The sequence below is a fragment of the Phoenix dactylifera genome, chromosome 5 (assembly GCF_009389715.1).
Source record: "Phoenix dactylifera cultivar Barhee BC4 chromosome 5, palm_55x_up_171113_PBpolish2nd_filt_p, whole genome shotgun sequence".
NCBI classification, from domain to species: Eukaryota; Viridiplantae; Streptophyta; class Magnoliopsida; order Arecales; family Arecaceae; genus Phoenix; species Phoenix dactylifera.
Window position 1 is genome coordinate 13,287,679 of NC_052396.1, and position 144,179 is coordinate 13,431,857.

At 38.1% G+C, this 144,179-nt stretch overlaps 5 protein-coding genes and 1 pseudogene across 16 annotated transcripts in view; 2 read left to right on the plus strand and 4 right to left on the minus strand.

The window, feature by feature from the left end:
- Positions 1 to 7,340: 7,340 nt before the first annotated feature.
- On the minus strand, positions 7,341 to 31,429 carry LOC120110891 (ankyrin repeat domain-containing protein, chloroplastic-like). 3 transcript variants are annotated; one of them, XM_039126828.1, is made up of 6 exons: positions 30,592 to 31,427; positions 22,972 to 23,048; positions 11,437 to 11,535; positions 11,173 to 11,271; positions 8,404 to 8,502; positions 7,341 to 8,318 (listed from the first exon to the last, which is right to left on the minus strand). In XM_039126828.1, the coding sequence occupies exons 1-6, from the start codon at positions 31,379 to 31,381 to the stop codon at positions 8,178 to 8,180; spliced, it is 1,305 nt and encodes a 434-aa protein (XP_038982756.1). In that variant the 5' UTR covers positions 31,382 to 31,427; the 3' UTR covers positions 7,341 to 8,177. The 3 variants fall into 3 exon arrangements, with proteins under 3 accessions (XP_038982756.1, XP_038982757.1, XP_038982755.1); XM_039126829.1 differs by lacking the exon at positions 11,173 to 11,271 and having other exon boundaries at positions 30,592 to 31,428; XM_039126827.1 differs by lacking the exons at positions 7,341 to 8,318; positions 8,404 to 8,502; positions 11,173 to 11,271; positions 11,437 to 11,535 and adding an exon at positions 17,564 to 18,425 and having other exon boundaries at positions 30,592 to 31,429.
- A 3,037-nt stretch (positions 31,430 to 34,466) lies between these two features.
- LOC103703855 lies at positions 34,467 to 36,434 on the minus strand (annotated as a pseudogene).
- A 4,584-nt stretch (positions 36,435 to 41,018) lies between these two features.
- On the plus strand, positions 41,019 to 54,669 carry LOC103699821 (exosome complex component RRP4 homolog). Of its 2 annotated transcripts, XM_039126830.1 has the most exons (8): positions 41,019 to 41,147; positions 45,844 to 46,031; positions 46,653 to 46,754; positions 47,281 to 47,326; positions 47,500 to 47,589; positions 49,096 to 49,161; positions 50,226 to 50,294; positions 54,113 to 54,669. In XM_039126830.1, the coding sequence occupies exons 2-8, from the start codon at positions 45,877 to 45,879 to the stop codon at positions 54,563 to 54,565; spliced, it is 981 nt and encodes a 326-aa protein (XP_038982758.1). In that variant the 5' UTR covers positions 41,019 to 41,147; positions 45,844 to 45,876; the 3' UTR covers positions 54,566 to 54,669. The 2 variants fall into 2 exon arrangements, with proteins under 2 accessions (XP_038982758.1, XP_038982759.1); XM_039126831.1 differs by lacking the exon at positions 50,226 to 50,294.
- Positions 54,670 to 59,797: 5,128 nt separating this feature from the next.
- Positions 59,798 to 81,179, plus strand: LOC120110892 (endoplasmic reticulum metallopeptidase 1-like). Of its 4 annotated transcripts, XM_039126832.1 has the most exons (14): positions 59,798 to 59,939; positions 61,496 to 61,808; positions 66,527 to 66,765; positions 68,959 to 69,115; positions 70,010 to 70,087; positions 70,298 to 70,372; positions 71,174 to 71,293; positions 75,110 to 75,274; positions 76,047 to 76,572; positions 76,655 to 76,811; positions 77,026 to 77,135; positions 77,831 to 77,943; positions 79,508 to 79,865; positions 80,586 to 81,179. In XM_039126832.1, exons 2-14 carry the CDS (start codon positions 61,497 to 61,499, stop codon positions 80,909 to 80,911), a joined length of 2,736 nt encoding a protein of 911 aa, XP_038982760.1. In that variant the 5' UTR covers positions 59,798 to 59,939; position 61,496; the 3' UTR covers positions 80,912 to 81,179. The 4 variants fall into 4 exon arrangements, with proteins under 4 accessions (XP_038982760.1, XP_038982763.1, XP_038982762.1 ...); XM_039126835.1 differs by lacking the exon at positions 59,798 to 59,939 and having other exon boundaries at positions 66,540 to 66,765; XM_039126834.1 differs by lacking the exon at positions 59,798 to 59,939 and having other exon boundaries at positions 66,540 to 66,724.
- A 737-nt stretch (positions 81,180 to 81,916) lies between these two features.
- Positions 81,917 to 104,433, minus strand: LOC120110893 (phosphomannomutase/phosphoglucomutase-like). 2 transcript variants are annotated; one of them, XM_039126836.1, is made up of 18 exons: positions 104,305 to 104,403; positions 102,513 to 102,737; positions 102,166 to 102,232; positions 100,314 to 100,497; positions 99,606 to 99,658; positions 99,216 to 99,304; positions 96,403 to 96,639; positions 95,976 to 96,040; positions 92,685 to 92,745; positions 92,472 to 92,589; positions 92,314 to 92,395; positions 92,152 to 92,224; positions 92,016 to 92,077; positions 84,880 to 84,975; positions 84,182 to 84,336; positions 83,603 to 83,699; positions 82,502 to 82,579; positions 81,917 to 82,421 (listed from the first exon to the last, which is right to left on the minus strand). In XM_039126836.1, exons 1-18 carry the CDS (start codon positions 104,312 to 104,314, stop codon positions 82,314 to 82,316), a joined length of 1,860 nt encoding a protein of 619 aa, XP_038982764.1. In that variant the 5' UTR covers positions 104,315 to 104,403; the 3' UTR covers positions 81,917 to 82,313. The 2 variants fall into 2 exon arrangements, with proteins under 2 accessions (XP_038982764.1, XP_038982765.1); XM_039126837.1 differs by lacking the exon at positions 102,513 to 102,737 and having other exon boundaries at positions 81,921 to 82,421; positions 104,305 to 104,433.
- A 24,246-nt stretch (positions 104,434 to 128,679) lies between these two features.
- LOC103703829 (phospholipase D delta-like) overlaps positions 128,680 to 144,179 on the minus strand; it is a 73,525-nt gene continuing 58,025 nt past the window's right edge. Inside the window, exons 9-11 of one of the 5 annotated variants that reach the window (XM_039126838.1) lie at positions 135,535 to 135,732; positions 129,424 to 129,449; positions 128,680 to 129,340 (exon numbers count right to left, since the gene is read on the minus strand). In XM_039126838.1, the coding sequence (XP_038982766.1) occupies positions 129,160 to 129,340; positions 129,424 to 129,449; positions 135,535 to 135,732 (405 nt within the window). In that variant the 3' untranslated portion in view covers positions 128,680 to 129,159. Of the gene's footprint in view, positions 129,450 to 131,203; positions 131,922 to 135,534; positions 135,733 to 144,179 lie in introns of those variants that run through there. The other 4 variants (XM_026803314.2, XM_008786839.4, XR_005512012.1 and 1 more) reach the window with 4 other exon arrangements.

Consider the following 144,179-nt stretch of genomic DNA (forward strand, 5'->3'; position numbering starts at 1 on the left):
CACTTAATGAAGAAAAATTGATGACTACTAAAAGACTAAATCAAGAAAAGATGAAATAGATCTTGATGAGATTCTTGTATGATTAGAAGTAAAGATCACCATTATCATTTGCTTGCTTTATGAGCTTTATATTCTATCAAATGAGTGTGTAGAATGGACTCCTATGTGCTTACTTTATTAAAGAAGATATATGTTAAATAACCACCATATTTGAAAACACTCATTACAAATATGATAAAGCAATATATGATTTGAAACAAGCATCAAAAGCATGATATAAAAGCTTAAGCAACCTTTTTGATAGAAAGTAATAGTGATAAATCTTTGCATCAAAAAGAAGAATTTGTGATATCTTACTTGCTCAAAGTATACATTGATGACATCATTCTTGGTTCTACTAATGGAGATTTATATGAAGATTTTACTAAGCTCATGCAAGGTGAGTTTGAAATATGTATGATGAATGAATTAACATTCTCTCGAACTCTAAATTAAGCCAAACAAGAAAGGGGATCTTCATTGACCAAAGTTAGTCCACAAGAAAACTCTTAATAGAAGATTGGCATGAAGAAGGTATGTCTGTGACCCCATCTTGTAGAATTTGAAAAGGATGAGCAAAGTAGATCTATTGTTTTAAAATTGTATTGAAGCATGATAGAATAACTATTTTATCATACAGCTAGTAGACCAGATTGTATGCTCATTATGTGCCCTTGTGCAAGACTTCAATCTAACTTTAATGAATCATATTTTATTGATAACAAATAATTCATAATCTGAATTTTGATAGAAACAACCGTTTAAGATAAGTTGATTAAAACTTAGCTAACATGTCTTATTGATAATTATCTTAAGCAAATAGAATCTAAGCTAAATTGATTCTGAAAATAAAAAATTGATTTGACCTTGATAAATCTTTCTATTGCCTCACATGCTTGTCCTTGAACCATCTTGATTAATGAAACTATCTCTTTAGTTCAAGTGATATGTGCTTGCTTATATTTAGGCAATCTCTTGAGTAAAGTGACTCAACATGCAACTATTGTCATATCTTATATTGAGTCATCTAGTTAAAAAATATGTTGAATGAATGTTGTGTATCTTGAAGAAACTAATGACTTTCTTTCAAGAAAGAAAAGGAGTTTGTTAATAATGCAGGATCCTTGAGCAAGAAAATGAGATATCTCAACTTGAAGGATATCTCCATGTAAGATACAATAAACATTCACATGCAAACAAGAGAGAGGACCTTCTTCAGCCAAAAGTTCATACATAAGAAATCTAGTAGGTATTTGACTGAAGAATGCAGAATGAATTGGTAATTCTAGATACTTCTCTCATAAATTAATTGAGCAAAGTCAATAACTTAAATCTTATTATGGCATGATTAAGGTCTTTAATTATAAATTTTTGATATCATGTCTATATATATATATATATTGATTGACTTATACTTTTAGAAATTGTTTCATGGTTTGCCCAAACTAAAATATATCTTTGCCTATGTCATAACCATGAAATACACAAGTTTATGCTTAAAATTTTGATTTAAAATAACTTGTGAGAAATTATAAATCCTTGAGCACAATGAAAATGTTGTTTGCATGATATACATCTATATGATACATAAGATTATTTCTTTATTCTACTCTTTCATGTAAATTACTTGAGAATAACAAAAAGAGAGAGATAAAGAAAAGAAAATGGATATTATTCAAGAGATGTAAAATCTAAGCAAAGGCAAATACTCCAATCTTAAGGAAAAGCAAAACAAGCATAATATATTCGGCACATTTGGAAGGGATAAAATTCGTAATTAATTACACTTAAACAGGGAGAGTTTGAAGTGAACTTTATAAATTTTCTATATTGCTCATCATAGGGATGGTGCCAATGGGGAGGCTAGTGGTAGTACCCGGCACTATTTGACCCAACTATTCGGTGTAGGGTATATTAGGGACGGCACAAGAGGGAGGCTAGTGGTAGTACCTCGTGCCCCTTCCAACTCCACCGGATAGGGAGCAAATAGAGTATAGAGCATAAGAAAGTAAAAAAAAAATGAAAGACAAAATAAATGAAAGTATATAAGAAGAATCAAGTCATTTTTTTTTATCACTTGAAAACACACTTTAAGGATGAAATCAATGCAAGATTATATTTAAATAGGGGGAGTTTATTTAAAAAGAATTGATTTTGATCCTTAACATGCTTGTTCTTAGTATTTTTATGCATGACTTAACACATAATATATTTTGCATGTGGCATGATGTTTTGAATTATGAATTCTCAATATTTTGTAATGCCCCATGCTTGGATAAGTTGATTGAAATAGGTCTTAACTTGGAATATGTCTTAACTTTGCTCACAAGTCTTTGCTTCACCCTTGGCTCAAACTAACTTATGTTCCAATGCTTGAATATTTAAAATACTACATAAAGTTTTTTTTTAAGTAATATTAAAAAGAAATTTCAGTTTTATCATTCACGATTAACTTTGAAAGTTAAATAGATTTACAAAAAGAAGAAGAGAAGGATATTTCTATTTAGGCAAAATGAATTGATCTTGATCTATCTTTCTACTTGCCTAACTTTGATACATAATGCCCTAATACTTGTTAAAATATCCTTTATTTTGTATCGAAACTCAATATTAAATACAAAGATTCTGAAAGTGCTCGAATGTTATTGAAATATGTGTTTTCAATCTTAGTGATTTAAGATGAGCTACAATGTAGAAGATACATATCTAAAATTATAATTTTGAAAGCTCTCTTGAAAATTCTTATGAAAATTCAGAATCTGATTTTGTATAAAAGCTTAAACTTAACTTAAAAATGCTTATATCGTTACATCTTTGTAACCTTAGTTATATGCTTCAATGATCACGTCATTCAGGAGAATAACTCAATATGATTTCTAAATGAAAATTTTAATATAAGAAAAACAGAATTAATTTTGACGCCTTGGTTGATTGTCTCGATACGCATCCGAAACATATCTTTTCTTATCCTTAAAGTGTACTAATATTGGTCTAAATAATGTGTCTTTCAATGATCTTAATTGCAAACAAATATTTTTAAATATATGATTTTATTTTGATATTAAAAAGATTTATTGTGCTTCATGTATACATTGCTGAAAAACTATGATTAAGAAATTGAGTTCTATAAATATATATACTTCAATGATCATCTATATGTTTTTCTCTCCTACATTATTAAAGACTTCCATCAATATATATATATATATATATATATTATTAAGAGAGTGAATGATCTTAAGTCTAGAAACATTTCAGCTCACTCAAATGATTCTTAAAAGAAAGAAAATGTAAATGCTTTTGAAAGAATTTGAGCTTCAAATGAATCATTTTCTGATTAATATTTCAGTACATTTTCTCAAAGATTAAGAGGAAGCATAACTTGTTCTTGAAAGATTAAAAGGAGTGATTGCTATAAATTTTGAATAATTCTAGATCACTCTACATTCTTGATATCATAAAGTTTCAGTTTTATTCACGTTTATCATTAAAATCTGAAATTCAACAAAAGAAAAGAATGATTAAAGAAGAATGCATCTTTTGAGGGGGAGCTTTAGATATTCAGTATCTTATCCTAAAGTTACTTTAATTTGATGCATACCTTGAATTTTATAGATTGATTTTGATGAACCTCATTGTGTTGCATGACTTCATGAATACATAATAAGCTTGTACCTTGAGATGAGTTGTATAGAGGTTGTTTTATCTCAAAATTTGAGCTTTATGGAAATAGAATATATTGAACATATATTTTCGAGTTTGACAATTTTATTGGACACTATCTTCAAATTTTAAACTCTTAAATGGAATGAATAATTAAGGGGGAGAAAGAAAATTTTAGAGGGAGAGATCATATGGAACTTAATCGCATAAATCCATAACTAAAGGAATAAAAGAACTTTGAAATCATACTTAATATATTGCTATTATACTCCAAAAAGAAAATTAGTTCAATTGCTCTCATGCTGCTAAAATACTTAATATATTGGGCAAAAGATCTTAAATGAACAAGCTTTCATACTTATTATTAAAGAATGATTAGATTTTCATTCGTGCTTTCTTTGAATATCATTCTTGGTACTTCTTGAATTAACTTGAGAAAGTTTCCACCTACACTTGATTTGAAAACTATCTTTGGAACCACATTCGATGTGTTCTCATTATAATTGGCTCTGATCTATGCTCATTAATCTTTTTCTAACATTATTGCCTTGAGTTATATGATTCATATTCTTGCAATAATTTGACATACAAATCAGAGTACAAAAAGAAAAAGAAATATTTGAGTATTCTTATCTTTGTGCTTAATGTTTCATTATCTTGCAACCTTTTTGATGTTGTCAAAAAGGGGGAGAAATATCTGATTATATGCTCATAATGCTTTTTGTTTTGAATTGAATACAAATCAGCTTAAATTGAAATATGTTGATTGTGTTAAGCTGATTAAATCTAAAGCATTATCATGAAGTATGTTTTAAATATATATGTTTTCTACTTCATGCAACTTAGCTATGCATTAGTTCTAGAACACAATATATTTTATATTGCACATACTCCAAGTTTTGTCATCATCAAAAAGGGGGAGACTGATGACCCAAAGATTGATTTAAAGATTGATTTTGATGATCACAAAACCTTGAAGTATAAATACTAATGTTTGTGTTGCAAGGAGAAAGAATTTATTTTGCAAGGAACATAGCAAGATTGGAAGAATACAAGAAGGCCTCCAAAGCTCTCAAGAAAAGTTGGAAGAAAGCTACAATTTATTGGCCCAAGTTTCAAGTTTAAAGAATTCAAGTTGGAGGAGCAAATGTAAAGAAAAATTCAAAAGAATAGTCCTCGAGTCGACTCCGGGAAGTTTAGAGTCGACTCTGGCACTCTAGAGTTTCAAGAAACAGTGCTCGAGTCGACTCCGATACTCTACGAGTCGACTCCGATGAGAACAAACAAAAAGACAGAAAGTTGATTTTCAGCGCTACAGTGATCTCGAGTCGACTCCAACTTCAGTGCTACAATGCGGAGTCGACTCCCAGCTACAGTGCCGGCAGACTACTATTCACGAGTCGACTCCTATTTCAGCCGAGTCGACTCCTGCTTCAGCCGAGTCGACTCCTGCTTCAGCCGAGTCGACTCTAGCACGCTGGGAGGCATAACGGCTAGTTTTTTCTTGATTCCAACGGCTCTATTTTTGTCTCTAACGGCTAGATTTTTGTTTCCACTCCCTCTAAAGCTATAAAATCAAGAGGAGAGCTAGGGAAGAGGGTATGGAAGTGGGAGAAAACATTTAGGGAAGAGATTTCAAAGAGATTACAAGGAAAATCTCCCATAAGCACAAAAGGGCCATCCAAAGCGAAATAGAGAGAAGAAGAGCATCCTAGTGAATCCCAAAGCTTCCTCTCCATCCGTGTGCTGCCTCAATCATCCTCTACCTCGTGCCAAATCAGAAGAGGGTCAAGTAAAGAAGAAGCCGAGTTCCTTCATCTTCAAAATTCGTTTGAGAGCTTCTCTTTACTCCATTTGTTTATATTTGATATATTTGCTTAGTTAAGAAGCTTGTACTTGCTTTAAATTCTTAGTCTAATATCTTGTAACTTGATTCAATCAAGGGATTGAATCAAGAGGTTAAGGTTTGTTGGTGAGCCAAAGGAAAACCAACGGTGTTAAGGTTTGTTGGTGAGCCAAAGAGAAAACCAACGTTGTAAGGTTGTGGTTGGTGAGCCTTTGGGGAAAACCAACTGGGTTGATTGTGAACCCGAAAAACAATCGTTGTAAGGTTGTGGTTGGTGAGCCTTTGGGAAAACCAACTGGGTTGGATTGTGAGCCCGTGAAAACAATCGGTAGGTTCTAGTCGGTGAGCCTGTGAAAACCGACCGAGTTCGTTGTGATCTCGCAAAACAACAAGTTGGGTTGTGAGCTTGCAAAACAACCAACTGTAATCTGAGGGATTATAGTGAAATTCCCAAGAGGTCTTGGGGAGTGGATGTAGGTGTTGGGATGCACCGAACCACTATACTTTTGTTGGGTTTGTGATGCTCTTTGTTGTCTGACTTTCTCACTCACTTACTTACTTAGATACTATGCTTCCTTAACTCTTCTCCGTGCATCCTTTAGTTGCAAGCATATTCAATTTACTTAATCAAGTCTCATTCAATTGAATTGCATACTTGGGCAAACTTAGACTAATCTTTTATTGAGTCCGCTGCTTAATAGTTGATTAGATTAGAATCATACTCTTGCTAAGTTTAAATTCCACTAAGCATCCATACAACTTAGCTTAATTAACTCTAAAAGATTAGAAGTAGTTGAAAAGTTTTTAAAAGACCCAATTCACCCCCCCTCTTGGGTTGTCACCTTGGGCAACAACAAGTGTCCAGGTTCTAGAAGTATACAAATATTATGAGAATACAATCTCATATAAATCACAACAGGAAACAAGATTAAAGCATTTAATTTATGAAGAATCTCATGTCCTTTGATTTGTTTCTTATCAAAGAACTTAAATTTAAGGAAAAAATTATCAATAAGAATAATTCAAGTTACAATATCCTCTCAAAAATAATGATCCAAGGACCTCACTTGCAAGTGGGTCTTCTCCACTTTCTCCTCAAATCTTCTTTAGATAAGGCTTGGTGAGGTATTTAAAATCAAGGAAAATGTCATTAAGTCATTTTCTTACAACATACACTAGCCAATGTTTTGCAGGCTGTACTTGAAGAAACTATTGATTCTTCTTTCAAAACCAATTGAACAAAAAATTGTGAAGAGTGAATCCAGATACCAAAAGAAGAGGGAGAGCCAAACCCAGTTCTTAATCAAACATACGGGACTAAACAAAAAATCACAAGAAACCATGGCAATGGGCTTAATGGAACATATGTATAAGTCTATATTAAATAAAAAGTGAAGCAAAAGAACTAAGCTTGATTTATGCCCCTTGGATTAAGGGACATAAAACAGAGAAATTACTAATGATCCCTGGAGAAAGTTGATTGCACTCATGATTCATTAAAAATAACAATACAGCCACTAGGGTAATCCAGGAGGGTAAAACCAAGCTGAACAGCCTCTAAGGAAGGTATGGTGATCAAAATCATGTCTTTGTTTTCTGATAGTGAAGGAGAACAAGAAGAACAGGTTCAATTCTTAATTTATGAGGCAAACACATCACCTCAACCTCACAAATGAAAGCCCGGAAACTCCAAAGCAGTTCCCAATGCTTCATATGTTATGGCAATTATCTAAGAACTATCTCCAGTAGTAGCAATGTAGCACAAAGAATAATCAGACCTTCACTCTGATAATGGAGATACATCAATTTGCTCTCAAAATTTTTATTGAAGGCTCAGAAGGATTTTTGAAGCCATTTTACTTGAATAAGATCTGAAAAGAAAAGCGACAGGCATATCATCTACTATTGAGCCATGTAGGTCTGTCAGAAACGGGAATCAAGAATACTTCTCCAATTCCCAAGACATCCATTCTTGTGAATCATTAGGATTGACCACTTCCCCTTCCCATTCCTATCCCAAGTGGGGTAAAGAGATCTAAATGCGAGGGCTCATAATAGACGGGGCTTTTTCTTCTTTCCCACAGATGAGATACTTTAGGAAAATGATTCACAAATACCCAACCCCCCCGCGGGTATCATTCTCTACCCTTTTTTATGGGAATTTGATACCCACTGAAATCAGGATTACATTAACTATAATAGTCACCAAACTTTGGAATGGGCTGTAATGGATATCTGATTCCCATTTTCTACTCCCATTCTAGCAAACCAAACATGGCTTTGGGGTAATGCAGCATTTTGAGCATATGATACAATAATTGTGTGCTCAAGAATGTTTTTGTGATGTAACACCAATTACTTTTTACAATTCATGACTTGTAATAGTCACTCCATTTATCCATATAGCAAAGTATTTCCCTTCCTTCATAGATTTGATTTCATGCTAAGCAACATTCATTAGTTGGAAGCTAAGAGTTCATCATCTAAATATAAATAAGTAAATTTAAACTACACTAATATATGTCACATATTTAATAAAAAAACTCATTCTACATCCACAAGAAGGTAAATTGCATTGCAGAAAGGTAATATCACAGGTAAAACTCAAAAAATGCACTATATGCATCCTTTAGAGGAAATATAACAAAAAAGTCATTAGTTGATGGATTACTCGATTTTTTAGAGTCTTGTCAGCTCCTTTTATTAACAAAAGCCTTACGATATCTGTTCTGCGTGTTTGGACAGCAAGATGCAATGGAGTCCATCCATCCTGCATAGGAAATTCAATGTATTCCATTAGAAAGTGGAGAGCAGAGAGAAAGAATACAACTCAATTATGAAATTTACACGCATACATTATCAGAAAAGTTTATGTCAACATTGTACAACAAAAGAATCTTTATAGTCTGACTTGCTGCGGTTTGGACTGCGTAATGGATCAAGGTAGCTCCATCCTGTTGAAAGCAAGACATAAAAATAATTCAATTCAACATGAGATATGATTTACAAAAAATCAACATATACGCAAACATTGGTAGGGCCACAAGTGGATTGGATTTATCCACTTCCAATCTGAAGCCAATACAAAAGCAACCCGGCCCAATCTGAATTAAAGTTATTTGGATCAGGCTTGGAATGAAAAATATGACCAGTTTGTAATATGGACTGGATCTGGATAAGCATGTACACCGATCTGAACATGAACTGACCCAAGTTTAGTGCACTATATATTTACATGTTGTTATCGATCAGATCTTATGTGGAATAGGATTTTGACAGCACTTACATGTTGCTTATTTCATAATGGACTTATGATATAATTAAATAATCAAATTATACATGTGTTATGGTTTGTGTTTGGGTTATTTTTGACCAGATTTGACCAAAAAAAAAACCAATGAATTCAATAAATCATAAACCTGATCCAGTCCAACCAAAATGGAAATGAATTGGTCTTGGGTTAATATTTTGGCTCTATTCAAATATGGACCCGATTTGGCTTGTTCCCATCCGGATCCATCCCGACCCACAAGCATCCTAATCATGGGTAATTTAGAACTGAAATAAACAATTTAACATCAAGGTAGAATATACCTTATATAAAGAATTTTCTTACAAATAAGAATCCTTCTTAAGTTTATCACAAGAAGATAGTGATATTCATAATATAGTTAAATATGAAGTATTGCAATTGGGAATGGCTTACCCCGCCACTAGTGGCAAGTACAATATGCACATAATTGGTGATCCTGGGGCCTGTGGGTGTGATTCATGTCCGTCATGTATTGCATAAATGACAGCAATACACAGGACTGCTTGCATCATGCACACGTGCCCTGCTATCACCATCCATGCGCTGTTGCACATGCCACCGATGTTGAGGCAAACCACTTCTTTGTAGCTGGGTCCTGGAATGCCACTTTTTTTCTTTTTGTTTTATGCTTAGCTTAATTGCACTCATAAGATTTGGACGTACTTGTCAAAAATTGACCCTAAAGTTGAAAGTTGTAACAGTCAATAGGTTGCAAGGTTTGAAATAAATTAGTGATTAGCCTCAAGCTTATCACAGGGACAAGTAGTCTATTCCTGTTACAAAGTTAATGGGGCTATAGTTGAATTGTGCATCATACGTGTATGACAGCCATAGTAGACTACAGGCATATTAAACAAGCTCCCCAAGCTGCTAGGCAAGGCAACCGCCCAGAGGCCTAGGTTGGCACTTGGCCTCCTATCGATAACTTTGCTTCTACTATATATAATTTTATTGAACACTTTAACTTTCAGCCATCTTTCTATATAAATTTTATGTCTTGTATATGCCATCCTTCTACATAAATCACTCTAAAACTACTTTAAGATAACAGCCATCCATCTTGAGTCTTCCCTTATCTAGGGACATTACCCATCAAACGACCTTCTCTTAATTCTAGACCTTTTGCTCCAAAAGTGGCAAGAGGATTTAGGGCAGCGAACAAGAGAAAGTGAAAAATCCAGATTAGGATTATTATATTTGTGATATTTTGATTATACAAGGCTTTGATATTAAAACTTCAAAAATTTTGGGGATTTTTAACTCCAGGCGCTCACCTGGCTGCCTAGGCATTATACCTAGGCAATTAAGAGAGCCACAGCCTAGGAACACCTAGACATTTTGACAACCTTGGTATTGAATCAGCTATTCCTCAAATCATTTGGTAGTTAATGCTCACGCTCATATATATGCCTCTCATTGAGTGGTCAACAACTGTGTCTACAACCCATGAACTATATTCTTAGCATGATACATCAAAATTCAATATACACATTCCACAAATAGTCCTTAAATTTAGGGGCGTGATTTGTTTGAGAAGTACGTGCAGTTTACCATAAGAACTTATTAGGTAACTGATTTAGAGTATGATCTGGAGTGCATCATCCACCATGCGATCCATCAATATATGTGAGTGTTCCATGAGATAGAATTGATCACATAAAAAAGTTGAAATGAGGTGCGCTTTGTAGCATTTTAACATGGTTTCCACGAAATACATTGTGTTAATCATTTTGGAAATTTGTCATAACATGGACTAATCAAAAGGGGTGTAAACATTTTGGGGCATACCGGCATAAGCATTTTGGGGGGCGGGTCTAGGTCTGGCATGATCCATGCCCTAACCTATCCAAATTTCAGGTCAAAACTTCTGATCAGAAATGACCCAATCTTTTTTAGGATTAAGCTGGGTCCAGTATAATTTAATTGTTCATGACCCAATCAGCTCTCTCAGGATAGGTCTTTCCCTTGACAATCGGTACCACAAAACTCAGGGTTGGATCATGTCAAGCTAGTTTCTGGTCCTGAATTATGGTTATGGTTATGAAATTTACAATAAAGAAAGATGTAACTTGTACAATATCTTTGAGATTCTCAGACAAATTTAATCCCATGATATTGATGAAATTCAAACATTGAAGAATGGTTCGACTAATGCATCATTCATGAGGATAAATACCTTTGACGTAGAATCCAGAAGGTAAATGCAGCTAATCAGCACAAGATGATATCTGATAACCATTGCTTATGCAGAAAAAAGACTCATAAACTGTTATGATAATGAGTGGTATCATAAATTTATAATTTCACTTACTCTATCGCGGACAAAAGGATTTGCTGAATTTCTAAGGAGGTAGTCAAAAATTGCTTGCTTCTTACAAAGAATTGCTCTATGAATTGCTGATAAACCATCCTGGACAACACTAATAATATTGATAAAAAATTTCCCAAATACATATAAGCAAATAAATACTGGTATTTAAAAGCTATTTCTCCTAAAAAAAAATTTAACAGATTGGCAGGTCAAACAAACAATGCAATAGAGGAAAATGTTTTAGTGAGTACAACTACAACATACCTTATCGATGGCATTAATATCAACATTTTGTTTTAGTAATGCATCCAAAAGATAAAACTCTCCTGATGCAGCAAGAGTATGTATTGGTAGCCACTTGCTCTGAAACAAAAAGTAGGTAGTTTTCAATAATATTTCCCAAAAAAATGCTAGAAAACTGAGAAAACATTTGTCCAAACATAAAACAAAGTGCAGGCTAACACCTCAGCATCAAGGTAAGAGAAGTGGCAAGGAAACAAACTATAATCAAAATGCAACTAGCACTTCGCACATGCAATACACATGGCCGACTTAAAAGCAAGATATAAAAAAGGTGTCCCAGCACATAAGGCTCCCACCATTGCAAGGCTAAGGAGAGTCGGCTAGATGCAACCGTACCCCCACATGTGGAAAGGCTGGAAATATCTTGACCAAGTCACAACAGAGCAGCCTTACGTATCAGGTTCTGAGTCATATACTGGATTCTATTACCCATAACCACAGGCAGCCTATTACCTATACGGATATGGATATGATGCGTCAGAGGCATCTTCCGATAGCTACTACCCTATGCATCCCGAAGCATCTCACAGATTGAATTTTGTTGCTGGCTTATTCGGATGGACTCCTTCACAGTCGTTTTATCAACCAATTTATCAGCTAGAGAACACCTCTCAGAGCCAGAGCTTCAGCAAGAGATCCGAGAGTGCTTAAAATCTGGAGTGTGTTCTTTATGGGATGAACATACAAGACTACAACGCCACTTAGTTAAAAGGATGGGTTGATGTGCCTCCTGACTATACTAATAATCCGAATATCAACGAGAGGCATCGCCACTCGACGAGATTTTAGATATCGGTATGTATATTGTACTTTCATATATAATTAATTATATTATTTAGTATTTTTGCCTCACTACTTGATTTGAGGATATTTCATGTTACTTCTTGTAGCATGCAACATCCCACTAATTATTTATATTTTGTATCATTTTAAAACAACAAGATGCATCATTTAGGTTAAACCGAAATCATAGAAACATTAAAAAACATCAAATTAGACTTAAAATCATTAAAAAAGTTAAAAAAAATTGATTATCAATTAATTGAACTTGAAAAACTTTAAAAAAAATGGTAGCATACTGTGTGTCGGTACGATACCGGTTTGGTACCATATTGACTTGTTCGTCGACCAGTACGGATCCCGGTACCAGTTCGGTGGACCTTGCCTACAACAAAATAACATGACCAACTTCATATCATTTTTTGCCTTCACATATATGGCTTAATAGAATGAGATATTTATTGAGATGCATCAATTTGCTTAAGATGGTATCATCATTGGTGATGAAACACTCCAAGCATCAATTAGTTAGTCCAACTACTCCAAGTCTCAATACTTGTCAATCTGTACTGCTAGGAGTACAACTTCTTTTCATTTTTATCTTTGTATGATGATGGGTTAATGAAATGCAATTTAAGACAGTACCCAACCCCTGTGAAATATTAGTCCAGACATGATTTAACCTCTAGATTGTCACTAGCTTGTTCTTTGGCTGCATACACCAAGGACACCAAGCAGCAATTGTCAATCAGTCAATTGACAACTGCTTATGGTTAAGATCCAAAAAAAACAAAAAACACTAAGCAATTTTGATTAACTCACCAGCAAATCGAGAATAAGATGTAGCTTCTTTCTTTTTGTCAAGAGATGCCACCACATAGCCCTGAGTACACCCAACTAGTCCAAGCGGAAGAGAGTATAACAACCTAATATGAAATCAGGTTTCAAATCTATGGCTCAAGTCTAAACAAAGATCCAAGGATAAACCTATGGTGTGTGGGCCTAACCCGAGGATTCGATGAGCATCATAATTCCAGCAACATTTTGGGGCAAACTGTCTATTGCAGAACTCAAGATTCCAAGAGAATAAAATGTCTATATGAAGACATTGAGCATGACTCCAAAGCTCTAACAAAATTTGTCCATAAGCAACAACTTTAACAAGAATACATAGACCCTGATAACAGAAAAGGGAAATCTGAGACTGTGACAACCAGACTTGCCCAAACCGGATCAACCTGTGCAAGGCAAACAGGGGGAGGGGGAGGGCTCCGACCCCAAGTCGGACTCCTCCTCCCTGTTCTCTTATTAAGAAAGAGCAAGGGGGAGGGAGGACTCCGACCGCACGTCGGACTCCCTGCCTCCTAATCATTTTTAACCCCTATGCAGGAGCACCCCACTACTCCATGCTCTCTCTCTTTCTCTAGCTTTCTTTCTTTCCTTCCTTCCCTCCTTCAAACTCTAAGATGCCAAGACCATCTCTATTCTCTTCTTTCTCTCTCAATAGAATCCCCATATCAATGCCAACTTCTTGTAAGCTTCTACAACAAATTTCCACCTTTCTTTTCTCTCCATATTATTTTAATGTTTGAATAATTCTCTATATACATGAGTTATCTTGTTTTGGGAAGAAGCAACCTCTATAAAATAATTTCTGCAATAATAAATTCAACACAAAAAAAATATTTAATTTCTGTAAATTAATTTTCTCAAAATTATTTTCTAGTTTTAAAACTTCTGAATGTTAAATAGTTTGAAAACTAAACATCTGCATATTCTATTTCAATAACTTAATTTCTATGAAATGAATTCACCAATATCTATTTCTAGCAAAGCAAAATCTGTTTTGAATTTTTGCAATTAAATTTTCTGAAGATCATATTCTACATTCTCTGTTTTGAATATTAGCTTTATGTATATTACAAATTTCGCAATTTAACTGTTATGATATTAATTATACTTTAAATTAATTTCTCGGTGGTAAATAACAGCAATCTAAATTGATGGTAATTAAATTTCCATATTTTATATTTTAGAAACTTAATTTATGGAAAATAAAAATTCTGTGTTAAATTTGTGTAAAATAATTTTCGGCATATCTTAGCACTAATTTCAGATTTCTTATTATTAAATTTGTATATTTTAATATATGATTAATTTCTGCAAACTAGAAGCGGGGTAATTTAAGATGTACAACAAAATACAATTAAAATTTTAGATTGCTAAATGTCCTGTAAAAATATTATATTCAGTATTTAAACTGCATAATATGTTTCAGGGACTTATTTCTTTAAAATATAAATCTGAAAATTTTGAACATAATAAAGTAATTAAAATTTATATGCCTTATGATATACTCTTTTGAATAACTATAACACCGAGTTGATTTTAGGTTGGTCAATTCCAATGCAGGATTAGGATCATGTTGATGTCGGGTAGTTATTAGGTTTTGTTTAGAGCCTAGGGTATTGAAGACTTAGAATTTTAATTTAAAATTTATCATGACCATATTTTGATAAAATTATATTTCTGAGAATACTAGGTTCTGAAGATATTTTTCAATATTAGTTGAAATTATTAACATAGTGTGCTCGCAAGGTAAGTAATGATTCACCTTTCCTGGATTTCCCTTTATTTGCCTCTAAATAAATATTTGATATCAAATAAATTATAAATTGATTAACATGCAAGTCATGAATTCCATGGAATTGTATTTTAAATGGAAAACAAATTTGTAAATTTAAAGTATTACTTTTGTTACCAAATATTGTGCATACATTTAGAAATCTTTTATTGAACATGCATACTTGTTCGGAATTTGACAAATATATGATTTATGAATAGCTTGGATATGTTTTGAATTTTTTGACTCAGCCTAATTATGTTTTGGATCCGACAAATGGAGGTTATAAATTGGTATTTTGACTATTCTGAAACTCATTATTCAGGCCCTATCACATGATATAAATAAGGTATTCTGGCCCACTTTATAATGCACAAGTGAGGTATTCTTATCCACTCCACAAGGTATAAGTTCAGTATTCTAGCCCACTCTCCAAGATATAAATATGATATTTTGGCCCACTTTATGGGATATAAGTGTGGTATTCTACTCTACTTCATAGAGTATAAGTGCAGTATTCTAGCCTACTCCATAAGATATAGGTATAGTTCTCTAACCCAACCACAATGTATAAATATAGTTATAGTCACATAGGTTGTTGAATTGAATTAAAGTATTTTAAATTATTCTTATGAATATGAATATGAATAGTTGAGCAAGCATGAATATTATTAATTATAAAAATTATTTTATTAAAATAAAATAATTTTTCTTATATACTTAGTATTAACAAAAAAATTTATTTAATTTGTTACTTGAGCTATCTAGCTACGGTATTCATTACTTACTAAGCTATAGAGCAAGGTCTGTCGTACCGGGTACCGGTCGGCGTACCGGTGGCCGGCCGGACCGGTCCGGTTCGGTACGTACCGGCCGGTACCGCGAGCCATAAATTTGATGTTTTTTTTAAATGTTCTCTCTGTTGGATCTTAAATTAAGTGAAGATTGATATTTTTTTATTGCTTTTTTCATGATTTTTGATGTTTTTATGTTTAAATTTAGGGTTGAAATTTGAAACATAGATGATGCATGTTATGTTTTCCTCCCGTTCCAAATGATAAAATGATACACATAGAATATCTTCAAATTAAGATACAATCATTTACATATATGTAAAGCACTCTTGGATATCTAAAATTGAGACGAGTGCCGATGGCTCTCGTAGATATCCGAATCATAAGTATAATCAGGAGGAGGCAAATCAACCCAATCAGAAGAAACGTGCGCCAGATTATAAGAACTGTCGGATCTCTCGCTCACGCTCTGGCTCTGAGAGGTGTCCTCTGATTGTGTAAGGGCCCATCCAAATATGGCGGAAGCAAAATCCGATGCACCATATCCATATTCGTCAGACTGAGGCTGTGGATAATAGAATCCGTATCCGTATGCTATCGGATCTGCAGTCGTATCCTGTCTTTCTGAACGACCTCGAGGAGCCCGTCTTCTATATCCAATGATATCCTCACAAAATCTATCAGGTGGTCGACCGTGGTCCGTATCCTGTGTAGCACCCGTAAATTGGGACTCACCGGTGAAATAAAGACTACCCTCCGGCTGTGTCTCATGAGTACCATACTATCCTCCGCTCCCTCCATGGCTAGAAGATCCATCACCACCAGAACCTTCATCGCTGCTAGTCCAAATCTCCTCCTCGACACTCTCCATTGGGATCCTTTGTTTTCCTTTCTTGGCCCTCCCTGTCTGGCTATGTCGCCCTTGTCTGGCTGTCTGCTGAGCATCTCTCGATCAGCTCTCTCGGAGGGTGTCTCGTACCAATCATGTGGTGACTAGCTCCCCTGTGCCTGCGGCTGATCAGCTCTGGAAGTGCGTGGAATATTACGCTCAGCCCATTGCTCTGGATCGACCCTCGCTTCGGTGGCTATGAAGCTAGCTGGTCGTGGAGGCGATCCTGGCTCGTCAAGCTCGGGCTCCTCCTGCTGGCCTACAAGCCAGCCGAGTAGTGAATCATCGTCATCATCGGTGAAGGTCTCGTAAATCGGATCTGTATACTTGAGCTCCGCTTCCTCCTGAATGCACTTTAGCCTCAACCGCAAATTGTAATACACATAAACAAGGTCGTTGAGGCGTTTTTGCGTCAAACGGTTTCTTTGTTTGCTGTGGATAAGGGCGAAGGTGGACCAATTGCGCTCACAACCACTAGAGGAGACTGTTTGGGAGAGGATCCGGATAGCTATCCGCTTTAGATTTCTCGCAGACCCGCCAAAATGCACCCACCATTCAGCTGCAAAAATATTTATGAAAATTACATATATGATAGTTCCATAATAGTAACTAAGTAACACCAGATGAATGTTTTCCTGATGTGTCACGTACCTGGATTCATATTGTGTTTGCTGACGACAGACGCTCGTTGGCCAAAACTATAGCTGACCTCTCTAAATAATTTGCTCTATGAAAAATAAGCATGTTCTACCATGTTAATAATTGAAGATGCCAATATACTTACACATGCTGGTAATTACTAAATCATAATTACCTCTTCAAGACATAGGGCCGCTTTTTCTGGATCATGCTCCATCTTGTAAATCACATTACGCAAAGCATCCAGAAGTGTTTCATCCATACCAAATCCATCTATGCTATACTGAAACCGGGGGTTTGGGTAGTATGCTGCACATATACGAGACTATCTTAGCATAATTATATAATTACATCCGTCACTACAATTGTCACTATACTTATATCTTAGCTTACCTGCTAGATGCAATTCCTTACCCATTTGCGCTCCCCACCGTTGCTCAATGATGTTGATGTACGACCGGCCATGTGCTGGATCTGCCTCCATAATCTGATCCTTTGCCTTGACCATCATGTGATACAAAAACCCCATCTGGGGGGTAGATCTCGCTATCTACGGCCCGCAGCACTTCATATAATGGTTTGATAGCCTTGACTATTGTAGTAGCCCGCTGCCAGAATGGCTGTCTCGTCACCAAGTCTTCTATCTTCCTTCAGTGCCGTCATAAGAATATCTACTATCATACCACTCGGGACTGGCAAATATTTGACATAGGGCTCCTCTCTTCTCGGGTATGCTATCAAGTGCGATGAAGTTGGTAGCAAACCGTATGACTCCTGGTCTCAAAATCTCTCCCCCTGCAGACTTTCTCATCAGTGAAAGGACCCAGTTATGGTTATAAATATACCTGGTAATGTATTGGGCTGTCTCCACCGTTTGTTGCACCCTACGGATCTTTCCGATGTCCATCAACATGAGATCGATACAATGTGCAGCACATGGGGTCCGGAAAATATGGGGTCGCCGCTCCATCAAGACCTGCCCAGCAGCCTTATATTGCGGCCCATCATCAGTGACGACCTGCACGACATTCTCCTCTCCTACCAGATCAATCACATCCTCCATAAGTTTCAGCATGTACGCGATGTTGTGCACATAAGCCGAAGCATCAACCGACTTGTGAAAGAAGGTCTTAGCATCACAGTATGTCAGGAAGTTGATGCTCCGCCTGGTCGGACCGGTCCAACCATCGCACATGATGGTTAGTCCATATATGGGCCACTTGCTCTTGTAGGAGTCAATCCAATTCTCCAGCTCCTTCTTATTGTTGTCAAGAAGCTCACCGTATATGTCCTTCGGGCCTGGAGGAACTACACCGGGACCGGCAGCTTGTATGGCGGCAATGGCAGACCTGTAGTATGTATTGTCTGCCACATTCGCTGGGATGTGGCTGAAGTGAAACCAGGATCCAATAGCTCACCACATAGTTTTCTTCTTATCCTTCATCCACATTGTGTCTACCCTCTGCTGCCTTGAATCTCTGTTGGAAAAAGCATGCAGATCTACATCATGAATTGTCGCTCCTTGTGGAATTTCTCTAGATGACTTCTTTCGGCTACCAAAACTACCCAGCATAGATGCAATCCGGCCACGTTCTTTACCGACGCCCTCCCTAACTGAAGTTGTCCTCAAGAACTCTGGATCTTGTCTAGTGCTCCCAGAACCGTCGTCCGACTCGTATGCAGAGGACCTAAATCGAGCCCTATGCCTGGCCACCTCCTCCTGCTGCCACTGATCATTCAGGCTTGCATGCATGGCCGCCTGAATATCTGCCTCCTCCTCATCTAGACCTCAACCTCCTCTGGCTCCCTAAAGTGATAGGAAGGTGGCTCTGCCGCTCGGCGATCGACCTACGCCTTCTTCTTGAAAGCCATCTCCTTCGCTTCTTTGACCTCAGCGAGATTCTGCCTCATCAACACACAAATCTCGCTAGGACAATTCGGGCATGTAGCAACCTCACCGAAATTTTCGGCTAAGTGTTGCTTCAACCTGGTTACCCCTCCTTCCTTAAAAACCTTGTCGCAAAAGTTGCATTGAAACTGGTGTCGTTGCCCCTCTCTTCCAAGTCTTCGCCCATAAGACCAGCCAGTATCACGCTTTGTAGGGTTCGTTTTTCTTGATGGCTCCATTTCTATCATAAATGTACAACTTATCAAAAAATTAAGCTAATAAAGTAAATTTTCACATTATCTTATTTTTTAAGTAATTTATAAACTATTTTTTTAAGTTACTTATTAACAAAATTAATGAAATAACATAGGACAAAAAAACCGCACCTTAAATAGTCTCCGCTGGATTTTTTGGACAGGACCTCCTCCTCAATTTGTGGGCTATCTCTCAAATCTTCCCGTCTCTGATTACTCTTCAGAGGCTCACTGAATTTGAGTTAGTCTGGACAAGCCAATCTCTCTGAAACACTTCTGGATTTGAGTTACTCTGGACAGAGCCTCTCGTTCGGTTTTTATAACCGAACGAGTGAGGAGGAAGGCGAGATGCAGACAGGGCGACAGGCCTCTCGGCCGAGAGGCCACTTCGGTTTTTGTGTTGTGAAAAGAAAGATCTTGGCCACTTCTTTTTTTGATTTGACCACAGCTTTTTTTTTTTTTGAAAGAAGTGGCCCGTGGCCACTTCTTTGGGAAACCACGCGCCACGCGGTGGTTTCAAAAACCACAGCGCCTCGCGCTGTGGTTCATAAAAAAAAAATCGTACCGATGCGAACCGGCCGGTTCGCACCGGTACGAGGTCGGTACCAAGCACCGGCCGGTACCGACCAGTACAGGCTCCGTACCGGCCAGTTCGGCTAAAAGAACTGGGAGATACCGGATTTCTTGTGGTTCCAGTACCGGTACGGCATTCCATGCTATAGAGCTTATTATTAATCTCTTCCTTCTTTATAGATCCATAAAACTAGTTGCTGACAGTGTTGTTTTAGAAGCTCTAGATACAGGAGCAAAATTCTTAGCATAGTTTAGAACTAGTATCTATTTTTTTAGTATAATTGCTAAAAGCATTTTATAGGTTTTCTTTCTTTGATTTAACATTTGGTGAACACTTGAAGTTAAATTCTTATGAATAAAATTCTTGAATTTCTTGTTAGTTTTTGGACTTGTTAATTATTAAATTTGGACATTTGCTTTAATTTTATTCCACTGCCTTATTTATTCTATTATGCTAGCATGTTGGATGCTTTGCATGCTTGTAGGATAATGCCCTGTGAGTATGCAGTCTCTAACTCCTAATTTCGGGTTGAAGGCATGATAGAGACCTCAAACAAAAGTGGCCTACAAGGACCAGCTTTGACAAGAGTACATATTATAAATGAAAGAGAAATATGGAGTTTAGAGGATCATTATCTAATACATCTGAGCAAAAAGCATGGCAAGAAGAGGTCTCTCTACTTTAGGCTTCAAATAGGCAGCCTTGCAGAAAAGTCATAACTTTGAGACTAGCCAAGTTATTGTTCCCGATGATATAAATCTACTTTATATCAGCCAATTTAGTTCAAGCACCAGATATATAGGGTTGGATCAAAATTTTCAACTTTGAAATACTGAGGTATTTCTCAAATATTGAAGGCTCATAAATTCTTTTATATCCAGAAATTGCCAAAACCCAAAAGTTTGGTAAGCAAAATCATATATTGCAGTCTCCAAAGCATCTCACCTATAATGATACTAAACAATACTTGACGGTTCAATAAAAATATTCATATTCAAGATGGTGGGTTATTCAAAAAGCCAAATGTGACTCGTGCAAAATGTACCAACAAAGAACCAAATGCACAATCAAAGAACTCATTGTGCCCTTAGGCCCATGTCTTGCACATGCTTGGGAAAGCTATGTAGAGTGAACTAAACTCACCTTAACTCAACTAAGCCTCAATCCCAACCTAGTTAGGGAGCTACATAAATCCTTTCCCTCCATTCCACTCAGTTTAGGACCATACTTTCTAAAAGATTTTGACATATCAAGTCCTTCCTTACTGCTTCACCCCATGTAATTTTTGATCTATCTCTACCCCTCTTCGTTCCTTCTACATGTATCAACTCGCACATTCATACTGGTGCATCCTGTAGCCTACATTGTATATGTTCAAACCATCTAAGTCATCCTTCTTTTATTTTTTCTTTAATTGATGCCACATCCACCTTTGTACAAATAACTTCGTTTCTTATTCTATTTTTTCTTGTATTACCACAATCCATCTTGACATGCTCATTTTGCCATACTCATCTTATGCACATGTTGTTTTCTACCTACCCAACATTTTATACCATAAAGCATAGCTGATTGTATGCCTCTCCTATAAATTTTTCCTTCAACTTTAACAAATATCCTATGATCACATGTTATCTCAGTTGCACTTCTCCACTTCATCCAACCCACTTTAATCCTATGAATAACATCCTCTTCAATCTCTCCTTATAAATAATCGATCCTAAATATCGAAAATTATGTGGAGCAAATGTTCCTTACGTTATAAACCAATAAAATTATACTTCATTATAGCAAATTACTGTTGTATAGCATGCACTTTTTGAGAAAAAACATGCAAATAAGTAAATTAAAAGTTTTATTTTGAAAACAACAAAATTGACTCAAATGTCCTCAAAAAAACAATATTATGCAAATCATCAAAGATTGAACAAGACAAATAATATTACATTGGTTAAAATTTCACTAAACTAAATCTTCAACCTTCTTACAAGGTGAGAATTGCGTCAATAATGTGAATTATCAAGATGCACACATCCTTTATAACAACTGCATATGATTTACATCTATAAGCTTTTGTGTGAATTTCACACATGGCTGGTTCTTAAAACTTAGACATATCAAAGACCAAAGCTTAGTAATTAAGTTTGAAACCATGACTAATCTGGGAGGAAAATATTCAGTCTACAAAAAAAAAAAGAAACTTTCAGAAATAATATCTCGAATGTTTAAAAGAATTCAAAAAATACAACAAAATAAAATGGGATAATATGTAAAATATCACATAAAATGAGTATGAAGAAAAAAGAGCAAATTCGTAGTAGAGAATTCATATTCTGTTGGAAATATTATGGGTTCTCTTCTTTGAGGCAAAAAGAAATCAACAAAAGAATTCTAGGTAAAGATAGTATGAACACAAGCTTCATTCAGTAAATCAAAAAATTTCTGACTATTAGATCTGATTACACAAACCATAACATCTTGTAATTGCCACCAAGAAAAGTCTCGATCTTACAATAACTGACTGTTACATTCAGTAACACCAGATATCATGAAACAAAATAGCAAAATAATTTGACATTAAAGTGATATCTGTTGGAGCATTTAATAAATATTCAACCTTGCAAAGTTTAAAACCCTTAATCCCATATTAAATTCTGAATGATGCAAAAGCTCAGACAAACCAATGAAAAAAGGTGGATTATGTTAGGAAGACAATAATGTTCTATGACACATAGACCATCGGTCTCAAGTTAACGAATATCAACAGAGATAATTCCACAACTAGCATAATGGAAGGAACAGCAACCCTTAGCTATTTCAATAATATAAAATCTCTATAAAGGCATACATGTAACCAACCGACCAATAACCAACAAAATGAATTTCACTCTGATGGTAAGTAAAGCAATGAAGATAAAAAGGCCTATATGTGCTTCTATCTTGCCCAATACAAATGACTGTACTATGTTCAAATCAGTAAGATCAGAGAAAGAATGAAAAAAGATGCTCAATTTTTAGTAAAATTCACAACAGTCAGCACAGTCAGAGTACTTACTGAAGTAGCTTCTGCCAAATTAGGTATGCGTTTGTTCAAGAGAACTTTTTCATCCTTTGTGAACAGCTTACGACGACCTATCCATATTCAAGGGGAAAAATCAGTTTGTCAATGCTACTTTTCTCCAAGAAAAAAATAATGGAAACAAGATGTACTAAGACCTGCTATATAGCATTTTTAAACCAAAACCCCTTTAAGAGGATAGTAAATTGCTCGTGAAACCAATCCCTTTAAGAGCAAGGTAAATTACTCATGAAACCAATACTAAACTCTGCTGAGAAAAAGTTAGCTACATGGAATTTGAAATATAGCTACAATTAAGAACAAATCTTAAATAAATTCAGAGTATAATGTCATGAAATTAAAGAAGTGGCTGATGCAGTCATCTAAGTTCAAATATGTAAAACACTTTAATTATTTTGTTGATTGCCCCAGAGGAACTAATAAAAAAGTAGGGATCTCATAAATTTTAAGCTGGGTTAGAGAAAACAATTCTTTGTCCAATACTGCAATTTAACATTACAAAATCATATTCCCAGGTTAATACATTGGATTATTTCCTACCGGCACGCATAAGCCTACATACAGAACTTTGCTTTGCAGGCTTTGCAACATCAGGAAGCCATAAAGATGGCTCTTTCTCTTTAATGCGAAAAAGATCATAGGCGCAAACCACTTTATGATTTTGATATTCGGAGTACCTCTCTGATCTTCTAATCACTAAAGAAATACTTATTTTAGGTTCTTGAAGCAGGAAATTGAAATTGTAAGATTGATTATCTAATGTTGATTCATACTCATTTCTCTTCACTCAAAGTCTCAAACAGTGGTAATGTGATAAGGAAAAGGGAGCTTTTTTTCCATCACCAAGAATCAGTCATCTTTCTCATCATTGCGTGTAGAAGATTTAAACATGAATATATTAACTACAAGAAAATTTTCCATGAGCTCAGATCTCCCCCATTAATTTACAATAAAGGAAAATAAAAATTGTTTTTACTAAAAATGAACCCAAAATAAAAATTACTTTTTCCCACACCATATTATTTATCACAACATGTAGTTAAGATAACTCCAGATTTGTCCTTTACAAGATATATCCTAGCCTCTCTCCCTGTTTGGTTCCACATCCTAAGATCTACCAGCTTCAGTTCCTTTAAACAATCATATTCAGTTTATTTATGTACATCGATCCTTAAATTTAAACATCACTATTCCAAGAAATGACTTTCATAGTTGCTCTTTGGCCTTCCTCATATCTCATGATTGTCAATTGAATTTCTCAGACTGTTGAAATCTAAATTCTTAAGTTTCTTGGTTAAATTTCAGGGAATGCCTAAGTGCATGCGATTTATATATATTTTATAGTTCCTTGCATCCTAATTTCTGAAGAAATTCTCAAACCTACCGAAAAAGCCCTTAACTTAAAAAAAAGGGTCATTTTTTTAGATATCCATAAATTCTTATTGGAAAATATACAAGACTTGATCCTCCATCACAATCTACGAGACTACTACTTGAAAATTTCTTGTTATATAACTTATCTATTGCCAAATATATAAAAACAAATCAAACCACCTCCATTTCAATATTCACTTATGCAATAAGTCAAAGCTTTTTTTCTTCTGCAAATACCCCCTTTGCTCCCATCATCATGACATTATGCAACAACAAATGACTCCCCCACTGGCCCCAACCGAGAAAGCGATATTAGTTTTTATTATGAATATAGCCCTAGCACCATCATTGCTTGCCACCACTTCCTAAGACAACCTTCCCCACCATCACCCCAGACCTCCACATTATAATATGATCTCCAATCCCAAAATGAAAGACCATCTCGAACAACAGCATGCAAGGGGAGTAGATCAAGAAAAGAACAAGGAAAAATTCAGGTCAGGAAAAAGAAAGTAGAAAAGGGAAAAGAAAATTTTGAGTGATCTTTAACTTAGAAAGCTTTAATATTAATAAAAGCACCCCATCAAAGTCCACAATCCCAGATTTACTTGGCATCTTCCTCTTGTATCAAATTGTAGACAACTACTAACAGTTGCTCAGTTAAATTCTCTTTATCTTGCAAGATCAATGATATGGATTAATGGCTAAAGTTGTGGGCGAATATTATATGAAGAAATAAATTAAATACCATATAAAGATAGTTAGAGAAACCATAATATTATAGACAAAAAGACTGATATGATGAATTACCTCAAACCATCATCTTAACTAGTTAATGAGCTCTTGCATATTTATGGGAGAACTCCCATTCGCATAATATCTCAGAAGGAGAGTGAGAAGATCTATTACAAAATATAAAGTAAGGGTTCATACAGCAAATTGCCATGAAATTTGGCAACTGGCTAAAGCTGGTGCTATTAGATTTGTGAATCAAAAAGCAGGAAAATTGGATGTGAAACTATATATGCTTTCTGAGATGGTAAAACTTCTAACATAACTATAGAAACTAGAGATGAAACTTTCTTTAAAAGCAAACTTCCTTCATAAATAAAATTTATAATTAGGTAGCAGAAAACCATCTCTACTTCTCTGGTATACACTTCCAATGAAATCAGGATTGAAAAAAACATGGTGAAAACTTTGATATTCCAAGCAAAGTTGTGAAAAGTTGCAAAATAAACCATGTCAAGGAGTGCTCAAGGCTGGCCAAATTTGACTAGTGAAAACTTTGGTTCAACCAAAGCTTCACCTAATCAAACGAAGACCTGAACCCAATATTATTCTACATCTAAGTCCAAAAAACACTAGGACACTTCAACCTCCAAGAATGACAGTGAGAGAAAACACTCACCTAATGTTATTGTTACAATCTTCCACTATACAATGCTCTTACATCCTTCATTGCAGTATATACAGTGTTTCCATGGCCAGGTAAAATGACTACCTCCTAGTGTTCACATTGTCACTTCCAGCCACCTCCAACTGCCACAACTAACTCCGCCATTGCCACACAGCCCACTCCTCTCACTATCCAATGCTGTCAATTTTCAACCATCCTCAATTGCCTCAAATGATTCTTATTGTTAAAGTACCCTTGTCTATCATACCGTCCTAAACCGCTCGATTCAAGATGTATCGAACTATTTTGGTGCAACACCGAGACAATACAGCCATACAGGTCAGAACAGGCTCCGAACTGGCCTAAATCGAACCGAACCAAGCAGAAGCACCCAAGTATACTCGATTCAAGACGATTCGGGTGGTTTGCTATCTGTCTTGACCATGGTCTGCTGAACCAACCTGTACCGGTCGGTTCAGCCCGTACCGGACCAGTACTGACAAGCACCGGTCCGATACAGGGGTATAAAACGATTCCGACCCAATTTGGGTCGGAACCGTTCGGTATGAGCTTCGTACCAGTGCGAACCGGCTCAGTTCGAACCGGTGCAAACCGAGCGGTTCCCACCGGTATGAGCTCGGTTCGCACCGGTTCGATGTTTAAAATTAGTGCCAGCACTGTGGCACTTTGAAAGTGCCACAGTGCGGCACTTTGTGCGGCACGTCGAAAGTGCCGCGCTGTGGCAAAATGTGGCACTTTTCAAAATGCCACAGTGCCTCAAAGGTTGGCTATAAAAGCCGACCAAATGTTAAAGCCAAATCCGTCAGCTTAGGTGAAGGAAAGGCAGAGAGAAAGAAAGAGAAAAAGAAGAGAAAGGCAAAAACAAAGGTGTGAAAAAAATTTAGAAGGGTCGGAGAGCGTCGTTTTTCTTGAAGAAAAATCCAGCAAAAACTAAATAAGGTAAAATTTCTTTCCCCTACATTGTTTTTTTAATATTTCATTTAAATTGCTTAAAAAAATTAAGTCAAAAATTGCTAAAAAATAGGAAATGATTCAATGATTCCACAGCAAACAGGGGAACCGTTTGACACAAAAGCGCCTCAACGACCTAGTTTATGTGCACTACAATCTGCGGTTGAGGCTAAAATGCATTCAGGAGGAAGTGTAGCTCAAGTATGCAGATCCCATCTATAGGACTTTTACAGATGATGATGATAATCCTATGCTCGACTGGCTTGCGGCCCAGCAGCAGGAACCCGAGCTTGATGAGCCAGGATCGCCTCAACGACCAGCCAGCATCATAGCCACCAAGGCTATGGTCGATCCACAGCAATGGGCTGAGCGCAACATTTCACGCACTCCTACAGCTGATAGGACGTGGCTAGAGGGGAGCCAGTCACCGCATGACTGGTACGACGTTCCCGTTCATGCGAGGACGAGGACGCTCTAGTACCCAGTCGACTCGATCAGGAGGGCATCAATCCCAGCAAACGAGAAAAGAAAAGAAAGGAAAGGCCCCAATACAGAGTGTCGAGGAGGAGACTTGGACCAGCAGCGATGAAGGTTCTGGTGGTGATGGATCTACTAGCCATGGAGGGAGTGGAGGACAGTATGATACTGCTTATGAGACACAGCCGGAGGGAGGTTTTCGATACACCGGTGAGTCTCAGTTTACGCATGCTACACAAGATACGGACCACGGTAGGCCGTATGATATAGGCCGGTCGGATACCATTGCATATCGAAGAAGAGCTCCTCGAGGTCGTTCAGGAGGCCAGGATGCAGCTGCAGATGACCTCCCATGTAGAGTCGGATCCATTGATGTATCAAGTTTCGAGTCTTCCTATTATCCGCAACCTCAGCCAGCCTATGGATATAGTGCATCGGAGTCATCTTCCGGTGGCTACTACCCTGCGCAGCCCGGAGGGTCTTACGGGTCGAATTTTGGTGCCAGCATATTCGGATGGGCCCCTTATCAAGACACCTCTCAGAGTCAGAGCTTCAGCGAGAGATCCGAGAGTTCTTATGACCCGACACACATTCCTCGAGGATTGAGCATAAAAGACTACAATGCCGCTTGGTTAGAGGGATGGATTGATCTGCCTCCATATTATGCTGATGATCCAGATATTGACGAGAAGCATCGTCACTCGATCCGATTTTAGATATCCGAGAGTGTTTTAAATGTATATAATTGATTGTATCTTAATTTGAAAATATTTTATGTTTTTCATCTCATTATTTGAATCATTTGGAAGTAATAAGTTGCATCATCTAGTTTTAACCTTAAATCTAAACATAAAAACATCAAAAAAAATCCAAAAGTGAAAGAACTCCACAAAAAAAAACAACGATGGGGTCGAAACCATGCCGAATATGCCCTATCAGTACGGTATCGGTTCGGCACCGGTACCGTACCGTTACCGGAGCCAACCGGTACGTCGGTACGCTCGGTACCGCGAACCTTGGTCTTGACCCAATAATAAGGGAGGAGGTGCAAAGAAGGCCTCCTGTGCCTTCTCAACCCTCTCAACTTACCTTTTTTCTATTTTCATCAAAAAATGCTCAGAGAAGGGGAGCCAATCATCATCACAGGGCTCCATGTCCGTGACATTTTCCCAAAAATTTGACAAAGAGATGCTAAAAAAAGATCATCATGGTATCCAGTCTAATCAGGCAGGATGGGGGCAGTCAGAGTGGTAAGCCCAATCGAGCCACCCAGTAGATCCAAGCAAGCAAGAGTACCCAAGGAAAGAAAGGATTTCCTCGAATCAAAAAAAAAAGAAAGAAACAAGAATTGAGTTACGTCGTAGAGAGTGAATGAGGAGCCTATTCACTTTGATTCCTAGATTAGTGAGCCCTCGAATGACTCATAACCTAGATCATTTCGCGAAACCAACAATGATGATAATGATAGTGCAAATGATGATGCATCTAATGGTTAGAAAGGTGGAAGTGGATATGGCACAGATGCATATAACTCAGAGTCTCATGGTCATCAATTCATCAATGAATCGCAATTCACTCATGCTGCATAGGATGGAAACTACGATGCATGATCTAGTAAAGCTTGAGAGAATACAATTGCATACAAAAGATGGACCCCCTCGAGATGGTTCAAGAATGGCATTGCTGTTGTAGATGACCCCGCAAGTACAGTGAGATCCCTAGATGTATTTGGATTCGAGTTGTATACCGGATTCTATTCTACACAACCAAACTACGACTCCCATAGATATTCTTCATCTGAGGTGTCAAATTCGAGTTGTTACTACCCTCCATAGCCTCATGCAGCTTATGGGTCGAATTTCACCGCCTCGATCCTCAGGTGGCCATTCCAGATCCAATAGAGAATCAATATCAAGATGTCTACCTAGGACGTGGAGATTGTGAACACAGGGATGGACAGTAGATTAGCTGAAAAGTTGGAGTAATATCCCTTTAGACTGTCCACAGGTCAAGCACTAAGTGTAGTAACCCAACCTACAACTAGAAAAATACATATGAATATTGTGCAAGTAATCCTTGAAAAAAGAATCGGTCTCGAGAAGCGCTAAGTGCTTTTTAGTGTCATAACAAATTATATATCTTAACAATGGTGCATAAGTCTTTTCTAATCAAACTATTGAACTTTAGTAATTTGTACGTATAATAGACTTAATGAATTTAAAGATTTAAAAGATACCTTAGGATTTGGAAGTTCAAAAATTGAGTTAGAGCCAAAAGTCAAGTTTTGAACTAAAATCAAGAAATCAGCTTTTCATTCTTGAGGAATTTGAATTTTTAAATATTTTTATTGAATGAAATAGACATTGATTTCACACATCACAGACAAAGGGAAGGTTTTTCCTACCTATTCAATTCTTATTTGTCAATTGTTTGTCAAAATTGATCTTCTTTGTACTTTTCGAGTTCTTGAGAGGGAAGTTGCAAGGATCAGCAAGGACAGCACATTTTAGCTTTTGTTGGTGTGTGTGTGTGTGTGTGTGTGTGTTTTTTTTTTTTGGGGGGGGGGGGGGGGGGGGGGGGGGCACGAAAGAAGAATTCACCTTCCATTACACAAATCCACCATTGAATCATGCACCGCACGGATCTCAAAGCACTCCGAACTCTGTCGTTCATCTACTTAAACAGATCTCAAAGCGACCAGTGGATGATCCAACGGTGGATTCATGACAAGGAAGGTGAATCCTTATTTCATGCAAAAGATACAACCCCAATGCCTAGCTGAGAGACGTTCATCACCTAGTATACCCATTAGTCCTCTATGTTCAGCACCACAAGCTTCCTGCATCTCCTCAGCTATCATGGATCAACTCATCTAAAACCTTGCCCTTCTCTAATATGACCCTCTTCCCGGGCCATGCCACCTCAAAATTTGACCACAGGACCAAAGTGCTCTGATATCCTACGAGGAACTAGTATCAGAAAAAAATCCTAACAGAAGGAATTGCTCAATTTTCATTTATCGCTCAAATGATACATGATCTCGGCACAACAAAAACTCTTGGAAAGCTCAGCAAGATCAGCACCTCTCATTATTCTCTCTCTGATCTGCCTAAAGCATAGTAAGCCACCTTGAAATCACATGCAAATCCTCAAGTACATAGATTCAGTTCCTTTTGCCTCACTTCTTTGGTTTGTTATCATTATTTACATTTTAACTGCTTGCAGATTTCAAGATCAAACCTTTACGAAATTCGTCTAAATGCAGACATGCAAGAGACAACGCACTAATCCATGCGCACACAGGATATAATGTGTTACATTCAAACACAAGTTCAATCCGAAAATTAAGAAAAGAAACCCCCAGAAGAACTCACCTTGCGGCATCTTGTCATCATCTATCGCCCCAGGCACATAATCTCCACTGTTAAAGAAATCAGTGATGTCCTCTAAAGTCCCTCCACCCATTTCCAATCTTGGGTTCCTTGGAACCACTCTTCCTCCCTCCGGCTCTGGGGGCACCACCGCCTCCTTCTCTGGAGAGAACTCACGGGGGTTATCAAGAACCACGGGGTTCAGCTGGGACAGTTTCATCTCTCTGTACGCACGGTACTCCTCCATGTCCGGCAAGCGGGGCGGCTTCCTCCTCTCCAACCTGCTCCCAAATTTCAGTTGATGAGAAATCTTGCGCTTCTCCTTCTTGGTCAAATTGATCTCCTCCACGACCTCCTTCCACTTCTCTGGCACTAAATTCTCATGTTCCAAAGCTGAATCTGCCTTTTTGGCTGCCGGCTTCCTTCTCCGAGGCCTCTCCACCTCACGGCCGGTTTCGGGTGTTGGAAAAGGGTCACCGTCCTCGAAGGCTCCTTCTTCGAAGACGAGGCAGTCTCCGACGACGATCTCGTCGTCTTCGTCATCATCTCCGCCTCCGAGGGATGGGATCTCTCGGTCATCTTGGTTAGGGTTTTGGAAGGGGTTGGGGGAGAAGGAGTAGGGGAAGGAGGTGGGTGTAGCGGCGAGGGGAGAGAAGGAAGAAGGGAAGAAGGGTTTGGGGAAGGGAGAGGGAGGAGGGTGGCGTTTAGCCTGGAAAGGGGAGAGAGACGCGGGAAGGGAGGGGATTTGGATAGGGGATTTGAGAGAGAGGAGGAGGGAGGAAGGCGGTGGCATCTCGTCCCCAGATGGCCGGATGGATTTGGTTCGGTTTCTTCCGGGGGTCTAAAAAGAGCCGTTAGAGGGGATTTAGCACTATATTAATTATTTATTATAATCATCTAATCTTATGTATGTATGTATGGCATGCATGCTATGTGGTGCCCCTATTAATAATATTATTAATAAAACTTTATTTAATATTTATATTAAATAAAAGAGTTTATTAATACATTAATAACAAATTTATTGCTTTATTAAATTATATTAAATAAAAATATGTTATTAATATTACTAAATCAATATAGAAATTGATGATATTATTAATAGTAAAAAATATTTTTTATTAATACCATACCATACCTATATCCTACACAACTCATCATATATTTTTATGATTATATTTTTATTTAAAAGTAGAAGTACAACTACTAATAATTTCGCTATATTGCATTTAAGTATTTTCTATATGCGATATTTTTTTATTACTTATTTATATACATATCGGATCATGGTATTATTATTTTATAATAACATATTTTTTAATTATATCAATAATTATACATATACTATTGAAATTAGATTTTTATGTTTACTATATTCTATTCTATTATAGTTATGTATTTTTCATACCTATTTTATATTGTGTTTTAAGAAAAGTTGGAAGAAAAAGAAAAATTGTACTCCTTGCATCGGGCAGGTTATAAGCTAGTCTATAATATGTTCTTAAGGACATGAATTGTATAAAAACACTAGCTAACTGACGCTATGCAGCAGTAGTAAATTGAGTAACCAGTAAAAATAGCAAGGAGGTAGAGATAAGCAAAATGTAAAGCCATTTTTTTACAAAAATATAATATAATTAACACATTTTTTTGTGCACAAAAAGCTCTATTAGATTTTTTTTTTTTTTACTTTGCTTAAGAAGAGTGCTACAATTTTTACCTTTGTTTTGCTTCTCCTGCATCATCCTTGTTGAAGGTGAAAAAAGAAAAAAAAGGTTGAAGATGATTACCACCAACAAAGATAAGATATTTCTTTCCATTTTCTCTTCTAAAATATAAAAAAGATAATCCAAAATGCCAATGGATCAATAACAAAATCCAACAGTTCAAACTGTTGAGCTACTTTTGTAGGAAAAAAAAAATAGTTGAGCTGCTTCGCTCAATATTATGGAGCATTTTTTTCAACTTGCTTTACATTTGATCCGACAGAATGAATTGACCACCTTGCTCATGCTCCTCATGCTTTGGCTTTCTTTCACATGCACCATATGAATTAATAGATCTATAGATGACATCTATGTAGATTAATATTTTTCAAATCCATTACGCCAATATTAACCTATTGACATAAACCTATTAATAGATTAATAGTTTTGAATCCATAACATCCTAGTCACATTAGAGCAACCATTATAATTACACCAAGGCCCATCCTGTTTTACTAAGCACTACTATTAGCTAACTTAGATGTATGTCTTGAGGTAGCACACCTGTTGTATCAGTTTGAAGTACAAGTTTTGAGTTGGTGAAGTTTATCTAGAATACATCAAGTAACAAGTTGCAAGAATTGTGCTTGAGACAGGCATTCAAGAGCCTAATGAATTAGGTTGAAATGCATGCAGGGCTGTTTTAGCATTTCTCTGCTCGCAGACCTTTGACCTGTTTGACCGACTCATTCAATCGATGAAATGTGTGGTGGTTTGCCCACTGTTTTGCTCAAAAAAAAAATGAAGAAAAAAAAGAATTAGGTTAAAATAGAAATTTGCATATTCAAAATCTAACCTACTTTTATTTACATCCAACATTTGGATCTAACTTAGATCAAGTCGATCTTTTTAGTTTTAATATAAAAAGGGATATGAGAGCTGGGTTCTATCACTCTGGTATTTAGTCAGATTTCAACCTATACTAATTCTTTATAAAAAAATAATAAGGGCACAATTAGGTTTGTAAAATATTTGGAACTTTTCATGATCTATTATTCTATTAAAAAACAATGCAAAGTCAATTAATATTTTAAACTATGGTATTGGTGAAATAAAGAAGATCAAGATGTGGAAGGTAAGATTTTCTGTTGCAGTTATCGCGTACAGAATAAGAAAGCTCTAAATTCCACCAACTCAAATCCAGGAAGACGGCCTTCTCAAGATTGATAGCCAGTAAAATTTGAATTAGGTGAATTTAAAATTTCAAGATGTTTCTTGAGAAACTTTATTACCTTTAGTAATTCCTGAGAATACACCAACATTCCAGGAGTCAAAGGTTAAAATTTCCTAGTAACTTGGCTACAAGAAGCAGAACAAATTATGTTCATAACCTATAACAATAGTAGAAATTCAAGGTCATAGTACTTTTCAGAATTTTGTAGTGTTCAACAAACATACAAGTAAGTTGGCTTAATCTATTATCTATTCCTTTAATTAATTCAAAGCAACTTGACTCCATGGTGTATTTAAGAAATACTAAAGATGTTGGAAGTTGCGCAGAAGCTTAATGTTGATGTAATGAATGTAACCTCTCTAAGATCTACTGTACATAATATGGACAAAGACTATAAGTTGTGCTACCAAAGAAAGAGAACCTTGAAACATAAAAAATTTGTACGTCTTTCAATTTAAGCCATGTTATGTCCAAAAGGTTGAAGATGTCAAGAAAATCCATTGTAGAGTAATACAACTAGGAGTTCCCTTACAACTTGCTAACTCAACTAAAACAATAAACTAACTTCATTATTCAAGAAGAATCTCCTCTCAGCACAGGAATCAGGCAATAAAACAGCAGAATCCTGTTAGAAAAGTAACTTTTGATGGTCTACTCAAAAGAATTAAATGCCTAAAAGTAAACAATCATCTATCTGTTTTCTTGTTCATTAACTTGCATATCAATGCCTACCACTGGATTCTCATTTCTTTTCATGCTCCAGTTACTAGCAAGCACTTAACTTATCTCACATCTATGTTGTATAGGCCTCAAGAAACCACACTGTTTGAGTAAAAAAAATCTTTGCTTACTTCCAAACACACTAGAGTACATGTCTATATGACTGGAATTTCATATATTTGTAGCATCATATTCCCATATGGTTACTTCAAAACACCTATTCGACACCGATATACAACTGTCATAGATCTAATGTTTTCATGTCAGTTTCCGATCAATTAGCACATGATGGTTGGATTTAAATGGTGAATCAAGTACAAAACATTTGGCTCTTGTGTTTTACAGATTCAAGCCCACATGTTCCCAACCATACCTGTAAGAGCAAGCAAATGATAGATTGGTGTGAGGGAATGATCAGATAAGAACTCCTCCAGTCTTCTGCTTCTTTACTCTGCAAATCTATTACCCTTGCTTGATTAAAAGGTGATGAAGGTGAATGCATAGTAGTTGGCTTGCACCAATGTGTAGTTTATGGATTCTTAATGAATGAATGGACTTGCAATCAGCCATTTCATGAAACTTGAAGTTCTTTTGATTTAAGAAGAATATAAACTGAAAGCATTTGTTGACCAAAATAAACAGGAAGCATCTTACATTTTTGCATGTCTTGATGAAACTCTATGTTCAACTACGGTCATTATTGGTTGCTAGAGCCTGGAGGCTTTTTAACTACACACATAACTCTAACCATCCCAAATGACAATCTTATCAGTAGTCTTCCACTCACTGAAGCAAAGATGTCAATCTTTAATGTAATACCTCTCAAACTCATCAACTTCCGACTCGAAATCTTCTTAAAATCATCGAAATGGTGGAATATGTCCCACATATTGTCCCTCTCTCCTAAACACACTTCCCTCCATAGCCAGCAGTCCTGAGCAATGCTTGCTTAATCTCTTCAGAGCCTATGATTGCCCTCTTCTCCTTGTCCTAACCATCACAAGAGAAATAGACAGATTAGTCATAGTATACTAGCTTAACAGAAACAATCTGATGTTAGCCCTCTTACTTCTGAGCAACAAGCATGCATTCCAAAATCATTGAAGCAGCTGGCAACACACCGTCGGATCTCTAGCCCCAGAGCCTCCAAAGTATTCATTGTAGACAGCAACAAACCCGGCTTTGCCGCACAGCAAATCTCTATCCGGGTGTTCCCTTCTCTCCGTTCGACATCGAACTGCACATGCATTCATACTTCAAACACAGAGCCAGGGCTCAGACTAAATTGCACAGAAGATCAGTTTAAAAGACTGGTTAACTTGGGACTTAGGAGAGTGTCTTCGCAACATCTCATTGGGGTTGATCCCATTGAAGGTGTCCAGTAGATTCAGCTGATCGCTACCAACTTTAATCACTTCTTGCAAGCTCTTGATCCTTTCCAAAAGCTCTTTCACATAGTCAATGGTGTCTCCAAGGATGGATGTCCTGTCCATCTAGCAACATACGCTAGTATAAGCATGCATCAAAGTTCTTGCAGAATTAGAAGACTAGGAAAACAAACAAAGTCGGAGAGATCTAACCAAAAATAAAATAAAGATAAGAAAACTATATTGTGATGTTCAAATTAAATTTCTATTGGATGGAGAAACAAGGGTCTCAATGCCACACCTAGCTAATCTTAGGAACAATGGATCTTAGCAGTGAAAGCCGGTCATTAAGTCGCTTCCTTCGTCGCCTCTCTGCAATTAGATTCTTCGACAGCAAGCCCGCCACCTTCTTCAGCCGGCCATGCTTCCTCCCCACACAAGGTCCTGCACCACCAAAGACTGAAGAAGTATGGACAGTTTGCCTTGGCTCTACCTTGCAGATGCTCTGCTCCCCGTACAAAGTGCTATGGTTTTCTTATGGATCACACCAATCTCTTCATTATCTTGAGCTGAGAGAGAAATGGGGCTATGTGTCATCATGGTGCATGAAGGCTGAAAATCTGGTGCTGATGGCAAAAAGCCACTACCAAATGGGCAGTAGACTTCACTCAGGCAATCGAAGTTTGGCTCAGCTTGAAAGGATAGCCCTTCGAATGGAGCGCAATTTGGTGAAGCTGGGCTTGAGGATTCTGGGAAGCAATCAGTTCCCCCTTCAGTGGAGAAGAGGAGCTCATGTAATTCCTGGGAGAGGTGTCCCATGTCTCCCTCCTCGGAGCAAAAAGCTCTTCTAAGAGACTTTGCTCATCAAGCCCCATCTCTTCCACCCTCTCTCGCCTCAAACACAGCAAAGGAAAGGATGATAGCATGAAGTTGCACCAACCTAAGGAATAATAAATAAAACCTCAAGGAACAATTATTCCTTATAATGAATAAAATAAAGAATGTATCAAGGTATGTTGGATGCATTAGAAGCTATAGAGCCAGAGATGGGAATGGAATCTCCTCTTTCTTTAATCTCTCTCTCTCTCTCTCTCTCTCTCTCTCTCTCTCTCTCTCTCTCTCTTCTTCTCTCTCTCTATACCTCCCTATGTCAATGATTCGATATCTTTTCTCGCTGATATGAGCACTCCTAAGGCCACCATATTTAATTCCCATGCCCTGAAAGCTTTGTCCCACAAATCTGTCGGAACTCAGAAGGACGGGGCAAGAATATGCTTAAAAGTTTAATCAATAGTTGTCACGGCAGCCTAAATAGAGTACTGCTGAGAGGAAGGAGCCTCTTGTCTTGGTTGGCTCTGGGACCACTTCTCATTCCTCAATGCAAGCTCTCTCGGCCTTGTTCCTTGGCTTAGCTTAAAAGGGAAGTAGATGACAATTGCTATAGTGCTCTAAGTCTTATCTTCGATTGTGCCCATTAAATAAAACTATATGCTTTCTGATTTCTCAGGGTCTCTATCTTGCAAGAAACAGAATTAATTCATGGCTGCTAGATGCATAGGCCCACTGAGATATTCGAATCTCGGTGTCGAATATACTTACAGCATTGCACTCACACTACGTATAAGCAGGTACTTGGTAGATGAAGATGGATGACTATTTGGCTCATATTGATGTTATAACTGAGATACATGCTGTAATGTTACTGATCCTTCTTGATAGCAGGTCGCATCATGGACGTACTCTATAGTTTCTGCTGAACATTAACAAGAAAAAAATAGATAACATGCCGTACCCTGCCTTATCCCATAATCTATTCTTCATCTTCACACACTTTTTATTTGTTTATTTGTTGCTAGTTAAGGCCCTTAGGTCACAATGCATTAAATAAACCTACTTGCGGCACATTATGTGGAGTTTTCAGCTATCAATTAACACAATTCCTGTGAATGTTTGAACCACTCAATGAATGTAACCAATTGTAATTTCAGCATTTTCTTGGAATGCAGAGAAGTTGCTGTTTTAATATGACCAAAGGCAGGGCCAGTGAAAACATTATGAAGATGACCCAACAACCTTGATGGTCACTGACAATTTTTTGGACTTCTTGCTTGACCATTTCTGCTATTTTAGCCAGTAAAACGATGTTTTGGAAGTCTTGCTGGAACCAATAAAAGAACTACTGAATTTCACGGCAACAATTAATCATTTTGGCAAAAAGAATTAAGCAAAAGTTGAAGTAACCTGTCCACAATGAAAAGGTCCTACAGATACCATTTTACTTGTTCCATCTCCATTGTTTCTCGCTCCCGACTTGTTGGTTTTATTGTGTAATTCTGAGCCCTAAACAGTCTTCATAATCTCCTTGGGGTGCTGTAATGAGAACCACATCATCCACTTAAAAAAATATTTATAGTTCTGTTTGATGCATGAACACTCCATACTAGAAAAACCATAAACACAAGTCCATGAGCCCTACCAATCCCTTGCAAATATTTAATCTTTGCAAGTTTTTTTTTATACTTTTTAAACGACGTGCTACTCCGGCCATGTCCTGACACGACTGTCAATGCCTTACCGTTCCCAAGAACGGACTTCACCGCGCACCACAATCAATCTCTAGCTACGCGCCACTCCCTCTCATGATGAGAATGGGCTATACCCTGCCACGGCTGTCAAACGCCTTATTGTTTCCAAGAATGGACTCTGCCACGTGCCATAATCAAACTTTGGTTGTGCGCCACTCCCACTCATGAATCATGATGGGAACGGGCCATACCTCCGCCACCTAAGTACCCCTATCGGGACTATAAAGAACCCCAACAGGTAACGCCTATGGGATTTTTGGGCTGGATCTACAAAACTCCATACTAACTTGATCGTCGGAGGGCTCTCACCAGAAACACCGATGAGGCTTTGTGCAAGTACATTGTCGGTCGCAGGAGGTGGCTCTCTCTGTCTTCCTCTGCACTCTGGAAGCTTCCCCTACTCCTCCGGCGTGGTCACCCTCGGGCTAGATTTGAACCACAACACATACAAATAACCATTCTATTAAAAAGTGCTACAGCATAATCATCAAAATAACTATTCTATTTTCAAAATAACTTTAAACATAGAAAATAAAAATAATAACACCAAACATATATTCTACTCAATTTTATAGTTTTACTTTTAAAAGAAGAAAATAAATAAAAGTGATGCCAAATGACCCTAAGTTTTAAATTCTTCTTTTTGTACAATTACAAAGGCCTTCCATGTGGCTGATCATGGCAGCTTAGTGCATTGGGAGTCCTCCTCATATTTATTTTTAAAATATTATTTTAACAGATGCCAGTGGTTATATTTACTCTAGGGCTCTCTATAGCGGCCATTCAACCAAAAAAATAAAAAAAAATCAGTCATGCTCGAAATTAAAGATAAGAACAGTGCATCTGCATTTGCTAAACTACTTCATAAACTTGCTTGATGTATCTCAGTAATGTATTGTTGTCATCATCGTTTTTTTTTTTAATTCGGAATTAAGGAAATGTTACCATCAAGCTTATTTTTTATATTTTCAAATATCAGTGTCCAAAAATAGGATGCACTCATGAAAGCCAAGTTTTTTTCTTTGTTTTCTTGTCTCTATGATCACTCGAACGTGTGCATGGATGCTAAAGGTGAAACCTAGTGCTGGGCTCCTTAGGCTTCTTGGTGACCTTAAGATTCTATAAGTAACCAAAATTTATTCAGCGAATAATAGATGTGGAACTAAATACATGCCTGCATGAGTCCTCATATACTCTTCTCATTTAAGCCTTGGTGTTCTTATCAGGCTAAGAATTTAAATCGATTCAAATCTAATCACAAGCACTACAATCGGCCTGTGATCAGCCCTAATGGATCTTGTTTAAGCTCTGATGTCCTCGTCAGGATAATGATTCAATTTCATTCAAATCTAATCACAAGCACCACGATAGGTCTGTGGTCAGGTTCAATGGATCCATGCTGCAGTCCTAATGGACCAATGCTGCAGTATCCTCTAGTCCACATAGGTTATGGGCCGAGTCCGTTCTAATATCATTTGTCATAACTCGGGATTTTCTCAATCCTATATAAGTACCCAAGATCTACTCAGCGAATAATTAATGTGGGACTAAATACATGTCCGTATGAATCCTCACATAAATAGTTTGCAAGATTAGTGACAGCTTATGCCTAAAGATCTCAAATTTGTAATCCGACAGCGTTGGCTCTGCTAGGATTTACATGCAAGACTTAGGTGACATAAAATTAAAACACTACTAGATCAACAGGTTATTGACTCAAGACCTGGGATTTTAATGGCGATAAGGGCAAAAGGTCCTTTAACCCATAGGATTTGCTTTTCTCATGGGGTAGTTCTATATACACCCCCCCTATTGCTCAGGACACCCCCCAAAAACCAAAAAAAAAATACCCAAACTAACCTTTAGTGTAATTACCATATTGCCCTTGAAATTTTCTCATACACCCCCCTTCCTCCTCCTCCGTTTCGTTTTGAAAAGAAAAAAAAAAAAACCCCTCAAACCCCCCTTAAACCCCTCGATCCATTTACATCGTTTAGGCGATCTTTGAAGGAGATTTAAGCCCCATTCGAAGCATGGACAAGCAACTAGTGATTTGGGACGAAGAATCGGCCGCAAAGGTACGTGTTCCATCTTGTTTCGAATTTTTTTTTTTTTTTCACGGTTCGTGCTCCGTTCGGCACTGGATCGCCGAACAAAAGGCTTCTGTTCGGCTGAACAGTGCCGAACAGAAGCCTTCTGTTCGGCTGAACAGTGCCGAACAGAAGCCTTCTGTTCGGCAACCCTCAACCGAACAGATCTGTTCGGCTGCACAGTGCCGAACAGAAGGCTTCTGTCCGGCACTGTTCAGCCGAACAGAAGCCTTTTGTTCGGCGATCCAGTGCCGAACGGAGCACGAACCGTGAAAAAAAAAAAATTTCGGGAGAAGCCGGCGAGGTGGTTCTGGGAGAAGCCGGCGAGGTGGTCGGAGATCGGGAGAATGCCAGCGACGAGAGGGAGAAGGAGGAACGGGAGGGTTTTGGGCGTTGGCGAGGTGTTTTGGAGGGGAAGAGCGGGATGGGGGGGGGGTTTGGGGGGTGTAGAGAGCAATTTAGGTGAGGGGGTGGGGAGGGTGGGGGGTAATTTAGGAATTTTTAATTTTTTAGGGGTGTCCTTAGCAAATGGGGGGGTGTAGAGAGTATTTAATTTTTTTTTAATTTTTGGGGGGTGTCCTGAGCAATAGGGGGGTGTATATAGAACCACCCTTTCTCATGCTATTGAAAGCCCCAGTTAAAGGGGCCCGTTCGAACCCAGTTTTATTGCCCGAACAGGCTAGTTTTTTTTTTGAATATAAAAACAACGTCCATTTCACAGTGGGATCTCGATCGACTGCTTTCATTCTCTCTAGCTCCGACGCTGCGGCGCTCCTTCTTCCTTCACGGTGCGGAGGGAAGGCGGTCAACAAACGACCGCGGAAGACGGCCGGCGCCGCCCCGGCGCCATCCATCAGGTGTGCGCGCTCTCTCTCTCCCTCTCTCATATTTACTCATTTGCTTCATTCCCTCCACTCCTTTTGCTTCCCTTGTGAAGTCCCCGCTGCCGTCTTCCGATGCGTTGCTGGGAGGATGTCAACTTCCAATTCTTTTTCTTTTTTCTTTTTTTCTTTATCCGCTAAACTTCGTACCCAATCACAGGTTTGTCAGTCCTTCTTTCTTTTCAAATATTCTTCTTCTTCTTCTCTCCTTTGTTTTTTCGTCTCCCCCAAGCTTTCCCTGGTGGAATCGTAATACCCACCTGTTGCCCTGGAACTATAACGATGCATAGTGACGCCGTTTACATGTTGGTACAAATGACGAACTCTTTTCTTGCTTGAAAGCTGTCGACTTTTCCCTTTTTTCGGTGTTAGTTATTCTCTAAATGCCTCTGAGTTGATGCTTCAGTGACTTGAAGAACCCTAACATGCATTAACATGTCCCATGCCCCTTTTTTGTTTTAGTAAATGGCTAGCTCTCATCTTGCTCAGAATCATGACGTGGTCTGATTCTGACCTAATTGCAATTGGTTCTCACCATCGCTCGACTCTCCATGAATAACTCCGATTCTATCTCTTCCCACCTCCCTTATATATATTTAACTTGTTCAATGAATCAGTGCCGTTAGTTAAGTTTGTTTATTACCTTATTATGAATCAGCTCTTTAATTGATGAGTTATGATGTATGAGAGAAAACCCCAATGTAGTGTTTATTACCTTATTATGAATCAGCTCTTTAATTGATGAGTTATGATATATGAGAGAAAACCCCAATGTAGTTCAATGAATTGAAACTATTTTACCTAAACTAATTCGGTTAGGACTCTCCATTCACAGTGATGCAATGATATTTTTGCATTATTATAATACCATGTAATAATAAAGATTAAAGAGTAGTAAAAGTATATAAGAAAAATGCTAACAACTATCATTCTTTATATTTTTTCTGCATATATTTATAATCTTAATTTACTTTTCTCATATACAAATAATTAACAATTAATATATTTATTATGTCGTCATGATGTCGTGGTTCAATTCCAGGTGACCTAACGGTCGAATCGGTGACCTGTGACCCTGTTTCTTTCCAGGGTTTGATCAATGGCCTAGGTTTTAAAACATTGGATTATCAATAATAGGAGGGCCCATGATTGCACGGCTGATGTTAGAGTTTTGTATCATGCTGTTAAAAATGTTGATCTTGACGATATTAGTAGGATTTCGAAATCCAAATTTGTGTCTCCTGAAGCGGTATTTGGAATGCTTGATTATTGCTTTGTCAAAATCTCAAAGGGTTTGGTTGATAAGATTTTGAAGAGGTTTAGCGGTGACTGGATTCCAACATATGGTTTCTTCATATGTCCTGGTACTAAAATAGGCTATAGACATTCTTTTGACTCTTAGGACATGATGGTTGGCATCTAGAAAAATGAAAGTGCTTTGATGTGATGTGGGGATTGATTGTTGAGATGGTTTGGCTTGGGGTTTCATCTCACTATCAATGATGATAAAAGTGACAAGAAGGCTTGCTAGAGCCTTTAGATAGAATTAAGCCATAAAGACCTTTCATAACATAGAGAAATTCTGTGTTAAAAAAGATGCTTTAGCCATGAATGTAGTCTTGGATCCCTTGCGTATGGAGACGACTGTTAAGGACACGTATGATGCCTTTCTAGAGCTAAGGAATGAGATACATATCAATCCAGGTAGGTTTAATGCTGAGCGGTGCAAAGCACGAAAATCCGAAGAGGCTCAATGGACTATGGAGGAGATGAAAGAATTTTGTTTTTATCCTTGTGTGACCACATATACTAGTCTGATTGAATTGTGTTTCATGGAGAAAATTTTTTGAATGGATGATGCTATTCTTGATGAGATGCATGCCCTTGGATGTCCTCGGAATGTTGTGACTTATACCATAGTAACGCAAAGGAAACCCTCAAAACTTTTTGAAGGTTTTTGACAAGATGACGAGGGTTGGTTTCACACCCGAGGCTTCATTGATTCATATACTAGGTAGAGCAAGCTGATGCCAATCATATGTGAGGTGATCTGCAAGAGTGGAATTTCTCCAAACAGAACTAAATAGAAGACCCTGATTTCTGCTGCCCGTGTCACTCCCAAGAAGGGAGTGCTTTGAAGTTGCTTCTGAAAATGGAAGAAAGCTCATGCAAGCCTGACATTAAACACCCCCTACTGAAACTATGTTGTACTAAAAATTGGATGAGGATCCTCTTATATTTGTGGGCACATGTGTTTAAACAAGGACATTAGCCTTGACTTTGAGACCTATTGTTTAAAAAGGACAATAGCCTGCACTTCGAGACCTACCTTGTTTTGGCACATGGGCTATGTTAGAATAAAAAAAATTAGAGCATCCTGCTTGTTTTTTGAGATAATGGTGTCAAAATTCTTTCTTCCTAAATTTTAAAACAAATACAAAATTCAAAGTTGTTAAAGGTGCACCTAAGGTGCAAAGCGCACCAAGGCTGCAACCTTAGCACCTTGCCTTCCTTGAGGTGAGTGACTTTACTTAGACACAGAAAAAACACGTACTTTCTGTGCCTTGAAGTGAAGCCCTGGCGCAAAAAGCCATGCCTTTGTTCTTTTTAATCTCAGCAATCCATTATGTTGCTATGATTAAAATCATGGGGCTTACGTGGTCAAAAAGAGAGGAGGGGCAATAAAGTTATATGACTTAAGGAAATAAGCGAACGGGAGAGATATGCAAATGGAGACCAATATACAGATCTAAGCATAGATTTAGGATACTTGAAACAGAATATCTTAAGCATCAGGAAGGATATATATAGATGAAATCAATTATAAAGTATTTATATATTATTTCTGAACATCTTATCATGTATGAAAATGTACTCAATTTTTTCTTACCCCGTCATTAATGGTGAAAAAGAAGAGCTCAAAGGGGTTCCTCAAGCAGTGCTTGACTAGAAGTGCATATAAATTCACGGAAGCTAATAAAAGATTCCATGAGCTTTGCAAGATGACTGCTGCCACAAAATAGCTGCACCAAATAATGAAGGTCAATTCAGAAGTTAAGTAAACTCATTTATGATCATCTTTCTATTGGAAATTGCAATTGCTACCAAATCTACACATTGTAGTGAGAAGTGACCATTAATTTAATAGCTAAACTACATTAAACCATATTGAAGCAACAAATTTCTGGCATGAGATGAAATATGCAATTTCCAGTAAATGAAGTAATGAGAGTCTTATATAACAAGAGATGCTGAAGAATTTATTTTTATTTTCCAGCAAATGATAATTAAACTTAGGACGAAGAAAAAAGAGTAAAAGGACTAGTGACTTTTTTGAATGCTTAATATGTGAATTAAAAAAAACTTAGAATCAGAAAAAATGATTCATCAAACCAAGACTACCACAGAGCTATCAATGCGTGGTAAAGGGTACCCAAGAAACCCAAGTTAGACTAGTTTCATGTTATACCGACCTATACCACTTGGTTTCTAATGATGATTGGGCAGGAGAAAAGGGTCTCCCGAACCTATGTCGGTACATGAGCTATACTGCATTTTTCTTGGCATACCATATCATATTGGCGGGGTACTGGTATGATACCTTGTATTGTTATAGCAAACCTTGGTTTGGTTGCAGGAAATTATTTGGAAAACTTTTTTTCCTTGAAAAATCTGAAAACATTTGAGTTAATTTTTTGTACAGTATTTGTATAACAGTTATAAAGGTTATTATAATTGATGTCAGTAGGCTTTGCTGTAATTGTTCTAACTATTTTACTTTTTCACTTGTACCACCCTTCACTGCTAATTTTTTTGAATAGATGTCACACATGTTCCTCCAACTAAATTTAGAGTTTGTACCAAAAAGCTAAATGTTGGGTTTTGCTAGGGTTTTCCTCCTCTCCCTTGGCTTCTGTTACTTTTAGGTTTTCACCTCCTTCCTCTTTCTTCCTTTTCTCTCTATAACTGGGATTTCTACAGCTGTCATGGGGCCTCTCCACATCCCTAGGTTGTTGATCCAAGAACTGGCTGACTTGAGGCTCCCCTTTCTGCTAAACTTCTCCGCTTCTTTTGCTATGAGTGGAAACCTTTCAGAATCCCCTGCTTCCGTTCTTTAAATTTTATTATCTTTTAACTGACTTTAATATAAAGCAGACATTATGAGCTTCTCACAAGCACCCCTTCCCTTGAATTCTTCATGGCCTTCTTTATCATTCTTCTCAAATATAAAAGAGATTAAATTGATTTTCTTTTCTTTTAGTATTCATATGTTTCCATTTATTGCATATGGTTGCTAATTTGTGCAAGATTTGCTAGCATCAATGCTAAGTATGTTTTATTGATTGAATAGTCTACATGGATTTGTGGTCTGTACTTTTTCCATTTTTTGAAACTTTCACATAATATGAGAAGCTAATCTCGCCAACACTTCCAGGGCAGTGTTTTGGTTATTACCATCAAAAGGCATGCTTCTTGCTAGCTAAGGAGCGAGTTATGAGCTTTACTTCTCCTTTGTTGTTTTGGCCTTCTTTTGTATTCTAGATGCTGTATCAACATCCTTCAAGTTAGAATTTATTATTAGCTGCACTTGGGATCTTAATGAGCAACCCTGTTAGCCATTTGAAGCAGTTTGCCTTACATATTGAAGGACTAAAGGTCTGTCATTGTGCAGAGGGAGTTGAAAGGAATCAAAGAATTTTTGAAAATGAGAGATTTGCAGCTGTCACTTAACCAAACCCAGAGGGTAAGGCTGCAGGTGGCTCTCCAGCAGCTTCAGGACCTTGCTTCTCAAGCTGCTGCTTATTCCTCGGTCACCATTGCTGACACAATCCTTGTCAACAATGAAGACGGTATTCTCAAGTAAGATAAGAAGCCACAATTTTCTTTTCTTTTCTTTCCTCCTTCTTACACCCAATGGTTTATTTTCATCCTCTTTTTAATTTCATTTTCATTATCTTTTGTTTTAGGAAAGAATTTTGTGAAGCAGGTTTCTGATATTAATTTTATACTTCTTCTACTGTTGTATCCTTTATGCTTCTATTTTTGCTTTTGTCTGTTATGATTTTCTTGGACATTTTTTGGTCCTTTTTCTTAGTCTTTATACAAACTAATGGAAACCAAGCAAGAGAAGTTTCTCCTCATGTTAGGTTTCTTGCATATGATCATTTTGTATATGTTGTTTGCGTTTTCTGGTGTGTTTGTATGACTATTTCTTGTGTTATTTTCTCTTTGCTCTATCTTTTGTCTTAATTCATTCTTGGAATGACTTGGCACACGATGTGGATCTTTTGTTATTAACTTAATATCTTTAATATGGGCAACCTGAATAGTATTTCCTTTCTTATCTTTCAACTTTTTTTACCTATCCGTACTGTTTTCCTTTTTAGTTCCACCTTGGTAGTGCTATCCGACTCACACTATTTTTTCTTAATATATTGACTTTAAATCTCATCGTTGCCTTCATCTCCATGATACGATCAGGGGGCATGGGACGTCAGAACTTGATGGTCAAGTGGTTGCCACTTTGTGTGGTGTGGTGGAGCGAGTAAATAAACTGGTTTATGTACGTGCTCTAAGAGCCAGGTACTCATACATCCATGCCCTTTAGTATCAGTTTCAAATATATTCTTTCTGTGTTTTCTAAAATTGGTTTAGGTTTCAAAATATGGAATGTGCACCAATCTCGGTGGTCAACATGTTCGAAAAAGCTACAAAATTACGTGATTTTTTTTTTCTTGAAGCTTCATATGCCTAAAGCTGAGTTCTTATTTGAATCTAATAATAGCTGCCGAACCACTTTATTAATTAGCTGATTTGATGACTTTGAGAGTTTCATCTCAAAATTTACTCAGCATATTGGCTGAGATAAGCTCCTTTCAATTTGTTGACTAAATTAATTTTCTTCTCAAAATTTGTGAGATATGTTGTTAAAATTCTCCCTAAACCAAATAATTCCAATAATCCTTAAGTGCTATCCTATCTCTCATTTTGAGTCATATACTTTGGGAACTAGTCGAATCATCTATCCCTTTTTATCTACATATATTATGATAACTCCGAACCTTGAAACTTCATTAGGCCTCATGAGACTGAATGCTTGTTTTTGCAGGTACAAGCCAGAGGTTGGAGATATTATCGTTGGCCGTGTCATTGAGGTCTCCTTTTTATGCTATTTCTAGTTTTCTCCCCTATTAATAAATTGAAACAATGTGCTGTTGATTTCTGTGTCATTGTTGTTGATTCATGCAAATTGCCTCCTAAGGTCTTTGTTGATTCATTATGTTCTGTTTATGCTTTGACTGATTGTTTCATTTTTTGCTTTTTCAAGATCGCTTTTAAACGTTGGAGATTGGAGATTAATTTCAGTCAAGATGCAGTATTGATGCTTTCATCTATGAATTTGCCAGATGGTATCCAGGTAAAAATGACATCTTATTTTATTTTTCATGAATCAAAAAATAAGCCTTTCTAAGAATGTCCATGTAAAATTCATGACATGGGACAGATGCTTTATAACAAGAAAGTTGGAAACTATTAGTTAAAAGTTTAGTCGCATTCGACATGTTTGAGAAATCAAACTCAAATATAGGTAATTCATGCTACTTAGTGTGATGATTTAGCTGATTTTATTAATTATTTTAAAGTCATGAAGTTAGAAACTCTGCAGACAACTCTTATTTTATCTTGCCCTTGATTTTCAAGTTCTGAGGTGGGTGAGAATTAGAAACTCTTATTTATTTTGGTGTATGACTTGCTGAAGATTCCTCTACCCTCAGAAGTAATAACAACGATATAACTCTCTCTAAAATTGTGTTTTCTCAAAAAAAAACTCTGAGAATGTTGACCAGCTTAACAATTCCTAACAGCTCCATACTTTTTCTGTCTACCCATGTTGTAGAATATAATTTATGGCTTGAGTTTATGGTGATTTCTCATGAGATATCTGTGGCAAGATTTATGTAATAATTTCGTATTAAAGGAAATGACAAACAAATTTGTTTTGTCGTGTTCTGTGCTTGTAGTGTGTTGTCCCTCCATTTCAGTATGTCTACATCATTAAAATTTTTAATCTGGAGCTCATGAACTGTTTAATAGCCTCACCTAGGAAAAATTCTAAATACAATTTTTGAACACTGAAGGTTGTGGAAAATGCTAATAAAGAAAAAAATTTGCAGATTAGAGTTGTTATATAAAAAGGAAGATTGAATTAAAGTCGGCCATCATGTTTTATGTTTGTTGTTTAAAAGATCATCCAAGATGGACATATTAATAGTTTTATCCTGTGGTTAGAATAATCAGGCAATTCAGTTGCCTACCAATATCACTGGCTTTTACAAGCCACAAAAAAGAATGCACAAATACACAAAAGTTCAAAACTTCTTAACCTGTAAGGAAAATTGTGTAAGTGCGTAAATTGTTGTCTGAAGATGAGACCTATTTTTCATCATTGTTATTATTTTCTTTTGGAGAAAAAGGATTAGAATCATTGAAATGAAATAATTATGAAGAGTACATGAATCTGATAATATATTTCAATATGATGACTCAATTATTAAGGAAATTTTAGGTCATTCTAGGTGAGTTGATGGATGTTGACTGCGATAACAATTGCTATATTTGCTAATCTTTTCTTATGAACGAGCTGTGTTTGCTCATTGGTGATGTATTGCAGAGTTCCAGGTAAGCAAATTGCATCTACCATGTCATTGCATTAAAGAGATGACTGTTGTTAGTTGATAATGAATTCCATCTTTATTTACCTTGTACTATTGCACTCTATGAGTTTTTCTTTTTCTGAGTCACTGCCTATTTTTTATTACTTCTTGAGGTCAGTTAGTCTTGTTGATTGCATTGAAATTATATCTGGCCTTTATGGTTGCCTGGTGCTGATATTTGTTATTATATTTTTGTGTGTAACTGCTAGAGGCGGAGAACTGCTGTTGATGAACTCAACATGCGTAGTATCTTTGAAGAAAATGACGTAATTTGTGTAAGTATTTATGCCCTTTGCTTGCTATGCAAATTTTGCAAAATTGTTTCTTTTAAGTTATTTTACAGCATTTTTATACAGAATTGTTCCATATGCTTGAAGAAAAGAAGCACACTTGGATCAATTATGTGATTGAGAACGTGATATTTTTGGATTGGTCTACGATGATATTTAGAGTGCTAGCATTGCTGAACAGTTGAGGTTTTGCTTTCTTTAGTATTTGATGCTATTATTTTTTCCCTACTGGGATATTAGCAACTTAAACAGAGTTTACTTCAATAGAATCAACCCTTTGATTTCATAAGTTACTTCTAATGCAAATATGCTAAAAAAGTCGAAACAAGACATTGCAATAATTAAGCCATTATGGTACTTTAGAATCATGCTGCTTTGATTATGGAGCAGTATCAAATACACTCAACCATCAGAAGACACTCTACTAGCACCATTCCGTGTCACCCATCCTACTATAGTTATATATTCTTTTGTTCATCTTAAAAGATGCATTGTACCAAAATGATCATCTCCTGGCTGTTAATTTTGACTAAGTTTTTATTTTCTCTTGTATTTCTAATAAAGTTACATCCCATATACTTCCTTTCATTATTAGAGAATTTAATACGTTTTAATTTTTGAAGGATTTATTTCTATAGTCAATGTGGCATTCAACTTGATTCTCTGTTGTGTAACAACCGTACACACACCATAGGACCTTCTCTTGCATGGGAACAAGGAAGCCTACAATATACAAATATAAGGTTGAACTTTATGGGTCAGAAAACTAGGAATGCAGGAGTGAACTAGCCTGATCTCATCTCTTAGCAGGTTACTATGTCTACATTCGGGTCCTGGATTTGAATGGGTTAATATCTAGATTCCTATATCCTAAGCCAACTGCATGAACTGCAACCATATGCACGGACATCTTACAGATGTTTCATTGCAGAATATTGTTGGACTATCAGTGTCAAGATTTGCTATTAGCTTTTGGTGTTGCTGGTAATCAGTATGATCAATGGTAGTTGATTGTTTGCTTTTTTTCATTGTTCATATATAACTCTCAGGCTGAAGTTCGTGGCTTCCAGCATGATGGAAGTTTGCACCTTCAAGCTAGAAGCCAAAAGTATGGAAAGGTATATTGTCCTTTAATATTCCTGTTTTCCCCTACAAAGCTTAAAAGTTTTAAATAGAAATACGTTTGGAATATGACCTAACTCTTTGAAAAATTAAATCACAACATCAGAAAAATGGCACATTCTTATTTGACCAGTGCAGAATGATTTACTATGTTCACATGTTTTGTGGGAAACACATGTTAAACAAGGATGGGTTATTGGTATATTTTCTTTTCTGAGACAGAATAATGCTTGTTGCGGTGTTGCTTTTGATATAAAGTTAAGGAGGATTCATAGAGCTTGTTCCATATAGTTATGAGGAGGCTGTTAATTATTTGTTTAATTATTTTTCTCTTAAGAATAAAAGAGATTAGGACTGACGAACTACTATGTTTGGTGAGAGAACTGGGTTAATTTGGTTAATGTGATTTTGAAGGGAAATGCTAATCAATCAGGATAGTGGCGGTACCCATTTACTAGAGTAAATGTGATGTATATAAATATATAATCACACTGATTATACATAGTTAATTTATGAGCCATATTATGTGGCTGAACAAAATGGATGATTTGACAATGATTCTAAAAATGACGGTAATCTCAGAGAACCTGTGGATTTATGCCAAGAAAGTTAATGATGCAGATTATCATCAACTTGAATGTTTGATACCAATACCAAACGTTGGGCACCAATGCCAAGTGAGGTTCAAGAACTTGGTTTTGGTTTAGTCTTCAGGTGATGCGCATTAACGTTTGAAACTTCTGTGGTTTCTATTGTTTCCAAAAATAAGAAAAGTTTACAAGACAATAAAGAAAACATCACACCATTTTTGAGTTGTTACATTGTTTGTGACATTTTGTGTATTTTCTGGTGGATTCATGCTAGCAAAAGAACTTTTGAAAATCAATACAATGAAAAAAATACTATGTTTCACATTATTGTTGAGTGTAACTTACCATTTTATTATTTGATAAATGACCATCTGCATGTCTATGAGATCTAGGGTCTGAGGTGTTCAATCTTGTGTGAAAAAGGTCTACTTTTATCTATATTCTTCTAGAACTCAACATCAAAATAATTCGAATATTCTCAAAACTTGCAAAACTGTGAGCTAAATCTTTAAAAAATGCTTACTACAATTCAAGGAAATGAAAAATAGCACAGTAGCCCATTTATAGATGTATTTGAACCTATAAGTCAGTTCTGGATGAAAAATACAAAACAATTAAGTTTTGGACTGGTTGTTGCCAAAACCAAAATGCTTGGTTTCAATTTCAAATTTACAACTAAACACTGAAAAGGGCCAGGTGTCTAGGTAACCTAAACTTTACTATTCTTCAACAACAACTAAAAGATGAGGTGAAGCACTGGGAAGATTATACAAATATATAAAAATGTATATCTCAATATAATCAAATTACTAGACTATGTTAACCATAGAAGATGCTTTTTATTAGATTAAATTTCACTTATGCTTTATAACGATAATGAAAGAAAAAAGTTGTGACACTTCACTATAAGTATCAAAATATTGAAATCAGTATTGTTACGCACAAGAAATTAACAATTTTTCATTGGAGTGCCCTTAAATAGGATACTCTAAAAAGCCAAGCCAAATGCCAAACTTCTTTCTGATATGAGTTGGATACTTCTGTTCTAGAGAACTTAGGATCCTTGTTCTTGTCCTGTCCAGGTGTCTAGAAATGTCAGCACTCCATACAATTCTAAAGATTGAAGTGTCTATATAAGACGGATGATGAGTAACAAGAAAGGATTTTGGTGGTCACTAAGAAAGGAAGGTGTGCATAGGTGGTGAATTTCAGTTGTTCATTACAGGGGTATTTGGATGCTCCAAGCTCTGCCTAATGCTTACCTATAATTTGTGCGGAGACGGTCCCAAGCCTGGATAAAGAAGGGTTGCGGTAGTGTTGACACCTAGTATAAAACTATAGCCACATCATATGAGATTGAATTCTAAGAAAACTATTGGGGCATTCTCTATTAGCAATATGCTCCATCGGATCCCGGGTTTGCTGAAAAGTGGGCAAGGGTTAACTAGGATATTCCTTAGAAGCGACATGTTAGTTACATCGGTACACGGATGTGATAAGAAGTAAGCAAGGGTTCTCACATTTTAATAGATAGATGTGGGTAAAGAAATTAGTCTAGGAAAGTAGGATATGTTTAGCAACTTGGAATATAGGATCCTTGATAAGAAAATTGTTGAAACTAGTAGGTACAATAGTTAGGAGGAGAGTTAGCATAGCTTGCTTGCAAGAGACAAAACGAAGGAAGTTGGTAAGGTAGGTGATAAACTTTGGATACAGGGAAAGATAGGAATAAAAATGGAGTAGAAATTATTGTAGATAAGAATAAAAGATGAGGTTATAGATATTAAGAGAGTAGGAGGTAGAATAATCTCGATAAAATTGGTGTTATTTGAGGAGTCTATTAATATCATTAATGCTTATTCTTCTCAAGTAGGACTGGATGACGCGACAAAGCAACGCTTTTGAGAGGACATGGATGGATTAGTTTAAGAGATTTCTAGTGGAGAAAAGATATTTATTGGAGGAAATTTGAATGGACATATGAGGAAATATAATGTAGGTTTTTAGAGGAAATTTGAATGGACATATGAGGAAATATAATGTAGGTTTTAAGAGGATGCATGGAGGGTACAACTTCGAAGATATAAACAAAGAATGAAATGCTATTTTGGAGTTTGCAATGGCATATGACTTAGTATTAGCTAACACCTGCTTTAACAAGGAATCTTATATGATAACTTTTAAAAATATGCATTATACTAGTCAGATAGATTTCTTCCTAACTAGAAAAATTAATTAAGTTTCATGTAAAGATTGTAAGGTTATAAAGGATAAGAGTTTGACCACCCAACATAGATTGGTAGTTTTGGATGTATATATTAGAAAATGGAAGAGAATAACTAAAGAAATAAGAATTCAAGGATAGATGATAGAATTTGCAAGGAGAGAAACAAATGGTTAAGGATAGAATGTTGAAGGAAGGAAAATAGAATCTATATGGAAAAATTAATACCATGTAGGAAGACATGACTAGCAGTATTAAGAAAGTGGTTCTAAAGATATTAGGAGAATCCAAGGGAAAAGAGGCATCCGATAAGGAATCTTGGTGGTGGAATGAGAAAGTTCAGTTGGCGGTTAAGGCTAAAAGAAAGTGTTATAGATGATTACTAATATGTAGAAATAGAGAAATGTATGAAAGCTATTAGATGGCTAAGAGAGAAGTTAAGAAGGCAGTACCAAAGGTTAGTTTTAAAGCAGATAAAGAGTTATATCATAGGTCAGAAACTGATGGGGAGAGATATTTATAAGATTGCAAGACTAAGAAAAAAGTAAACTGGAGATTTGACATAGGTTAAATACATCAAAAAAAAAATGTAATCATGGCGCAATTTGCAACACACGGGTCTATAATAATTGCGCACACCAAGGAATTCCCATTTTTCAATGAGTCTTGGTTTATTTTTCTAGTCTTTCATGTCTAGCATTGAAAAACTATACACTTCCTTTATGTTTGAGATCTCTAGATATGCTAGCATTACTATAGATACATGACATTGTTTCTGTCTGCCTTTGGATGCATGAAACTCTTGTACCATGTTTAGACAGTATTCTGCCAAGTTTGCTGAAAAGTTATTAATTTTACTTTAATCTAAGTAATCCATGATAATTCTAATAATTGTATCTTTATCACTTATTTTTCTTTTGGTTGAACACTGTGTTGTCAATAGATTCTCTTGGAATAAAATTTAATATCCAATGGTTTGGCGATGGCTTTCTTTTGGCAGCTTGAGAGGGGTCAATTGCTTACGGTCCCAGCATATTTAGTGAAGCGGCGTAAGCAACACTTCCACCATCTGGAGCAATATGGCGTCGACTTGATTCTTGGATGCAATGGCTTCGTTTGGGTGGGTGAGCACTTGAAAACTGGAGAGCATGACATGCTTGACGACCAAGAAAAGAGACCAGAAATTAGCAAATCCAATAAGATTGATGAAGAAGAGCAAGAGCGGACTTTCACTCCTCTGGAAGTAAGACAGCACATATGTGGGATTGCCAATGCTGTCCGTTTGCTATCTGCTCTGGGCTTCATTCTAACAGTTGAAGCAATCAAAGACACCACCGAAGCTGGTGTCTCTTCAAATATCGAGATAAAAGACATGCTAGGACCAGAATTTTATGTCCAGATTGTAGAGAGAGAGGTCCAACGCAGAATATCATTGTTAAGGAAGAAGGGCTGAGTGCAGGTTGAGACTCATGCACTGGATTTCAGCTGATTCCTCCCATAGGAAGGACACATTCCCTATAATAATGAATACATTCCCTACAGATCTTTTGCATGCAACTTTCCTTTCTCTAATTGTTTGTTATGATTCGGATAGCAGTTCCTTATGATTCGGAATAGAGATTCTTTCATCTCATACCCCTATAATAGTGGTAAAGGGCTTTGAGCACCTTCCATGAATGGGACGGAGAAAGAGACCTTTTCAACTTGAAGCTTTCTGCTCTATATGGAGTTCTATTGATAAGAAGTGCTTTGATGAAATTGAGAGAATTGGACATATTTCTTCACCATGGATTATGCATACTGGGGAGGGTGGGATGCTGTTGTTTTGTAGCATCAAATTTTACGCTGAAAACCAGAAGGCCAACAAATTAATCAACTTGAGTGAACAGGTGTTCTTGTCCCAACAATTATTTGGATTCATTGTCCATCTACCATTTTTGTCACAGCTACCATCCATTGATTATTAGCTAATGAATGCATTTAATTCTTACCAAAAAGAATTGAATGTGCTCTACATGGAGTTCTATTGGAAAAAAGTGCTTTGATGAAATGGAGAGAACTGGATAAGTTTCTTTTCACTATGGAATATCTATACTGGGGATGGTGGGATGCTGATGTTTTCTAGCATCAAATTTTAAGCTGAAATCCAGCAAGTCTGACTAATTTAACCAACCTGAGCGACCAGGTGGATTCTCCTCACAACTATTATCTGGATTCATGGTCCATGTACTATTTCTGTCTCAGCTACCATCCATGATCCATTAACGATTAGCTAATGAATGCATTTAATTCCTACCAAAAATAATAGCATGCATTTAATGTCGCACTATTACGCCCAATGGGACAGGTGGACGAGCATCTTTGGCAATGTGTCAAGTTTCGTGCCATGTGAATACTTTTATTTTAATAAATATACCTTTCTATTTCAAAAAAAAAAATGAATATCCTTCTATGCTCACCCACTTATGCACAAAATAAATAGAATCCTACAATGTTGAATTACCATGGGATATCATAGTACTCAAGATACAAGATGAAGTAGCATTCTGCAAACATCCTAGCATCTCGACCGGCATATTCTGAGAAGTCGTTTGTCTCAATTATTAAAATGGAGTGGCGCATCTCATTTTATAAAAAAATAGAATAGTCTTATCTCACGAGATTTAAAATTTTCTGCATTTGTTGCTTGACTCGTCAAGCCTTTGGTGTGGCAGTCAGTTCTCCTGCTCGGGTCATTACGGATTTGAAGAGGTCACTTGACTCGCTGAGCCTTCGGCATGATGGCTGGTTCTCCTCCTCGGGTCATTATGGATCTAAAAAGGTTGCTTGACTTACTGAGTTTTCGGCGTGGTGACCGGTTCTCCTGCTTGGATCATTATTGACTTGAAGAGGTCGCTTGATTCGCCGAGCCTTTGGTACAGCGGCTGATTTCCTGCTTGGGTCATTATGGACTCGAAAAGGTTGTTTGACTCGTCGAGCTTTCAGCGCAGTGGCTGATTCTCCTGTATGAGTCATTACGGACCTGAAAAGGTCGCTTGCTTGTTGAGCTTTCGACGCGGCGATCGGTTCTTCTACTCGGGTCATTATAGACCTAAAAAGATCGTTTGACTTGCCGAGCCTTCGAAATGGTGGCTGATTCTGCTGCTCGGGTCATTATGGACCTGAAAAGGTCACTTGACTCGCTGTGCCTTCGGTGCGGTGGTCGGTTTTTCTGCTCGGGTCATTATAAACCTGAAAAGGTAGCTTAACTCGTGGAGCCTTCGACGTAACGGCCGGTTCTTCTGCTTGGGTCATTATGAACTTGAAAACGTCGCTTGACTTATTGAGCCTTTGGCGTGGCAGCCGGTTCTTTTACTCAGGTCATTATGGACTTGAAGAGGTCGCTTAACTCGCTGAGTCTTTGGTGCGGCGGTCGGTTTCCTACTTGGGTTATTATGGACCTAAAGAAGTTGCGTGACTTGCCGAGCCTTAGGTGTGGTAGCCAGTACTCCTATTCGAATCATTATGGATATGAAAAGGTCGCTTGACTCGCCGAGCCTTTGGCGCTGTGGCCGATTCTCCTACTTGGGTAATTATGGACCTGAAAAGGTCGCTTGACTCACCGAGCTTTCCGTGTGACAGTCAGTTCTCCTCATCTTGATAGTATGCTCCCCCAGGTATCTCTAGGGTTGGCTCTTAGAGGAAATCTGAGTAGGCTCGGTCTTGAGAAGGCCCCGGGCGTCCTCTGGGTGTCTCTGTTTTTGGGGCACTAGCGTCCTCGGGGTGTTCCATGTTGAACTCAACTGTCTCAAAGACAAACAAAACGAGAGAATTTTTATTGATAATGAGTTCAGGCTACAATGAACCTTATTGATGATAGGAGCGAAGGTTGTCGTAGCTCTAAATCTGTGGGATTGGGGCACCATCGAGGTCCCCTAATTTTTACGCCGAAGGCTTCTAGTGGTTGGGTTCTGAGATTTGGAGTAAAGCACCTTATACTTGGTCACGTTACCCAAGGTGGAGAATTCATACTGGAGGGAGTACTCCGTGATTGCTCTGCTAGGGGTGCCAAGCGTGGGAGCAACCCCACTACTCCCCGGACTCAACGACCCATCCACACGCATGACTCATGGCCGCTCCATGGTCCTCCTATTGTGAAGTTTGGTTGCCCGAGGCACTGCTGATGATGGTGCTGATAACACCGGCCATCAGGCGGTTGTTGATTTGTTCTGGGGTCGGAGGATTAGAGCCAGGACGAGCGCCCCTTGGTCAACTAGGTGCGCATGTACTAGTCTAGCCACCCGCACCAGATAAGTGCTTCGATTTCATCCTTGAGCTGGGCATACTCCTCGGTGTCATGGTCGTGATCCTGGTGGAAGCGACATTGTTTCTTCTTGCCCATCTTGGTTACTAGGCTCCTCATCGGATACGAAGGGTGTAGGTAGCCTCGACCCGCGATCTCCATGAGATTTGGGCCCCCAGGGCGGTGATGGGGATATACTTCTCAATTTATGAGAAGAGCTCCTGGGCCGCCGTAGGCTCTTCTCGCGTCGAGGTGAGACACTTCGACACTCTTTTCGCCCCTCGTGATCCCGTTTGGCCCTTGGGGAGGTCTTCCGCCCGTAGATTTGTGGAGGAAAGCCATGGCTTCTTCAGCGTTGGCATACTTGTTGGCTTGTACCAATATTTTAGCGAAGTTGTCGGGGAAGCGCTTTTCTAGGGAGAAGAGGAAGGTCAATGGCTGGAGACCGCTCTTCATCGCAGACATTAAGACTGATTGGTCCAAGTTGTCGACCTCCAACATCGCCGCATTGAAGCAGCCGATGTATTTTTTGAGGGATTTCTCCTCTCTCTACTTGATGTCGAGCAGTGCGTTCGAGCCGCGGTGTCGTCTTCAATAGGAGACGAAGTGCGCTGTGAAGAGGTGGGCGAGATGGTGGATGGATTCGAGCCAAAGATCGAAGAATCAGAATTGGGCTGCTTTGTGGAGGGTCGCAGAGAATGCCTTGCAAAGTACGACGTCATTGGCTCCGTCCAGCATCATGAGAGCCTTGAAGCTCTCGAGGTAGTCTAAGAGATTCGAGGTGCCATCATATGGTTCCACCTGCGGCATCTTGAACCAAGGTAGGATTGGCTCCTCCATGATCTGCTGGAAAAAGGGGGACTTTGAGAAGAAGTTAAAATCGTTGCCGGCCCTCGGAGCCTGTTCTTTACGGGCTTGAATTTGCCGGCCCATTTACTTGATCCTCCTATAGAGGTCGGCTCCCTGTTGGGATGGGGACTCTACGAGGCGGGCGAGTAAGAGGCTCTGAACGGAATCCCAACCAAAATGGGGACTAGGAGCGCATCGTCTCCCATTCTGGCTAGGGATGCTTCGTCGAGAGTGTCGACTCTGACGTGACCGCTCGAGATTCTAGTCCTGGGGGCGATGGTTGATCAGACACGTGTGGCGCGCTGGTGACTTGGAGTGGGGGCCAGGCTGGTTGAATTCTGGTCGGGTTGGCCCCAATTATGCTACTGCCTGCTGCAGGCCCGAGACCGCCATGGTTAACGCCCGTACCTGCTAAGTGAGTAGGTTGAACTGCTCCTTGTCTACAAGCACAGGGAGATATTCCTGTGGAGCAAGTTTGGGGCTCTGTAACGACGATCGAAAAGTCGGAGCATGGCGTTGCGAAGCACGCGACACGCTACGGGTTCTCCGCGACTTCATGCCAGTCATTCTCCTTTTGATTAAGGTTGATGTGGCAGGCGGTAGGACCTTTCCTCTATTACCAATCTGTTGTTGTCGTATCCAGACCAAGATAGGAGCGCAGCTCAAATGGCCTTAAAGGTCGGCTGGAGACGGGTTGAGTAGGTTGGTTGAGGCATTGAGCGTTGAACTCCTTCGCTGGGTGGCCTGCAAGAAGTCCACTTTCTGAAGAATTTCTGGCAAGGATCCTCCGATGTCTAAGTCAGAACAACGAGACAATAGTAAAGAAGGAAGAGATTTTAGCAGAGTGAAGACTCAGTGAGAAGGGCAGCGTATTGCACACCTTAGGTCCCTTGGGTTGTTTTCCTTATATAGGAGAGCTAGCCTTGTCGTTATTTAGGTCGATGTGACGTGCATAATGCTAGGCAGCATAGGTCAGTCCATATGGACAAAGTGCGGTGCAGGTCTTACGCCGGACGTGGGGCTGCCATGATCACAAACTGTTAAGACTATCGGTTAGTTGGGCTGTTAATTGTTCTTCGCGGCCGGTGACTCCTCGGTTGGAGCCGAAGTCATTCACCAGGCTTTATGTCCGAGGATAGGAAGGTCGGTGAGGCTAGAGTCAGTAAGGCCCGAGATCGAGATATCCAATATTTTTTCTATCAATAATAATAATAATAATAATAATAGACTCAGAATTATAAATTTCAAAGCAAAATGGTGGAGAAGGTAACATGCATTTCCTCGGTAAACTTCTAGTTGTCCATAAAGGTCGATCGCTAAAATGATCGCTTTGATTGGCCCAAAACTGCGTACGTTGCACCATCTGCGGGCCATGGGCTGCCGGTAAGATATCGCATGGAACGTTTTTGTTTGTAATTATTAACCGGACAAGTGCCTGACCGACTGACCTAGGGAAGATCTCCGCACAAAAAGCCAGACGCGAATAAGGTCGTAACTTTTGGTGGTTGGGTCGGTTCGGAGGGTTTTTATTTATTATTTCTGTCGGGAGTTTCAGCATAGGAGAGGGAACACCTCTTAACTCTCGGCCCCTTTTGCTATCGGCCCCTTTTGGAGATTAGGGTATAAAACCATTAGAGCAGAGGCGACAAAGAAAGTGGCTGCTATTGCTGTTTGAGCGTCAGAGAGTGGAAAAAAGGTACGCACTCCGCCTCGTCTTGGCTCCAATTCTATTTTTCTTCTTTGTATTATACTCAATTCCGTTGTGATCGCAGCTTCTTTTCGTTTAATTTCTACGTATCATCTTTCTAATTCTGTCACCGTGACCATCGTTTCTGTTCTGTTTTGTTGTTACCGTTTTACAAGAAACGGATTTTCTTTGTTTCTTTTTTTTCTTTTCGCGATAAAAGGATTGTAGGGCTGCAACTTGATCTTGATTATGTGATGCTCTTCTTGATTTATTTGTCGTGCCAAAAAGTTTGTTGTTATTATGATGTTCTTCTTATTTATTTGGACTAAAGATTGTAGCCGTGTCTCAAATTAGCATACTTCACAGTTTATGCGACGCGATCCACAGGATAATTCTTGATAACATCGTCTTCTTCTTTTTCTTCTTCTTCTTTTCCTTAAGATTTTAGAAGGGTGAGGATGAAGATGAAGAATTCATTACTAGCTGTTTATATGTCCTTACTGTTTTAGTGTATTGAGTCAAGGCTTGATGGTTATATTTTATCTTTGAATAGTCAGGTTTAGTTGTCAAATAAGATATAGGCAGCAGGTTTCTTAACCCTCTTTACATAGTTTTGTTTTTCAGAAATGGTATGATCCTAAAAGCTTTCAATAGCTGAATGTAAGTTCAAAGCCTGTATAAATATTTAGTTAGGAAAATGTTTATAATTGTCATTTAGATCAAAAAGGATGAGAATTATATTGGAAGTCTAGATCTGAAATCATAAACACATGCATGCATTCATGCATGCATAAATACGTATACAGATAACCAGTGATTTTTACTCTTCTGCACAAGGTCTAATGATTTAAAAACAACGGTGTCCCATCTAAATTGAATATCCAAACCATTGAATGTGATCTACACCGTGAGAAAAAAATACGCAAAAACCAAAAATCATGTGTCTTGGTAGTTCTTAGCCGAACAATCAGATGGATGCAAAAGATGAACGATTTTAGTAGCATAATACTATGTTTTGCTATGAAGTAATCATCATGATCTCCCGAGTTCTGATTTACCTACATTTTGAGATGTTCAGATTGCCACTAATGAAGTAGATATTCATTTATTTGCCTCATCATGTATTTTAGCACATTAGCCCGATTGACACTGTTCATTTTTTACCCATTTGATACATTTGTTTTAGATCTCCAAGATATGTTTTTTATTTTTGCTTTCTAGGCATTTTTAGATGTGTAAATCTTCAATTTGGATGCTCCATTGTTGATTTTTGAATCTTTAAACCTTTTACTAAAGATTTAACTTTTAGTGTACGGTCTAACCTGGATATATATATATATATATTAACTTTCAAAAATTTACAGAACCTTACGCATTTGTTTTTTTTAGATAATCGGGTGCTTGATTATGTCAATTTTTACTCGATGTTTCATTCTATGCACCAATGATCCCTAGGCATCATTATAAAAATTTCATTATTCAAACACACATATATGCAACCGCAATGAATTTTGTGTAATGCCTATGCTTGATAATTGCTTTATTTCTCTGTATTTATTTTGTAGGATGCGTCGGAGACCCAACACCACTCTCTCGACAGCTAAACCATCTGGCAATGATGAAAAACCATCTTCAAGAGAAGTTGAAGATCAAAGACCGAAACGGTCAGCATTTTTGTGGCTGGCATTATTTGTCTTCCTCCTCAATGGCTCATGGGCAGTCTACCATTTTCAATTTGAGAAGCTCCCTTTGCCTCTCAGTACCGAGAAGGCAGGTAAACGTGGCTTCTCAGAAGCATCAGCAATGGAGCATGTCAAGTATTTGACAAAATTTGGTCCTCATCCTGTTGGTTCAGATGCTCTTGATCTTGCATTGCAGGTTCATATACACATTTTCATGTCTCTATATAGTTGCATTTTTTTCCCAGTTTTATGTTATTCTTTTTGCAGTCTTTATGGTTAATTGTCATACATCATGAATGCTCTGCATCTTTATATTTGTATCATATAATCCTGACTTTAAAACCTTCCTTTGATGGACTGATTTTGATGTTTCTTGATTGATTTTTGGTAGTTGTGAAACATCGCTGCACTAAAAATGTGATTTGCTGAGTGAAACGCATGCAAAGCACTTTGATTTTGTGTCTAGTGATAAATGGAAATTTGATTGAAAGTAATAGTAAATATTCTGTTTCTTTGGATGTTTAGGGCATATATCCATTTGCCCTTGTGCAAATGGATGCTGCTATTTAACATCAGGACAAAGTACATAAGTATATAAAACACAATTAATGGTTAAGCACCAGGCCAAAAATTTTGCATTTTAGAACATCTAGTGATGGCAGTCATAAAATTAAGAACTTGATGGTGACCAAAATCCAAGCAGGTAGGAGTCAGTGATAGCAGAATCTAATTCAAAATTCATGGCATGCTTTTGGATAGAAGTGTATTACTGTTCCAACTAACAGTGCTAGGGATTTGTCTGATGTATTAGTTGCTTGATCATGAAAATATCACGTTTGGGCATCAAATCAAGGGCATTGTGCATTGTTGGCAATTTAATGTAGCATGAGTACTTCTAAGAGGTCAAAGGTAATTAAGTAATTATATGTGTATTTGGATATTAATTTTTGAATTGGATTCTCAGCCTATTTTTAGGGGAATTTCTGATGAGTTTTATGTCATTACTGATTTTTGTAGATTTCCATAGAAATTTTGTCATGTAAAATAATTCTTTTGTTTGTTATTCCCTGAAGTCCAACTTGAGTGTCATAAACTTTTCAAAATATGCCATTTTTGTCTATATTTGGTGAAACAAATTCAGTTCAAAAAAGATCATATTTAGAGATGCTATGAAGGTGTTTTTGAACATATACAATCTCCTCGAGATCTAGGAGTTAAAAATTCGAACTTTAAAAAATTTCAAGCAATTTTTTCCATGGTACCAACTTTAGCATGGATGTATGGGAAATGAGAACATAAGGTTCAGTGGAAGGAATTATAAATTTAGGATAATTGTGCAAGTAAGGTCTGTCGGACTGACTGTACCGACGTACTGGTGGCATTGGTACGATACCGTTTGGAATCGGTACCGAACCGGAGACATATTGGGAAAAAAAAAGCGCGTTCGCGCGTGGAAGCGAAAAAAAAGAAAACAATGCGTCCCCGCGCGGGCTGCCAACCCGCATGGGTGCGCTACCCCATGCGGAGAATCGTGCGCGGGCGCGATTCCTTGTTGGGGAACGCAATTCCTTGCGCGGCGAATCGCGCGCCCGCTCTCGCGTCTGCGTACGATTTTCAAAAAAAAAAAAACTACGCGTCCGCGCGTGTCCGCGGACGCATTAAATGCCACTCTGTGGCATTAAATGGCCCACGCGCGCGCGGGGAAAATAAGTTTGGGCCGGTGCGAACCAAGCCGGTACGCACCAGGATAAGTACCATATCGGTACAAGCTGAACCGACTGGTTCCGGTCGGTTTAGAATACCTTCTGTGCAAGTCTAAAATTTTTGATGTTAACTTGACAACTTGATTTGGAACATATGATTCAGTTTACAATCAAGGGTGGAATATCTTCGATATCCAGCCTTGTCTTTGCTCCCGCTTTTTTCTCTATCCTTGACTTGACAACTTGATGCTAATTCCTCTATCCTTCTTTTTCTTGTGATTCCATTGTTGTTAACATGGCTGGCCTAATGGGGGAAGCAGTGATCCTTCCACACTATACAAATCTCATTTCTTTTCACTGCAATTTGGTATTGCTAACAAGGGCAATCAAAGTTGGCCATCGCTGACCCAACAGTTTGTCATCGCTAGATGAGTGTTATCAACAATTAAGATTGGAAGAACAAATCATGTGTGGCTTTCTTTTCAGTCTTCCTCTTCTTCTTCATTGAGTATCCACCTTCGGGATCTAGCCTCACGTTGGCTGACCCTGAGTACCCAATGCATCAGCACCTCTGCCAAGTTTTTAGACCAAAATCTTGGTGCAATAGTTGCATGGATATGAGATGGTCGGGGTTTTGACAATTTCTATGAATCATCGGGTATTTGGGATTTGGACAAAAGTATTCAGGACTCACTTGGTTCGTGGGAAGATTTTTTTGTTATTGAATGTTTTTCTTGGGAAGCTAATGCCTGGGTATATGATGGCTGGAAAAGTGATTTTTGCATGTTTGGTTGACCATGGGAAGACACATTCTAAAGTGGCTTATTTTTGGTTGAGTATCAACTTTCCTAAAAAAGTTGTATAAAATATCTATTATGCCCTTAATAAAGGGAAAGGCCTTACCCATTTTATCTAAATGCTTAAGGGCACTTTTGAAAAAAAAATACCCTAATTCTCAGCTCGTGGGACTTGACTTTTCCATGGCCCACATGGATTTTTTTCCCATAAAATATGGGAATCTTATTCTCGTGGGAAGACTACCTTCCTATCTCTCTTTTTTGCAAACTCCAACCAAACATGAGGTATTTCTCTATTTTTTAGTTGACCATACTTCCCCCCCTTCTTCTCGTGAACCAAACGAGTCCTTAAGAATTTTAAGAAAAGAAAATCTAAGGTGTAGTTTAACCATGATTGAATAGTTGACCTGAGGCCTGACCTTAAATGTTTGTTTTTATGATATGATGCGCCAAAGAATAATTCTATTGTCTATTCTTTTTTGTTTTTCCTTTTCATTCCTTTTTGCTCTAAATAATCAAGCTTATTCTTTGATAGTCTTTGAACATTGTAACTTGTTCTTTTTCCCCTTTCTTTCACATTATTTTGTATTACTATATGTAAGGGTGGACCTTGGTGCAATGGTAAGGGTATTTTATTATGATTTAGACGTCATGAATTTAGAACATGGAAACAACCTCTTCGCACGCCGGGGCAAGACTTTATACATTTGATCCTTCCTAGACCTCGTAGTGGCAAGAGTTGATGCACCGGTGCGCCTTTTTTCCTATATCGGTGCCCTCCACTCCCTTCCTTCCTCACTCTCTCTTAGAGTCAGTTATAATGTTACAACTTGCATTGACTAAAGAATAGCTTTGTTTGGATAAGTCTCTATATTGAATTGCTTACCATTTTAAAAATCAATGGAGAGTTTAGTCCTAGCTGTCAATTCCTTTCTTGATCTAAAGGTTTTAAGTTATAAATATTTTGTGGTGCTCTGGGTATCAATGACAATATGGCACTGCTACCACATAGTAGGAGCAAGGAAGGGCGAACCATGTTGAACCAGCCGGTTTGGAGCTTACTGAACTGGATCGGTTGGCTACTGACATGGTTCGAGCTATCCTTTCGGTTTGTCAATAGAAAGTCCTCGCCCGCTGCCTTTTCACTCGATTCACAACCCTTGCCGTGCTTGCGACCTCGCCTCTCTACCGTGCTAGCGAACGTCGCCTTCCCCTGCACTCAGATCTTAATGCTTCTCACCCTCCCCCCACCAATGACAAGGTGTACGCGTCTGCCCTTTCTCCCTCTCTCTCTCACACAAGGTTAGGGTTAGGGTTAGGGTTTCGAGCCCCCACCTCCAACGGAACCCTCTCTTTCTCCTTCTCTCCCTCCCTCTCCCTCCCCTCCCATCTCTTCTCAATCTCCCCCCTTCTCTTTCTACTGCTGTCTTTGTTTCAGAATAGGGGAGAGTGGTTTCATCGTCCTTTCAATCCACCTCGTTGGGTCTTTCTTTTTTGTTTTGGAAGGGTTCAAGATCTCGAAACAAATACCATACCATACCCAACAGCGGATCAAGAAGGGAATTCAAAAGTGGGGCCATACAAAAATAAAAAAGAAAATTCAAATTTTGAATTGAAGTCGGCAGACCATAAGCCGACTTCAATTCAAAATAAAAAAAGAGGCTGAAATGTCTCCGGCACAGTACGATACGAACCTGTATCGTATCATGTTGGTCGTCAATCGGTACGGAGAACCTTGATCAGGAGCTTATGAGGATTGGACTAGGTACCTAAGTCTATATGGCCTTGTATCCAAATAGGCCTGGGAGCTTTAACCCGCACACTCCGCACCCCTTCTCTCTCTCTCTCTCTCTGTTGTTTTTTTTTTTTTTTTGGGGGGGGGGAGGGGTGGTGTGCTGTGTGTTTTGCATGAGTATGCTTCTGTGTGTCACAACATGCTCCATGTATGTCAAAACAAAGACAGAAATATAGATAAAGATGATTGGAAATTTTCTCTTTTTTTTTCCTTTAATTATATCTGAAGAGAAATTAGGGACATATTACATAGTACTACCCAGTATTAAATGCTGTTTTGTTCCTCTATCCTATTGTTTCCAAGTTAGTGTTACATTCTAATATCCACTAAAGCTTCATGTTCATTATGGATGTTGAGGATGGTATCCTTACTCAACTTTTGTATGTATCAATTTTTGAATGTCATTTGTCTTTTAGCAGTTGATGTATTGATATCACTAACAGTTTGTAGTGTCACAAGCCTCACATCCATGTCTACATTTAGTTATGCTGGGTTGACGTTAGCTGTACTAGGGAATAACCTACCCATGCCATTTGTTTTCTATATGTAAATCTGCTTTTATCTCATGCTCTTGCATTTCTCATCCATAAACTTTTCTTTTGACATGCTTTTGTCATAGTATGTGTTTGCAGCATCAGAAAAGATCAAGGAAACAGCTCACTGGGAGGTTGATGTTCGAGTGGATTTCTTCCATGCAAAGATTGGTGCAAGTCGTCTTGCCAGTGGTCTTTTTAAGGGCAAGACACATGTCTATTCAGATCTGAAACATGTAGTCTTGAGAATCTTGCCTAAGTATTTACCAGAAGCGGAAGAAAATGTGATTCTCGTTTCTTCTCATATTGACACAGTTTTTGCAACGTATGTTTCTAATCTATGTTTATTTTGGTAATTTTTACTTGTAAAACAATGATGAGATAAACCCCAGGTAGTAGGATAAGGAAAAGGGCAAATGACAAAATGGATAAAAGGAAAAGAAGGGCAGGAATAAATGAATGAGAAGTGCAGCATATTAGATGTAGAAGTGTTGTGTCATTGACATTCAAGATGGCATGTATGTATCTGTTTGGTCATTGTCAATATTGGCTAATTTTATGATCGAAAATTTCTATTATCTCTTTTCTTTTTTGAACTGCCAAGTTTGGACATATGTGTCTGAGATCAGTGACCTTCCATGTGAATAACTTTGAATTGTTACTACTTTTGAAGATAGTATTAGAAAGCTTTAGAATTCTGGTGAAAGTTGGGCAACCATGCTGTCACCAACATAGGGTGCTGAAGTGGTGATACTGGCTCCTCGCGAGTTTATTTGAAATGGCAATTAGTTTACTCTTTTTGGCATCCCCAAATCTTAGCATATACTAGCTTTCTTATGACGAAATTTGGTTAAGGTGTTATTTAAGCCAGGTGATGATGAATATTTTTGGCTTCTTTTAGTGCTCTTACCATCTTCTATTGGGTAAGATTATTTCACTTCATCTTGATGGTATCATCTTCTCTATTGGGAAAATTTCCTGATAACACTGCATCTATTATCTTCATCAGTCATTGTCATTGCCTATGTTGCATCGTGATATGTATCAAGGATAAGATTGTGCCAATGTATGCTTTCTTGAATTTTAAGCAACTCCCATCTACATATATTCTAAATGTCTGTCTGCATGAAAATTATGGACAGCAAGACTATATGCTTTATTTACTTGTGCAGGTACAAAGCAAAAAAAAAAAATAACAAACTTCCCATGTGAGGGTTTTCGTTTTTGCAATACTGTACCTGATTGATTGGCAGAGAACCTTTTTCGAGTTCCAGTGTTGTCAATTATGCAAACATTATTTGTTGTTCTACTCCTAACTCTTGCTTTATCCTTCAAAAATGTCACATTGCACCTGCACATCTGAGACGTATGGTCTTCCATATGAGGCAATAGTGATAATATTGTTAGACATTGCAAAATTGATGGTGCTGGAAGTTAGTGTAGAGCATCCTATTATTTACAATGTTGGATGCTCCTAAACCGGTGTAATTGGTCCCCTACAAGTATCTTCACAAAGTGGATATTCTATGTGCTTTTTGTGGTTGAAGTTCTCTGGATGCACTTCCTTTCATTCTTCCATACAAACGTTTGGTTAAAACAGTATATCAGCCATGTGCATGCAAATCGTCAGGCTTATGAAGTGTTTTTCTAAATCTCTAATATCCTTTTAAGTGTTTTTTTGGGTTAAATCATGATAATATCTGAATTTCCATTGTTGAAAATTCCTCATATCTCTATGAATTTTATCATGACCATCTTGCAAGATGATCTTTAACCACACTTGCCTATCTTGAATCATCATGTCTGTGCATGTGTGCACATGCATATGCAGTTTTTCATTAGTGTATGCTTCCTCTAGTTTTTTCAGTCTATGTCCATTTTTTCAAGAATGTTGCAAAACATTTATGCACATGTTTATGTGCTTGCATTACTTAAGCAGGTGGAAAGATACATATTTATAACTTTATCCTCTAGCAATTCTCTACTTAGCATTCATGCATTAAGTAATCATGCCTTCTTGGAGTAGATAATCATAATTTGGATGTTCTGGATTCATTTGAATAGATAATGTGAGTACTTCATGGGTACAAATTTCATCACGTTACGTGCAATATATAGATACAATTTTAGGAGTTTGAGAAACTATCAAGTTACCAGTAAATAACAGCCTAAAGAACATGTAAAGGGTATTTCTGCATTCATAAAACTGAGCAAGTAATGATTTATGCAAATTTTAGGCAAACATGGAAATCTTGCTTAAAGTCAAGTGTATGTGGAAGTTCCGAAATTATTTGATACATGTATGTATAAAGATGACTAATGAATCATATGGATCTGAACTGTATCTTTCACGTCAGACCTCGAGTCTATCTTAATAAGTTATCAATTGCTGTTAACAGGAGCCCACGCTGCATTGTTGGGAAGTCGCCATAAATACAAGAAAGATCACATTATTTATGCTTTCTTAATATGGTTTTCAAACATAAAAAATGGTTGTTATACATGTAATCATTTTTAGGGAAGGAGCCGGCGACTGCAGTTCATGTGTAGGTGTGATGTTGGAGCTTGCTCGAGGGATATCTCAATGGGCTCATGGATTTAAGAACGGTGTCATCTTCGTTTTTAATACTGGAGAGGAAGAAGGTCTTAATGGTGCTCACAGCTTTATTACACAGGTTTGCCAGCTAACTTAATATACTTCATGCGAATTCTCCAATTCTATGTACAAAGATACTAGGCTTGTTAGACCTTATTCTGTTATTCTTTTGCTTGCGGTACTCTGACCATGTTCCTGTCCAGATCAGATGTTATGCAGTCAGTAGCTTGCTGCCCTAATGGATGATTGCAGACTTTTTCCATTTTTGCTCACCCCAGAAACTATTGTAATCATCTATCTTTTAATGCTAAAGTTGATCCAGTATAGGTTGCTATTGTCAGCTTTAGAGAAATTGCTTTTACTCAATTATTAGTCAAGTCGTGTCTTGGAAATCAGCATCATCTCACTTCCATCACTGAAATAGTTAGTTTGGTGTCTCATATTGGTTCAAATTCAATCTTCCAAATTGTATGCAACTCCAGCATTTGACATGTTTTTAGTGTATCACTCTTCATCCAACATGTTTTTGTTTATCACTTTATATCCATGACTATGAGCTTTGATCCTTTTCCTGTTTATAGGAGATATGTGCTGGGAAAAGTTCATTCACAAAGAAGATTGTCACTAAAAGAATTCAAAGGACATCATTGACCTCTTCCATTGATCGCTTTTTTATATTTCCTTTTCTTTAGCTTTGGTTGGACTTAATGTTTTCTAGAGGCTCAAGCTAATTCGCTGCATCATGCTGATTTCTTGTAACAGTGATGGCTATACTATCAAACTTCTTTTCTGCATTCTGGTTTAACATCTTAATGCTGATGGGAACTTGTGAATCTTTTAGAAACATTAAGTATCAAAATTCTCACAAATGATTTGCTTGCGAACATTTTTTTTAAAAAACTTTTAATACTGTTGTTTTCTTTCTTAAACTACCTTATATATCACATTCTACAGCTAATGTATGTTGATGCAGCATCCATGGAGTAGAGCAATTCGTTTTGTAATTGATTTGGAGGCTATGGGGATTGGGGGGAAGTCTAGCTTATTTCAGGTATGGTAACTGAGAGTATGCTACTTATGAATTCATCATTTGGAAATCAATGCCACGTATCTTTTCTAGCTTATCATTTTGAACTATGAAATGCTGACTGCTCTCTGCTTATTCTCACCAACTGGTTAACTAGACTGAATTCTTTTAGATGTGTAATCTAGCATGGTTTTTGTTAGTTATTGATAGGATTATATCTGCTATCATTGATAGGGTGGCTCTGCTCCCTGGGCTATTGAAACTTTTGCCAAGGTAGCAAAATACCCATCTGGTCAAATCATCGCACAGGTTAGTTTTCTTGCTTTCCATATGTAGATGCCCTTTTTTCATCTTTTTTCCCTGATATGTATGGCTTATGATCTCTTTGCGAAATCATTATTTCCAAAATAGCCTTCTGATGCTCTGCTTTTAATAGGCTGCAGCTTGTAACATCATGATAGATGATTTTGAAGATCCCTCAGACTTGCCTACTTTGTTGTGTTAAACTATTTTTATAGGTTTGTGAATGGGTGTCACCAAATGTTGTCTTAGTAATATTATTCCTGTTTGATAGTGTGTTGGTTAATTAGCTAAAAATCCAGCACAATACATAGACTTGAAAAGCAGAAAGAACCTTTTGAGCATATGTTATTGCAAATATAAAAGGCTAATTTCAGAATAGCAACTGGAGAACTTAGTATTGATGTTGGCTTAATAATGCTTCCAGTAACTGAGATTAATAGATTTCCTACAAATTGTGAAAGGGCATAAGTGGAGCTCAAAGCATATGAAGTAATTCACTTAGGCTAGTAGTCCTAAGGTTTCACTGGCCATGCAATTAAAAACAGAACATGAAGAAAGAATGATTCATGGCCATGACCATTGCAAGACTTTAAGGCAAAATATATCTGAGAAATATAAGAATAAAAAGATTCAAACTATTTTAGATGAACAGGAAGATACTTTTCAGTGTATTCTTAAATTTTTCTTATTTTTCTTATCTAGAATGTTGTACTGTGAGAATATTTTCTTTGTCCCCCCTGTTTGGAACCTGCTATTTACTTCCCCTTTGCTTGTCCGAAGAAAATTGAAGTGATTATAGTTCTACAGGATCTCTTTCTCTCTGGAGCTGTAAAATCTGCAACAGATCTTCAAGTGTATCAAGAAGTTGCTGGTCTATCTGGACTTGATTTTGCATATTCAGATGCTACTGCAGTTTATCACACGAAGGTGTGTATTGGCCATGATACTGTATTTAACATTATTGACTCATAAGTCATAACCCAACTTCTGAAAAGTCAATTTTTTTTCTAGGAGTGCTGGAATAGAACTAACAATGACAAGTTATTTTTGATTGCATGGTCTACCTAGTAATAACAAAATTCCGGACATGGTATCAGGACATTGTCGTTATAATTAGATAAAAAGATGAGTACTCCTAAATTTCTTGGTGAACTTGGTAGGTCATTGTCGTTATAATTGTGCTTAATTATTTTTTTAACAATGTTGGATCTTATTCATTAAGGTCATTAGAAAGAGGTCAATATTAGCACCAATTTTCAATTCCATGCAAGTTACTTGCATTTGTTGTTTCTTTTCTTCTTCCACCAATGTGATTAGATTAGAAATGTGCAGCTGGAGATCTAATAAAATGCTCAGTAAGTTGTACATAATGTATCTTGCCTAATATGCAAGGTTTTATTACTTTGAACAAAGGATGATCCAAGTTGAATAGTTTTAAGCAGATATAGAATGTGTTGTTCAGTTATTCTACATAGGCTGGATGTGTACAATCAGTAACATGATCATCTGCATGCTTTCTTTTCTGAAATCATGCATGCAGTTTTTGGAATAATTTGGTCATGGAAACCATTATTAAGGCATGATGAGCATATGTTCCTAGCTGTGGGTTGACCAATTCACCCAGATCATGGCAAATGAATTAGTTGGAATTTTGAAGTATAAAGTGAAATATTTATATAGTGGAAATTAGAGCTAGAGAACATGGTGATCAATTTAAACACAAGCAAGATGATTGTTGATATTTAAAACAAATACTGATTGATTAAAAGAAAGGTGGAGGGTTGGAATCCCTGTCCTTGAAAAGAAGATAAAGAACATCCTATACCTTGCATGCCTTGAGCACCTCTTGTACTAGTCAATTGAAAATAAGATGGCCTGCAATCATGTAGTATAAGGTACTCAAATCTTGTGTCGGACAAAAGGCGGTCATTTATTCGTTGATCACATCACAGTTACATCTTCTGTGGGACACTACGATATATATGCGCCCTTTTTTCCTAAGACTCAAAAGGAGCATTTCAGTTTTCTCCACCCTTTTGAACACCACAGCATCAAGATGTGGGGCATGATGGCAGGCGTTTTGTGCCATTCTTTGTAACTTGAATACCTCAAGTAGTATTTAGGTTTTTTCCCCTCTTGACCACTTCAGTATCAGCTAGTAGAGTTTCTATACTTTTCCTGCTCATACTTTAGGTGTGACAGTCATACAAAGCAGGATGACTTTAAAGCACATCAGGATACAAGTAGCATGCGAAAAGGGAATAATTTTTAATCATTTTAGTGTTGATCCACAGACAGGTCTATATTGGGAATAAAGGAAAAATGAAAAATCTTATCGCACTTCATTTGAAGCTCAAGTCATGGGATTTCTGAAGCTATCGGTGTTCCAATCAGTGGCTTTGGGAAGTCTCTGTTCAATCTCTGGTTACTTGAAGCTTTTTTCCATGTATCCAATATGCATGAGCAGTTATGCGCTGCCTCCATTTGCTGGAATCGGGATAGTTGAGAACAAAATAGTGAAAAGGTATGTAACACTTGGGATCTGCCGAACAGGTAGGGCCAAATTCTGAAGAAAGCTCAAAAGCATTGTTTATGAGCCTGCATGGACCGAAGAACCACTAACAAAGTTCTTAGTGCCAATCAGCTGGTTCGGGACTTTCATCTTTACCTTGGTGCTGCCAAGGCTTGCCTCGAAGTAGACCTTCAGAAATCATGCAACTATTGAAAGATATATAAAGGGGAGTCCAGTTCTGAGGGCTCTCAAATCAATGAATTTTACCTTATTTTTGCATGCATACATGTATATATGTATATGTGTGTGTATGTGTGTGTCTATATGTATGTATGTATACACACACACACACAGAGAATATATATAGAGAGAAAGACTTGAATTACACACTAAATGTGCAAACATTTGACTCCAAAATTAATGATAGGCCATTTAAATTAAAGTTCAGGACTTTTATTTTTGCTCTACGCCATTAAGCCTAGAAATAAAATTTTTTACCTTTTGGATACGTCTCTATACTATGCAGCAGAAGGGTACAAAAACGGATGGTATCAATTATGCTAGTGTTTGAAATATGTAGTAGGGCATTTAATTTGAATTTTACTTTGTTAATCATATTCTGAATATTTTAGAACATGTATAGATGGGACATCACTAGGGTACAAACTACAATGCTTAGATCATAGCAACATGTTCTACTGTGTTATTAAAGCTATCTATTTTTTGCATCTGCTTGATGAATAGGTTAGAAACCATTAAAACATATGATTTTTGGTTTCTATGAATTTTGAATATTGTAGATCATTGTCAATGGTGTGGGTCTCTAATTTGGAGTGCCATCCATTGATTTTGATTTATTAAGTCTTCTTCCTAAGATTTAATGTTCTGTAGTCCAATGCCATATAGTGTTTGATTATATAGTAAACATTAGATGATTTAGATCTTTGGTAAATGATTTCCAAAACCAATGATGGTCATCCAAATCAGAGGTACACACTGATGATCTTGATCTATACATCTAAAATTGCTTACAAGTTAAAAATACATCTTTTAAGGATCTCTAACCCAAGGTTAAGTACCTACCGGCTGGTAGGGGCAAACTGTACTGACCCGATGCGGTATTTCTATGGTATGAGGGCTTGGTGTGCTCTGTACAAAGGTTTATGTTGTTTTTCTGACTGCACCAGTGTACCATATATCAGTATGGGGGCATTACGATTACCATACCATATTGGTGAGATGCTGGTATGGGGCCTATTATTGAGACTCAAAATATTGCTGCGGCCTATATGCACACACATAAGCACATATGATTGCTAGCTACTTGTGCATCCAGATTACAAGCTTGATGGAGCCAAACATGATGATCTTGGTGAAATCAAGCTTGGTTTGTTTATTGAGTCATCCTCTATCAAGTTGAATTTTGAGCTGAACACAAGTTGCTATGAATGTCTCCATGATTCATCATTCTGTGTATGCCTCAATGGAGGACGTTATGCTAGCTCTTTGCTCGCGCTTGCTGCCGATTCCCCAGCAGGGAATCACGCTTGCGTGCGGTTCCAGGGCAGCCCGCGTGGGCCATTTAATGCCACAGAGTGGCATTTTGTAGCATTTAACATGTCCGCGTGTTATTTTTTTCGCGTCCGCGGACTTCGCTGCTCTGTTGGCCGATTCCAATTAGTACCGTACCGGTACGGGTGCCCGCCGGTACGTTAGTATGGGCGGCATGGCAGACCTTGATCTGGCCATAAACATAACTTTTTCACAATTAATAAGTCCATGTCAATCTGGTAAGATTTTGGAATTATCACCTAGAACCTAGTGACCAGACTAATTGTAAACTCTCCAGGCATCAAATTTCTCAGTCAGTGCTATGTTTTCAACATTTTCAATTGATGAAAAGAAAGTTTAACTACTTCTGATCCAGTGTAATAATTATGGTAACTGTCAGATCTCTTATAGTTGCCTATCTAGCTTATAGACTAAATTTTCTTTTATATAATTCTTATTTAGCACTAGAACCTGTGTAGGTGTTGCAGTAGAAGATACAACAAAGCATTTTCTAGTAATATAATTCACAATAGAGTGCAAAGTTTATTAGGCGATTTCCTAATTATTGCAATGGTCTTTTTGGTAAAGTTTTTTTTTGGTATGCAAATAAATTATTTGTGGTGTATACATGGATAAGTAAGATTGAACTATTAACTAGCTTTAAGATGTTATCAATGCAGAATGACAAATTAAAACTTCTGAAGCCAGGATCTCTTCAACATCTTGGAGAAAATATGCTGGCATTTTTGCTTCATACTGCTAGGTCATCGAGATTTCAGAAAGAAGCAGAAGTGGAGAGGGAAGGAGGCACCGGTCAAACCCAGGCTATCTATTTTGATGTTCTGGTATTTTAAAAATGAAGACTTTACAAAGCTTTATCTTCTAGTATTTGACAGGAGTGTTCTTTAAGTGCATTCATTTTATGAAATTATGGCTTCAAGGCAAGGCTGACTGTTCTTCTATCTGAGCTTCACTTTGTTAGTTGCATAAACAATTATATTCTATTTAGCACAAACTATGAAGATGCTCAATGTAGGTAGGCTAGGAAAATTCTGCCATACATGAAAAAGAAACTCCTGCAATAATACCTCAGAAGATGCATAACCTCTTGAAAATCTAGGCATAGGAAAAACATTCTCAGACTGAAATTTTGGCATTGGTCCATAAATTATGCAGAGGGTGCCCGAATTAAAATTTCCGAAATACTAGTTAACTACTATCTAGACATTGACATCAAGTCAAAGCAAGAAAAAACAACAAGAAGAAGAAGAACACAAGATAACCATAAGAAAGTTGAAACATATCTAAAGGCCATCTGTGTGAAACAATTTATTGGCAAGTGGAGACTTTGAACTCCTAAATGATATGTTTCTAGGTTGAAGAATGAGACAGCTCCTTGTCTTACAATTTGATGTTTGGAAGAAATTCCAGGTGTAAACAAGCTGCAGGCAATCATGCATTATTGCATAATACTAAAGTTGAGATCGCACACATGACTTAGTTTTACATTCTTATAATAATTTTAGCAAATAACAGGGCATATGCTATTTGAAGTCAAGTAATTTGTCTGAATATTTATTCTATGTTCAATATTTAATTTGGCGATCAATTTTGCAGGGCAAGTACATGGTTGTATACACCCAACGCTTTGCAAGCATGCTTCATAACTCAGTGATACTGCAGTCGCTTCTAATATGGATAACATCATTGCTTATGGGTGGTTATCCTGGCGCTATATCATTTGGATTGTCATGTTTGAGCATAGTTCTCATGTGGATATTTTCCCTTAGCTTAACAATTCTAGTTGCATTTATCATACCTCTTATGTCTACCTCTCCTGTTCCATATATTGCATATCCATGGTTAGTCATTGGCTTGTTTGGCGCACCTGCAATACTTGGGGCATTAACTGGCCAACATGTGGGTTTTTTCTTTCTTAAGAAATATCTGCGTCATGTTTATAAGAAGAGAGTGCCCAGGCTATCTCACAATGTTCAAGAAAATTTAATAGAGTGGGAGGCTGAAAGGTGGCTTTTTAAATCTGGTTTTATTCAATGGCTAATCCTTCTCGTTGTGGGAAACTTTTTTAAGGTTGGGTCTTCCTTCTTAGCACTCATTTGGCTAGTTTCACCTGCTTTTGCCTGTAAGTTAAGAACCTCCTTCAGCTACTTATGATTTTGATATTCACTGTCTTTATACATTGTAACTTGCTCTCATTTGCCTAGATGGTCTTATGGAGGCAACACTGTCTCCTTCGCGGTTACCAAAGCAGCTCAAAATTATTACTTTAATTCTGGGTTTGGCCATGCCTGTTTTAGTCTCTGCTGGTATGATTATTCGGTTGGTAGGGACCATAATTGGGGTTTTTGCCCGGTTTGAAAGGTAGAGTTACATCCTTTCTGTGTATTTTATTAAGCTAATACAATTGTCTACTATTTACTAATGTGGATGCATAATTAGTTGAACGTTGTTTCTTGGAGCTTTTGTTGTAACCATAATATCCTTGTGCCAATCCTATCATGCATTGATTTTTGATGAGGTCAGAAGACTTCTGTAACTCATTGTATGTTTAAGCTGACTTTGGATTGGAATGCAGGAGCCCTGGAAGTGCACCTGATTGGCTTGGGAGTCTGATAGTTGCTATATTCAGTGCTGCTGTTGTTTGTCTTATGCTGGTTTACCTTCTTTCCTACATTCATCTTTCAGGTCCTCAAATTTTCTCATTAAACTAAAATTGTCTCATGCCAGTTGATTTTATTAAAACTAATTGTATTAACTTGTTTGCATCCGACATGCTAAAAGTAATTTTTCTTCTTCTTCTTCTTCTTCCTTGTTAGATAACATATCTTCCATAGTAGCATGCTCTCTATACAATGGCCTTGAAGGGTGAATCAAATTTTATTCAGAATATTATGCTGTCTCACCCTTTTTTTTTTCTTACCTAGCATGGCCTTCGTGCCTTGATGACCTCTTCTTTTTAGAAGGAATAAACAACGACATGAAGACCGTTTAATGATCTACACCTGATATAATATATATATTGAGAATAACCCCTCTATTTTTGGCTAGAAAGTCCCTTTTTTCTTGATGCATTCTTGTTCTTACCACTTCATGATCTGAGAAGTAATGTTAGTATCTATTGGTTCGCCGTCTCGGTACCGGACCTCGTACTGGTGCCATACTAGCAGAGCATCGGTACGGTACAATATGGTATATAATTTTTTCGACATACCGAGTACTGGTACCGAACCAATATGGTACGATACGCCCCATGCCATCCAGTTCGGGCCGGTACGATGGATTGCATTCCACTGTAATATCTAGTCCACCTTTAGCTATTTTACTGCAAAGTTCTGACTTTGTTTGGTGCAGAACTCCTAAACTATGAAAAGTGTTTGTAGGTGCAAAAGGATTGGTTATTTTTGCAATGTGTACACTGCTTGCTCTCACACTTACTGCCGTATCAAGTGGCATTTTCCCAGCATTTACAGAGGACATCTCTCGGGCTGTCAATGTAAGTCACTTTTGGCAATTCAATCACCTGTTTGTGGTAGAATAGACATCACACTCAGCTGTTTTCATGGAAATCCTGTATTTTCGCAATAATATTGTCTTAGACATTATCTATGAAAGGTAAAGAATATTTTAGTGAAAAATTAAAAGAGAAGCACTTAGTAGGGACAACTTGATCCATGAAGAACAGAATTCAAATTGTGTTTCATGAACCACTTATCCCTTTCAACCCTACCCATAGCTAGATGGTCCGACACTTTGCTAGCACAATGGGAGAGACAATGATTATCTCATAAACCCAAGAAACAATACCCCTCTAATTTTGGCTACCAAATACTATATTTTCTAAGATGCATTTAACTCTCATAGCCTGAATGACTTGTAGAATCACCTTCCAATATAACATTATATTATAAACCAGTTTGTTATCAAATAGGAGTTTGTTCTCAAAAGGATGTACGTCAGCTTTATTTAAACTTTTGTTTCCAATAGGTTTAGGGAACAAAATCTCATTTCTAAGTTCTTCTCTCTCCTAAACATTCAGAATTCCTGGTGAACAAGTTAATTGACACAAAATCAAGCTTAATTATTTAACTAGATTGACTATTTTGATCTTGTGTCAATCATAAAATGGTGAGATGGATCCATCATCTATCTTTGTTCTTTATACTGCAGTGATCAAAAATGTCAAAATTAACTATGAAGATCAAGGAGAACCAAAATTGCATGGTGTAATTACTCAAGGTGATGGATAATAAAGTTGGTGCTCGGTGTCATTATCTCATATTGCACAGCAGAAGCGAACATTGATATAGGTGGATTATTACATGAGGCGAGGAATAGCCTCATCCCCCCTCTTTTTCTATTTTGTATTTAGTGGAACTACTTGAAGGGCTACTTTTAGAAAGCCTTAGAGAGTCAATCTGGTTGCTGCAGGCTTTATTTAAAATCTTACAAATCTATGTATTCCAAGAAAAAAAATCATGGATTGAGGGTTTATGCCACTAATGAGTGCCTCCACATCCATCAAAGCCCATTTTGCGCATATATTATTCGTGCATCCCTTGACTTCATCTAAGATGACTTTAACCATGATAACCTATTGACTCCTTAGGGCTTGTCGAGAGCTTTATGATAGATCAATTTGACTTCATGGTTATAAACTGAAGACTCTAGAATGTAATATCAAATATTTGAATGGTCGAATGCCAGGAATGAGGGGAAAGCAGTGAAACAGTGGACAGCACAGAACTGTTAGAATGAAACTTTTACATAGTCTATTCCAAAAAGAAGGTTTCCTTTAAGTTGTTTTTCTTATATATCCGTTGATAGATACTCTTACATGAGAAAATTATGTACAGATGTTATTAGCATTTACTACCATGAGTTCTACAGACTTCCAGATTTATACTCAACTAGTGTTAATGAATTTTTTTGTTATTTTTATTAATAAGGTAATTTTTTCTCGAGAGTGCACATTTACATAACCAACTGTACCTTTTCTCACTTTTTGATTAAATTTCAGGAGATTCTCATTGCTATGATTTCTTTTTTACATGACTCAGGTTGTGCATGTTGTTGACGCAACAGGAAGATATGGAAACCAAGACCCAGCATCATTTGTTTCTTTATTTTCTGCAACTCCTGGTAAACTGACAAAGGAAGTTGAAAATCTGAAAAATGAAGAATTTGCATGTGGAAAGAACAAGACTCTCGATTTTGTTACCTTTACCGTAAATTATGGCTGTTGGAGTTCCAAGGATAGTAATAATGGATGGAGTAAATTGGACATTCCAGAACTCCATGTTGAAAGTGATTCTATGTCAGATATTAGAAAAACAAGGGTTTTGATTGATACTAAACTGGCTACACGTTGGTCGCTTGCAGTCAATAGAGAAGAAATCAGTGACTTCACATTTGAAGGTGAGAAATATGAAATAAACAATAGGATCTGTTGGTTTTCTTGTTGGGGTGTGCATGAAAATAAATGCGAGGTTTGGTATCTGCCAGGAGTATCCTTGAATCTGACATTCTGAACCTGTACCAACTCAGCATGCAGAAACAACAGTGGAAATATTAAATATTTTTTATTCAAAATTCTAAAAATAAGTGAAACTACACAAACCATCCAAGAAAAAATATATATAAGAAAAGAAAATGCAAGTAACAACTTGAAGATAGAACTTCGTCCTCCTCTTTATCCTCTATCTTTTTATGTGTGTGCATGTTACAGGTATTGTGGGTGAAGTTCACTTGAAGAAACTACTTAAAAAGCATGAAGTCAAGTAATTGAATAAAATTCTCATAGAAAATTATTTTGGAAAAAGATTAAATGTTAACGCCTTCTGTCTCCTGACTAACACTCGATGGTGCTAGACTGCAATTTTGCAGGGCTTCATTTTTTGTAATTGGTTCACTAGTGCATGTACAAAAAAAAATTGATGGTTCAGACTTGAATGTCTGTTGAGCGGTGGTACACTGATGAATTCTTTCTTGGTATTGTATTCAGTTGATGTGACCGAATAAGTATTCCAGTGTATAATAATTATTCTATGAAACTAGTCCTTTGAGATTATGAACTTCTAGAAGTTTTAGCAATTTTACTGTTTTAAAATCACCTTCCGGTTGTTCTCTGCATGACAGTCGATTCAGAAGAACTGGTTCCATCGGGTCACAAGAGCATGGTTGATGGATGGCATATCATCCAGTTTTCAGGTGGCAAGAACTCACCAACAAAATTCCACTTGAATCTTTTCTGGTCAACCAATACTATTCATCCTTCGCAAAAGGCGTACAAACAAGCAGAGGATACTGCTTCTCTCCTATTAAAACTGAGGACAGATGTAAACATGGTGACACCAAAAGTAGAGAGGGTGCTTCAGAAGCTTCCACATTGGTGTTCCCTCTTCGGTAAATCCACTTCACCATATACATTGGCTTTCTTGACTGCTCTTCCTGTTCAATTTTAGTCAGACTTGATGCTATAAGTTCCACTTGGAGGGATGTTTGAAGATGAAAATGTGCAGTCCATTTCCTAACTCAGTTCATGGTTATATCGTCGTAAAATTTTGACAGTCGTATTGAGCTGCAAGCTGCTTATTTATAGTCTGTACCGTCTCTTTCCAATTGAGCTGTATTTGTTAGTATGTCTAATGATACTGTATGCTGTTGGCTTACATTGAAGTATATTTTCAATGAAATAAATATGGTTATTCTGCAGCAGTTTAATAATAACATTGCTTGATGGTTATGGTTATGATCCTCGTTATTCTCCAATGAGGACGCAGAATGTTTGGTGGTAAAACAGAATTATTTCATGGTTTTAAATATCAGAGATTTTGGAATTAGATGTCACTTTTCTTCCTAATTCAAATAATTTTTATTGTTTTTAATTCACGTATTTTTTTTATAATTAAGATTGCATTTGGAAGCGGAAAAGAGCAGTCATTTAACTGGGCTATGGCATTCCTCTTCAGCCAAGTTCATTGGAACATTAGGTTAAACCACTTTTTCAGAAAGGTGAAACAGATATTTCTTTAAAGTTAACATGGCCTTTTGCCTTTTAAATCTATTTAACTCACTTTAACACAGGACTGGAGTAATTTATTCTAGAGTAATGGGTAGTATGCTTACCCATTTTGTTCAGGGTTAACTAATTTTGTTCCCAAACGCAGAGAATTACCAAACAGCAATTAGCAGCTCACCGGGCTAATTCACTGCTAAGCTGGTAGGCCTGGTCCAACCAATATATTTTTTTTTCCTGGGAGAGGCCTGGGCTTAAAGAGAGCAGAATGACAGTGATCTGGAAGTGATTGGCGGAGTATAAGGGAAATAGGTCGGACCTGAGCTAAGGTTTTCCAACATTTACATCTCCTGTTTTGGAGAGTAAGTTATGGGTCTTTGGTTGGGGTTGGGCTGATTTTGATATCCTGGTCCCATGGTTTATTTAAAATCACAACTATAAGTTTGGTACCTATGAGAGACAAACTATTCTTCTGCAGCTGTGCTGTGAAGAACATCATATATTCAAAGATACTTTGGGACGCAGAGGATTATTTCTCAGCAACATGCCAACTAATCTCATGTAACACCAGAATGTTTCTGGATTTCCCTGTACCCTCCAGGCCCCTACAGACAACACAATGACATTGTTTTGTTGCTTGCACTAAAGATTCACCCAACCCTCATGGCATATATATATATATATATGTGTGTGTGCGTGTGTGTAACAAGAACAGAAGCTCGAGCAACGAGGCCTCACTCGCATCAAAATGTCATCTTGTTTCTGCAACAAGCTATCATGGAGCAAGCACTGTGTTTCCAGCCATCTCAGCGTAGAGATAAAATGGCTTCATTTTAGTGAAAAAATCTCTACTTCTGCACAAACTTGTCTAGTGCTGATGTGTCCAGGGCTGCAAACTCCTTAACAGCAGACAGAACGGCAAGCCCCAACTTCACAGCATCCTCATTGCTTGGTGCCTGTGGAAACACATTTAGATGGTGAGCATTCTAAAGATCAATAGTCCATATTGCCAAGTCCAGCATAAGGTAGGGCTTACCTCAATGTTGAGGGGCAGAACTGGATCATGAAGTGAGAGCCTCAGCAGGAACCAACCACCATGGCCTGAGACCCTAACCTGTATGAGCATCATGAAGCGACAATATTATTATCATTATTATTTCCAAATATATAGTTTTACAACCTGAAGAATGTTAAGCAATTTTCTGGTTGTATTTGCACGACTGTTTTCATAATCCACTCAAGATTCTAGTCCAGAATACCATAACATTGCTGAATGAGGTTGATCTGTGAAAGATAAAGGTTGCTATCAGAGCATGAATCAACCAAAAAAGTATCTTCAGGACAAAATGCCTAAATTCTCCATCGTAAATCCAGCAAGAATGGTTAATCTGACGAGGAAAGCAACCATGTGAATGCTTGTCAATGATCCATGAATCCTAAATATAGTTAATTTACTTAAGTTTTCAAGGGCACAAGCTGATATGTGAAAAACATGCCGACTTCAAGAACCACACAAGCTTAATTTAACGAGGTCCATAGGATCATGACCATGAGAAATGAATATACGAAAGGGCCTGATTGGGAAATCCAGCAGGAAACGAATATACAACAAAGGGCCTGATTGGGAAATCCAGCAGGATTGGACTACATTTCCTGCTGGATTCATGGATTAGGCAGCTTATTTGGGTATGACCATATTAATCCAACATCCCTTCAGCTAAAATCCTATGAGAGGGAAAAAAGAGGACCTCCATGGGTACTTTTTTTCCCCTTCTTTCTACAGACCAACAGACCCACAATCTGGGATATAGGATAGGACTTGAGCGGACCCCTAGAAGACTGCAGGCTAGAGGGGCAACAAGCCCAATTCCTGCAGGAATATATCCTGAATATCCAAACAGGCCCTAAAAGAATTACCAACCAAACTAACTTGTGCAAATCATATGAATGGTGAGTCTCACTGTTCATATGATGAAGAGTTTGATATCAACGGATGGAGAATGAGAAAGATACAATAGTCCTGGGCATTTAGTGACTTAATTTATTTCAGATATAGCAGCCAGTATTTCTTAAAAACCACAAATTCAAAAAATACCTCACATTGTTAGCAAAAAAAAGAAAAAGAAAATGGACATACGCCTTCGTAATTGATGGGTGCTTTTTTCAACTTTGGATCTGAGCTAGTTGTATTCTCCAAATGTTTTAGCACTACTTCTCCATAATCGCGAAAAGACCTGGAAGAAGCACCAAAACAAGAAACTTTAGATCCTTTACTCTTACGATAATACACATTTTGAGCTATAGAATTATAACCTGAACTATTTATAAAAATTTTAGAAGCATATTTAGCAAAATAGTACTCAGATTTTTTAGTCTGAAAAGTTCATATCTTTCAAACATTAACCTGCTAGAATTGAAGGATAAGATTTTCCACCCTTCTGATAAATCGAAATTGCAACCATTTAATAACTAAGCATTATTTTTATCATTGTTCAGCTTATTCAGTACAGAGATTAACTGGTAACTTTCAGGGAAAAAAGTCACATTCTCCTAAATTCTAACAAGAGAGGACCAGAATGAAAAGAAACATATCAAAAGCACTAGTAAGAATCTTGGTTCTATCGAGAAAGGGGCATCCAGAATACAAGTTTTCAGCCATTTCCTATTAAAGAAGAAAAGAGGGGGAAAACACATTCGAAATTACTGTCTGACATACCCTCCTTTAAGGTCTGCATGGTTCTGATCAATCTTCAATCTTAGTTCCACTGCTACAGCAGCTTCCTCCAGGCCCTCTATCAAGTCAGTCAGAACTTTGCTACCACTACCTGAACCAGAAGCTCTGGCAGAGGCAAGTTTGTTTAAGAGTTTGACCTGCAGAAAATGGCAAATCATACAAAAGAGAAGGGGAAATAGCATTTGCAAGAGCGCCAATAAATCCATTGTCTGCTGGTCGGGTTCCATGTGGAAAGAGGCATCTAAAGATCATTCAAATAAGTGATACAAGAAATGTAGAATGGACATGATAGATTATGCTTACACATGGTCGATTGTGTGCATACATGAGTAAATGATAGAAGAAACAGTTACTGGAATTGAAGCCTAATTGGCTGGCCTTGTTTCATGGATATGGCTCAATTTTACAGATTTGAAGCAACAAGTTAAAGTATTTTTCTATGTCCAGCTCTCAGCCTGATGCCAACCCTTCTGTGAGATGATGCAAGCCAACAAGGTTCTGGCAAGAGAGGGATCAGAAATAACTAGGGCCAACTGATGGGAATGACCTTAAGGTCATGCAGCTTATGCTCAGGAACCAGGGTGCAAGTCAAACAGAATTTAACAAAAGACATGTCAATATGGGGACGGGTAACTGCAAGGCATAAATAAAAATTCCACAGCAAACTCTGAGATACCTACCATGAGGTATGCTCCATCATCAAGCCAATGATTCTCCTTCAAAGCTCCATGGCCACTAGTTTCAATGGCCAAATGTGACTCTTCGCCAATAGAATTCTGCCACAGTTTTATGTTCAGTAAGATCCTGCTGTCGCAGTGATGGTTTAATGGGCTTTGATTCTTTTAGGGAAAAAAAATACAAATGAAAAATATGTCATAGTTCAAAGTAAAATGAATTGCATGCTGACTCAAGGAAACATAGGAAGCAAAGTTTTTTATGTGGCCTGAATCATCAGTTATGCACAATATATATCCCGAGAATTCAATATCAAACAAAACAGTTTTAGGAATCCTCTATTCCGCTTTATGATACATAATTTTAATTCAATAATGCAGAAAAGAAAACATAAAGCAGCTCATGATCTTCACAGTATACTTTCTCATTTAAAAAACTACAGACTTAGGTTGCTAATAAGTGCAAGATTGTAGAGTCAACTTGGTTTTACTAATGTAAGGTAGACCTATGCATTTAAGGTCCAACTTGCTTGGCCTGATTTCAAGCAGGTAAACATAGGTTTTTGGGACGATCTAGCTACAGTGGCATGATGGTCTGTTATTTAACATCATAAAAAAATGCTATTATGTCAATAATATATTTATTCTTTATATTAAAACTCCCACCCCTTGCAAAATATATCCTCCCTTTTCCTCACTCCAGTCTGTTTCCCCGTCCATCAACCTCCTTAACATCCACCAATAACCCCACGCCTCTACACCTGTTCTCACCATCTATCTCACTTCCTTTGAAGGTCAATGAACACTAACTTGTGCCGGACTAGATATAGTCTCTCCCTCCCTCCCTCCCTAAAGAATACCCACCCTAAAGCATAATTATATTATTTATTATATTTTTTTAAAAAAACTTAAAAATAATCTATAAGTTAACAATACACTATAACAACAATTTTTGATAGCAAAATATCATAACGCAATATAATATAATATAATATAATATATTATTATTATTATTATTTTATAATATATTGAATAGTGTAGTATCATTATACTATAATCAAGGTCTGCCAAACCACCCTGTTTGGCCTATACCGAGCCAACCCAATGGGGGAGCGGGTGATTCACCTACTTTTTTTCGGAATCGGCTCCAAGTCGGCCAAAACCGATTCCGAACCGATAGGAACCGGCCAGAATCGGCCGTGAACTACCTGGACTCAATTCGAACTGGCCAGTTTCGTGTGGAACCAGTGCGAACCAGATGGTTCCCATCGAGTCGGATTGGTTCTGAATCGGTCCCCCTCGCTCTCTTATGTTTTAAAGGTTGGTTGGGAAGGCTTGAGAAGTCTCAACTTATCCGAATATTCCCCTCCTTTCCCACGGTGAAAAATATGCTGATTTAGTACGATTGAGAAGGATTCAACCCTAAATAAGGTATGTCTCCTTTTTCTCTATCTCATTTTCTCTTATTTTTTTGCACACAAAAAATATCTTAAAATTTGCAAAATATGAAGAGATCATGCCAAAAAAAATTAGTTTGGCTTGATATTATGATATGTTATAGATCTATGGATAATCTCCACAATGACATTAAATTTTTTAATTTTTAGATTATATATATTTTTTAAAAAAATTAAAAATATATATTTGGATTAAAAAATAATAAAATATAAAAAAGTCAAAAAAATAGAAGCATCTTTAGAGGAATGCAAGCTACTCTCCAACTAAATTCGATGTCTATTTATTTAAGTAGTCAGAGAGTGACATTGGTTGGAATTATGGCTAAACGCTTTCAGGTCGGCACCATTGGAAGTGCAAATGGTGTCACACAGAATTCAAGGAAAGAGCATCAGGTTGAAGCAGCATTTAGTTGGTAGTTACTCCGGCGTATCTATCCGAAAATGTCCATAGAAGGTTCAACAACTAATGAAGCACTTCACCTATTTCAAAGCAATGAAAGAGAGGATTTCCAAGAAGGCGCAGGTGGACCGCCGAGCGGCAGCAGGGGCGGCTCAATACATGTGGGGGCCTAAGGCGAATCCAATGAATGAGGCCTTTTTTTTAAATAATAATTTTTTTAATAAATATAAAATATTTAAAAAAATGATATGAAAATGGATAGCTATCAAGTACACTATTTCAACAAAGATACATGAATCTAACAAAGATAGGCAAAAAATCTTTTTAATTTAATATTATTTTTGAATGGAAATGCAGAAAAGTAATTATCCTAAAAAAAGGGCCATAAAACTGATTAAATAACTGAGATAATGCTTGGCAATATTGTTTATCATGTCAAACAAGAGTGGAATAGGAAAAGGTCATCCCATGGCACTTCATGATCAAGGTAAAGAAAAGAATTTGTCCAAAAAGGAGCTTCCCTATAAGAGAAAGTAGAGGCATTATGGGAAATTGACTCTATCTAATTAATAAAAGCCCCATCCCTCCATCTCCCCTTCAAGTGAGTACCCAAGCAGCAACCGCAACATCACAGCACAGCAGCCATTCAACCCCCTCCCTCCTTCTCTCTCTACCACCCAAGAGGGGAGAAGAAACGGAGAGGAGAAAATTAAAAGAATCTCCACCCTCCAAGAAGTCCATTTCCAATCCCCCTTTCTTCCTGATGGCCCAGCTGGATCAGGAGTAATGTGAGGGAAGGAAAACCAAGACCAAAACCAAACAAGAGAAGGGATGAAAGATAAGAGTGGCTTCAGGCGTCTATCAAACCAACCAAATCCCTCCTCTCTCTCTCTCTCTCTCTCCATCCAAAACAAAACTACCATCCCCAACTTCCTAAATTTCCCCTCTGCAAGCCAAGAAACTCTCCACCTCCCTTCCATCAAGGGGGAAGACTCGATATGGGGCCTTCGCTTCCTTTTGGTCACGATCAGACCCCCTCTCTCTCTCTCTCTCTCTCTCCACCTCCCGGGGGCCTTCCATTAGCCTGGGGCCTTAGGCGACCGCCTCGGTCGCCTAAGGCTCGGGCCGGCCTTGAGCGGCAGAGCCACCTTCCTATCACTCTAGAGAGTCAGAAGAGACATCCGCTCTAAATAACGAGGAGGTACAGATCTAAGCTGCCATTCAGACGAGCCTGGATGATCAGTGGCAACAGATAAGGTAGCCAGGCATAAGGCTCGATTTGGGCCTCATACCACGAGTCGGACTTCGGTTCTGCAAGTAACAGGGCAGATCCAGAGTTCAGGAGGACCTTCTCAGTTAGAGAGGTCGTCGGTAGAGACGGTAGCCATATTGCATCTATACTAAGAACTTTTGGTAGTAAAAAATAGTCCTCCAGAAAAATTCCACTAGGATCCACCATCCAGAATTTAGTTCCACTCCAGCAAGAATTCGAAGCAGCAAAGAGTTAACACAATGCTAAAGAAGGATAAGAAAAAGAATATGTGGCGAGCTATTGGATCCTAATTCCACTTCAACCACATTCCAGCGAATGTGGAAGACAATACATACTATAAGTTTGTCATTTTCTCTATACAGGTTGCTGGTCCTGGTATATATCCTTCAGGACTGAAGGATATCTACAATGAGCTTCTTGACAATAATAAGAATCTAGAGAAGTAAATTGCCTCATACAAGAGCAAGTGGCCCGCATATAGACTGATAGTGATGTGTGATGCTTGGACCGGTCCTACCAGATGGAGCATTATCAACTTTTTGACAAATTGTAATACGATGACTTCCTTCCATAAGTCGGTTGATGCTTCTGATCAGGTACATGACGTCATGTACATCCTCAGATTGATGGAGGAGGTGATTGATCAGGTAGGAGAAAAGAATGTTGTACAAATCATCACTGATAATGGGCCATAATATAAGACCGTTTGAAAGATCTTGATGGAGCAGCGGCCACATATTTTCTGGACCCTATATGCTAAGGTTCGCCGTACCGGTCCGGGTCGGCGTACTGGTGGCCGGCCGGACCAGTACGGTACCGGTCGGTATCGGTATCGTACCGGCCGGTTCGCAGAGCCAGACATTTTTTTTTTATTTGAAAGAAGTGGCCCGTGGGCCACTTCTTCCTTAAAACCACGCGCGTGGCGCTGTGGTTCTCAAAAAAAAAAACCCGGCTTTTTTTTTATTTGAAAGAAGTGGCCCGTGAGCCACTTCTTCCTTAAAACCACGCGCCGGCGCGTGGTTTTTAAAACCACGCGCCACGCGGTGGTTTTAAAAACCACAGCGCGTGCGCTGTGGTTCCCCAAAAAAAAAAACCCGGTTTTTTTTTTTTTTGAAAGAAGTGGCCCACGGGCCACTTCTTCCTTGAAACCACGCGCGGCGCGTGGTTTTTGCAACCACGCGCGGCGCGTGGTTTTTGCAACCACGCGCCGCGCGGTGGTTTTTGCAACCACGCGCCGCGCGGTGGTTTTTGCAACCACGCGCCGCGCGGTGGTTTTTGCAACCACGCGCCGCGCGGTGGTTTTTGCAAACCACAGCGCGAGGCGCTGTGGTTCCCCCCCCAAAAAAAAACCTTACCGGTGCAAACCGGCGAACCGGTACGAGGCCGATACCGGCCGGTTCGCAGATGAAAACCGAAAAATACCGGTTTTCATCTGTTTCCGGTACCGGTCAAGGACCGGACCGGTACGTACGGACCGGTACAGGCCGGTACGGCTTTCTTTGCTATATGCTGCACATTGCATCGACCTCATATTGATGGACATTTCAAAAATTCATAGGACGCAGCAGACAGTGAAAACAGCCCAAACCATCACCAGATATATTTATAACCATACATGAATCCTATCACTGATGAGGAGGTATAAAGGAAAGAGATTTTAAGACTAGGAGTGACACGGTTTGCTACCAACTATGTTGCACTTGATAGCCTTCTTAAGAGGAAAGCAACCCTATGTTAGATGTTTGTTAGTCCCAAGTGGCAGAAAAAGTAAATTTGTGAGGGCTAGACTAAGAGAAGCACTGTCAAGGATTTGGTAACGAGGCAGATATTTTGGTAGCAGGCCGAGAAGATAATGAAGGCTATCAAACCATTGTACGAAGTACTTCGGACCGTGAACAGCGAGAGGTAGCCCCAAATGGATTTCTTGTATCATATAAAGGGTAAAGATTCAAATCAAGGAGGCAAATCCGACGTATGTCCAGAAATACATCGATATCATTGAGCAGTGGTGAGACTACCAGATAGGTAGAAACTTGCATCCAGCAGGTAAGCAAGAATATTAAAAATTATACTACTCTTGTACTTGTATAATTTTACTACGATAATTACGAACTCTATCTACAACATACTATCTGAACTTGAGGTTTTAGTATACCGTAGCTGGATCGATATGGATGACGAACATCTGGCCACTTTGTGTAATATGATTTACAAGATGGAGGCTGATCCAAAAGTCGTGGCCCTATGTCTACAAGAGGTAAGTTAACGTAAGTGACATGTTAACTGACATCTTAAATTATTAACGTATTACAATCCAGTTCTTTTTCACAGACCAAAATATTTAGAGAGGGCACTGATAGTTTTAGAGTATTGACAGCTGTCGTAAGTAAGAAAATTATGAATCCGGATATATTACATATCAACGATAACTATTACATGGCATTAGATGATTACTAGAATGATACTATCTTATATATAATTTTTTTCAATATTTTTGCAGCTAATTGATGGATTCATTTTGGTTTGTCCGTAAGAAATCTTAAGCGGCTAGCTATCTGAAGCCTCTCCCAGAAGATCTTCTCGAGTGGATGTGAGCGCAACTGGTTCACCTTCGGCCTAATCTACAGCAAACAGAGAAATCGTCTGACACAAAAGTGCCTCAACGACCTTGTATATGTTCACTATAATCTAAAGTTGAGGTTGAAGTGCATTTAGAAAGAAGTAGAGCTAAAGTACACATATCCAATCTATAATGCTTTCATTGACGATGAGGATGATCGGATGACTTGTAGGATAGCAACAAAAGTCGGAGCTTGATGAGCGAGAATCGCCTCCATGACCGGCTAGTTTTGTAGCTAGTAAGGCTAGGATCGATATAGTGCAATAAGCAGATTGCAACATTCCACGCATCCTTCCAGCTGATCAACCATAGCTACAGGGGTCACTAAGGAGCCGGTCATCACATGACTTCTTATCTGAGACATCTTCTCAGAGATATGATCGAGAGATGCTTAGATGAGACTACCAAGCTATCCGGTTAACTCAGTCAGGAGGGTGACATCCATCCCCTAACATAGCCAGGCGGAGAGGCGCACGAAAGCTAAGCAGGCAGAGAGGCGCACGAAAGTAAGCAGGCAGAGAGGCGCACGAAAGTAAGCAAGCAGAAAGATGCACGAAGTGTAAGCAGACTGTTGCTCAGCACACAAAAAGAAAAAGAAAAGGCACATGCACATATCCGAGCAGCACTGAGAGGGACGAGGGGGCAACCATGTGCCACACGACAGAGCGCCACGGCAGGGAGCGGGCAAAACCAACAAACCCCCATGGAGAGTAGAGGAGGAGCTAGTTCACTAATATTCAGAGACCAGGAGTAGCAACGATGATAGTTCTGGTAGTCATAGATCTGCGAGCCAGAAAGGAAGTGGACACGAGACCACCGTTTATAAGACCACCGTTACTTCAAACAATCTACACAAATATTTTAGATAAGTCATGAATCTAGATATTTTCAGGTTTACTGAAAAATTATGTTTATTACTTTATAACATGTCATGCACTATTATAAACCAATATAGATCTATGTAGAGAAGAATTAGATAAAGTTGTCTATCTTAGTATGTTAGTCGCAGAACCTAAGGATAGCAAATTTTTGTGTCAATATGTGCCAAATTTCCAATTGTTGTCACAAAATGACAGAATATTCGTACTTTGCTGGCTCCACGCAAGCATGATTAGTTGATTACGATATCCATGCAAAGATTTTGTAGTATGATAATGGTTTTTTAACATTCTAAAAACTTGCTCAAACGAGCCATATGGCCATACATTCTCTATTTACTGAAGGTTTATCAAAGAAGCTTGTGCTATGAGAAGAAATGTGGTTAGCGGTCACATTGAGAAGAAGGCATCAAATCTTTGCACCAAGTTCTATCATTCAAACATCATCGCACACATTTAAAAAAAAATAAAAAAGCTCATAAGACATAATAGTGCTTAACAAGTTAAATGTTACCAAGCGAATTGCTTCATCAATGACATTTTTGTACCCTCTTTTGAACCGGTGATGCTTTCCTCCTATGAAATGACAAAAAAAAAACAGTAGTCTAACATCTTTATTATCTTAAGTCCCTGAGAAACTGACTACTTACCTAGTTTCTTTTCAATAAATGCGGTCAAGCCATCTGAAGTCACGCTGTCGGTAACAATAGTAGTTCCTGGATGCTACTTGCAAGATCACAATCATAGAAAAGTAAATGCCGCTGTCATAAACATTATTTGCCATATGAAATGTTCAAGAGAGAAAGACTTACTTCCTCAAGTACTAGAGCTGACATTAAAGCAATAAGTCTATTACGGTTGAGCTCACGACCGCTGGAATCTACTGCAGCAGATCTGCATAAACTATTTTAATAACGACCAAGTGTGCATTATGACAAACAGCAAGATAACATAAGATATGCATCGTCACCTGTCAACATCTGTATCAAATATGATACCTAAATCTGCTTTATTCTCCAGGACTGCCTGGGTTATTGCTTTCATTGCAGCTTTATCCTCAGGGTTGGGAACATGGTTTGGAAACATGCCTGATGCCCCAAAAAAATTAAACAACAAATTCGATGCATTTGAACCATTGCACCATGAGAAAAAGTATAGTCAGACAAATGCAGTCAGCTGTTACCATCTGGCTCCAAAAACTGACTGCCAGTAGTAACCGCACCCAAAGGTTCGAGTACCTTTCCCTGGTAAAAGCAGTTAAATGAGCCCACAAAACTAGAAATACATAATTACAACGCTAACTTATCCATGAATGGAACTATAATGATTTTGAATCCATCTATGGGATAGTGTTATGAACTTATGATACTAGGGAACACGAGCATACAGAAAAACCATCCAGAATCAAGAATGCACAGTTGTGAATGAACTGACTTTATTCACCTAAAAATGTATAATATGTATCTGTCAATAGATCAGCCTGAGGGAAAACCGCATAATTGGTTAATTCATTTTGTCTAAGGAAACATCCACCTTGCTAGCTTCTTTAGCAGAAATCTAGTACCATGTTTGTAGTAATGATTAGTTGTAACTTACTGCAATTTGTTTTGTGGTGATAGCAATAATGTTGGAGGCAAAGAAGCTGCATTATATCATAACTCACACATTGTATATTTGCTTATTGCATTGATATCACACGAATGATATAGTAGAATGATTAATTAATAAATCTTCTAGGAAGAGTCATTTGATTAAACAGATTTATCTATAGTTATTTGTATGTGTTAAATAAGATAAAGGGGGTTTACCAAGGTACGCTATAACGTACCGAATCGGACAGTACGAGGCATACCATACCATACTGTTTCGGTACCGATATATGGTATGGAGGGCATGCCGACACTTGGTACGCTGAACTGGCCTCTATACCGGGCATACCGGCATAGTAACTGAATAGCACCGATATGAGACCTAGTACCGAGATGGTATACCTTGGGATTTACAAAAACATAGTTGATTAGATCAGTCTTATAGCTTGATCCACATCATCACTCCTCACATTATAATTGATTCACATGAAAGAAAAACAATTTAAATATCAATCACACCTTTGAGAAGTGATTGATTAGTGGATTAGCAAAGGAAGAAATGGGTAACATGGTGTGATAGTTACTCGTGTTTGGCACATGCCTTGCACATGCTTTAATCAGGAGTTGCAGTTATAACTCTACACAGAAGCATCTGGAATATAGTTATAGAAAATACTGGAAAAAAGAAATTACGGGAAGGCCTCATATTCAGCTTACATCTTGGACTCTGAGCTTTCCTTCTATATATAAAGAGAGATAGTTATAAACTTAGTATTTCTTTGTTTTTCTTTTTTCTTGGAAAGAGGTGCACGTGGGAACTATAGATAGAGCTAAAGATACGATCTAGTAGACATATAAAGTGAAATACATGGTTATCTTTGATGCAAAAGACTATCCTCATCCTTTGCATGCAATGGGTCACTACTTAGGTGTCATGGTAAACACAAGTTTAGAGTTTCATGAATATTACATAGGGACTGTATACTTTGCAGTGGAATAATAGCTCCAAGAATTGAAGCACAATTGATGAACACTAATAATTGACAAGTGACGCTAGCTCTGTGGATGTGTTTTTAAAACTGCCTTCAATTTTTTCCGTCCATCAAATACACCATCCAATATAATGTTTAGTAGAAATGATGTCTTCACATAAAGTGTGGTGTTCGCATAAACACATTAAACAATTTATGTTTCAACATGCTAAATGGATAGTCATGTGACTGTCATATGCCCAGCAGATTTTTGAATCTTTACGTGGCTATACATGAAATTTTTAAGACTACCCCAAACTCTTCCAATCTAACCATCTTAAAATATAACACCTTTTGCTTTTGCTGTAGCAGCAGACAGTTTGTATACATTTTGAGTGCCCACGATAGAGAATTGTAACATCTTATGAGCTCATCTTTAAAATGAATACATTGTCCTCTTGGTATTATCCTGAAGAATGATTTCTTAGATTTCTTGGTACTCATTCCACACAGAATATATTTTCTTTCTACTCTTCCCTAACGCATTCCTATGCTGAGAAATAATCGCTCTCAACAACGAGGGCTTCACTCTAGTTGCTAGATACTCATCTAAACAAGCCTGTCATGTAGAAGAATTATTAACAACAATAACAGGGCAAACATTAGATGGATTCATGTATATGATAAAACTACAAATGACCTAAAAAATTTCAGTGTGGATGACAACAATATGGATTCTTGACTTGAAATGGCTGTGATGAAAATCTGAGATTGTATTTGAGCATGTCAACTCAAGAATTTGCTCTACCTCATTCTGATAATGATTTTTTTCCCCTTTATCACAAGCTATTTTCAGCCATCAAAATGAAAATGAAGTAGTTAATATTGAGGGCATTTAGTTTGTTACTCGGGCCATAATGCCTTTAGATATATAAGATCCGTGCAGAATGATGTTGAAGAAATCATTCTGTCAAATGCAAGAAAAAAGACGATATATATCATTATACAGAGGTGGTCTTTGGGTGCCTACAACCCACTTATATAGGCACTTGAACCTTGTATAGGTTGCCAGCTACCAAAAGCGAAGTAAAATGTGCTTTTTAAGAAAGTTGGTTGGAATATGAGAGTAGTCCTACAAATTTCAAGTATGGCTATGCAATGATTTGAAAAGCTATTAAGCATATGATACTCTACTTGTACACAGGTATCCATTCAATTGTGTTTATGAAAGCATCTACTCACCCTCATGAAGATATCACATACTATTGCAAAGAATGTATCACAACATACAAGATAACTTTAAAAGGGTAGCGTTAGAGGGTCCACAAAGTTGATCTCACAGTGTTTTTTGGAGAATCAAGTCAATAAATTCGATACATGTCTCACCAGACATTATAGTGATAATGATTGGAGATTACATAAGTGAATGATAACATATGTGATGTACAATTCTCACAACAAAGTTGCTCTTCTTTGTGCTATTTATCACTTCCTAATTAATCAGGGAACTAAAACAAAGTTTCCTTAATAGCATGGGCAAATTTACAACAACAATGATTTTGAGTGACAAATTTACATTGAAAAAAGAACTTCACAATGCACTAGAAGTTAATATTTATGTACTCACAGGAAACATTTTACTCATAATCACTGCATGGTTGTGTTGTAAATATAAGAAATTAACATCAAATGCTTAATACTTTGATGTCTTTCATCATCAGACAACAATCAAAAATACTTCCTGTGATGGTGAGTCTTCAGGGTCATTGTTTTGAATTTATTTCACTAATTAAAGCTAGCATCTTGTTGTTATTCTTGATTTAATTTTGGATTTCTTTTAGATACATGTTTTGCTTTGAATTTGTTTATCTTGAATTCTACATTTCTATATCTACACAAAGAACATGAAATTACCGCAAAAAAACCACCTGCTCCATTCCCTGCATCCACAATTATGCGAAATCTCTCCAGTGGTTTCTCTGAAAGTAAAGGTCAAAAAAAATCAGTAAATTAATGGAGGACATTTTCCATACGGATTTGTAATAAGTCCTTCCCATATATGTGATGCAACACACTTGTAGGCCCTCCCCTTTAATGATAAATTGATATTTTATGAAAATGGGGCCCTCCCCTAATGTATGCACCCCCCCCCCCCCCCCCCCCCCCCCTTTCCAAACTCCCAAAAGAACGGGACAGGTTAGGGGAGGACAGTTGTAGATTAGTAATTCAGGAAGTATTATACACTGAATGAATATAATTTGGAAATCTGAGTTGTAGGCTGAAAATCAAACTGGCAAAGCAATTTTGCGCTAAATAGTTTAAAATATGAGAAAAAGCATACCCACGTTCCCTGCAGCTTTACGAACTGCAGCTACGAGATCAGCAGTATAAACTACCATGTAATCCACCTTACTAATAGCTGCATTTGCAGCTTCTTCTGATTCCTTCAGACTTGTATCTGTGACCTTCTCAAATATATTTGCAGCATGCTCCAAGATGTCTTTGATGTCAGCTTTTCCAAGTCCACCAGCATTAGTGAAAAACTTAAAGCCATTGCGATTGTAGGGAAGATGACTAGCTGTACACAACAAAATCATCTCAGTGAACCTGAGTACCAGCTGATAGAGGTTGCATAGCAAGATCTCTGGGCAAAAGTTAATTAGCGAGTATGAAGATATTATGAAATAAGATGATGAAAATTCCAAAGATAGTTTCATTTAAAAGGCTAGAGGCTTACATATCATATAAATTTTGATTAAACAGGATTAAAAATGGAGGAAGCCAAGAAAACTAGAGGGAATTCATAAAAAATGTTTTGATGAAACTCAAAGAGAATGAAATGCTCTAGGTAGGATTAGGACAAGAAGCAAGCCATGAAAAAACCAAACAAAACCCACAAAACAGTGACAGATCTCTCAACAATGATTATGATAAGCATGGTATGCCATACCACCCCGAACTCGACGGTATGGAGTGTACCGTACCATAACGATTCGGAACTGGTATCGGGTACGGATGGCGTACCGACACTCGGTATGCCAAAAAAACTTCATTCTATACCGTACCGATACTGTGCTAGTGTGGTACCGGTACAGGATCGGTTACCGAGACAGTGAACCTTAATGACAAGGTTCTTAAGAATCCCCCAAAACCTGAACATCAAGGATAGCCATGCAGTATGCTTTGAATGCAGGTAGTTAAACCTATTCAACTGGTCCTCAGCAATGTAATTCCTGAAAAATTTATGCCAACCCATGTGACAAGTTGTAAGATACTATATGCAGCCATTTGTTGCAGACCTAGTTTATTTAAGTTCTGAACCTGTGAAGCACTCACTACATGCCCCTTGGTGTGAGCCAGCTATTTCCCATTTGCATTTTATAAGCCCTGAGTAGATGCAATTTTGTTGGAAATCAAGGTTCAACTTGTGAACAGGATAACACCACACAACTCGAAAAGACAGTCAATTAGAGATTGAAGCTCTCTATAAAAGTCCCACCCACACTTAATACAAATAAATAGATTATATTATATCTGTCAAATGTCTCCAAAGAGACACCCCATGATGTCTTGAATTAATTAAATAAATTTTGGTTTCACTTTAATAATTTTGGTGGCTTCAGTAGCTTTGGCAGTTCAGATAAAGCACAGCAAAAAAAAAAAGAAAGCATTAAAAAAGAATCATTTAGTATGTTAAAAAAATAAAGTAAAATGTATTGTTTTCAACCTTTAATCATGGTTCCGTGCTGAAATAATGAAATAACGTGTATGTACATATAGGACGTAAGCATGCATAGGTGTATTTATGTATATAATTATTGAAAAAGATAAAAGATTTAACCATTGCATCACATATCATCTAACTCAATTTTTTGTTTAATGACAATTAGATACCAGAATCTAAATTTCTAACAGGTGTAAGCTCCAGGATGGAACGCATGGGATCCAGATGCCAGAATGTTAACACATGTTCAGAAAACTTGCAAATTTAAAGCTTAATCTTGGAAAATGCTTATCAAAATAATAAGAAATGAAGAAATGCCTAAAAAGCATCATGAATTGCTCATATGTACAATAAGTTTGGCCCAAAAGAAAAGTTTTGAAAGAAACTCTAAAGCTAAGGTTCTGGCTGAAACTGGAAATTTTCCATTTCAGTTTTAAAGTTTCAGCTCCCATGATCTAGAGAATAATTTAGCTCATTTAAAAATCAGGAATTATGATAGAATTGATCAAAGTTTTGGAGAATATTATTATGATAGTCATCACCATCAAAAAACATGAAAGAAAAAAATAAATAGAACAAAAATTCTTGCTTTACTGTATTTTGGAATAGACTCAACACAGAATATACACTTCCAGTGCATAAGGATGATAGGTCACACAACCATAACATGACACACGGAACAGTTTGGAACAGGTGGTCTCCATGCCATGTTACAAGGATTTCAAACTTGATTAGTATGAATAGTAAGAACCACAGTTTACTTGCATATTCCCCAGCAAAAAGGCATGGATGAATCTATGTGGCAACCATCCAAAATCTAGGAACGATTAAAAAGCTATAACATGACACACTGAACAGTTTGAAACAGGTGGTCTCCCTGCCATGTCACAAGGATCTCAAACTTGATTTGTATGAATAGTAGGAACCACGGTTGCATATTCCCCAGCCAAAAGGCATGGATGAAGCTGTATAGCAACCATCCAATCTAGGAACAATTAAGAAAGTATTACTCATATAAAACCTACATTGCTGTGAATTACAATGTATATATATATACAAGTCATCTGAAGTATATGAATTTTTCCTTAATCCTAAAGCCATTTGACAAAAATAAGAATTTTTCGAGATCTTCCCAAATTCTCTATTATTCTCCATATTTTCTTGGTTGGGCATTTTCTGTTGCATGATCCTCAAGAGGAAAAAGTAACTAAATAAACTCTAACATTGTTCTGATTTTCCCATGACTATCATGGGCCTGATGTTTTTTTACAACTTTCTGCCATACTGCTGCAATATCTAGATTCACAATTCACAACAAGCTTGAATGACAGTAAAATGAAAAGGTTTTATTCATGTCAGTTATGTCAGAATTACATGATATCAAACATTTAGGGTTTTCTTTTAAAAAAAGGAAAAAGATTAGAACATACCTGTTATCATTATGGACCCATCAACCGGACAAAGGAAATTCTCATCTTCTGTAAGTGTACTGTTGAACATTGCTGGTGTAGATGCCAATCTGCATGAAGAATTGGCACACATCAGTATGGCCTGTCTCATCTCTATTCTTCATTATATATTTTGAAGAATTATGTGAGAAGACATTGTTGTTTTTTAAGTGACAAATCAAGTCATAGATCACACATTTTCCTTAGAATCATACTTGATGATGCTAGAGCTTACTTTGCTTTTTAGGAATGCAGACAGAATGGATGCACCAGTTGATGAAGATTATTTGTATCTTATCATGGCTAAAAGTAGGCATCTAAATAAGAATAAATAATGGAGAGGTAAGATAGTATTTCAAGTTTTCAACTCACCCATACTGAATAACATCTACTCCAGTACTAGCAATTCCATGAGAAACTGCATCCTGGAAGTTGACAATTAAACTTCAGTAGTCAAACAATTATATCACAATTGATGAAGATTGAGTAGATTAAAATATGCTAAATACACTTAGTTTCTTAATGTTAAATAAATTGAACCTATAAGAGTATCATGCCCAAATAAGCTACTTTTTCATTATGAACAATTCTTTTCTTAATCTTTATACTTATTACTGTATAAACAAAATTGGGAAGAAAAATATATGCAGCACATAAACTCTGTGAATTGCCCATGACCAAACTGTCTATAAAAAATGGAGTGTGAGTATAAACTAACCCAAAAGAAAACGGGTTAAGAATGACAAATAGCAGGACAAAAAAGGAAGAAACACGGATTTAACTTAGCATTATATGAACAATTAGCAATGCTTCTTCAACATAGGCAGTGGATTAAGTCACTGATATATTTGCATGAAACAAAAGGTTAGAGCAATGCTTCTTCAAAATAGTCAGTGAATTAAGTCACTGATATATTTGCATGAAACATAAGGTGTATGTGGATGGCTTGCATGTCTTAGACTAATTGTAATTTTTGTATGTTGAGGAATAAATCTTTTGAACCTAAATATTCAAGCTGATATTATCTGCTAGAACTGAAGCATGCTCAAAAGGAAAGAAAGAAAAAAATCAGTCAATAACCTGTAATTTCTGAGCAGATATTCGTGAATCATGACCAACAGAAATTCTTAGGCGTTTTGATTCAGATGGTTTCTTTTTTTCCAATAACCATGCAGCAAAAGAAGCAGCTATAGCTTTTGTGACAGGTTCGGTAAGATTTACAGGTTCCCCCTCGACACCAGCAACAGCAACACCTCGAATATCGCTGTAAAAAAGAATAATAAAAAGATGATCTTAGCTAACTGAAGGCCAGAGATAAAAATTAACAAAGACAGAATGGACATCTTTCTAATCAACTTGTTAGTAGACAATGCAACTTATGACGGTGGAAAGAATAAACTATCTGCAGCTGCATCATGTATTTTTCCCATGAAAGTCTCAGTGTCAGGCCTGTTGCTTGCTTAAGAAGCAAAAGAAGTTAGTGACAAGGGGATCTAACTTCACAATATTTTTTGAGGAGACAAAAGATGGAAGTGAAGGGCCAAAAATTTACTCTAAGGCGCCTACGATGTTTCCTGGCAAACTTGAGTCAAGCAAATGGGTCAAGCTAACCCTCCTATATGCTGACCACTGTGGATTTCTTGGTTAAATAAAACATTTTTAGAAGGGAAAAAAATCTACAAGACATACTAACATTTATGCAATGCAGCTACATGAATAAAGAATTTGAATTATGAAGAAACCATTTTATCATCTCAGACCTAATACAAGTGTTCATTATCAAGTTATCAACACTTAAGTTACTCAACCAACATAAGTTAAACATTTTACATACTGATCTAAAGATGTAAAAATGTAGAGAACAATATAGTACATTTCAGAAAAAAACACAATCTAGAGATGATGTAATCTCAATACATGAAACAAATAAAGGTATTTACATTGACAACAAAGAAACAACTACTCCTTGAAAATATATCTTTTGAATTGGAAACCAGCTCCTGGAAGAAGCACTAACTTATCTACAATGCCATGGCACTTTAGTACCAACCTAGTTCACACCATGGTGATCAAGTTTTTAAATCCCATGGGATCGGGGTGTCTCGGTTTCTCCATGGAACAGGATGCCTCATTATCCCGCCATCTTGGCAATGGTACCGATCATGCATCCCAGTAGATATCCTCCATCTCTCTCCCCTTCTTTTTTCTTTTCTTTCTTTCTTTTTCATCCTTCTTTCTTTCCTTTTCTTCTTTGTTTTTCATCTTTCTTTCTTTCTTTTTCTTCTTTCTTTCCTTCCTCCCTTTCTTTTTCTTCTACCTTCCTTTCTTTCCTTTTCTTTTTGTCCCTTCCTTTATTTCTTTTTTTCTTTTTCTTCTTCTTTCTCTTTTCTTCTATCCTTTATTTCTTTTTCTTCTCCCTTCCTTTCATTCTCTCCTTTTTCTTCTTTCCATTCACTTTTACCTTTTCTTCATCTTTCCTTCCTTTTTTTTCCTCTTTCTTCTTCTCTCCCGGCATGGATGGGTTTCCTAATCCCAATCCCGTCTCAGTCCCATTATCTCATAAGAACGGGACGGGATGGCTAAGATGCCCCCCATCCGCCGGGACTTAAAACTTTGATGTTGATGTGGCACAGCATTACCACTTTTTCATAGTTCAGAGCAACTGGATAAAAGATAAAGCTAATTACCCCCATACACCCTGCAGGCGGCCAGATCCTCATTCTGTCTCTACCACAAATATGTAAGTAAACCATTTGCAGACTATTTCCAGTAAAAATTGTCATTGTCTGATTCAACAGGAATAACTTAAAGCAAATGAAGACAGTGTTCCTAACAGTCATAAATTTCGACTTAAATCACTTCAGTTGTATGGTTGGTATCTTGTAGGACTTGACATTATGATCTAATGATGTTAACAAAGCCAAAAATGTACCTTCCATTTTGAAGCTTGAGAAAGTCGACTTTCTTGAAGGATGAAACAGCACTAGTACATTGAGCAGCTGCAAGAAAAATTATAAAAAGAAAAATTAATAAAATCAAGGCAAGCAAAAGAAAGAGGAAATAGACACTGACCAACAAAAAATGCTTTATAAATAAAATTGTGCTGTCAGCGACTTGCACAACAAAAATTCTCCATTATAATAACAAAAATGAAAGAGAATTAAACATATATTCAAAGACAACTAAATGCAAAATAGTTCATTAAAGCACACTATTTTGAAGTTAGGAACTTAACATCACACTTTAGGTCAACCTGAATAGTGAGAGTCTAGAACAGACCATGGCAATGGATACTTGCTCGGTTCCCAAGATCAATCCTGTGTGTTGTTAAGGTATGCAACTGCATGGCTGACTTGTCAGGCCATGCTAATCTCCATCCCTGCAAGGGATGTGTACTGCGCATTCTAAGAGCACAAGAGTTACTGGAAAATCTGGTGTGTGATTGCCTATTCCAATGACAATGCTGTGCCAGAAATACATTTTGAGTAGAATTCCCTGATTTTGCTGCACGAAATTTGGAATTTTATTAGATCTATATCTTGCGTCACTTTAATCAAACATGTAACATGAAATGAGTGGTCATTACTCATGGATTAAACATTTAAGGTTTTTCAGCTGCATTTTTGATAATTACAGTGATTTCGCTGTTAAAACTTTAAAAGCCAATAATAGATAAGAACAGCAATAGAAATAAATTTGATGAATTAATATATAGAAGCTAATGTCTCCTGCAATAAACACTAAAACAACTCCACCAACCTTATGTCCGTTAAAAACGTCACAAACCATCATATTGGGCGATGTCTTATTCTATGATCAAACATCATTAACAGGGTTGCTAGGATGAAAGAAAGGATCTGTTAATTTCCAACAATTTCATACACAGAATCCGACAGATCAGCAGCCAAAATCTGTCTCTCTTAATTCATCCTTTTTTCTGATTAACTTTTTTCCAACAAGAAATACTACAAAGACTTTCTCTAAGGGCTTGAAATAAAAATTAAACCTCCAAAGGATCTGCCATTTAAAAGTTGACTCTAGACCCAGCCACCCAAAGTTACCTCCCAAAATAGAACTTAAGGCTACCTTCAGAAATGAAAGCTATATGATAATTTGAATAAAAGCTTATCCGGATGCTCTATGTACACTTCCAACCAACAAATTAAATTAAATTCAGATAACCCTATACATCAAGTTCAGGACTCCACTCATTATTGATTTGAATTAGCTCATCTATAGCTGTAAGATTTAAAAAGCCCTGCAGTTTTTTACTCCTTGCTTAGGGATAAATGGCTCGAACTCTTAGTTCCCATAATGGAAAAGAAGCTGCCATCCTAACCATCATACCACAAGACATAAACTCCAATTTAAACTGCACTTCGAATTACCATTCTCATGCAAAAGAACACTATATTTCCCCTAAGATAACAACTCAAATTAAAACTCCACAAGGAACCATAGCAACAGGACATCACTTGATTGACTGATCAAAAGCATATAAACCACCAAACTCAGGAAGAGTGTCCTACATATCATTCACATGCAAAGAAATTTCATCAAAGAATCCAGCGAATACAAATTTGTCCAATCTTTTTACAGCATAAAAACCTTTTCATCACTGTAAAAGTCGATCGAAGTATTATCAGGCTCGGCAGCGCCATAAGAAACCATAAACCCACAGGTTCTTGCACCGAATGAGGAGTTTCTACGGGTCCGAGCTAGTTTAAGCAGCCAAGATCCAAAATTTCCAGGATTTTACGCACGGCCAAGTCAAAAGAACTACTGCAACAGAATTTTTATATGAAAGAATAGAAATCCCTAAATCCGACAACAAATCGGGTCCAATAATTCGACTACTATCAAGAAGAATCGATCGAACAACAGAAAGCTGGCTCGGGCAGCCAAGGTTGCGAAAAATCTAAGGTTTTAAGCACGAATGGATCAGAATTACCCCATAGGATCTCCCTTTACAGACATTTGGTTAAAAAGAATTTGGAAATCCATTAAATCGAACTATAGAAATCCAGTTCATCATAATCGAAAGAGAAAGTGGAGGAGACGAGAGAGAAACCTGCCATCATATCCGACCGGAGGTGGAGGAATCGATTGTCTCGGACGGAGAAGACGAAGGAGAACGGCTAATGCGGAGGGTTGGACATAAAGAAGAACGGAGAGCACTCTGATGTAATATGCAAATTCGTTAGGGACTTAACGAAATAATTAATTATTTCCGATTCACCCATGGTAGTCAGGGCGATTGAATCGCCGGGAACTGGTTTAAAGTTGATACAGTGATTATATGGTCCAGATTGTAAAACAAGAAGGCACTGCTAGTAGCGCTTGGATTATTCATGATGAACAAGGTGGTATTCCCATTTTTAGATATTCTAAAGCTGTTTAATACAAGAGTATTACTTGCCAAACTAGTTAGCTAGATATAGGCCCATTTGGAAAAGCTGTTGGTAGTACAGCTTTTATAAAAAATTGTTTGTTGTTTAGTAACTACATTTATAAAGTATTGTGCTACTTTAATATATGTTTGATAAATAAACTGAGAAAGTACTTTTGGTATCACAAAATAACCATAAAGAATATTGCATAGTATTATACAACAGAGGATAATAAAATATAATATATATTAATACATAAATAGATGATATAGTATAAAATTACTGTAATGTAATATAATATGATTATAATATTGTAATATAATATTAGATAATATAGCATAATAATTTAATAAAATATTAAATTATTTAACATACCATATCAATGTATTATGATATAATGTAATATAATATTATATTTATAGTATAATACAATAATAAAGGTATAAAATATTATATTTATTAGCATAAATTAATTTTTTTATAATATAATAAATTTTCTACTTAGGTGATAAAATTGGTTAAACAATTATTAAAGAGATATTTTGTATAATTGTTATATTTTATTACGGGTATTTTGGTCAAAAAAATAGTTTTCCGACTGGAACTAAAAGTGATTTTTTGAAAAGCTCCAAAATGGAGCTTCTTCCAAAAAGCTATTTTTAGCTTTCTGAAAAAGCTAAAACAGGTACTCAAAATTTTTACCAAACACCCATATTTCATCTAAAAGTACTTTACAAGAACCAGAAAATACTTTTTGGTCTTCTAAAAGCTCCCTCCCAAATGGAGGCATAATCTTCTTACTTTCACAGTCTACAACCTGCATAAACAAGGTGGATATGGTTGGAGAAAGATTCAGCACTAGATATCCATCAAGTTGGTAATCACACATGCAAACCTATATGTCAGACTCATTTGCTGGACATTTGATACTAGAGCATAGATGGATTCTTTCAAAGTGATATGCGTACGATGAAGTCAATAAAGCAGCAAATTGCACTGTTTTTTATACAGTTTGGCATAGCTGCATAATGAGATATATTGTGGCTAGCTAACCGCACTGGTGCTTTCATAAAATCTACTCAACATAATTATGCAATATATATCTTTAAAAAGTATTGTAATAATATTTTTAATACCATGAAAAAATATATTATTTGCTAAGAAATCCTTAGCGTGTCCAGGTGGTTGATATCCCCCTCCATTCAAAGGTTATATACAGGCTCAAGTCTTATTGAGGTATTCCATGATTTTGATGTTTAAGGTGAGTAACATTGGAAGCATTTTTGATGCTTAAATAATGAATTTAGTAGGTGAATTGAGCATTAGATCAAACCTAAAAAGGATAAGGGATAGAACTTGAAATGTTGAGGTGATTTTTTTGCTTAATTTTTCACCCATCTCTTACCTAAATAAAATGCACATGCTGAACTTATTTGGAGCCAATCCAAGCCCAAACGGCGAAACTTTATTGGATGCTATATGGAAAAACGAAACCTTAAATATGATTGAACTTCTTATCAGCACCCTAAGCAATCATTTGTCTTCATTATAGTTAAATTAATAATTTATACCATGACCATTTCAAGTCAGCTTAATAAATTCTTCATTTGCCAATTATTCTTATGGAGAGCTACTATTAATATTTTTCTTTTTCTTAGAGATTAGGAGAAACTCATCCTCACTTTTTATGGGAAAAACAATCTGTAAAGGGCCCTCTATAATGCATCACATAAAGAGTCCTTCGTTTTATGCCACTTCAATTTATTTTAGAATCAAACTAACTCAAGTAGAGCTAAAAGGAGGCTAATAGGAACCTCCATTGTTTTAGACTTCAGAGAATGGATTCACAAACTCGCTTCATTTTGACTACGGCCAAGTGATGCAGTACAAGGTGCAAGTAATAGATACTATGACTAGCTAGATTATGCCAGCTTTGCAAGAGATGGCAGAATTCTGGACGAGAGCTTCAACTTGATTCATCTCCAACCTATGAACAAGCATGCGAGCGAATTGGATTCGGAAATTTTTGTTTGATTTTTTTTATAAATTTTTCATCAGAGGCAACATCAAATTTTTCTAACATCCAGCCCAATTAAAGAGCTAAGCCCGTCCATTTGATTGGCTCAGTAAGCATAAACCGCCCAAACAAAAAAAACATTGAAAATTGAGCGCCTGCGCCGCATGTGCTAATTTCCCGATTCCTTCTGTGGCAATCCAAGTTCGAAGGGGACTTCGATGCTCTCCCTCTTGCTCTATTTAAATGGCCGACCCTTTTCCTTCGACACCCCCCATCGGAGGTCTCAGTCTTGGGTTGTGGTTCGTCGGTGATTGCCGAGTTTTCGCGCGATGCCTTCCGCTACTGTTGTGGCCTAAACACTGCCGGAACCAAGGTAAGGTTCCCTTGATCCTTTAAATAATCTTCATACACATCTTCCATGACCATTAAATCATGGTTTCCACTAAATTTTCGTCAACAAGGGGACTCTGTTCTGATTCCGTTGTTTTCATTGATTCTGGTCGTCTTTCTTCCTTTCCCGGCTATCCTCGCCATTGGCGCTCGTTGCTAAAGCTTGTGGCTAGTCCTCCGCATCGGGTTGTATCAACTGTCGGAGCCCAATCACCGATGAGTGGCTAGAGATGAGGAGTTAACCCACCCCTGTTCTGCTGATTTCTTTTCCGTTGATTTCTCTATCACCAACCACTCAGTTGCTAGCCTCTGTCCTTGTGGCCTTCCGTCATTGGTCCTCCAACCTTAGCTGCCATCGTCCCTTGAGTCTGCCTCCCTCGATCTAGCGACGGGTGAGCACGAGCTCACTCATTTTGCCAGAGAGAACCTAGAAAAGATGAAGAAGAAAAAGAAAAAAAAAAGAAGAAAGAGAAGAGAGGGCAAAATGGATCATCCTGCTCACTACAGTAGGGCCACCCAATTTCAGCCAAATGGACCCAGACCGGTTGAGCCGGACCTCGGTCCCGCTAAGAATCAATCCGAGCTCGAACTTTGTCGAGGGCTCAGCTGACCTTAGACAGGTTCCACCGCTGCTACAACTTGCGCCAATCTTTTCTGACGCTCGTAGCAAGGCCCCCCTTAAGGGACATAGCCGTGAGGAAAAAATTGCCGCGCACGATGTTAAGCACATGCGTGCTCCCCCAAAGCGGATAATACCTTGCTCTTCGCTGAGCTGCTCTAACACTCTCCATGAACAACGCGCCCTGGCCGAGCTCAGGGTGCCCCTATGTTCACTGACACACCCCGACCGAGCTCGGGGTGTTTTATCCCACAATGCGCTCCGACCCTCGAGCTCGGGACGCTCTACCGAGCACATCTCGAAATCAGGAACGCTGGGCTAGCCCCAGCACTCATCAAGCCGACCTCGCTGAGTATATGGTGCGACCTCTCAACGAGCTCGGCCTCGCCGACGGTTGCATCTACGAGCGCCCCCCCACGCCCACCTATGTGGCTATACATCGCAACATCTCCACGCCATGCTTTATCTGCTGGCCAACAACAATTAAGAATAACGCCATGCTACTCCGGCCGTCCCCAGCTACGACTGTCAATGCCTCACTGTTCACAAGAACGGACTGCACTGCGCGCCACAAGTAAGCTCTAATTATGCGCCATCTAGCGTAAAGCTATTCCCTCTCATGATGAGAACGGGCCATACCTCCGTCACCTGGACACTTCTATAGGAACTATAAATAGCCCCGTAAGGTAACGTAAAGGGGGGAGGACTTCTGAAAAATCCATCCTAAATCCACTCTAACTTGATCGTCGGATGGCCCTCACTAGAACCATCGGTGAGGCTTTGTGCAAGTACCTTAACGCACGGAAGGTGGCTCGCCTTCTTCCTCGACATTTCGGCGGCTCCTTTGACTCCTCCGGCATGGTCACCCTCAGGCCAAATTTGAACCACAACATTGGCGCTAGAGAAAGGGCCTGAGTCATGATTATGAGGCAAAGGAGTCACGAAGTCCTAATTTGATTATTATTCTATATTAGATTTAGTACCCAAATTAAGTTTAGGGGATCATATCCTATATATATATATATATATATATATATATATATATATATATATATATATATATGCATCTAATACATTTCACAATCATATGAAGCTACTGAGCGGCTTTACTTCCTTATTTAGCCCTCTAAATGAATTACTATGTTTAGCAGATGGAAAGCCATATGCAACTTATAATTGAAGGCATGGATTATGAATAAGAAAGGATATCAAATCTCCCTCCATGTAAAAACAATTTTTTTGGATTCTTTCAATTCCATGGTTCTAAAGGGTTATTGTCTTAACAATTCTTTTGCTGCTCTTTTTTTCTTGAGTAATGGAGGAATTGAGACACATCGCCTAGACTTATCGATCAAAGATTGGAATACAAAGGAATTATGGCTCTACACGGCACATGGAGGAACTAGTATGGAGGTTTTGGTATGACACAAGGGAGAGACCAAGTTTCCTAAAATTCACCGGACCTAATGACGTCCCTTTCGGTGATTAGGCAATGATGTCTAAAGACCAAGGTTGAGGCAAGTTCAGAATCCAAACCACAGGAGAATATGTAAGAGGAGCTGAAAGATAGCACGATGGTCTACTTGGTGATGTCTTTTCCACTAAACCTCGTCTTCCAAAGTTCTTGTAGATGGAATCCTTGACAAATACCCTTCCATCAATACCCATCCATTAATCTCCTAACCTAATGCATAATCTCTTTCCCTAGTGCTCCTACTGGATTTTGGAGAGACTTTTTCAATGCTATACCCACCTTTAACAATGAAACCTCCTTTTTTAATGATAGACCTTACTCTTCTCAGCAACCAAAGCTTCTCTCCTCTTTAGAAACGTCCACCCCTCTATCCTATGCCCCCTTTTTTTTTTGGTACATCGGTGGTTCACACCTGACGAGTGTGGATACAACCAACAAAATCATAAAACAAAATACTGCGCAAAGGCATTGGCATAACTCTGTGGTCTATCCAGAGAAACCTCCAGAGTGATGAGCCGCGAAGGAAGCAACCAAATCTGCGGCACCGTTCGCCTCCTGATATACATGTGTGGCCTGGTAGGAGTCAACATCCCCCAGTGCTCTGCGAATGTCGTGGAGCAACGGTCGATCCTTGACTAAGCACCCCGTTTTCGGATCCACTTAATCACCATAGTCAAACCTCCATAAGGAGAATGCGACCAGCGACCAATGCCTAGTATCCGCCTTGGGTAGGAGACACCCTCCCAGGCCACTCTAAGCTCAGCGCACATGACTGACGAGTCGAAGATCCGCCGCCCTCCAGCCGCCATTAGTCTGGCGTCATGGTCCCTGATGACGAATCTCACACCTCCGCAGCTCCCGTCCTCTGCTACGTTCCCATCGAAGTCATCTTGAGGAAGCTAGGGGATGGGGGCATCCAGGAGACCAATATCGTTCTAGACACTGAAAGTGAATCCTAGGTTCTTCGGTGTTTAGCATGCTGATTTTTTTTTTTGAAAACAATGGCTGAACCTGATCGGGTTGCCTACGTACCCCTTCATAAGGGGGATCAAGCCATACGTAGTTCTTTTTAAGTTTCAAAAAATGCAGCGGAAAAACTGAATCAAACAATTTAATTCATGCATGCTTATAAGATCAAATCTAGAAATCAGCATCTTAAGAACACATAGAATTATGCCGGAATCGTTTAAATAGTTATGCTAAAACTTTCATGCATGATTAACTATCAGATCTGAAAGTTAAATATTCTATTCCGATTAATCTCCGAATATCCATCAAATGGATTCTGGAGATATCTCCGTGAGGAGCCCCAAAGGAGGGTAAAACCTCGGGGAATCGGACCTAGACCCTGACACCAAATAAAAGATTAATGTAGGATTAATACCTTTTATGATGGATGAAACTTGTGGATCTGATCCTCGACTTCGCAGCTACGCACACGAATGGCCTCTACGAGAAGTCCACGCGAAGTTTCTGAAGAGATCCAATCCTGCGGAAGTGCTAGCTTGCGCAGAATTTCTTGAGGCTGAAATTTGATCTTCCCAACGCAATCAACTTTTGATCCGCCTTCTTGGAAGAACTTGGAGGAAAGGTTTAGAAGGATTGAAGAGGACTTAGATCTGATCTAAAGACTCTTATCAGGGACCCATAACACTAATGGCGCGATGGACTTAGAGGAGGAATAAGTCAGCTAGATTGAATGCAGAATTTTTTCATGCATGAACTAGGATTCCTCTCTTTTCTTTTCCCCGTTTTTTTCTTTTTTTTCTCTCTTTTTTCCTTGAATTCAACCACCAGCTGATGCAGGTCCTTTTAATGTTGCTATCCCTCCTAACTTCATGCCAACCATCCCATATTTGGAAAGGATTTTGTGGGATTTTGAATTTTGAATTCAAAATTCAAGTTCATGCGCCATTACATGATAAAGCTTGATCTAATCTAAACCATTCATCATGTTGCCACTTTCCTTCTTCAATTTCGAAATTCCCATGCCTCCAATTAGATTAGAGGGTCACATGGTGATTTTGTGGTGATTAAATTCGAAATTCAACCTTAATTAGAAGTGAGATAAAGATAAGGAGATAAGGATGACATATGTCATGAAGAGAGAGAATTTGATCTTATCTAATTCTTTTCATGAATTTATCTCTCCATTTCGACCCATCTAATGATGAAAGAGGTCTCTGATGTTGCCAAGTGTCCCATGGCACCATTAAATAAATTAAATTAAATTTTAATCATATTAAAAATTAATTTATGGCGCCATGCATGGATATGTGACAAGTGGATTTCAAGATCCGAATAGTTTCAGATCAAACCCATTTAATTTAATTAAATCCTAACAATTAGAATGATCCAATTACCATGGGTTGAACCTAATCCAATTAGGTCAATCCTTAATTAAGCACAAATTTAATCTAATTTAATTTGGTCAACCTAAGTCCTTTTGATTCAGACTTAATCCAATCAGGTCAAAAACTCTGATTGAGCCCATAATTGAATTTAATTCAATTTAGCTCATCCTTAGTCTAATTACTCAATCTAATTGAGTTCATTAGCAATCTAATTACTAATTAATCCTTCGATAATTACTTTAATTATTTTATAAGATAATTTGCCAATCGAATTGACCAAATTACCCCTGAATGATTTTTAATCATTCATCAGCCTTCTTGATCAATCAGGAATCTTCTATGCGTGTGACCTCATAGGTTCGAACCTAAGCTGGTAGTATAGGAACGACTCCTACACTAATCGATGTGACCATCTAGCAATGGTACCCGACGTCCGGATAGGCCAAATATATGCGAAGCAAATATTCTGAAACTCTGAATTATGGTTACTGTATAATTCAATCCCTTTGACTCCTAATGTCAGGATGACTTAGAGCTCACTATCAACCCTATAATTAGTACATCCATTATGTGATTAACTTTAGATATCTCGTGACTCCTCACTGGAATTACCCTGACCAAGGTTTTGCTAAATTAATCACAAGACATTATCTCATGTTTCCAGGAGGGGCCAATTCCATCTCGACTCACAACTGACTACGCAAGTACTTGACTGCACTCAGTGACCTTCCGTCACTGAATTAGAAATCCAGATAGTTCGGTACCAAAGTACAATGAGTTGCTTGCTAGTCACAGGTTGCGGTCTCAGGTCAGAGGGCCAAACTTATACCCATATCCACTCGAAACATCTCTTGACAGTAAAGCGTTCCGAAATTAATCAGGTTCAGTGAAATGTACTCCTACACTTCACCTGTGTGGCATACCAATGTCTCCACACTCCTTGGTTAAGAGGATAACCAACGTATATGTCACACAACGACCTAATCTCGATAAAGCTGTCGTCCTTGTAACAACATATCATTTGGTCGCGAACTAGTTTAAGGACTCGAAGATAAATCCTCCTTTATCATTAATAAGTCCTAAGGACTTCATCATATAAGAGTTCATTTGAAGATGTAAAATGATGAATAATGCCAAAAAAAGATTTTATTGATTTGTCGATTCATTTACAAAATTCAATCATCAACATGCTGACGATTGACATTTAGGATACAATTTCCAATAACTCCCACTTAGCCTAAAGCCAATCGGCACAGTATCTAATACCCATCTTCGACTTGTGTACGTTGAACTATTTGATGCCGAGGACTTTGGTAAATGGGTCAGCCAGATTTTCTTTTGTATCAATCTTCTGAAGATCAATATTACCTCGTTCTATAATCTCTCGAACCAGGTGATAGCGTCGCAAAATATGCTTGGTCCGCTGATGTGCTTTAGGTTTCTTTGCCTGAGCTATGGCTCCAGTGTTATCACAAAATATAAGAACTGGACCATCAATGGAAGGTGCCACTCCCGGCTCGGTGATGAACTTGTGCAACCATATGGCTTCCTTGGCTGCATCAGATGCTGCGATGTATTCTGCTTCACATGTAGAATCTGCCACTGTATGCTGCTTGGAACTCTTCCAGCAGATGACCCCACCCTTAAGAGTAAAGATATATCCCGACACGCTCTTGCTATCATCTTGATCTGACTGAAAACTTGAGTCGGTATATTCCTCAAGTTTTAAGTCAAAATCACCGTAGACCAGCCACTGATCTTTAGTATTTCTCAAATACTTAAGGATGGCTTTTACAACCTTCCAGTGGTTGCTACCTAGATCAGACTGGTATTTGCTCACTACTCCTAGTGAGTATGCCACGTCTGGTCTAGTACATGTCATGGCATACATTATAGATCCCACTGCCGAAGCATATGGAATTCTATCCATACTCTCTCTTTCTTGAGGGGTTGTCGGACAATCCCTCTTAGAGAGGTTAATTCCATGGCCCATCGGAAGATAGCCTTTCTTGGAATTAATCATATTGAACCTCTTCAGTATAGTATCAATGTATGTGGATTGAGATAATCCAAGCAATCTTCTAGATCTATCTCTATAGATCTTTATCCCTAGGATGTAAGATGCTTCTTCCAAATCTTTCATGGCAAATTGAGATGATAGCCAAACCTTTATTCCTTGTAATGCAGGAATGTCATTCCCGATTAAAAGAATGTCATCCACATACAAAATAAGAAATATGATAACTGAACCATTTGCCCATTTATAAATGCAAGGTTCCTCTTCATTCTTAATGAAGCCATATGTTTTGATTACCTTATCAAAACGTATATTCTAACTCCGTGAAGCTTGCTTTAATCCATAAATGAATTTTTGAAGCTTGCACACTTTAGACTCATCTGCAGATGTAAAACCTTCAGGTTGTATCATATATACTTTCTCTTCTAAATCTCCATTTAGAAATGCGGTCTTTACATCCATTTGCCAGATTTCATAGTCTAAATGTGCTGCTATTGCAAGCACAATCCGAATGGACTTAAGCATTGCCACAAGAGAAAACGTCTCATCATAGTCAATACTATAACGTTGACGATATCCCTTGGCAACCAGACGGACTTTATAGGTCTCTACCTTTCCGTCTGCGCCCCGTTTCTTTTTGAATATATACTTACACCCTATGGGTTTAATCCTTTCGGGTGAGTCAACTAATGTCCATACATCATTGACCTTCATGGATTCCATTTCGGATTGCATGGCTCCAAGCCATTTATCAGAGTCATACCTCTGCATTGCATCCATATATGTGATCGGATCCTCATCGTTTTCATCAAGTTCGATAGGATCCCCGTTTCAGACCAAGAAAATGTAGTATCTGTCCGGCTGACGTGGTACTCTACCCGATCACCTTAATGGTGCATTTAATATGGGTTCTGGATCTGATCTAATCAAATCCGACTCAACTGGTTCAGTAGATGGTGTCTTGTCTTCTACATGTTGAACTTCTCTAAGCTCAACATTAGAGCTTTTTGTTCCTTCACCAAGGAATTCCTTCTCTAAGAAAATTGCTCTATTGCTTACGAACAACTTTTGTTCTTTAGCAAAGTAGAAGTAATATCCTTTAGTTTCTTTACGGTAACCAACAAAGAAACATTTGTCAGACTTGGGTTCAAGTTTGTCTGTCTTCAAACGTTTGACGTACGTCGGACACCCCCAAACCCTAAGGTGAGAGAGCATCGGCTTAGGTCCAGTCCACATCTCATGTGGTGTTTTATTTACAGGCTTACTTGAAACCTTATTTAGAATATAGTAGGCTGACTCAAGTGCATATCCCCAAAAGGATATGGGCAGACTCGCAAACCCCATCATGGATCGAACCATGTCTAACAGAGTTCGATTTCTCCTTTCTGATACACCGTTATACTGTGGTGTACCAGGAGGAGTCCATTGGAAGAGAATTCCATTCTCTCCTAGATATGTCAAAAACTCACTGGAGAGGTATTCACCTCCTCGATTTGATCGAAGAGTTTTAATACCCTTTCTAGTTTATTTTTCTACTTCATTACGATATAATTTGAACATTTCAAATGAATCAGATTTATGTCTCATTAAATAGACATAACCATACCTAGAAAGGTCGTCTGTAAACGTAATGAAATATGAATACTCACCTCTAGCATCTATGCTCATTGGCCCACATACATCAGAATGTACAAGGGTCAATAAATCACTGGCTCGTTCACCTTTTTCGGTAAAAGGTGATTTGGTCATTTTACCAAGAAGACATGATTCACAGGTTGTCAATGATTCACAATCATTCACATTGAGGATTCCCTCTTTACTTAACCTGTTCATCCTGTTTTTGTTAATATGACCTAGCCTATGATGCCAAAGGTAGATATCCGTGACATTATCTATTCTAGGATGCTTACTTGACGTGTATATTACATTAACAGGTTGTGATAACAAGTAGATGCCATTGCTCAATCGTCCATTCATTACAGTAACACAATTCATAATGATATCACAAGAATATTTCTTTATTGAAATTTTATAACCATTCATGGCCAAAAGGCCTACGGAAATTACATTCAATAAGAACGTAGGATAATAGTGACAATCACTCAAGACAACTACATGAGAATTGAAAACAAGTTTGAGATTTTCTAAAGCTAGAACTGATCTTCCATCTCCAACATTCAGGAATCTCTCGCCGTTTTCAAATCTCTCATTGACCTGAAGTCCTTGCAACGAATTGCATATATTAAACGGACTTCCAGTATCTAATATCCAGGTCGAATTATCACATATAGAGAAATTACAAGGTGTTATCATATAAATGCCTTGATCAGCAACTGATTGCCCTTTTCTCTTGCTTAGCTTGTCGGGTCAAATGAGGTAAGGTACTGAGGACAATTCCTCTTCCAATGCCCCTGCTTCGTACAATAGAAGCATTCTGCCTGACTTTGGTCATCCTTAATCTTTTTGGTCTGACTATGCTGAGTTTTCAGCTTTCTATACCAATTATTGAAGTTGGGACCAGTCAACTTGTCATTATCCAATAATAAGCGAAGTGACAAACTTGTGGCCATTTCTACATAAAAGAAAATTTAGCTATTAGTATATGAATTGACTAAACATAGTAGACTTGGACTTTAGTCTAAAGATACTTCCACTATTTTATACAAATTTGTAGCCTCTACCTCCAATTCGAAAAATTACTCCTAATTCTTTAGTGGGCACTAGAACCCAATAGATCGCATATAGGCCCGAGTGTGGCTCGGCTAACTCATATGCACCTATTGGTAGGTTCTAAACCAATTGCTTCACCAAGCAACTTCTAGTGATGATTTTGCCTTAGGTTCTTCGGCAGGCGTGTGGCGCCTCCACCGAATATCCTAGTTAGATCCAACCATTAAATGATAGGATTCAGTCTAATCAACTAATAGACGACCAAGCCCGAGTGTGGCTCGGCTCACCTAACCGTCTATTGAAGATACACTTAACTCATCATATATTGAATGACAATTCCAATGCTTGATAAGTACCAGGCGTGTCGCGCCTTCAATAATTATCAAAATATTGTACCCATTATCACCCAACTTAATAGGAGGCTATGACCTAGTTATCCCCATAACCATTTCATTTGAAGGACCTAATAATTTTAGAGGATTTCATAATTAGGATAGATGAGAAGATCCGGTTAGTCTAATTTCTCCTACTGACTTCACCAAATCAGATTAGACTTAAACCGGTTAAGGAGGCACCTAAATCAGTCAAACTGATTTTTCTTATAGGCATGGGCTAACTCGAATCATTAAGTGATCCAATCAAAATGTGATTGACTATGTCGGCCAGGTAAGTGACATCGGTGGAAGGGATATGCCATTAACTCGACAAAGACGAATCAGTGCGAGTAGCTCCCAATTAAAAATCACCGATCGAGTATGCCAAACTTATTACCTTAGACACCGACTGGTTAATCAATTTTGATTTGATTACTCAAATGACTCAGGCTACACCTCTGAGCCTAAATCAAGTTCCATCTTGGTCTAATCAAAGACATGGACTTGATCCATCTACAACTATTGTAAATTGACCTAAAATTTTCTTGACCTAATCTAGTTACTACTTAATTAGATTTGATCAATTAATTCTATTTGTCCATGTATAATTCTAACCTTAGGTCTAACCCAATCCTAGGAACTTGATTCAAGCTAACCCATATGCCCAAAGAATTATGCAATGTCAATTAATTGAGTTACAATTCTATTTCATAACACTTAATTCTCAATTAAGTTTAGACTTATGAAAATTTTGATCATTGCATATTTCTTTTTAATTACATATTAATTACAATCTTTCAGTTCTTAAAACATATTTTCAGATCTGAGTTTTTGTAATTAATCACATGTAATCAGATTTAATTCATGTTTAAGCCATTATATTTAATGTTCATGCATCACATATACATAACACCATGAATTAATACAAACAACATACATCTTATGTATTTGTTTTTTCACTTTTATTTTCAGATCTGATTTGTTCATTAAAATCAGAGATCATATGAATCATAAATTTTATTTAGATCTAATCTAAATAATATTATGATTTCAGATTTATTTATGTTACAAATCTTAACACAAACATGCATCATATGCATCCAAAATTTTAGATTTAGTTAATCATGCATAATCAGCAATTAAATCAATCATAAAAATACTTTAGATCTAATCTAAGCATGCTCATGATTTCAGATTTAATTACAAAAATTAAAATATAAAAGTTTAAATATGAACCTGGCTCTGATACCACTGAAAGTGGATCCTAGGTTCTTCGGTATTTAGCATGCTGAATTTCTTTTTTTTTTTTTGAAAACCATGGCTGAACCTGATCGGGTTGCCTACGTTACCCTTCATAAGGGGGATCAAGCCATACGTAGTTCTTTTTAAGTTTCAAAAAATGCAGCGGAAAAACCGAATCAAACAATTTAATTCATGCATGCTTACAAGATCAAATCTAGAAATCAGCACCTTAAGAACACATAGGATTATGCCGGAATCGTTTAAACAATTATGCTAAAATTTTCATGCATGATTAACTATCAGATCTGAAAGTTAAATATTCTATTCCGATTAATCTCCGAATATCCATCAAATGGATTCTGGAGATATCTCCGTGAGGAGCCCCAAAGGAGGGTAAAACCTTGGAGAATCGGACCTAGACTCTGACACCAAATAAAAGATTAATGTAGGATTAATACCTTTTATGATGGATGAAACTTGTGGATCTGATCCTCGACTTCGCAGCCACGCACACGAATGGCCTCTACGAGAAGTCCATGCGAAGTTTTTGAAGAGATCCAATCATGCGGAAGTGCTAGCTTGCGCAGAATTTCTTTGAGGCTGAAATTTGATCTTCCCAACGCTATCAACTTTTGATCCGCCTTCTTGGAAGAACTTGGAGGAAAGGTTTAGAGGGATTGAAGAGGACTTAGATCTGATCTAACGACTCTTATCAGGGACCCCTAACACTAATGGCACGATGGACATAGAGGAGGAAGAAGTCAGCTAGATTAAATGCAGAATTTTTTCATGCATGAACTAGGGTTCCTCTCTTTTCTTTTCCCCTTTTTTTTCTTCTTTTTCTCTCTTTTTTCCTTGAATTCGACCACCATCTGGTGGAGGTCCTTTTAATGTTGCTATCCCCCCTAACTTCATGCCAACCATCCCATATTTGGGAAGGATTTTGTGGGGTTTTGAATTTTGAATTCAAAATTCAAGTTCATGCGCCATTACATGATAAAGCTTGATCTAATCTAAACCATTCATCATGTTGCCACTTTCCTCTTTCAATTTCGAAATTCCCATGCCCCCAATTAGATTAGAGGGTCACGTGGTGATTTTGTGGTGATTAAATTCGAAATTCAACCTTAATTAGAAGATAGATAAAGATAAGGATGACATATGTCATGAAGAGAGAGAATTTGATCTTATCTAATTCTTTTCATGAATTTATCTCTCCATTTCGACCCATCTAATGATGAAAGAGGTCTCTGATGTTGCCAAGTGTCCCATGGCACCATTAAATAAATTAAATTAATTTTTAATCATATTAAAAATTAATTTATGGCGCCATGCATGGATATGTGACAAGTGGATTTCAAGATCCGAACAGTTTCAGATCAAACCCATTTAATTTAATTAAATCGTAACAATTAGAATGATCCAATTACCATAGATTGAACCTAATCCAATTAGGTCAATCCCTAATTAAGCACAAATTTAATCTAATTTAATTTGGTTAACCTAAGTTCTTTTGATTCAGACCTAATCCAATCAGGTCAAATCCTGATTGAGCCCATAATTGAATCTCATACAATTTGGCTCATCCTTAGTCTAATTACTCAATCCAATTGAGGTTATTAGCAATCTAATTACTAATTAACCTCTGATAATTACTTTAATTATTTTATAAGATAATTTGCCAATCGAATTGACCAAATTACCCCTGAATGATTCTTAATCATTCATCAGTCTTCTTGATCAATCAGGAATCTTCTATGCGTGTGACCTCATTGGTTCGAACCTAAGCCGGTAGTATAGGAACAACTTCCTACACTAATCGATGTGACTATCTAGCAATGGTACCCGATGTCCGGATAGGCCGAATATATGCGAAGCAAATATTCTGAAACTCTGAACTATGGTTACTGTATAATTCAATCCCTTTGACTCCTAATGCCAGGATGACTTAGAGCTCACTGTCAACCCTATAATTAGTACATCCATTATGTGATTAACTTTAGATATCCCGTGACTCCTCACTGGGATTACTCTGACCAAAGTTTTGCTAAATTAATCACAAGACGTTATCTCATGTTTCGAGGAGAGACCAATTCCATCTCGACTCACAACTGACTACGCAAGTACTTGACTGCACCCAGTGACCTTCCGTCACTGAATTAGAAATCCAGGTAGTCCGGTACCAAAGTACAATGAGTTGCTTGCTAGTCACAGGTTGCGGTCTCAGGTCAGAGGGCCAAACTTATACCCATATCCACTCGGAACATCTCTTGACAGTAGAGCATTCCGAAATTGATCACGTTCAGTGAAATGTACTCCTACACTTCACCTGTGTGGCATACCAATGTCTCCACACTCCTTGGTTAAGAGGACAACCAACGTATATGTCACACAACGATCTAATCTCGATAATGCTGTCGTCCTTGTAACAACATATCATTTGGTCGCGAACTAGTTTAAGGACTCGAAGATAAATCCTACTTTATCATTAATAAGTCCTAAGAACTTCATCATATAAGAGTTCATTTGAAGATGTAAAATGATGAATAATGCTAAAAAAGAAAGACTTTATTGATTTGTCGATTCATTTACAAAATTCAATCATCAACATACTGATGATTGACATTTAGGATACAATTCTCAACAGACACTGCAAGAGAAGAATGGGGCTCCAGATGTCCTTGACCAACCTAGTAGGTGAAGCCTTGATGATACCGGTGATCTCCGTCGCATGCAGTAGTGCTCAATCCGCCACCACCCTTGGAGGAGGGCCGTCGCCATCGAAAACTCATGCAGTCCTATCTAGCCAGCAATGGTAGGTCAGGTAGACATCACGAGTCCCCCTCTCCTTCCATCCGGACTCCCGAGCTGAGGCTCCAGATGCCGCAGGCACTACTCGGTGGACGCCCACATTTGCCTCTAGTCGGGCTGAGCCGAGGCATATCTCCATATCTGACTGACTCTCGGGCACCCAAAGAGAGCATGGTAAATGGACTCCTCCATTGCCTGGCAGGTCCCGCAGCTGGTAAGGATCCTCACTCCCCACCTCACCAACACTTCTTTGGTAGATAAGCACCCCCAAGCCACCTTCCACGGAAACAAGGCCACCCGGGGGTGAATGTGCATCCTTTATATCCAGCTGCCATCTGTAGCACCGACAACCCTTTAGCCATCCTCAAGAGGTCTTGGGAACTCATCGTCGTCCTCCCAGTCCTGCTTCACACCCTCCTGTCTGCCACCTCTCCCTCTGAGATCGGCAGAGCTAGAACACGCTTAGCAAGCTGCTCCCCAAATACTTGCCTGATGAGGTCCTTGTCCTACCTCTGCTCTCTCTAGGCAAATAGGTCACACACTCTGCATCCCTCTAGCTAGCCATGGTTAATCATGGTGGGCTAGCCCTGTAGTGCTATCTCAGATAGCCACCTATCCTCTAGAATGCTAATCGTCCGACCATCCCTAATCTCCCACCTGATCACCGGTATCAGTCCCGGGGCGCGAGCGCAGATCTCTCTTCAGATAAAAGAAGCTTCTCGCCTAATGCAAAGGGCAAAGGGGGTGGCTGGATCTCCGTACTTTGCCCTCAACAGCAAGCTCCAGAGACTCTCAAGCTTCAGGAGAAACCTGGCTGCCAGCGTGGTCGCAAATATCTCCCTGCGCTCGATCAGATAATGGACTCCAAGCCCCCCCTCTGCTGGTCGACTGGCAAATAGTCTCCCAAGCCACAAGATGAACGCCCCCTCTGTCTCCCCGCTGTCCCTAAATGGAGCTGCGGAACATCCTCTCCAATCCCTGGATCGCTGCAAGGGGAACCAGGGTATTAGATAGCAAATAAATGGGGATGGAGCTCAATACTGACATACTAGAGTGACTTTGCCCATCATCGACAATGCACCCGTCTGCCAGCTCTTCAATCTATGTCGGATGCTCAGCTCCATGGATGTGCACTGCCTCTTGCGCAGGTGCCGTTCCATGATTGGGACTCCGAGATATCTAAGAGTCCCCTCCTCCTCGCCGATCTCTAGAATGCTCATAATAGAATTCTTCACCCCTCGGTCAGTCTTCGGGCTGAAGCAAATGGCAGACTTGATCAGATTGACCTGCTGACCCGACGCTCCGCAGTACACCTCCAAAATCCTACAGGTGGCCTGTGCTGATCTCCTCGTCGCGCATGCTAAAAGTATACAATCATCAGCGAAGAGCAGGGGTCATATCTTGGCCGACCCTACCACTGAACCATAGGCCTCCACCTCCTGCATCGCAGCTGCATGTCGGAGCGCTGGGGACAGAGAATTTGCACATAGGATGAACATAAGTGGTGACAAGGAGCAACCCTGTCTCAACCCCACCAACGACTCGAAGAAGCTCGATAGGGATCCGTTTACCAGGAAGGCAAAGGATAGGGACAATATACATCCAAGCACCTATCTGATCCACTGTGGGTGAAATCCAAAGCCCTCTAGGCATCGCCACACGAAATTCCATCTCATTCTGTCATATGCACGCTCCATGTTAAAGTACGCGGAACCAACCGAACCGACGTACCGGTAGAGACCGTTACCGGTTCCAACCTGTACTGAACCGGCCAGCTGTGGAAAAAATAATTGCAGCGCGCATGCGGACGCGTGAGCGCCTGCATTTTAGCCACAGAGTGGCATTAAATGCCACTCTCGAGCATTAAATGCCCATGCGTGGCCCCGTGGGCTCGCTACCCCGCACAGGGAACCGCGCGCGGCACGATTTCTTGCACATGAAATCGCGTGCGGGCACGAGTGATTCCTTGCTGCGCCCATGCAGGCGGGCTGCCCCGCGTGCGGGCGCAAAAGATTCCCCGCTTGCACTTGCACGGGCACGCTTTTTTTTCTTTTCTTTTTTTCCCTTCTCTTCTTCTTCCTCCTTCCCGAACTCTCTTCCTCTCGTTTTTCCCTGCTCTTCTCCTCTCTTTCCCCCTTCTCCCACGAGTAAAGAAGGGGCGGTGATCCTCGTCAGCCCGAGGGAGGAGGTCGGCTCGAGGCCTAGTGCGACAGGTAGGCTTCTTCTTCTTTTTCTCTTCTTCTCCTCTTTCTCTTCTCTTCCTCTTCTTCTTCCTCTTCTTCCTCCTCTTATTTCCTCTTCTTGCACTTCTTCTTCCCCGGTATTGGCACCGGGCTTGAGTTTTCAAGGCTTTACATAGATTGGGCAGCATAGGAAGGTGTAATTTCTCAGCTTCTCCTTACTCAAAGAAGTTACTGATGGCTGTTCAAATTGATTGCTTCATACTTGATGACTGATAATGATTATGATGACAACTTCTATGATGATGGTGATTATGATGATGATGTTGGTCCTGATCATGGTGATGATGGCAATCATGATGACCATGATGATGATGTTGGTCCTAATCATGGTGATGATGGCGATCATGATGACCATGATGATGATGATCGAAATGCCGGCAATGATTGTGATGTTGAATTCGATGATATGGCTCCTGTACGGGTTAAAGCGGCTTAACAGAAGGTGCTGACTTTGCCGAATCTTATCCAGAAGACATGACAGCACCTACTGGTTAAAGCGGCATAAGAGAAGATCCGGACTTTGGTGGATGGTATAATGCATTTTACAGGTGGAGATGGTTCTTCTGATGAGAATGGAGGTTCCTCTGGGAACCCAGGGGATTGCATAGTCAACTGAAACATGCATTTACCATGAACAGAAACTTCAAGAGAATTGTACATATGAAGAAATTATACTGTTTTCTTCCAGACATTTTTTTTAAAAAATATTTCTCTATTATTATTGTTGTTGTTGTTGTTGTTGTTGTTGTTGGTGCTGCTGCTGCTCAGGGGCCCCGGCTCGAAGGAAGGCCCCCGCCAGACCGCAGACGCCGCTGACCACGACTCCTAGACTCCTAGTCCTAGCCTCCGGCTCCCAGCTCCCACACCCACAGTCCCACTCCTAGTTACAGCCTATAGTGTACGTAGAGCTTCTACAAGACGCTTGAGGTAGGGCCGCAGGAGCCAACGGCTACCTCGACAAGACGCCTGAGCTACTGAGGGTGTCTCACCGCGACGCCGTCCCATGACCGGTGACTCCCGCCCCAACCCATCGGCCATCGCCCATCATCCTTTTCTTTAAATTTAGTCATCATCCTCCTCCACAGCTCCACTCCTCCTTAATCCTCTTTTGCAGCTGAGCTCCTCTTCTACTGCTCTTAGTGCTCTACATGCTGCAAGTCTGCAACATCGACCCAAGCCTTTAAAGTTTAAAATCCTCTTCGCTAGCGAGGTCGTCTCCTCCGCCTCCCCACCCCACCTCCCCGGCATCCCGCGAGGCCGCGACCTCCTCACCTCCCTCCCGGCTGCCTGCAAGTCTTTGCCGCGCCAGCCGCCAGCAAGCCGGCGAGGTCGTCTCCTCTGCCTCCTCGGCGTCCCCGCCTCCCCGGCATCCCGCGACCTCCTCGCCTCCCTCCCGGCTCCCGTCCGGCCGTCCCCTGACTCATGTTTGTGAGATTGCGACGGTGCGACCCCATCTTTTTGATTTCTTCACGTCAGGTGATCAGGTCGTCAACCCGCCGGCTGCTGCATTTGAGTTGTAACTTGTAAGTCTCTCTCTGGCTTAAAGATGTTTGATGAAATGCCTAAACCAGTAAACCATATGTTATTTCTTTCTGTTTTTTAGGCAAAGGATGGGAAAGTTCATTAGATTCATTGCATTCATGATTTATATAAGAATATGAGATGAAGAATGATAGAAATCGAAAGAAAAACAAAGTTAAAATCAAAGCTGGTTGATGTCTAAGCATGATGGTTTAATTTTTTGGTTTGCTTGAAGAACTTCAAAGCTGCATTTTGTTTGCACAACATTTTGAGGTCCAGGATGATAGATGTCAACCCAAGCACAACCAAGATCATGAGGTTGGGCTCCACATAATTAACAGTTTACCTTGCATCATAATGTGGTAAATGGTAATATAAGTATACCATATAGATCAGTTCACCAGAGGGTCTGGAAACCAGTAGTCAGGTGAATCACAATTCACACGGTATTGTCGCATGTGGGATCATGGTTTATCCATGAGGTAATATGGTTAATGGTTCTACATGGAAGTTGAAGCCACACTGCCACACCAATTTCCACATGAATTTCTGATTGAATGGGCTCCAGGTGCTGTTATACTAGGATAGTTTGATCCATAAAGAAAAGACCGACCTATGAAAATTTCCATCTTTCCTTGAGGAAGCGAAGACCCCAACTAGGCTTGTTGATGAAAAATGGAATGATGTAGCTACAGGTTTTGCTATGACTTTTGACTATCGTCCAACCGTTACAGAAGCTTTTTCCTCTGTTCAATACATAATGACTGAGGCCAATTTTGGTTGGTTAATTCGATCAGTTCATCGATGGTCAGCAAGTATGATGGTTCTAATGATGATCCTGCACGTATTTCGTGTATTGGGATTGGTTGAATGTATTTCCCGAAATAACCCAATCCTTTTTTGGTAAGACCCGCATAAAAATATGCCGCTGACGTGGGTAAAGCTAAAGCAACAGTGCGGCTGTTGGATATTTGGTTTGAACCGATTCCGCCCCACCCCTTATAGTAAGTAAAAGATGAGGGAGAAACTAAGTAAGATGTCGGAGAAGCGAAATATACGAGATCATGAGGGTTAATGAAGAATGAATGAGTTCCCATATCTTTCCAATAAAACTTCCTTCACTATTTTTTGTTTCTAAAGAAACATATTTTTTTAATTTATAATCTCCTGCTTCTAATTCCTCTAATTTTGTTAGAATTCCTATAATTTTGTTACAATTTTTCTCTTCTAATTTTGATTGTTGGTTTCATCTTACCGTTTTTGAATAGTTTGCATCTTGGGCATTCTCGAATCTCGACGATTGCATCTTCGGTCTCTTCTTCAACTCCATCCGTCAGTCTCCGACACCGCTTGTCGGGGCTTGAGTTCATTTTTCTTGACATTATCAAATTTTATCATTTTCGACTCTTTTATATTTTGATTTGTTTATAGTGATTGTCTTAATTGCTTTGCTTGATAATATAATTTTTCGATTCAAATATCTAATAGAAAATATGAATGTGGATATGAAAAACTTAAAAAGAAAAGAAAAATCGAAAAACTCATTCAATCTCAAAAAGGAACTTTAGATAGATTTATTGTCACAAACAAACAAAACACCACATCAAGTTTAACTCAGGAATTAGCAACAGAACAAGCACCCGAAATAGAGCTAGAAGATGACATGAAAAGAATGAAACAAAATGAGATTGACAACCATATTCATGGTGAAGAACACAATGAGAAATTAGAAGGAGATAGAATAAATAAGGATAGTGTAGAGCTTAATGAAATTAGCTCTATTTCTACAAACATATACGATCCTGGTCAATGAAAACAAATTGATACAAAGTTGAGAGATCTATTAGTGGAAAGAAGTCCAATTAGAGATTATGATCTTCATTTTCCTAGGAATGAAAATAATAGACACTTCTCTACGCTACATTACATTCGTAAATTACCTAATGGTGAAAAACATGATAGAAGATGGTTAGTGTATTCAAAGAATTTGGATAGGATATATTGCTTTTGTTGGAAATTATTTGATTCAACACCTAACATGAGTCACTTAGTCAATGAAGGAACTAGGAATTGGAAAAATGTAGGTGTTATACTCAAAAGTCATGAAATAACTAATGAACATATTACTAGCATGAATAAGTGAATTAATTTAGAAGTGAGATTGTTGAAAAATAAGACAATCGACAAAAGTTTCCAAGAACAAATAAATCAAGAGAAAGATCATTGAAAAAAAGTATTATTGAGAATTCTTGCTGTCGTAAAAAATCTCGCAAAAAATAATTTAGCATTTCGAGGAAAGAATGAAAAGATCTATCAAAACAATAATGAAAATTTTTTAAGTCTTATTGAAATGATTGCGGAATTTGATCCAGTAATGCAAGAACATGTTCGACGCATTCAACATGGTGAAATTCACAATCATTATTTAGGTCATAAGATTCAAAATGAATTGATTCAAATGTTAGCATCTGAAGTTAAAACTATAATAATTAAAAAGATTAAAGAAGTAAAATACTTTTCTATAATACTTGATTGCACTCCTGATGCAAGCCATCAAGAACAAATGACTCTAGTTTTAAGATGTGTAGATACTTCAACAAGTCCAGTAAAAATAGAAGAATATTTTTTTAGAATTTTTAGAAGTAGATGATACATCTGGAAAAGGCCTTTTTGGTGCACTTATAAATATTATAGAAAAATATAAACTTAAGGTTAATAATATAAGAGGACAAGGGTATGACAACGGGTCTAATATGAAAGGAAAACATCAAGGTGTACAAAAAAGATTATTAGATATAAATCCTATAGCGTTTTACACACCATGTGGATGCCATAACTTAAATTTAGTATTATGTGATACTGCTAACTCATGTCCTAAGGCTATATCTTTTTTTGGAGTAATACAACGAATTTATACCTTATTTTCTTCTTCTACAAAACGATGGAAAATTTTACAAGATAATGTATCTACATTAACTCTTAAACCTTTGTCACAGACACGTTGGGAAAGTCGTATTGAAAGTGTCAAAGCAATTAAATATCAAGCTCCTAAAATAAGAGATGCCTTAGTTCAATTAGCGGAAACTAGTGAAGATCCTAAAATAAAGAGTGAAGCCATATGCTTAGCTACATATGAGATTGAAAATTTTGAATTCTTATTAGGCATGAATATTTGGTACGATATATTGTTTGCTGTTAACTCAGTTAGTAAGAACTTACAATCTGAAGACATGCATATTGATGTTGCTATAGATCAATTAAAAGATCTTTTTTATTTGAAAAGTTATAGAGAAAATGGATTTATGAATGCTTTGAATTCATCTAAAGAAATTGCAAATGAAATGAAAATAGAACCTACATTTTGTGAAAAACGTGTGATCCGTAGAAAAAAACAATTTGATAAAAATACTGATGATGAGACAACAAGATCAGCTGAAGAATCTTTTAGAATTGATTACTTTTTATATATAGTAGATCAAGCTATTTCTTCAATTCAAAATAGGTTTGAACAATTCACCATATATGAAGATGTTTTTGGTTTTTTGTTTAATTTTAGAAAGTTAAAATCTTTGAATGAAGAGAATTTGAAAAAGTGTTGTCTTGATCTTGAAAACTTTTTAAAGCACGGTGAATATTCTGATATTGATGGTCTTGATCTGTTTTCGGAGTTAAATGTTTTAAAAGAAGTTTTACAAATAGAAACTAGTATCCCTATTGATACTTTAAGTTTTATTAAAAAAACAGATTCTTTTTCAAATGCATGCATTGCTTACAGGATATTGTTAACAATACCTGTAATAGTTGCTTCTGCTGAAAGAAGTTTTTCAAAATTAAAGTTGATAAAATCTTATATGCGGTCAACTATGTCCCAAGAAAGATTAAATGGAGCTATATTATCGATTGAAAATAGTATTTTAATGAATCTTGAGTACAAAAATTTGATTAGTAATTTTGTATCTCAAAAAGCTAGACGGATTATTTTTAAATAAATTTTTAAAGTATTTTACACTTATTAAAAATTTATTATTATTATTATTATTTTTAAAAAGGCCTCTCTTAGTAACCTCGTTTTAGGCCCCCAAATACATTGGGCCGCCCCTGCTGCTGCTTCAGTTAAAAGATACAACTGAAGGCTGAGGGAGGTTTTCGTTGACATCGGCTGGCTGGTACAAAGAGGTGGCTATTTTGAAGCAGCACATAGCACTTGGTGTTCATGGCCTCTGATCAGAAACAACAACCCCTGCTCTTTGAGAGTTTACGGTGCCATGGAAGTTAATTTTCAATGATCCAGGTGGAGCCGTGGAGGGGGCACCAGTAATTGAGCTTAATCAAACATCGCGGGCAGCCTGCTTGCATTCATAGCCATCAGAATTGCTTTATTGGAAACATGGGGGTCAGTGTTCTTTCCTTGGCAGCAACACGTTTGTATCTGTTATACCAAATCATCCAAGATCTAAAACCATAGTTTGGGCATCCTTGGAGTGGAAGTGAATAGATTAGATCGTCTAGTGTTTCAAACATGATTTGCAAGTGGATGGAGGTGAATATTTGGCCCGAAACTGCCCGGGCAAAGGAAGATTCACAGAAAGCATGGCTATTGCCCTCCTATCTATCAACACATAGATCACAGTCTGTGTGATGTTGAAGATGACGGCTAGCAGCAACTTACAAGGGATACGCTTCCAGCATGCTCGCTGCCGGTAAAGTAGCGGACTCTCGGGGCTGCCTTGGTCTTCGAAATCCATGAGAATTCACCTTGAGTTGTTTCTGGAGATCTCCTGGGAGAATTGTACACCTCCATCAGTCAAACCTTGTTAGCAGAACTAGTATGGATAGATACGAACAGACAGCCATAATTTGACATTCTTATCTTATCAGGAAGGATAGAATGAATGTTATGAGAGTCCCAATCCCTGCAATTGTCCAGACGCTCAGAAATTTTCGAGTTACAATCCACTTCAGAAACATTAACAGGTGCAGGCCACCTATCAATAGAAACATGTGAGGACCAGCGTTGGGTAAAGACTTTGATGTGATAACCCAGTCCCAAGGATACATCTGAATTAACCTTCGATTCATGCAGTCATCCTCCTGCTGAGACCAAAGTAAACAGCAATCAATGCCTTTTTGAATGCCGAAGGATGATTTTTCTGAAAACCAGAATCTTTTCCCCTCAGCGGAAGAAAATCAAGAAAAAAATTCTGCAAAACAACGAACAAGATGATAGAAACACAGATCTCACCACTAGCAATCCAAGCGTATTGCCTTCCAAAAGATCTACACTTATTGTCTCTCCTTTGGTTTTCATGGCTCTCGCTTTTTTCTGCGTAACTTATAGTTCTAATGGCCAACCCAGGCTATTTATAGCCACCACATAAAACTCTCGACAATGATATGCATGGGATCTTTAGGGATTTCTATTCTCGGCCGTAGAATCATCACTGAAAAACTATTTTTCAGAGTTCTTCTTATATTCTTTTAATTCCGAATTTATGGGCTTCTACAAATTGCAAAAATGTCCATCAATACTTTGCAATTAACCCCCGAGAAAAGAAGGTTAAATTAGTGAATTTTTTTTTGCTTACAATTTTTGTTTATCTATCCTTCCACCACACTATATTCCACATAAGCCAATAGGATCGAAAAAATATCACTGATTGAATATTTGATTTATATAATTCTTAATTCTTATTATGTAATTCAGTTGGACCCCAAAATTATTTTTAAAATAATTTCACAAATAAATATTTTATTTATAATAATAATAAAATATAATAAAAATAATTTTTATAAATCTTACTGGCCAGTTTTTCTTTTGGTCCAACCTCATATAGACATACTGATATACTCCCTCAAATTGAGGCTAGGGGATTCCTTATTGAGCATTTATACAAATTTAGCTAGTGCACTCAAGATCCAACTTTGTCTGTATATTTGATCTTAAGAAGACTATCAACAATTGACTCAGTCAAAGCACAAGAACATACCAAATATATTTACATAGACCTCTGAGGTTAAAGGACATATAAACTAATTATGCCGAATACTCTTCTCAACATCAGTGATCACCTCCAAAAGGTATTCATATTTGAATCCCATTTAGTGCATTTACTCTTACAGTGCACCCGCTCGTCTGCTTAAAGTCTCTACCTTAATGACAGAGCCTATCATCCTATATATATAGTGACACAATGAGTGTAGGCTTAAAATATGTAACTCGGCCTAGAACAACATGAGTTACTAAGAAACCAAAAGACCACCACTTCGCATCTATGATTCATTAATCATTGGTGTGATCCTTCTATAATGTTACTCAACATATATACCATGTGAACATCTCATGTCACATAAGATGGAGACGATTCGCCACTACCTTTGCCACTATTTTGTGCAGCATGTTAGGTCCTCGAGGGATCAAATGAGACATCAAAAGGACGTGCACCACCAAGGGATCAAAAAGTGGATCAAACCAAAACTCCGATGCATCTGCTACTGCCCAAGAAGTATCGCACGGTTTTCATCTCTTTGGATGAACTTTGCCGATACTTTGGGGATGGATATTTGTCATAGGCCAATGGATTCTAAAAAAAGTTCCCTATCTCAGTACCAGATGAACCAGTGCCACTCTAGCACAGTATTGATATGGTACGAACTTTTTTTTGTGTATCGAGTATCGGTATGCCACACCCATACTGAATACTGGTACCGAAACGGTACGGCATGGTACGTTCCGTACTGTGCGGTTCGGCTTGGTACAACGTACCATAATGCCAAGTCTCCATCATCCCCAAGAGCTGGACAACCTGTATTTCAAGCACTTGGGTCTGACCAGGAAAACAATTTTGCGTCTCAGATCCTGAAACGCTGCTAGCAACAGCATATTCCCTTCCATGGCCAGGTTTTGCCGGTCTGCTTTTCCTAACAACCAGCATTGAGCACTATATAGTCCAAAAGAATCATTAGTCATACAACCTGAAAAATAATATCATCATCGGAAATCAATCTCAATGCTGCGCTTCTTGATGAAATATACAAATATTATTGAGTGCAAGTTTCCCATGGGAGCTAACTTGCAGTCCATTTTACAGGTCCCACTTCATAATTTCATCTCTAATTTACACAATATACAAAGAGAAAACACTTGAGACACACAGAGACATACATATACACTTATGTAACAGGAGAAATACAATGATAATTAGTTCCAAACTTCCAATCGTGCAAACTGCTAATTATAGCTGTCCCTTAAACAAATAAATGGAATTAGAGATATTACATGGTTAACTGGTCAGGAAGTGGAGTAGGCTCGCCTAATATCTTACCACCAACATCAGGAAAGCTGTCTTTCTCAGGCAGCGTTGTGACCGTACCATCAGCATCGACCATAATTGGGTACCTGATTAGGTGTCCTTGCAGTGGAATTAGGTCCTCCGCTGTGTATTTTGCCCAGTTCTGAACAGCTATTCCATTCACAAATTTTACACAATCCAAACTGTGGGGCAACTTAAAGCATGGATCCACCATACCAAGATGCTCTGCCCACAGTGACATCCTGTATCCGTATATCTACAGCAAAAGGGATCTATACAATAAGAACATGAACAATTTAAAAATTACGTAAAAACAACAGTCTTCATATAAGAAGTTCGCATTTTATGAAACTGTTAAGGAATATTTGATCTTTTTGAATGCTTTTGAACCACAGATATAGCACTGCCTCCTCTTGAAACACTAACAAAGTTACCAAGAATCTTGAAATGATACTCTTTTTCCCTTTGCCATAAGATATTTATAGCAGTGATTTCTCTAGCAGGAATCTAGCACATGGGCACCCCAGCCAACATTGCTTAGGAAGTGGACCTATGAAGCGAGAATAGTAGAAAGCAAGCATCCAATGCTCTTTCCTTGGCTACAGATAAAGTGAAGGAAAAGAAAGGAAAGATACAGAAATGCAAGGCAAAATATCTGAGTTTCTGCTTAAGGTCATGTTGATACAAGGATAAATGGTGATGATGGATGAAGGGGTTAGTATTGGGGGACTTGTTTTATTGCCTGTTTCACAGATCTAAATGACAATCCAACTTATATTACAAACTTCTTTGCACAATAATTTGGTGTATGATAATTGGATGACAACCAGAATTGAACCAAATTGTTCCTTAGGCAGGGTTTGCAATTGCTGATACAAATTATGAAGAATATTTGTATCGGGAAAGCAAATTGTGTTCTTGCACCTGTCACCTGTACATAAAGAATATCAATGATATTCACCTAATACCAAAGCCCAGAAAAAACCACAGGGTATGGCAACAATGTCAATTTTCTCACAATTTTATCTGCTTTGGAGTTCATTGGCACTGGGGCATCAAACTCCCTACGTTCACGTATGAAGTAATATTGCTCACCTCCGGTGAAGTTTCTTTGCCAGACAATTACAAGAAAGATCAATACTGTAGTGTGCATAAATGTTGGCTAAAAAAGACTTCATTTAGGCAATGTGGAAGAACGACTAAAATGCGTCTGATATGGAGGATATTTGGAGACCCGACCTCGCAAGATATTGACCTAAGTATTGCCTGAAGTATGGTACCTCAGTATTTCCCAAAGTGCGGTACCTTGGTAGTGGCTGAAGTGGAGTCCCACTCCGATCAAGTAGAAAAGAAGCACCATGTATACCCTTAAAGACTGTTGGAAGATGATTAATGTTTATCAATCACGTAGCCACAATCTCAACGACAGTTATGCCAGCTCAGCCATAACCGCATGATTAGCACAATTATCGCCTTATGCACAATATGGGAATCGTTACTGTGCAGTTATTGCATGACATGCCATTACCATGCTGTTATTGCATGCCTCATTAATCTCAGTAACGGACACCAACCCCATCCTTTATATAGGGGAATCAGGGCACCCTTAGGTAAGCCATTCCAGCCTTCCAAATCATTCTCTCTCTTTCTCTCACTCATTGTTTCCCTAAATTTCGACTAACTTGAGCATCGAAGAGTCCCTTGTCGGAAAACCTATGGCAAGTGAACATTGTTTCATGTCGGATCAACATCCCGAAAGCGGTTCCAATCATAGTGTTGTCTCATTTAATCTGACATCCTTCACTTCGGATTATAAGTCGACCTCAACTTCACCTCATGACCACACCAATATCAATTGGCCTTGGATTTCAGCAGCAATTGATGCTAGAGGAAGAGTCTATCCCTAAGTACAAGAGAGATGTGAAAACTCATCCATGAAGTCGAGAAGAAGTCAAGGGGCGTCTAGTGCTTCATGCCACCAGGCTCAACCAACGCAGCAAGTAGCAGCTATTATGCCCAATCTGCTCGTGCAGCAGGTGCAAACCCTGCCAGCCACAGTCCAGGGTCTACAACAAGCAACTGTAACCCAACAGCGTCCCAATGAGCCAAATCCAACCCTGGCTCCTGCTCCGCCTAGCCATCATTCTTGTCCACAAAGCCTGGACAGGCGCAACAAAGTCGGCATACCCGACCACGGAGTCCTGAGCAGGCTAATAGGTGACGCTCACCAAGCCCCTGTTCAGATAAAGATTCTACTCTAGGCCATTCATCTCCCCAACAATTAGAGCAGCTCTGTAAGCGGGAGGCCAACCTTGATCGAAAGATCGAGGAGATGGATCACTGCAACGAAGCCCTAAGTAGGCGGGCTTTAGGCCATTTGGACGATCTTGATTTCACTTTGGAGCCCTCTTGTTAGCAAAAAATAATAGAAGAGCCAATCCCACCTCGGTTCAAGATGCTCCAGCCGAAGTCTTATGAGGAAACTACGGATTCTGTAGACCATTTGGAGAGCTTCAAAGCTCCAATAATCAAGGTCGGCGGAATTGGTACTGAGCACCGCACCGATTTTTCGGCCGTATAAGTTGGTACGGGCCATGCCGGTTTGTATTGACTGAAGAGACGACACACACAAACCATGGGAGAGAGAAGGAGAGAGAGAAGGGGGAGAGAGGGAGAGGGAGGGAGGCTGGCGGAGGCCGCGGGAGCGAGGCCGCAACGGGTTCCCCTGTTTCGAATCCTGCTGCCTCCACCGACCTCCACTGGCTTCCCTCCCTCTTCCTCCCTCCCCCGCTCGTTCTCTCTTTCCTTCTTCTTTAGCTCCGACAAATGATTTGTTTTCGTTGCCGAACCATATAGGTGAGCTGCCGGTATGGTTCGAAACGGCCAGAACCGTCCGGTTCGGGATGGTTACGCCGACCCTGCTCATAATGCTTCAAGGTGCTTCTGATGCAGTACACTGCTGTGCCTTCCCTGCCACACTCCGTAAGGCAACTCAGTTTTGGTATCTTGGGTTTCAACCGAGCTCAATTTATTCTTTTGAATAGCTTGGTCGGTTGTTTTCGACGCACTTCGTCAACAGCAGAAGAGAACGCTGAAATTTGGATGGACTATTAGACATCAAGTAGAGGGATGGAGTCTCTCGAGACTTCGTCAACCAATTTAATGCGACGATGCTGGAAAATCAAGTTATCCCAAATCTTCACCATGATCATCATGGATTGTGCTTCAACTAGTCGTCTTTCCTATTATCTATGACCTACATATGTTCCACTTCCCATGTCAAACCGTGCCTCTCCTGTATCCAGATATCTCCATGTCTAGTTCATCTTGCCTCTTGGTTTCATGAGCTTATCTGCCTTTGATTTTAATCAGGATTCTATCCCCAGCTGATCTAGTATGTTTCACAGCATGCCTTCCTAACTTAGAAAACTAGACTTAGAATTTGACAATTCAGAGAGGCTTCAGAGTACATCGAGGACCAGCAAAAAAATATTAACAAACATTGATTAGCCATGTTTTGAATCATATAGTGGTCCCTGTATAGGTGGGACGGCTTGCAGGTTAAGCATTCAATTAGAAAGCCATTCTAAATTTGCTTGTACAGAAGACATCATTCTCTAAAGTCTAATCTACAAGAGATATACAAGTTAGTCATCTTCATAATTTAGATTGATGCTAATTTATACAATAAAATAACCATAACCAATGAATTTTACTGTATATGAAATATACAACAACCTAGATAAATTGGATAACAATTAATGTTGATGTGTGAATCTTCAGTGTATAATGTATTATACTTGGTTGAAGGGCAGCGCAATACCCACTCAAACTAAAGAGAAATATGAAGAGGAGAAAAATTCACCAACCTGGCCATGCGGATAACCTGTTGTCTCAGACCATGCATAATGGGGTTGGTATGCACCCATTGCTATCTCAGTGTCTCTTGAACCATCAAGAGATCTTTGATTAATATTAGCTGACCCCAAAATAACATACTCATCATCGACTATCATCCCCTTTGCATGAACATATATCATAAATCTCTGGTACTTTTGGGACAAGACCTGAAAGAATTAGTTTTGAAAAATGAGAACCTTCCAAAATTTTTGTATTAATCATAGAATGTCTGAAAATGATAACAAATATTAGTACCTGCAGATATGAATCTGAAAATACCTTTGACATGCTTTCCAATAAGATACCTATTATATGACGGATGGGGGATAAAAACGTTTAGTTCAGATTTTTTATATTTCACAACTTTTGTTTGGGTAATTCTAAAAATAGGTTTTAGTCTCCTATATTAAGTGAAATTGTTGTAAAAGGGTCCAATCTTAGATATACCGTTGGGTTGGGCAGCCATGAAATCATTAGGATTTGATTTCTGAATGCTTCAGGTGTCTCTATATGTAGGGTTACGTGCTATTCCAAGTTTTTCATTTGAGGAAAGATTTGGGGATTAGTTATTGGTTATTAAGAGTCCTAGTTTACTTGAAAGAAAGTCATGTAAATTTATTAAATGGCCTGATGGCCGGCCGGTAGTGGATGGTATACCAATTAATTAAGGCAATTGAACTTTTGAGGCCAGATTTAGCCCTTCTCTATCCTCTACTTTGTCCATATCTTTTCTATTATCTTTATTTCTGCTTATATCATCTTTATTCTGCACAGGTTTCTTGAATTTCATTTATATGTCAACTATCGGTTCTCTCATTTACCCGGAACCCTTTGACTTTCCCGAACACCAGAACCCTAGAACTGGTTTATTTGACTTTTATTTGCCCTTAATCTTAAAATTTTTCAATGCTCTCCCAAAAACAGATTTAGGGCATCAAATAATCAAATTAGACCTATCCCTCATTTAGTCTTTTCTCTAGCTCTTCCGATACAGCACAGGCCATCTCCAATTAATTGTGCATCAATGATCAACTATGAGAATGGGCAGAATTTGCATGTATAAAAGATAACAGAATGAAATTTGTTACAACATTTCTTAGGTACATGCATACAGACATCGATAAACATCGCTGCAAGAAGTTCATGTTTTCATAGAAAACCATGGGATTTAGGGTTGAGAAAGTCTCAAATCAAGTATTTATTTGCTGAGTTTTGAATTTGCAGGATAGTTTTATTTAAATCTTTGGGAGAAGATTACATATTTCTATTTTCATGTAGAATTCATATGCAATTTTGGGGCACTATTTAATGGACTTTGAAAACTATTTGAGTAGGAAGATTAACTATATGGTCTGCTTTAAGCCTATTAGATTAGAAAAATCTTAAAACCATTAAGAATGTGCTTTAAGAAATTTTGATGGCTTTCAATATGGGAAATTACAGATATATGAGTTTTGCTAAAAGTCTTTGATCGCACTTTTTGCTAGGAAAGTACAAGGCAAAATCCTTGTTTCCTAGGATTCATATTTTGGGAATAGTCATGACTGGTTATAGTCATAAAAGAGGAGAGCTTGCTGTAATTGTGTTCCGTTTGCAGAAAATGATAAAATTTCTTTTATTTCTTCCCCTATCATCATCTATCTTAAATTCTAGTTGAATTTTGTCAAGCCAGGGTTGGTCTATAGTCTCCTAGAACATAGTTGCGCTTGTTAATTCTGAACAGGAGATCTAAAGTGGTCCTCGAGTAGGAGATACACTACGAGAGAGCTTCTTTAACAATTGTGAGATGATGACTAATGTGGATAGTCACAAGTGGTTGCATCAACATTAGGATGCACTTGAATGATTAAAGACAATAATAAGGCACATGGTCTGCTATGCCGATACCGGGCACCAGACCGGTTGTCCAGCGGCACAGGTCGGTACGGGCCCGCGCATTGCCATGCTGGGCCGACCGACACAGTAGAGGAGCTAGGAGAGAGGGCACATGGGAGAGAGAAAAATAGAGAGAAGGGTGAGAGGGAGGGTGGCGGAGGCCGGCCGGCCCTCCGCCGGCCTCCGCCATCCCCCTTCTTTCTCCCTCCCTCCCCCGCTCACTCTCGTTTTCTCCCTTTCCTTCTCCTCCCCCTCCGGCAACGGATTTCGTTTTCATTATCGGAACTATTCCAGTTTGCTGCCAGGACGGCATGGTACTGTCGAATTACCCCTGCACGCGTTGCGACGATCGCAGCGGAAAGACACGCGCGGGGTTGTTCATCTCATGAACGTTCGAGGGAATGTAGATTTCAAAAATTTTCTAGAGTTCTCTAACTCAGATTTATGAAATCTAAAGAAAAGATTAAAATTAAAAGACTAGATTAATTTCAGATCTACTACAATTCCTAATTGTATAGAATTTATAAAGATTTAATATTTACCTTTGAGCGGGTAGAACTTCACCGCTATCTGATGATCGTAGGATTTCTGGTTCTCTTGAAGTCGCACAAGCGTCCGACCTCTACAGGTATCCACACGAGGTACAGATCGCTCCAAGATCTCACCGGGGTGCTAGCTCCCTTGCAGAGATCACCTTTGATGGCTGATTTCCTCTCTTTTAATCAACTCCTTGATTACTTTGAGAGGAAGAAGAAGAAAGACGACGAACGTCGAAGGGGAGGAAGAAGAAGACGGCGGCTCTTCTTCTCTCTCTTGCTCAAGCCAAAGGGAAGAAGGAGGGAGAGGGAGGCGGCAGCAGAGGGCTTCAATTTTTCTTATGCTTCATGCTAGGGCCCTTTAAATAGGCATCTCATGCCCATAAAAACAAGGAATAATTTCAGAGATGAATCACTCCTTGATTCATCCCTCCAAAATCTGCAACACCCCTTACTTAATTCTATCACAACCCTTACTTAAAAGAGTTTGAAGAGAATCCAAGGGATGTGCATGTGCCATGTGGCAATCCGCGTGAACCAGGAGGAGGAGGGGCATCTGCCCCTCCACATGGCGTGGGGCCATTAGAGGAAAGGAGGGGCGGACACCCCTCCTTTCTTTATGCGTGTGAGAAGGAGGGGCGGACGCCCCTCCTTTCCTTCTTTGCTCCACACGCATGGAGGGAGGGTTCCCTCCCTTCCTTCCATGCGTGGGTCTCCTAATCCAATTAGAATTTACATGGTCCCACCTAACCAATTGAATTCTAATCCAATTATAACCCAATGTGTCCTCCAAATTGATTTATATGAATCCTAATCCAATTAGGACTTGAATCGGACATCATGAATCAAGTTCCTTATCTAATAAGAAGTTCTAATTAATTAGGCCTTTCCATCCTTATCCAGTAAGGTTAAGCCTAATTTAATTAGGTCCAATTAAATCAATTAAATTGCAATCCAATTGCAATTTCTTCTTCTTTAACTCACTAACTCTTAACTGGTTAAACCAATTGTCAATCAAATTGACAATCAATTTTAATTTCGATTCCAAATTGTAATCCAACCTTCGGAACAATCAAAACCTCGAATGTGTGTGACCCCGTAGGTTCTATTCTGACTGGTAGCGAGATATATTATGATCTCTATAATAATATCATCCGAAACTCCTTTTAATGGGTTGAAACGATTTCAACTCTACTCTTAGGGTTCACTGATTGCCAAGTGAATGCCTTCGAGTCTCACAATCCACTAGTGACACCTAGCAGCATATAGTGACAACCCAGCAAAACGGAAGGGATGAACCTCTAGGTGCAGTTAGCATATGATACAGTACCTCTATCATGGATCCCGACATGATGGAGGTTATGGATAACTCGTCAAACCCCATCGTCTGTCTTATGTCGGATTTATTTGACTCAAGTTCGAGATTGGAAAACTCCTTTTCCAGAACTGCCCTAGCCAAGGTCTTTCGAACTTAGTCTCATAAATCACATAGGATCTCTTCTAATTTATCAAGGTTGATAGATCCCATCTAGATGCAGCCCTAATCCGACCGTGAACCTACCGCAGCCAATCTGCACCACAAGGACCCTTAGGACCAATGTTTATGTGCTCGTCAAACTACAGCAACCTCACCTTGATTAGCTGAGGCATCGCAGATCTAAGTACTAGTTATAAAACTGCAGCATCAAGTCAAGTCACTGACGAGTGGATAGACATCCAAGTGACTTCTTGCTTTGGTCACGTTCAGCATCCTTATTCTCTAACAAGCACTTGCACAATCACCCCAGTGTCGCCACACTGTGGACATAAGACTCGTTCATCAAGAAAAGTGATTTGTACACTAATCTTATTGGATCGATCACCGTCCTTCGTGATGATCCTTCGATCAGGAGCAGTTCAGGAATTACCTAATGGCACATGTCTTAAATTCTCAACTTTTAAGAATGTGTTATTATCTTATTAATTTCTAGGACGATTCATGGACACATAATAACATGAATGAAAAGAAGACCCAATTTTATTGATAAATAAAATGATCAAGTACAATTGTTATGTCCTAGAATTCATACAATGCGTCTGCCATATTGGCTTCTAGGGCATACTTCTAACAGGTACGACCGGAACCGTCCGGTTCGAGATGGTTTCTTTGACCCTATAAGGCATGTGCAACAACAACTAGAATTTTCTATGTTGCAGGTAAAACCTACATAAGCTAGTGAATAACATAGATAAGAGAATGATGAAGTTATGGAAATTGAATGGGCAGAGGTAATTCATATCAGCCTCTTCAAGTTAGAAAAATTGAAAAATAGCTCTTAAATATCCAAGAAGAACATGATTCTGATATCCGAATTTCGTGATAGTATATATTGATTTCTCTTACCAGAATCAGTCAAATGCCAAACACAACATCCTAAGGCAGCAAACTGCAATGTGTCGTCCCCATGATCAGTTTCACATGTCTCTACAACAACAAACTAAAACCAAGGTCCACAATCTCAGTACCAGATACCATACCAGCATATTATCGGTTTGGTACCATACAGATCGGTAAGGTACATTATGCATCTTGTACTAAGACAACTCTCAAGCCATTTTTCTCACCCTTTATCATAGTATTACTTGAAACCGGTTGGTACACGACACCTGTGCCAACCCAAATAATGTTTTTGTATCGTTTCCGACATGGTACAGGTATGCTCCGAACCGGGCATTTTGGGGCGGTACAGCAAACGCTAACTAGAACTTTTCAAACCCATGGGATAGCATAATAGGAGATTTGAAAGATGAGGACAGAAAGCTGGATATTTTGAAGTTGCAAGCTGCAAGATCAGGCCTTAGGACTTAGGAGAAATCCCTATTGCTCATTATAGCCGTGGCCCTAAGTTCCCACCATGGAACCTGTGTGAAACAAGATAATGTTAATTCGTATATAGTAGAGATTTTCTGAAATTTAATTTGAAGGTGAATCTAGAGATAGATATTTTCTGAAATTTAATTTGAAGGTGAATCTGAAGATGACTTCTTCTTCTTCTGAAATGATTGCAAGCATTAAGTCCTTTTTTGGATGGCTCCAACTTTCAGAAAGAAGGGTACATATTGCAATTGCAAAACTACAGTTTGAAGCCAATATATCAAACTGCCTCCTGGAGTCCAACAAGCAGAAAAAGGGAAGGCAAAGGAGCTACATGGTGTCGACTAACCACCTAACCTCAAAAGTTTTAAGCTATTAGGGAATGGGTCAGCACTGTATATCAGGCTTCAATACGCTCATTCACAATCAGACTGTAACATGCAAGGGGAGTAATAAACAAGTTAGAAAAAAAAACAAATGAAATGGTCAAAATGAAAACTGGGTGAACTAAATGAATAACTAACTTAGAAGGGATATGAATTCATGACCACCAGCAACCTAAGCTTTGATACCATCAATGAGTAAATGCTGATGGATCTTTTGCAATAACTAACTTAGAAGGGATACGAATTCATGACCACCAGCAACCTAAGCTTTGATACCATCAATGAGTAAATGCGGATGGATCTTTTGCTATCTTTGCCTTCAAAGCTGGAGAAAAGAAAGAAAAAAAAAACACCCCTCTAGTATCATGTTAACTAACCACTTTAACTCCAAAAGATTAAGCTGGGAATAGACTGATAATGTATATCAGACATTAACACATGGGAAGAAATGAAAGCCCTTATGTTGGAAAGTTAGAGGAGGTGCCGGTGGCGAGGTATTGGAAAGGTCTTTGTCTTGATATTTAAAATGACCAGGCAGGTTTCCAACTTTACACTATTGACTATACCTACAAGGTGACAATATGGACTGAGAAAGCTAGCACCTGAATGGTGCTCCTTGAAGCATCTAACTCCTAGGGCAACAATACAGGCAGATAGACCAACAACATAACAGCAATCAAACTGATAGAGACTAGGTAATGTGCAAAGAGGCTAAAATGATTCAAGTGTGGAGAGAGGGCATATAGACAGCTTATATCCTAATGAATAACCAAGGAAGATAAGCAAGATGAACTTTCAACTATTGCACGTAAGTTATCTGAATTAGTGTGAGAATTACCAAATTTTTTAGAGAAAATCAATATGTATGTTGAAAAAGTGGGAAAACTTTCATTTAGTTATTAATTATTATAATGAATAAAATCATTTACAAATGCATAGCGACAAGGAAAGTGTTCATATTGGTTAATCAAGCGAGGTTCGGGTATTATGGATATTCCAAGATTAGAAATTTAAGAGACATCGTCTGAAAACAGGGTGAAGTATGTGGATGATGGACTTGTCTGGCAAGGGACGCATTTGGCATGCAACATATGTACAGATCTTAATAGTTAGCAATAACATTTCTCCCATACTAAGCTTTGGGTTCACACGAACATACAAAATTATTAAAGAAACAAGAAATTAAAATCTTTTTCATTCTATTGGTTGCATAAATAATAAAAAGCCAAAAACTATGCCCCCCGTGACCCCCCCCCCCCCCCCATCACAAAGAATGCATTACTTAAAGGTACAACATGCACACCTCACTTGACTCTCTTGATGTGGAATGTCCAACAATGAAAAGGCTTGACCATGGGCCTAATGGCATCTCTGGAGAGCCTTGCTTCAAGGATGAGGGAAACATAGGTAAACTTTTTAAAACAATGAATAAGATACTAGTAGTCATCAGTCAACATAAACAATGCCCAAAAACTCAAAATCCCAGTTGACCCATGACAATGCCCTATATCTTTTTATATCTCAAATACTTTAATTACTGAAAATAAAAATAATAAATTCTGCATTTCAAGATAGGAATCATTAACTTAGGTTTGTGGAATTGTAGAAACTAGCAAGGTTCGTGAAGTCGACCGAATCAAGCAGTACATCCTATGTTGTACTAGGCTAGCTAGGAACCAGAAAGAAACTAGCCTTTGATTTGGTCCTAGGTCCTAATTAGCCCGAACTGCTGGTACTGGCTAGCTCCTCCCAATTCCTGAAAATTGTCAGTTTGCTTGCATTCCATGGGCTAGACAAGAAAAAAGTCTTTGCTCAGTTTCTTGCTTGAGCTTGGTGGGAGAGTGGAGAATAGAGGGAAAGAGTGAGCTAGGGAGGAGATCTGGGGCCATTGCAGCCTAATTCAAGCCACAAATAGGTTAGATCTCCTCTCCTCTTCCCCTTTTTTCGTTTTTCATGTGGCAAATGGCGATAAAATAAAAACACAAGGGAAATAATGCCAAAATTTTGTACAACATGATTTATGATATGTTGTATATTGTATTATTATCTACACATAAGATGGTTTTTTGCTTTTTTTTCCTTAAAAAAAGAATTTTGAGAAGAATAATTAAAAAATAATTGGGATGGTCTGCAACAAGAAATTGTAGCATGCTTGAGGGAGATGTTTTCACTTGTTGTCTTTTTTTGGAAGCTTTTAGTTTAGCTTTGGGTGTGTTGAGGTCACTTGATCCTAAGCCAAAAATTAAATGAATGTGAAAAATAAGTAGGTAAAATGACTTCTCATGGGCTAGAAATATATATACAATAACCCCCATAGATAGCTACATTATCCAAACTCAAATATAATTTTAGCACTTTTTAAATTTAATATAATATTTAAATTAAACAATTATCATTAATCTAAGTTGGAGTCAAGTCCCATGCCCTAATTATGAACGAAACCTGGATGTCTGTAAGCAGCATGGACATTCAACACGTGACTAAATGTGAGTACGTTTGTTGTAGTTTACATTTATTTAATACAAGCCTTTTTTAAAGTCATAGTATATTAGTTTATCTATTTAAATTTATTAACATTGTGTAGTATTCCATGTTTTTTTCAAAGTTTAAACTTTAAACCCTAAACCTATCTCCTGAAACCCATAAACCAAATTTTTTTAAAAAAATAAGAAATAAAACCCCTTAGACCTTTAATCACCGAGGGAAAACTAAAAATCAAATAAAAATTTTACAAAATAAAAAATGGAATATATATATATATATATATATATATATATATATATATTATATACCAAAACCTAATAGGCATGGCCCAGAAACATCATGACATGCTCTCAAAGGTTAAAAGGGACCAAGTTGTGTTCATACTCCAGAAGTTAACTATAAGCTATTGCAAATGAATGCACATGTATGCATGTATGCACATGTATCATGTATGCATGTGTGCAAGTATGTATTTATGT

Bases quoted from the DNA above. Each gene is read 5' to 3' on its own strand.
- LOC120110891 (XM_039126827.1), bottom strand. From the start codon at position 31,381: ATGCCACCGCCTTCCTCCCTCCTCCTCTCTCTCAAATCCCCTATCCAA. The intron at 23,049-30,591 runs GTGAGTTCTTCT...GAATATGGATAG, and splicing joins TGATGACAAGATGCCGCAAG to GTCGTCGTAAGCTGTTCACA. The intron at 18,426-22,971 runs GTAAGTACTCTG...GACTCCTACAAG, and splicing joins ATTTGGCAGAAGCTACTTCA to AGCAAGTGGCCCATATATGG.
- LOC103699821 (XM_039126830.1), top strand. From the start codon at position 45,877: ATGAGAGATTTGCAGCTGTCACTTAACCAAACCCAGAGGGTAAGGCTG. The intron at 46,032-46,652 runs GTAAGATAAGAA...TGATACGATCAG, and splicing joins AATGAAGACGGTATTCTCAA to GGGGCATGGGACGTCAGAAC. The intron at 46,755-47,280 runs GTACTCATACAT...TTGTTTTTGCAG, and splicing joins GTACGTGCTCTAAGAGCCAG to GTACAAGCCAGAGGTTGGAG.
- LOC120110892 (XM_039126832.1), top strand. From the start codon at position 61,497: ATGCGTCGGAGACCCAACACCACTCTCTCGACAGCTAAACCATCTGGC. The intron at 69,116-70,009 runs GTTTGCCAGCTA...ATGTTGATGCAG, and splicing joins CTCACAGCTTTATTACACAG to CATCCATGGAGTAGAGCAAT. The intron at 79,866-80,585 runs GTGAGAAATATG...TCTGCATGACAG, and splicing joins CAGTGACTTCACATTTGAAG to TCGATTCAGAAGAACTGGTT.
- LOC120110893 (XM_039126836.1), bottom strand. The intron at 96,041-96,402 runs GTATGCTTTTTC...CTTTACTTTCAG, and splicing joins TAAAGCTGCAGGGAACGTGG to AGAAACCACTGGAGAGATTT. The intron at 84,337-84,879 runs GTAGGTATCTCA...CATTTTCTGCAG, and splicing joins ATGATGGAGCATACCTCATG to GTCAAACTCTTAAACAAACT.